The sequence below is a fragment of the Heterocephalus glaber genome, unplaced genomic scaffold (genome assembly GCF_053883595.1).
Source record: "Heterocephalus glaber isolate CG9 unplaced genomic scaffold, H.glaber_assembly_v1.0 deba00000738, whole genome shotgun sequence".
Classification (NCBI taxonomy): Eukaryota; Metazoa; Chordata; class Mammalia; order Rodentia; family Bathyergidae; genus Heterocephalus; species Heterocephalus glaber.
Window position 1 is genome coordinate 2,636,590 of NW_028258161.1, and position 106,032 is coordinate 2,742,621.

At 42.8% G+C, this 106,032-nt stretch overlaps 1 protein-coding gene across 7 annotated transcripts; it reads right to left on the reverse strand.

The window, feature by feature from the left end:
- Positions 1 to 33,531: 33,531 nt before the first annotated feature.
- Positions 33,532 to 93,990, reverse strand: Ildr2 (immunoglobulin like domain containing receptor 2). Of its 7 annotated transcripts, XM_087206827.1 has the most exons (11): positions 93,782 to 93,887; positions 88,038 to 88,149; positions 78,993 to 79,325; positions 77,923 to 78,042; positions 59,898 to 59,954; positions 56,744 to 56,890; positions 55,527 to 55,703; positions 46,391 to 46,504; positions 42,308 to 42,524; positions 40,764 to 41,295; positions 33,532 to 39,350 (listed from the first exon to the last, which is right to left on the reverse strand). In XM_087206827.1, exons 3-11 carry the CDS (start codon positions 79,321 to 79,323, stop codon positions 39,315 to 39,317), a joined length of 1,731 nt encoding a protein of 576 aa, XP_087062953.1. In that variant the 5' UTR covers positions 79,324 to 79,325; positions 88,038 to 88,149; positions 93,782 to 93,887; the 3' UTR covers positions 33,532 to 39,314. The 7 variants fall into 7 exon arrangements, with proteins under 7 accessions (XP_087062953.1, XP_087062955.1, XP_021100393.1 ...); XM_087206829.1 differs by lacking the exon at positions 88,038 to 88,149 and having other exon boundaries at positions 93,782 to 93,987; XM_021244734.2 differs by lacking the exons at positions 88,038 to 88,149; positions 93,782 to 93,887 and adding an exon at positions 91,514 to 93,271.
- Between the last annotated feature and the right edge of the window lie 12,042 nt (positions 93,991 to 106,032).

The window sequence follows — 106,032 nt, forward strand, 5'->3', positions numbered from 1 at the left end:
AGTTACAAGTTTCCCATTGGTTATCCCTGAGCTTCAATAGAATTCACACCCAGGGTGACAAGCCGGTTTGAGCTGGGCTGTCTGAGAGGGTCTGATACAGAGAGCAGCGACCTTGTTTACACAGACACAGCGGCAGGACATTTCAGGACATGGGTGGTGGCAGCAGGAGCAGAGGGAGAGGAGACAGCAAGGTCCAGAGCCAGATAGTGGCGGAAGAACAGTGCTGTCCCAGACTGACTTAGAGCCTGTGACTTAGAACATCTTCTGCCCTAGGACTGCCCAAGGCCCCAGTGACCCTGAACGTGAGGCTGGAAGTTCCCAGTGAAGGGGTGGGTTAGGAGGAGCAAAGGTATTATTATTAGACATAATAATAAATATGACCTCACCTGTACTCAGGAGCAAGTGGTCTGCTATATAAGGAAATACTCAAATAGCTCAAGAGTCTAGCTCAGCCCTGATCAAATTTCCCTTTAAAACCAAGCCTCATCCCTAAACATATGCAAATGTGGCCTTAAATGTTGGACCGAAGTCTTTATGGTTGCCTTGGGGAGAAAAGTATCTGCCAATACCGAAGCAGTACAGGATACAAAGTCCGAGATCCAAGAACACTTTGTATGTAATGTGTGTTATATTAGATGGTAACTTCCTTGAGTAAAAGGCTTTTGCCTAGCTGGTGCAGTCATGAGTAGCAGTGACCCCAGAAAGCCTGTACCTGTCTTAGTCTGTGTTGTCTTTGAATTATTTTGTCTCTTATCTTCCCTATGAAACAGAACACTGGGAAATAGGGAGGCAGTCACCTCAGTTTAGAAAGTAACAGTGCAATTTTGAAACATTCATCCCATGCCTGTTTACCTTTTTCAAAACCCTCACCAACAGTGTCACACTATCCCTCTAGTCATAATTTCAAGCGCTGTGTCTCCATAGAGATGATTCAGGCTCCCGTTGCCATGGTGATTGTTCCACAAGCTAAAACACTTCCATCAATCCTTCCCCTCCTCCTTATTACCATTGTCAGCTCTTCAGTCCAGGCTCTTATTATATCTTCAGGATCTAGCACCCGGCCTGACAAACAATAGATGGTCAACGTATTGAATGAACATATCTGATCAAGTCTATTAAAATAGCCCTTACCTGTTTCTCTCTCCAGGCTTTGTCCTGTGGGTTATTTATTATGCCTTATCATTTTTTCCACTTAGCAGAATTTTTAAATTACAGAAGCAAACAAATGCTCATTTTCAAACATTCAAACAATAAAAATGCGTACAAAGTTAAAAGTAAACATTCTTCTCTCCATGAAAAATCCATGCTTGCTGGATCAGTGATTTATGCATAAAAACCATAAAATCTGTAGAAAAATCTGCAGCAAGGAAGAATGCTTTAAATAAGAACAACATCTAGAAGCCATAAAGAAATAAAATCGGTATATATGTCCATGTAAACATTTCAGAAAGGCATGTGGGGAAAACAGTACCATAAACAAAGTCAAAAGAATAATGACAAATTGAAAAAAATCTATTTGCAAAACAAATGATAAAAAGTTAAGCTTCTTCAATTATCAAAGACATTTTTACAAGTCAGTATGAAAAAGATGACGAATCCAGGAAGAAAATAGCCAAAGGATGCTAATATTTGCCGAAAAGACAACACAATTAATCAGAAAACAAATGATCAGATGTACAATCTGGCTCATAATGAAATAAGCCCAAATAATCAAAATCATGAATAAAGAGATAGTTTTCACCTCTCTGATTGGCAGATATAGATACACAGAGACAGCCAGTGCTTCAACCCCGAGGGGAAAATGAATGCTCTCATAAATCATTGGTGGAAACATGCATTGGTGGATTCTTTCTGGAGAACTTGACAATATGTGTCAGAATTAAAGATGTACATGTCCTTCCACTGGTAATCCTTCTGCCAGAAATTTACTCAATAGAGCTGTGGTATATGTTTAGCTAAATATATATAAAAAGATGCTTGTTGTTACATTGTTTTGCTAGAGGAAAACACTGGAAACATCCAGTATTCAGCAGTAGGGGACAAGTTTACTAGATACTGCAACACTAAGTTCCTGTGGTGGACTAAGGATGTCTCTGTGAGAAGAATCAGGTCACTTTGTATCCTCAAGAGTCAAAGGAACAAGTTGCATTATAAAGAATAAGAACAGATGGATGCATGCATATTTGATGTGAATGTATGCATGAAAAGAGCTTTTGGAATGAATTACAGGAAGTTGTTAGCAGTGAGATGGGAGCTGGTGTGAAGAAAAAAGAAAAGCTTTCATTTTTCCTTTGTCTTTTATTCATTAAATGTTTCCTCTTACACATTTCATGTGTGACATTTTAAAAGCTGTCAGCAGGGCTTTCCTTTTCTCTATGTCCTCCAACTTCAATGGTCAGAGATACTTTTTAAATTCAGTTTTTTCTCGAAGTATATAAGAAAAATGCAAATTTACATCTTTGAATATGCATAATTAGGGTTTTGTCATTATAAAACACGAGTATATATAGTTCTGCAATTTGTTTTTCCTAGTGTATGTATCATTCACATTTTTCCCTATAAAGACATACAACATACAATTCCATAGTAAGAATATGCCATAACATTCACCCTTTCTTCTGTTATGTTTTTTCCAAGTTTTTTTGCCTTTACAATTAATTCTGCAGTGACTATATTTTGTAGAATTTATTCATGTATCTGTGTATTTCTGTAGGATTGACTCCCTAGAACTCTAGGTAAAAACATAGAAGATGGAAGCATAGGAGATTCAAGTCAAACCACATAAAACTTTTGCTTTTATAACATCTTTTAACCTTCCACTGGACAATGCAAGTCACGTGGAGAACCCAAAGCTAAAGGGGGAAGGGGGACCACTCTCTGCCTGCCAGTCAGCCATGGCAAGGACAGGGAAGACAGGCAGACTATTGAGGGTGTGTAACATAGTCCGGTTTCATCTGCCGTATTACTGGGCTGTCTGCATTTCTGGTCTGGTCTTCTTCTCTAATGGCGTTAATGACTTCAGCAGATGCTGTCAGTGTCTTCCCTGTATCCCCTTAACAGTCACCTCTACAGGCCGCGCTCTTCCCTGGGGACAGCCACAACTCTCTGCCTGAGGACTTGTCTTCAGTATAGTGCAGGGCAAGCAAGAAGCGCCGTGGAGTCCTTGCTCTCAGAAGAAGCCCTCAACCAAAGATGGGTGGGGAGTCGGGGGAAATACTTCAGATTCCTCACTTCTCACGATGAGGGAGCCAGTCCTACATCCAGCACACCCAGCCTGGCTGATATGCTATATTCAGGTGCACTTTCACTTCATGCCAAGTTATCTTTCAGGAATACCGATTTTGTCTTGTTTTGTTTTTTGATACCAGGAATCAAACTTGGGACCGTGCACTTGTGCGGCAGGTGCTGGAACAACTTAGCTAAATCCCCGGCCCTAGGAATACCGATTTTATTCCCATGCAGTGTGTGTGTGTGTGTGTGTGTGTGTGTGTGCACGCATGTGCACGTGTGCATCTAGAAATATATTCAATAACTCAATTCCTTTTAATAAAGCCTCTTAGACACTCAGAACCTAGCCAATAATAGGAGCCTTTACCACTTTTTGGGAAAAAGAGACAAAAGAAATAATGTTATCCATGAGAATTGGGACTGTGGTGGAATTCTCTGTCCTCCACACAGCCTGGCTTTTACCAGGGTATGTACATGGGGTTAAATTGTGACCCCCAAAAGATATGTCCAACTGCTAACCTTTGGTACCTGTAAATATGACCTATTTGGAAATAGGGTCCTTGCAAATGTACTTAAGGATCTCAAGATGAGCCCATCTTGGATTTTTGGGGGACACCAATGACTGGTGTTCTTATTAGAGAAAAGAGGAGATTTGAGACACAGAAAAAAAAAAAGGCTAAAAAGCCATATGAAAATGAAGGCAGAGATTGGAGTCATGTGTCTAGCACATCAAAGATTGCCAGCAGTCACCAGAAGCTGGAAGAGAAGCATGGGACATCTACTCCCTGAAATCCTGCAGAAAGAGACAACCTGTGGGTGCCTTGATTTTGGACTTCTAATCTCCAGAATCATGCATGAGAATAAGTTTCTGCTGTTTAGAGCCACCTAAGTTGTGTAATTGGTTGTGACAGCCCTAGGGAGCCAATGCAACAGGGAATGGACGGGGAAGATATGCCCTGGTCTCCTTGCTCCAGCCTTCTGATCTCTGCCAGGACTTTTCAGTGGCCAGACTTCAGCAGCAAGAGGGCACTGAGGAAGCAGCCTGCAAAGAAGAAGAGTCAAGTGGGGCACACTGAGGATGCCAGCACCATCATGAAATAAAAATTATTCAAAGTCATGGTTATTTTAAATGAGGTGACAGATGGAAGCATAGCAAGGATAGCTGGTGACTTGCTTCAGAAAAAACATAGACCACGAAGACTAAAAGTATTTCCTTTGTTGTGGGGTTTTATTAAGTCACAACGGTAAAAGAGAACAAGAAGATCATTCACCTCAAGTTTTTTTGTTGTTATTTTGTTTTGTTTTTCATTTTGTTCACCAAGAAACAGGCTCATGGAGATTGGAAACTTATCACCCTTCACACAGTCAGAAAGTGAAAGAACTGGTTTTGATACAAGATTAGTCCAAATCCTTGTTGGTTTTTGTATGTCACCTTTCCTTTTACTAGGACAAAGTACTGGGCATCCACAAAGGAGAAAACATTTATATGTCTCATGATTTCAGAGGTTTCAGTCCATGGTTGTCTGGGTCTAAGGCAGAAATACTATGGCAGAAGGGTTACGGTGGAGGGAAGCTGCCCACCTCATGGAAGCTGTGAATCAGAGAATGAGGGCAGATTCAGAGAGGAAGGGGCCAAGGACCAGATATGAAGACACCCAGACACACCCAGTGGTATGTTTTGCTAATCTCATAGGTGCCTCTCCAGCCAATCAAGTTGGTAATCAGGTTTAACTATCACAGTTTTGCATTGGCTGACTTAGTGTTTTCCTCATCTGGAAAGATCTCTTATCAGTCAAGGATTGTATCCTAGTGTTCTAACTTCTCTGGTTTTATGCCATACTGTGAAAGAAACGCTCCTTTGCAGATGGCCACTCACACAGAGCTCACCTCCACAGGAGTGAGTCCCCATTCTCTCCAGTGACAGTGTGACATCAGGTCCTACAGATGCTCCAGTGCTCCTGGAGGACTGCACTGGGGGCACCCAGAGCCGAGCTGGAGCCAAGCAAGCTTCAGTGCAGCTAAGCGGTTGTTCATGTTCTCTGATTCACTGAGCGCACGTGCATTAAGCACCTGTCGGATGCCAGGCCTTCTGCTAGGGAATGTGGTTGCATACTTTATCAGACGCAGTCCCTGCCCTCAAGGGGCTTGCATCCTGGCAGAGGAGACGAACCAGTAAATGCATGCCAGGGACTGTTAGGCACAATGGGTCTCTACGACTCCCAGCTTGGAGTTCAGGGCATCTTCTGAGCCATGGAGCACAGAGAAGGCTACTTTTCCTCCAAGAACCCCAGATTCTCATGGACAGATATTTTCCTCGTTCTGTGGTGTTTGTTCATATTTTTGGTAGACTATTTTTTTAAATAACAGTTTTAAGTTGGCATAAAAGTAGAGCAGAAAGTACAAAGAATTCCCATACACCCCTTCACCCATGTGCATAAAACTGCCCTCACTACCAACGTTCCCCATCAGAGTGGTAGATGCATATTTACCACCTAAAGTCTGTAGTCTACATCAGGATTTATTCTTGGTGCTGTGCATTCTATGCGTTTGAACAAATGTGTGACACGTGTCCACTATTATATCTTACAGAATATTTCACTGCTCTGAAACTCCTCTGTGTTCTGCCCATTTATCCGCCTATCCCTCTAACCTCTGGCAACCACTGATATATTTGTCTCCACAGTTTGGCCTTTTCCAGAATGTCATATTACAGTTGGAATCTTACTATTAGTCTTTCAGATTGACTGCTTTCACTTACATGTATTTAAATTTCCTCCATATTTTTTTCATGGCTCAATAACTCATTTGCTTTTAGCACTGAATAATATTCCATTGTCTAAATTTTCCACAGTTTATTTATCCATTCACCTGCTGACTGGCATCCTGGTTGCTTCCAAATTTTGGCAATTACACATAAAGCTACTATAAACATCCATGTGCAGATTTTTCTGTGGATATGTTTTTGACTCATTTGGGTAAATACAAAGTAATGTGATTGCTAGATCGTATGGTAAGAGTATGTTTAGTCTTGTAGGAAAGCGCCAAACTTTATTTCAAAGTAACTGTACTGGGATGCATTTTGGAAATGACTTAATTTTGCACCAGGCAGCACCTCTATGCAATATGCTTCCAGTGACTCCAGGAAACCTCTCTGCTCAAGCAACTTCTCCCCTTTAATTGAAAGACACCTCTCCCTCTGCCCTTCCTATTTCACCTTCGTCCTTTAAGCCTTCGAATTCTGTCAAAATGCAAACCTCATACAATTGGTAACAGTTTTCATGGTCACCCTTGAACAAACATTCCAAGAGGGGTTTGATGAAGCAAAATGGAATGAAGAAGGTGAAAGGGAGGAAGAAATTATATATATATACATATATGTGTATATATACATATATATATAAATAAATATATATATATAACCTGTATACGTCCTCTTTGGGGAGTATTTGCTATGTGCAGTGGGAGAGATTTGTGCAGCTTGATCTAGCAAGTGAAGAAGGAGTTAATAGTCACAGCTAGAGCTGAGGATCCGAAGGTACTGAGGACACACCTGCGTTCTTGAGGAGTTCACCACCCAGGCGGGTATAGACACAATTTCAAAGGAACATGATAAGTACTATAATCACAAAAACCATTTTCCTCTGATTCCCAAAGAGTCTGCCTCCATGTCACCTGAGGTGTCAAACCATGTGTTGCAATCTTTGATGCAGAAAAAGGAGTTTGCTCTGATCTCAGCATTAACTTCCCAGAGGCTCAGAGGTGAGCACGATGGACTCAGCCTGTAGGGCCTGAGGTGTCACAGAAAAGGGAAAACTGGAGTTTAATACTGTGGGGGATGAAAGGACATCTCCCCTCCCCCATAATGACGCACAGATTGACAAAAGAGAAGCATACACAATAGTATATGTTTAATATAAGTTTTATGGACATGCAAACTCTCAAGAATGAAGATCTAAGGAAGCAGGTAAACTTGGGTATTTTTTTGTTTGTTTATTTTGTTTTTGGCACCGAGGATCGAATTCAGGACCTTGCGCTTGCTCAGCAGGCGCCGGAACCACTGAGCTAAATCCCTGGCCCAAACCTGGGTATTTTTCCTTTTGATGAAGAGTGGACAGTTGTTGAGAAATATGATTAAATGACAAAAAGATATGGTGTAATGAACTGGGGCACACTTAGCAAGGCCTGTTCCTTTAGCTTCTTTTCTGTGTCCTTTTGTGTGTCTTGTCACGGATTAATTGCTTTCCTTGTCACTGGGACACAATCCCCAACACCCACAGCTTGAAGGAGGAGAGGTTTTTTTGCCCCACATTTTCAGTCCATAGCTGCTGGTTCCAAGGCAGGAACAGCATGGCAGAAGGGTCTGGCAGAGGAAAGCTGCACATGTCACAGCAGCCAGGAAGCAGAGAGAAAGGAGGAGCTAGGGAGGGAGATAGACCCTTCCACGTCACGGCCCCAGTGACTGCCTCTTCCAACCAAGCCCCACCTCCTAAAAACAAGTCATGTATAGCACCTCCGTGATTCAATCACCTTCTGAACATATGATGCTCTGGGGGCCATTTTTAGATATAAATGGTAACAGTCAGCTTTCCATCACTGTGACAAAACACCTGAGCTAGGGCCGGGGATGTAGCTCAGTGGCACCATGCCTGCCTCACAAGCACATGCTCCTGAGTTCGATCGTAGGTACTGGAAAACAAAAGAAAACAAAACAAAACAAACACCTGAGATAACTTAAGAGGATTTATATTGGCTCACGGTTTTAGAGGTTTCAGTCCATGGTCACTTGGCCCTCTTGCTTTGGGCTTGTGGTGGCCCCGTACATCTCATGGTAGAAGAGTCCTGTTCACTTCCTGATAGCCAGGAGGCAAAAAGGACAGAGGGAGAAGGGACTGGGCTCCTCACAGCCCCTTCATGGGCAGGTCACTAAGCTAACTTCCACTAGCTCCACTCTTAAAGGTTCCACCACCTTCTAATAGCAACCCATGCTGGGGACCAGGCATTTAACACATGGGGCTTTCTACCTCTTCTGGATGAGGAGGGTACAGCTATGAGCCTTTACATGTTAAGTTGTCTTATCACTTGTATATGGTATAACACAATGCGACAGTTCTTTCTTAATGCCAAAGGCATTCATTTTTTCCTAAGTTTTTAGTTCTTAGTATGTGGTTAGAATTAAGAAAATAAAGATGAAAGAGACATGGTTACTACCCTCAAGGGGTTTCTAGTCTGAGAATTTGAACATTTACATATTAACCAAATTATTTGATCACGTGATTATATAAGTTGTAATTGAAGGAGAAAGCCAATATGAATTCATCTTTTAAACTGACAGAGCTTAGTAGATTCAAGATGAGGCATGGGTCTTTTTGCTGTCTTCTTAAGAATTTGTCCATAAAAGATTTTGATTTCAGGAAAATCAAGTATTTCTTCATGTTTACGGCTCAAATTGACCCCAAATACTCAAACTAGCTCTGTCTTTTTAAGGCTTTTTCATACTACTTTTTTCCCACACAACCCGCTTCTAAAAATTCTTTCTTATACTCAATCCACTTTCCTCTTACTCTGGGCACTTATGAGAACATGGACAAGAGGTCTAGGGAAAGTGCAAGAATTATTCTGGGGCCAGTCCAAGAAAGCAGAATGCAAACAGGTCTATGAGCATTCCAAAAGATGGCTCCCTACATTGAAGGACAATACAAGGATTGGCTCTATTCCCTGGCTGCTTTGGATCATTTAAACCAGGCAGAATGAACATCACCTGTGAGCCTGGCGGAAATGCAGAACCTCAGGCTCCACTCTGACTACAAGTCAGAATTTGCAGTTTAATAAGATACATTCTCCTAACTACAGCTTCTCTCTCTCTCCCCGCTCCCATCAGCCTCCCAACCTTTCTCCTTTTTATCAATCACTCTTTCATCCCCTCCATCCATCTCACCCATCACTTCCTTCCAAAAGCCCGACTTTCCCACATCTGCCCCTTCCCCATTTCCCACTGATGAGTCTATCTCTCTCCCTGATTTCTCCTCTCACAATAAGCAGCCTACCCTCCACAAATAAATCTTTTATCTCACTGTATACTCTTTAAGAAGATTGTAGAGGACACATACAACAGATACTGAAAAAGTAAAATCAAAGGACTCGATAATTGGTTAGCTAATAATTGTACCCTTTGATGTTTATTTCATCCTTACTATGTGTCAGGACCTGCACTATTTGGTGAAGTACAGTTCTTAACCTCATTCGAAGATAGGGGAACCAAGGCTCAGAAAGGATCCATAACTTGAGAGATGGGCTCACAGAGCTATACAGTGGCAATGCAAGATTGGAACACAGGAAATCTGACTCTAAGAACTGGACATTTACCCCTCAGGCTCAGATGGGAGAAACATCTGTGCCGATTCCTAGGACTCAGGTTATCTAACTGGAACTAGATCGGCCATCAACAGAGGTAGGAAGAATAGGAGAAAAGGTAAACTTTTTGTCTGAGGTATGGTAGGGGTAGCTCAAGTTACTGTTAATCCTATTTAATCCCCTGGTTTATTGCTGAGTTATAAAAATTGCTTGGTTTTTAAAATTTCTTTCTGTCTTCTTTGTTAACAGTAAGCTCTGATTTTCATTTTAATTCAATGTTTTAGATAGTAAGGTAGATGGTATTTGAAGGGAACCATGAGATAGATACAGAAACCACTGCAATCGAGTCTTGATATGGAGGGAGAATTCAATACTCTAAACTCTGTGTGTGTGTGTGTGTGTGTGTGTGTGTGTGTTTTCCTGGATTGAACATACACAGGGACCTTCACATTGAGCTATATCCCCAGAATTTGTTTATTTGTTTGTGACAGGTCTCACTAAGCTGCTAAATTACCCAGGCTGGCTCAAACTTTCCAACTTTCACTTCTCCTGCATCAGTGTCCCAGAGGGCTGGACTTAGTTATGCACCACCACCACCACCACCATGCCAGGCTTCAACACTAAACTCTTCCAGAAAGGATGAAATGACTTCCAGAACTGACTTGTGGGGCACACCCCCCAGAAGCACTGATGGCTCCATAGCTCTGCCTGGTCTCTTTAGTCACCTTCGCTCCTCAGCAGTCACTGATGGCATGAGGCTCTGTACATCTGATGAAAACTAACCGGGCTCCATGTCCCTCAAGTTTTCAGGTTCTCAGCAGAAACACCTAGGATTGAGAATACACTGTTCCCTTCCTTTAGGGAAAAATAGATGGCCTCAAACCACATCAGCCTTAGAATTATTGGGATGCTCTGGGGTTATGGTAAAAGTTCAGAACTTGTAAGAGATACTCTCCATGGCTCCAGCTGTAAACACCTTTTGAACAAGTTTTTTATCCACAGAATGGCCAGTAAGAAAGCTTCTCACCCAGAGAGCCTGACTCCCTGGAGAGCAGGTGAGACTTTTGATAGCACAACATCAATTCCTGCCAATTCTCTCTTCTTGCCTCCTTCATCCTGGACCAAGGTCCCTTTTGCCCTCAATGGCACTGTCCCAATTTGTTTTTCATACTCGAGACCTGATTTCTCAAAACATCATAGACCTGACTTACAAAAGGGAGTCAGTTTTAGAATCCTTTGTGATCATCCTTTAGCTGACCAAAAGACTGGATTTCTATTGTGTGGAAACCAGGACTAGCAAGTTTTATTTGGCTGCCTTCAGTCCTGGCTCCACCAGAAGGCTTTTTGGACCCATCAGACAATGCATCTGGGTCATCAAAACACAGTAATTGGCATTCACAAGACCTCACCCTGGTAACTTTTTTTTTTTCAGTGTTGGGGATTAAACCCAAGGCCTTATGCAAGCCAGGCAAGTGCTCTTCCCATGAGCCACATCGCCAGCCCCCAGACAAGCACTCTTGCCATGAGGGTCCCTTTGACGTCAGGAACAGGCTTCCTCCTTGGTGCCAGAGAGACTTTAATTGTAGTTTTTTTGAATTTTTCTTTCTTTTGACAGACAAAGAATCTCCCTCTTTCTGTGAGGTCTTGGTCCTGCCCTCTCTGCCAGTGCTGTGCTTATTATATCTTCCTCCAAGATTAAATGAAAGAAACAAAGAGTTGAAACACATAAACATCAACCCTTAACCAGTCCTCCCTGGGAGAACCTAATTTCACGCAGGCATCACCTTCTGCCGTCCTCGTGTCAGTCACGGTTTAGAGGACAGAAATCCCAAGCCTATTCCTTATTCACTAAGCCAGTCAAGACACGGCAGGCCTAGTTAGGAAATTCTGGCTAGAAGAGAGAGGCCTTACACACTCGGAAGAATGGCTTCTCTCTCCTTCCTGTTGGATGTGAGCAAAGAAACGCTTGACCATTGGGAAACACAGCTTAAACATGGATGGCAACAGGAGAGTTAGAAAGAAGATACTGATGACCCATCATAATAGCCTGTTCTATATTTTGTAGACTAATAAATTTCTTTATTGTTTTAGCAAGTTCGTGTCAAGTTTTTTGGGTTTTTTTGAGGGAGGGAGCTGTCAAACCATCCTATCCCACTCTCCCCTCAACCTCCTCTTCCTAGGAAAATCCTGCCACTGTTTCATCAGTTACTCAAGTCACAGACCTAAGAATCATATTCTTTTTTCTTTTCCTTCACCTTCTCCAAAATTTAATAGATCAACAAGCCTACGTGCCCATGTAACCTACCTCGTCTCTCCTCCTCCTCTGCTTCCATTTTACTCTGTTGTCTCTCATGTAAAGGCTGCAGTAGCCTCTGTTTACCCTCCTCTCACCCCTGCTTTCCTGTAATCTGCTCTCCACACAGAAGCCAGAATGCTCTTTTTAAAACATGGGCCACATCACTCCTCTGTTTGAATTTTCTAATGGTTTCCAACTTCTCAAAGTACAAATTTCCAATTGATTTTTAATTATAGCAAAGACTATAACACTGTGATAAAGATTTCAAAATACAGAGGCTTAGGGCCGGGGATTTAGCTCAGTGGTGCTGCTGCCTCCCTCGAAAGTTCAAGGTCCCGAGTTCAAACCCCAGTACCAAAAAGAAATACAGTGGCTTAAATAAGAGGAGAGTTTCTTTCTCTTTCACATAACAGCCCATTCTGACAAGACAGTTCCCCATGAAGTATTCCAGAATGAGGTTCCTCCCATCTCATTGCTCCAACATCTTGCCAGCTAGTACAGTCTTTATTTGATGGCTGGTGGGAAAAGAAAGTTACAGACCAGTGCTTTCCCTCCAGGGCACACGTCTCTCCTGTCCGCATTCCACTGGCAATAACGTTAGTCACAGGCCTCTCCCTGGGCCAGTTAGTGCCTCAAAAGGTGTTCAGATAAATGACTTTAACCGGAGAAGAGAAGAAGAGGTTTGGGGAGGATGACTAGTATTCTGCCATCTTTATTGTACCTCAATGGCCCAAATGATCTGTGGACTCTGCTGTCCCCTAATGTCACGGCCTACCCCCTTCCTTCTGGGTCCACCAATCCTGAGCCACAGTGGCTTCTCTCCTCAAACATTTTGCAACCACACCTACCTCAAGCACCTTATATGTGCTCTCCCTTTCTCTGGAAGGCTGCCCAATGATCCTTACAATCTTGGTTTCTTGGTATCCTTCAGAAAACAACTTGAAAAATCCCTCCTCAGAGAGACCATTTCTGATCATCCTTTAATATTATCCCACCTCTTGACAAAATGATTACAATTCTGCTTTATATTTTTACCAACACTGAAACTTTATGAAACCACTTATTTAATAGCTGTTTCCTTCATTGGAATCTGAGCTCCATAAGGGTAGGAGGACTTATTTGTCTTACATTCACTGCTGTAATTTCAGTGCCAAAAATATTGTATAGATATGATGAATGCCCAACAAACACCTCTTAAAATAAACAGAATAAAAGGAAAGAAGGGCACTCTGCAAGGCTGAGGCAGGAGAATTGTAAGTTTGGGCCCAGGCTTGGCAAATTAGTGACTTAACGAGAACCTGTCTCAAATTAAAATATAAGAAAGAGATTGGGTGTAGTTCAGTGCCAAGGCCCTGGGTTCAATGCCCAGTACTGAAATAAAAAGGAATTAATCCAAAGTAATATCTCATCTCGTCTCATTCTTATGCAGATCAAAATGTTAGACTTTGCATTGATCCCTCCTGCTCTCATTTGGTTAGATTTGGCCCATTACCCTAGTCTACAGATCTCCCTTGGGATTCGATTCTGGCCCTGTCCATTGCCAGTGGGTCTGCAGGTCCTTCCCTCTGTCGCAGACTGGTTGACAGTCAGCTCGTCCCTTGCACTGTCGGTGCACCATTGAGGTCCGAGCTTCTCTAATTTCTGCTTCCTGTTCATTGTACCCAACTTTCACATGAACCTCAAAAACCTCTACACTTGCTTGCAAAACAAGAATTATATGTCACGGGAGATCAGGAGCACTAGATTCTAGCTCCAGTTCCACTCCTGTCTTGGTGGTTTGGTTTTTAGTGGTACTGAGGATTGAACCTGGGGCCTTGCACTGAGCTATATTCCCAGCCCTTTTTATGTTTCATTTGGAGATAAGGTCTCACTAAATCATTAAGTTACCCAGGCTGGGCCCAAACTTGCAATGCTCCTGCCTCAACCTCCAGAGTGCCAGGATTATAGGTATGCACCACTGTGCCTGGTTTTTTAAACTCCCCTTAAGATATTCATCTCCTCTTTGTGGTCTTGATATTTCTATCTGTAAAACAGGGAATGTAGCACATGTTCTGCTTTCCTCACGGAATTGTTATGAGGCTCAGATGACAGTGTACATCAATGTACTGTGCAATAATCTAAAATTCTATTGAAATAGAAGGTAGCATCCCAGGACAGCCAGGACCAGAAGTCAGGAGTCAGGGAGAGTCCACACAACGTGGGGAGTTATAAGGGACAAGAGGGCAGGCTCTGGAGCACATCTCCAAGCCATCAGTCTCCCTTCACTGTGCACAACAGCACACCTTGACTGTTTCTGCCCCTGATTTCCATGCCAACCATGGAGACACCTCCTCAAAGAAGCTGCAAAAGAAAAAAAAATACTTTGTGCTGGATGAGAATTTAGAAGCCTTGCAAAGAAAGACTTTTTTTTGGTATGTCCTTTTATTGGTACATTTTAGGTGGACAATATAATGACATTCATCATTGGAGAATGCACCTTTACATACTCTCTTGGTTCTTATTTTTCCCCCTTCCCCTGCCCTCCCTTCAACCCCTCCATCCCTCACTATTTACAAAGACTTTGTTTCCTTTTTTTCATTTTCTCATATTAATTCCATTCCCTTCTTTCATTTCCCCTACCCCTCCCACTTCCCCTTCCCCCTTGCCCCTTTTCTTCCTATTTCAGATGATCTATTATACCTTTTAGTCCTTATTTACACTTTCAGTTTCTCACACTAGAGAAACTATTCAGTATTTACATGTGTGTCCCATTTATTTCACTTAAGAAGATCACCTCAATGTGCATCCATTTAGCTATAAATGTCTCTAATTTCTCATTTTTTATGGCTGAGTAGTACTCCATTTTATAAAACACCCCACATTTTCTTTATCCAGTCTCCAGTTGATGGGCATTTGGGCTATTTCCAAGTTTTAGCTATTACAAACTGTGCTGCTATGAACATGGGCGCACATATATCACTGTGGTATGATTCTTTTAATTCTTTGGGGAAGATCCCCAGCAGTGGAATAGCGGGGTCAAATGGGACTTCCAGTCCTAGTTCTTTGAGGTATCTCCATACTGATTTCCACAGTGCTTGCACCAGTCTACACTCCCACCAGCAATGGAGCAGGGTTCCTCTTTCCCGATAGCCCCGCCAACATTTGTTATTGGTGGATTTCATGATAACAGCCATTCTTTCTGGGGTGAGGTGGAATCTCAGCATTGTTTTCATTTGCATCTCTCAAATGACCAGTGATGTTGAACATTTTTTCATATGTTTATTTGCCATGTCTACTTCTATGTGTGAGAAATGTCTGTTCATTTCAGATGCCCATTTTTGGATTGGGTCATTAAATTTAGGAGGTCTGATTTTTTAAAGTTCTTTATAGATTCTAGATAGGAGACCTTTGTCTGAGGAAGAGCAGGTGAAGATTTTTTCCCACATTGTGGGTTGTCTCTTCACACTGTTGGTGGTTTCTCTTGCTGTGCAGAAGCTTTTTAATAAGAAGAGATTCCACTTGTTGATTATTTGTGGTAGTTCATGGGCAACTGAGGTTTTGTTCATAAAATCTTTTCCTACAACAATGTCCTCAAGAGTTCTACCTAACTTCTGTTCCAGCCAGTTCAGCATTTCCGTTTTAATATTTAGATCTTTAATCCATTTTGATTTTAGTTTAATGCATGGTGAGAAATATAGGTCTAGTTTTAGTCTTTGGCAAGTTGAAACCCAACTTCTCCAGCACCATTTATTAGAGAGGTTATCTTTCCTCCAGTGAGGGTGTTTGGCTCCTTTGTCAAAGATGAGGTAGCTGAGTGTGTCTGGAGTTGTTTCTGCATCTTTTAATCTGTTCCACTGGTCCTCAGGTCTGTTTCTTTGCCAGTATCATGCTGGTTTTATCACAGTAGCTTTGTAGTATAGTTTCAAGTTGGGGGTTGTAATATCCCCTGTCATGTCTCTGTTATCTAGAATTGCTTTTGCTATTCTGGGTCTCTTCTGGTTCCAAATGAATTTTTGGATTGTTTTCTCAAGGTCCATGAAGTATGCTGCTGGGATTTCAATTGGGATTGCATCGAATCTATATAGCAATTCTGGAAGTATGGCCATTTTCACTATGTTGATCCTTCTTACCCAGGAGAAAGGGATGTCTTTCCATTTTCTGATATCCCCTTCAATCTATTTTTTCAAAGTGCTATAGTTTTCAGAGAAGAGGTCTTTGATTTCTTTCGCTAGGTTGATTTCTAGGTATTTCAGTTTTTTGGATGCCATTGTGAAAGGAATTGTTTGTCCTATTTCTCTCTCAGTGAGTCTGTTGTTTGTGTAGAGGAAAGCTATTGATTTTTGTGTGTTGACCTTGCATCCAGCTACTTGACTGAATTTGGTTATTAAGTCTAGAAGACTTTTGGTGGAGTTCTCGGGGTCTTCTATATAGAGGATCATGTCATCTGCAAATAATAACAATTTGACTTCTTCATTTCCTATCTTTATTCCTTTTATTTCTTTCTCTTGTCTAATTGCTGTGGCTAATGTTTCCAAAACTATTTTAGCAGGAGTGGTGATAGTGGACATTCTTGTCTTGTTCCTGATTTTAGTGTGAAGGATTTCAGTTTTTGACCACTTAGTATGATACTGGCTGTTGGTTTTTCATAGATGGCTTTTATCAGATTGAGGTAGAGACCGTCTATTCCAATTTTTTGTAGGGTTTTTTTTTATCATAAATGTGTGTTGGATTTTGTTAAATGCTTTTTCTGCATCTATTGAGATGATCCTATGGTTTTTGTCCTTGGCTCTATTAATATAGTGTATTTCTTTGATTGATTTGCATATGTTGAACCATCTCTGCATCCCTGGGATGAATCCCACTTGATCAGGGTGTATGATCTTCTTGATGATCTCCTGCATTCTATTTGCCAGTATCTTATTAAGGATTTTTGCATCTATGTTCATTAGTGAGATTGACCTATAGTTCTCTTTTTCAGTTGGGTCTTTCTCTGCTTTGAGGATCAAGGTGATGGTTGTTTCCAGGAATGAATTTGGGAGTACTGGTTCCCTTTCAATTTCATTGAAGAGTTTAAATAGTAGTGGCAGTAGTCCTTCTCTAAATATCTTGTAGAATTCAGTGCTGAAGCCATCAGGACCCAGGCTTTTCTTGGTTGGTAAGTTTTTAATTATGTTTTCAATTTCCTTGATTGATATTGGCTTGTTTACAATTTTTAGGTCTTCTTCGTTCAACTTTGGTAATTCATATGTATCTAGGAATCTATCCATTTCTTCTGCGTTTTCCACCTTATTAGTTTATAGATTCTGGAAGTAGATATTGATGATCCTCTGGAATTCTGCTGGGTCTGCAGTAATTTCATCCTTTTCATTCCTAATTGCATGGATTTGAGCCTTTTCTTTCTTTTGTGAGATAGGGTTGGCTAAGGGTTTGTCAATTTTGTTTATTCTTTCGAAGAACCAACTCTTGGATTCATTGATTTTTTGTATTATTTTCTTAGTCTCCATTGCATTGATTTCTGCCCTGATCTTTATAATTTCCTCCCTTGTATGAGCTTTGGGTTTGTCCTGCTCTTCTCTTTCTAGAAGCTTGAGGTTCAGCATCAGGTTGTTTAATTGGGCTCGCTCTGTTTTCCTTATACGAGTATTCACTGCTATGAATTTCCCTCGTAAGACTGCTTTCATTATGTCTCATAGATTCCAATATGTTGTGTTGTCATTGTCATTTATTTGAAGGAACTGTCTGATTTCTTCTTTAATTTCCTCTGTGATCCATTGGTCACAGACTTTTTAAATGCTGATATAATTCACGGATTTTGTGCTGTTTAACCCTGTCCTATCTTGGTGCATACAAAAATCTCTCAATAACAACAACAACAACAAATGAAATCCTTTTTTCATCTCTCTCTCAAAATCTCATATAAATGATGTTTATACAGCCTAATCCACATCTTTCCTCTCCAAACTCTCCTCCTCCATCCTGGTCGTGATCTCTCACCCTCTTCTCTCCCACACGCTCCTCATCCCATGCCAGTCCAGGCTCCCCTGGGTTCTTCCTTCTCTCATTACAGGAGTGCATACCACTGAGTTGCAGAAGCTGAGCTGGCTGTATAGGATTTGGCAAAGCCAGAAGAAGAAAGAGTTTGAGGATTGCCCTTAACATTGATATCTTTGACTTGTCACCCAGGTTGTTCTCCTTTAGATTAAAAGAAATTGAGACTCAGAGATGATGGAGAAGAAGAGAACATACCAGTGTCTATGACAGTGGCTCAGAGGCTCAGTGTCCTCCCCTTCACCTGGACACCATATTTCCAGGCCTCCTGGACTTGCCCAACTCTGGTGTCTTTATCTAATAGCTTTTGGCTATGGACTTGGTGGCTCTCTCCTGTCTCAGCCACAGCCTCAGCAAGAATTGTTAGAGCAATCAATCCTGAGTGGGAGCGAGCAGTCATGGATGCCAGCTGGTGTGTCAGCTGTCTCTGTTATTGGTGGAGGGTCTTCGGGAGTCGTTGCCAGGTTCTTGGTATCCCAAACAAAGAACTGAGCAGAACACTCAGAAAGTGAAACAAGTACAATTTATTAAAAGTGGAAGAAACAAAAGCACACTCCACAGGGTGGGAATGGACCAGTGCCAAGCAGTCACAGGGGCAAATACTAGGTCTCTTAAGGTCCTGGGGTTACAGGAGAATCCACAGTTGTAATTGACAGGGGTCATGGTCCAGTGGTGTGCCTGACTCAGACCACCCACCAGAAGGTGGGGTTTACAATACAAGGTTTTCAGAGGAAGTGTCATGATGCCCAAAGCCCGTAGGGAGAGGGACAAAACTGCAACACACATGAGGCTGGGTATAGGTCAGGGTCATGTACTTTTGGTTTTGTGCATGCCTTGATCTTGACCTCTATCTGTTGGTTTTTGATACTTTGACAGTCATTCTTGCTTTGCCTGGTTTCTCAATTCTTCACTCAATATTTTCTGTTGTTCACTTGTCCTTGGTCTACCTTGTACCTCATTTCTACCTCTAAAATTTGTGTCCTTACTATCTCAGAACTTCTTGCCCATAAAAGGTTTATAGATGAAGACAATCTTCATCTCCTGGCCTCCAAAGCCCTCCAGGCTCTCATGTCACTGTGAAAGAGATCAGTTTCTTGGAAAGTCCCTTTGGAAGTTTTCCAACATCTGCTCTAGTGTATGGCTAGGTGGAAAGCTTTAAAGTGATTGAGATTATGTGAGCTGGATACATAGTGTCTGGACATAGTGACTGCTGCCCAGCTCCCTGAGACCAGAGGTTTCAGGATAGCTGGTTCAGTTAGGTAGACATTGGAGAACCTACCATGTATCACACACTATAGTGGGATGAAGAATGAAAAAGAATACTTTCAAAGAAGCTGTATTTCAGTAGGTAGATGAACACACACAAAAAGTTTCAAATTAACATAATGAATGTAGTAATAGAAAGAGTGCAATTGTGGAAGTGTGGAGCAGGGCTTTCTGCAGCACCTAACTGAATCTTAAAACGTGTTAAAAAGGAAGGACAGGCGGGAAGACATTTTGGAATAAAGGAAAAATTGCAAAGCAGTGCACTCCATTCAAGAGCTACAGATGATCTCGTATATTGCAGCATGGCCAAAAAATAGAAAGCACTGCCACTGAAGAAGTGGTGGCAGGAAGGGTCAGACAGCAGGAAAGTTTTGTGTACCTTCTAAGACAGAGAGCCACAAAGTCAGATGTTAGTCTTACCAGGCACCTTAATTGCAATGGAACTATTGGCTATTTGAGTTTCTACTTAGGAAACATTTTCACATCTAGAATTTCGTCCCTGAAGGTCATTAACAAGCTATGACATCGCTTTTGTGTGAGGGCTCAGGACTGCCTTCCTGGATGACCTATGTGATGCTCTAGTTTTTACATGGATTCAGGAGACCCTGACACCCGTCAGTTCAGGGCCCCCATGACACACACACCAGGGCCCCAGTGGCTGTGCTGATCAGCAGTGCCTACTGCAGCATATGCTCTACTGCAAGCCAGATTTAAGTAGCTTCTGCCCTTGCAATTCTTACAGCTCTGGGCATTTCTTTTCTTTCTCTTAATGTGAGGTACACTTTATCCAAAAAATTCTGGTCTCCCTAAGTTAATAATAATAATTTGAAACATTTAATGTAATTTTGAACTTCCCTGAGAGAGAAAAAATGTGTTGATAAATTTCTCAGAGTGAGGGATACATTTGCCATGATTAAGAGCTGTTCACCAGCCCTTGAAGGTATTCCCCCTCTGAAACACAAAAAGTGTATAGAAGAGCCCTCAGATACCTGAAGAAGAGATTTCCTTTTGAAAATTCCCCATGGGCTTTCGAGTGTCTTCAGTTTGGCTCATTATAAAAATCTACCTTGATTTGATAGCTATTTAAATCTGAAGAGTCACTATGGCCCAATGGGCCCTCTCCAAGTTCTGACAAAGAGAGTACCTTGGTGGGAAATTCATTTCTCTTGAGGGGACATCTCTGGTAAATGGATTGCCTTCCAAGAATTTTATGCTCTACATTTGTTTTACAATGCCAATATTTTGTTTGAATTCTCATATCAAATGTTGAGATGGAAACACATTAAGTGGCACAGTCATATTCTCCCATGCCCAGTGCTGCATACGTGTAAAGATCACAAGTTAAGTGGAAGCTCACCAAGCTTCCAAAACGCAGCAATTCCAAAAATGCAGTAACTTGTTAGAGAATGCAGCTGTGGTGTGAAACTGAGAAGCGTGAGAAAAACTCTGCCCCCATGTGCCCTCTACATGAGAGAAGGAAACATAGAGGGACCGGCCGTGCCTGAAAACAGGAAGTTAAAAGGGAAGTGGGACCAGAAAAGAGAATGTGGGGTGCATGAGCACTCACCTTGACACTGGGAAATATGGCACGATGAACCTCAGACTCTCCTAAAAGCAGTTAGTTCTTTCCTCCTTGTACAGAAAAGACTGAAGAAGTAGATGGTTGTCTATTATTTCGGGCTGCTATAACAAAAATGTTACAGATATTTAAATAAATAAATTGATTTCCCATAGTTTTGGAATCTATAAAGCCCAGGTCCAAGGTGCCAGTGCCTTCACTTCTTGGTGAAGGGCTTTTTCCTGCATTGCAGATGGGTGCCTTATTGGTGTATCCTCATGTGGCAAAGAAAGGGAGAAAGTCAGATTTCTTCTACCACTACCCTAGTAACCGAGTCACCTTCCAAAGGGATACTCTTAAGGTAATGCCTAGTTACTGCAAAGTTCTATCCTATTAAGGTAACCCTAAGTTACCTCAGGGCTCGACCCTCATGACTTAGTTATAGCTACCTCCAAAAACATAGCCATGCCATTAGAGATTAGAGTTCCAACATATGAATTTTGGGGGGACAAAAACATTCAGTCCACATCACTAGAAAAGCAAAACATTCTCTGTTCTACAGGACTTAGAGGAGAAGGGGGAAAGTACATTGTCCAAGTATTTCTCTTGAAATAATCTAGATTCTCCGGTAACAAAGTAGAAGGTGAATATCGGGAGATAACAATGGAGCTAGGAGCGTAGAAATGAAGGTATTGAAACAATCCAGGAAAGAGATGAAACGTGCTAGTTAAGGCAGTGACACAGAGATTCTGAATTCAGAATAAGCAACCAAAGAGATACCAGGTTCGTGGAAGACTCTGGTGGGGTTTGTCACTGAAGAGTGAAAACAGTCTCCCTGAAGTCTCAGATGGGGACCCGTATGAGGAGTTTGGCAACAGAAAGAAGCTGGAAGAGCTGCTTGTTTAGAAGCATCTCTCTGATTGCAGGAGTGGTTGTTTGTTGTGGATGTTGTGTATGTGTGTCTTACTTTCCTGTTGCTGGGACAAAATACCCCAATACCCACATCTTGAAGAGAGGTTCATTTGGCTCACAGTTTCAGTGAGTTCAGTCTAGTTGGCTGGCTCTGAGCCAGAAACAGCATGGTGGAGGGACACAACAGAGAAGAGCTGTTCATCCCATGGTAGCCAGGAAACAGAGTGGGGGTGGGTAATGAACCCAAAGCAAGAATCTAAACTTCCAGGTCTCACTTGCAATGACCAGTCTCTTGCAACCAGGCCCCACCTCCTTACCACACATTCAAATACTGAACTCATCAGTGGGTGAATCGATTGATGAGCATAGCGCCCCTAGGATCCAATCATTTTCTAAAAGCCTCACCTCTGATCACGTAAGACTTTTGGGGAACATTTTAGATATAAACCATAATAATATGTTTTGCTGCCTGCATCTCTTCTCTCACTTCTATTAACATTTCCCATCTCCTTTAGAGAAATGTTCCTATCCTACTGCATTAATCAGCTTTCTGTCACTCTAAGAAAAACATCTGAGTTAATTAACTTATAAAGAGAAAAGGGTTATTTTGGGTCACCATTTTGCAAGTTCCAGTCCTTGCTCAGTTGACTCCATTCTTTGTGCTTGTGGAAGCAGCACATCCTGTTTGGAATGTGTGGCTCAGAAAAACTGTTTACTTCATGAACCAGGAAGCAAAGAGAAAGACTGGGTTGGTTGGCATCTCACAATCCCTCTTGAGGACTCACTCCCAGTGGCATAAGGACTTTCTATAATGTTCTGTCTCCTAAAATTCCAGCACTTCCTGATAGTGCCACCCTGGGGCTGAAGCCATGAACACAGGAGCCTTTAGGGGGCTCTTATCAAACCATAGGATCTGCTATCCAGTCCATTGTAGTGTCCCACCTTCCTGGTCATAAATGGACTCACTGTCTCTCTGGCCACAGTGGTAGACTCAGACATGGGCACATGACTCAGACATGCGTTGATCACAGACGTTTTCAAGAATTGTTCTCAAAGTAAAGCCCTCCACTGCTCTGGTCAAAGGAGCTGGAAAATTGTACTCCTAGCAGCTACATTCCTATCTTATTCAGAAAGACTATGTTCCCTGTCCCCCCCCCCCAAATTATAGATATAAAGAGATAAATAGATGCAAGTGATGGACAGAGAGAGCATCTGACTGCATCAAGACCCAGATTTGTCCCTAGCTCCTCCAGCTACAATACAATCTTTCTAATAATTATACTGTCTCAATCACCTCCTGTCTTTTCCCCCTTTAAGTCAGTCTGCATTGGTTTTCTGTCACATGTAACCCAAATATTTTTAACTAATACATCTGCAAAGGAAAGATACGTCCACTGGACTTCAGCAATCTTCCTGGCAGGAAGGAATGAGAAAAGCCAGTTACCTAGACCAGCACTGGTATAGGTCAATGGCCTGTTAGGAACCAGACGGCACAGCAGGAGTGAGCAGTGGGACAGGGGGTGAGACAGTGGAGCTTCATCTGTATTTACAGCTGCTCCCCACTGTGAGGTCAGCAGAGATGTTAGATTCTCATAGAAGCGTGGATGCTACTGTGAACTGCACATTAGAGGGATGTAGGTTGCAAGCTCCTTTGAATCATCCCCAAACCACCTGTACACTCCCACTTTCTAGTCCATGGAAAAATTGTCTTCCACACAACCAGCCCCTGGTGCAAAAATATTGAGAATTGCCCGTCTAAACCATACCAGTAAGCACCAAGGGTAGGTATCAATGTGCACTGTAAATGAACTCCACTCAGTGAATAAAGGGCTTCTCTAAGAACAGAGCTAAGGAGAAGCTGGCATATATGTGCCTCCAGCTGAGGTCTACCAGAGGCTAAGTATCTCGTGGGGAAAAAGGAGCCAAGAAGACAGGCTGCTACAAAACATAAGAAAATATCTCCTGAGAGCAAGGATTGTCAGGCCGGGGATTTAGCTCAGTGGTGCCAGCGCCTGCCTTGCGAACGCAAGTGCAAGGTCTTGAGTTTGATGCCCGGTATCAAAAAAAAAAAAAAAAAAAAAAAAAAAAGAGCAAGGATTGTTTTTTAAAAAGGTATTTTAACATGAGATCGTGGAAGCTTCTCTTCTGCTTAATTTTTAGAAAAAAATGAGCACAAGAGCAAGAGAAATAAATGATTCTTTTTTTTTTTTTACAGTCATAGGCCAAGAAATGGACTGACTATTCAGGAAATTTGTTTGCACACTTCACTGACATAGTTTTTTCTTCACTATAATGCTGCAAAATCAATCTCGACCTGACTTTAGAAAGCACTTGTAATTCTTTGGTGTTAAAAGCACACTTTAAAATAGCTGTAAATGAAGAAAGGCATGTGCCCACAGAAGTCTGCCCTGAAAACATAATGTGACATGTTGTAAACTTGCAAAACATGCAGAAAAATTCATCACTTCTAAATAAAGAAGTCTCGGTGCACTTAATTTAATTTGTCAAAAGTGAAGTCACACACAGCTTTTTAAGAACACATCTTAGGTAGTGTAAGGCCCACCAAACTCCGTCCAGGCCAGAGGCACCCTTTGGCTGGCTGCCACTAGGTGGCGTGGCAAGCTCACGCACTCACCTCTGAGTGCCTTGCTGTCTCTGCACCTCGCACCATATTTGGTGAGTCATCTCAGGCCACCTGATAAGCATTCAGGAAATGCTTAAAACCAATTCAGCAGAAAATATAACTTTCACCTAAATGGTGTGATGAGTATTATTAGGCTGTCTTTGCCAAGATTTTCCAGAGAATCTGAAATCAGTCTACTTCTTGTTTCTTAAATGTATAAAAATTTTGAATTGAAATTAGTCAATATGCAGGGGAAATAAATTATTTTGTTTTCTCTAATCCTATTCCATCCTAAGGGTGTAGTCTTTCTTTGTTTCTAGAAGGAAATCTAGATCGATAATTGCTTCAGTTGCTGTTAACAACTATTGGGCTGCTTACTTTGTTTTTTTTTTTTTTTTTTTCCTTAAATTCTTTTATTGGTACATTTTAGGTTACAATATGTTTACATTTATCATTGAGTGCTTGTAGCTGTACGTGATGTATCTTGGTTCTTATTTTTTCCCCATTCCCTGTGCTCCCTTCCTCCCCCCAACCTTCCCTATTTACATAGACTTCGTTTCCATTTTTTCCTTTTCTCATAATTTTTCCTTTCCCTCCTTTCCTTTCCCCCTCCCCTCCCATTTTCCCTACCCCTTTGGAGCTTTACTTCCTATTTCAAATTATCAATTATTCATTTTAATCATTTTAATCCTTATTTATACTTTCAGTTTCTCACACTAGAAACTATTCAGTATTTACACATGTGTGTCCTATTTATTTCACTTAAGAGTATGGCTTCAATATGCAACCATTTAGCTATAAATGTCTCTAGTTTCTCATTCTTCATGGTTGAGTAGTACTCCATTTTCTAAAAAAAACCTCATCTTCTTTATCCAGTTTCCAGTTGATGGGTACTTGGGCTGTTTCCAAGCTTTAGCTATTACAAACTGTGCTGCTATAAACATGGGTGCCCATATATCGCTGTGGTATGATTCTTTCAGTTCTTTTGGGAAGATACCCAGCAGGGAAATAGCTGGGTCAAATGAGATCTCTAATCCTAGTTTCTTGAGGCATCTCCATACTGATTTCCACAGTGATTGCACCAGTCTGCACTCCGACCAACAATGGAAAAGGGTTCCTTTCTCCCCACACCCCCACTAGCATTTGTTATTGGTTGATTTCTTGATAGCAGCCATTCTGTCTGGGGTGAGGTGGAATCTCAGTGTTGTTTTCATCTGCATCTCTCAAATGACCAGCGATGTTGTACATTTTTTCATATGTTTATTTGCTGCTTTTACTTCTTTGTCTGAGAAATGTCTGTTCATTTCAGATGCCCATTTTTGAATTGGGTCTTTGAATTTGGAGGGTCTGATTTTTTTCAGTTCTTTATATATTCTAGATAGTAGTCCTTTGTCTAAGGTACAGGTGCTAAAAATTTTTTCCCACATTGTAGGTTGACTCTTAGCTCTGTTGGTGGTTTCTCTTGCAGTGCAGAAGCTTTTTAATGAGATGAGATCCCAGTTGTTGATTCTTTGTGCTAGTTCCCGTGCTACTGAGGTTTTGTTCATAAAGTCTTTTCCTAGGCCAATGTCTTCAAGAGCTCTACCTAACTTATCTTCCAGCAAGTTTAGTGTTTCTGTCTTAATATTTAGATCTTTAATACACTTCAATCTTAGTTTAGTGCATGGTGATATGGGTCTAGTTTTAATCTTTGGCAAGTTGAAATCCAGTTTTTCCAACACCATTTATTAAAGAGGCTGTCTTTCCTCCAATGAGGGTGGTTGGCTCCTTTGTCAAAGATGGGGTGACTGAGTATGTCTGGAGTTGTTTCTGCATCTTCTAATCTATTCCACTGATCCTCTGGTCTGTTTCTTAGCCAATATCATGCTGTTTTTATCACTGTAGCTTTGTAGTATATTTTCAAATTGGGGATTATGATACCCCCTGCCATGTCTCTGTTGCCTAGAATTGCTTTTGCTATTCTAGGTCTCTTCTGGTTCCAAATGAATTTTTGGATTGTTTTCTCTAGTTCTGTTCAATATATGGTTGGAATTTCAATCAGCATTGCATTAAATCCATATAGCAGTTTTGGAACTATAGCCATTTTCACTATGTTGGTTCTTCCTACCCAAGAACAAAGGATGTCTTTCTTATACCTCTTCAATCTCTTTTTCAGAGTGCTGTAGTTTTCAGTGTAGAGGTCTTTTGCTTCCTTCATTAGATTGATTCCTAAATATTTCATTTTTTTGGATGCTATTGTGAAAGGGATTGTTTCCCTAATTTCTCTCTGAGTGAGTCTGTTATTTGTGTATAAGAAGGCTATTGATTTTTGAGTGTTGACCTTCTATCCAGCTCCTCTACTGAATCTGGCAATTAAGTCTAGAAGTCTTTTGGCCGAGTTTTTTGGGTCTTCTATGTAAAGTATCATATCGTCAGCAACTGATGTCAGTTTAACTTTTCCTTTCCTATCTTTATTCCTTTTATTTCTTTCTCTTTTCTAATTGCTGTGGCTAATGTTTCCAGAACTATATTGAACAAGAATGGTGATAGTGGACATCATTGTCTTCTTCCTGATTTTAGTGTGAAAGTTTTCAGTTTTTGACCATTTAGTATGATGTTGGCTGTTGGTTTTTCATACCCTTAGTCAGGTTGAGATAGACCTTTTGTGCCAATTTTCTGTAGGATTTTTATCATGAATGGGTGTTGGATTTTGTCCAATGCTTTTTCTGCATCTATTGAGATGATCATATGGTTTTTGTCCTTGCCTCTGGTAATATAGTGTATTACATTTATTGATTTACAAATGTTGAACCATCCCTGCATCCTTGGGATAAATCCAACTTGGTCAGGGTGTATGATCTTCTTGATGACCGTCTGTATTCTGTTTGCCAGTATCTTGTTGAGGATTTTTGTATCCATGTTCATTAGGGAGATTGGCCCATAGTTCTCTCTTTGGGTTGGATCTTTCTCTGGTTTTGGAATCAAAGTAACACTTGCTTCCAGGAATGAATTTGAAAGTATTGTTTCCCTTTCAATTTCCTTGATGACTTTAAAGAGTAATGGTGATAGTTCTTCTTTAAATGTCTTGTAGAATTCAGCAGTGAAGCCATCAGGACCTGGGCTTTTCTTTGTTTGTAAATTTTTTATTACATTTTCAATTTCACTCATTGTAATTGGGGTGTTTAGAATTTCTATATCTTCTTCATTTAACTTTGGCAATTCATATGTATCTAGGAATCTGTCCATTTCTTCTGTGTTTTCCATTTTATTAGAGTACAGGTTCTTGAAGGAGGTATGGATGATCCTCTGGATTTCTGCTGGATCTGTTGTGACTTCACCTTTTTCATTTTTAATTGCATGGATTTGAGCCTTTTCTTTCCTTTTTCTGATTAGGTTGGCTAAAGGTTTATCAATTTTATTTATTCTTTTGAAAAACCAATTCTTTGATTCATTGATTTTTTGGTATCATTCTGTTAGTCTCCATTGCATTGATATCTGTTCTGATCTTTATAATTTCCTCTCTTGTACAAGTTTTGGGTTTGTTATGCTCTCCTTTTCCTAGGAGCTTGAGGTTCTGCATTAGGTTGTTAATTTGAGTTCTCTCTGTTTTCCTAATATGGGCATTCACTGCTATGAATTTCCTGCATACAGCTGCTTTCATTGTGTCCCATAGATTTCCTGTATGTTGTACTGGCATTATCATTTACTTGTAGAAACTGTCTAATTTCTTCTTTAATTTCCTCTGTGACCCATTGGTTGTTCAGGACGGTGTTATTCAATTTCCATGTGTTTGTGGGGGTTTTGCAGTTTCTTATGTTATTGATCTCCCATTTTATTGCACTATGGTCTGATAATATACAGGGGGTAGCTTCAGTTCTTTTATATTTACTTAGACATGTCTTATGAGCTAGCATGTGGTCTATTTTGGAGAATGACCCATGTGCAGCCGAAAAGAATGTGTATTCTGATTTTGTGGGGTGGAACACTCTGTAAACATCTATTAAGTCCATTTGTTCAATAGCTTGGTTGATTTCTAGAATTTCGTTGTTAATTTTTTGTCTAGATCTGTCTATTTGTGATAGTGGGGTATTGAGGTCCCCCACTACAACTGTATTAGTGCTTATTTGGTTTTTCATGTCCATTAATATTTGTTTTGTATAGTTGGGGGAATTTGTATTTGATGCATATATATTTATGATTGTCATCTCTTCCTCTTGGATTGTTCCCTTCACAAGGATGTAGTGACCATCTTTGTCTCTCTTAATTAGTTTTGGTTTGAAATTTACTTTGTCTGCAAATAAGATTGCTACCCCTGCTTTTTTCTGGGTCCCTGTCATGTGGAGAACTGGTTTTCATCCTTTTTTCAGTCTATGAATTTCTTTTTGAGTTAGGTGTGTTTCTTGTATACAGCGTATTGTTGGATTTTGCTTCTTAATCCATTCTGCCAGTCTATTTCTTTTGATTGGTGAATTGAAGACATTAACATTGATGGTTATAATTGATAGATACTGACTCATCCTTGTCATGATGTTTTACTTTTGTTGGCTCTTTTCTTATTTTTTTCCTCTTTCCTTTTAGTTTCTTACCTTTCCTGGTGGCTTCCCTCTGTTGAGACTCTTAGAATTGCTTGGAGTGCTGGTTTGATGTTCATGAAATTTCTGAGGTGTTCTTTGTCGTGGAAGTACCTAATTTCCCCATTGATTTTCAAAGATCATTTTGCAGGATACAACAGTCTAGAAGTCTGGAAGTTATTTTCTTTTAGGGCTTGAAATACTTCACTCCAGGCTCTCCTTGACTTGAGGGTTTGTGTTGAGAAGTCTGCTGTGATTCTGATGGGCTTTCCTTTGTAGGTGATTTGTCTCTTTTCTCTAATTGCTTGTAGGATTTTGTTCTTCTGTTGGATTTCTGGGATCTTGACTATTATATGTCTAGGTGTAGATTATTTTGATTGTGGCCTCACTTATCTGTATGTCCAATTCTCCACCTCTGTCTGGGAAGTTTTCTACTATTACTTCTGTGAACAGTTTTTTTATGTCAATTGTACTTTCTCCTGCTTTTTCATGAACTCCTATCAGTCTTACCTTATTCTTCTTTGCATCATCTAGCAGCTGCTGGATTGATTTCTCATGGTTCCTTACTATTTTTAAGAAATCTCTGTTTTCATGGTCATTAACCTCAATCCTGTTTTCTATATCTGATATTCTATCTTCACATTCCCTTAATCTGCCGTATATACTTTCAATGGAGTTTTTAATCTCCTGGATATGTGTTTGAATCTGTTTCATGGATTCCATTTCTTTCTTATGTTGGGTGATCATGGTTTCCATTTCTTTCTTATGCTGGGCATTCATGGCTTCCAGCATGTTTCTGAGCTCGTCTATTTTTTTTAAATTTTAATTAATGTTTCTGTTCTAGAGCTTCTAATCATGTCTTTCACTCTGCTCACCATCTCTGGAGTTTTCTGGGAAATTATTTCTGTTTTGAATTTTTCTAGGGCCTCATTCATCTGTTTTGTTACTTCCTATGCTATCAGTTCAGGGTGTCCAGGTAGTTGAGTATCAGACTTTTCCACCTCATTTCCTCCAGAATTTACCCTTGGTGGGGTGGAAGTCTGAGTTAGTGCCTTGCTTAAATATCTTCTCTTTTTTGTTTTTGGTACTGTCCTTGGTTTAATTCCTGGGTTAATACTTCAAAATTTCCTATTGTAAGTATCTTTGTTGCTTATAATTAGAACTCTTATGGAATGATTGCTTCTCAGAGGTGTCTTCCAGATATAGCTGGTCTTTAGGTTTTGAGTCTCTAATGATTCTGAGGCTGTCTTATTTTCATTATTCCAGGAAGGACAACTGATTGGATCAATAACAACACCTTAGCAAAAGTGATACAATCGGCAACACCATAGCATCAAGTACATCTTAGAAAATGACAATTTGTGGTAGTTATTAATCTATCACCTTTAACTGTGTGAATTAAATCAAAATTGAGGACCAACCCAACATATGTTTATAGTGAATAAACTCTTCAATATAGCAATTTTACCCTTCGGGATGGGGAATTAGAAGGAGTTCGGGATGGAGGCATAGGTAGAAGGATAGGGGAAGGTTAGCAGTGATGCCAGAGGACACAGGCAAGAGAAGGAAAAAGAGAAAAAAAGAAAAATAGAGAACAAATCTGAATTAGGGCCAGAACAGAAACAAAAAGGGAGATGAAGAACAATGTGGGACAGCAAGAAAGTGAGTGTGAGAAAGAGAGAAAGGAAAGAGAAAAGAAAGAAAAAAAGAAGAGAAAAATAAAAATTTGAAGAGTAGGAAAAAAATTAAAAATAAGAGCAATAGTAACAATAATTTTGAAAATAATAAATATAAAATAAAAATGAAAATGAAGGACCTCCTTCAGGATATGTCTTTGCTGTCACAACAGACAATGTGGACAGCCGTGTGCAGATATAAGTCAATGAGTCTCAGCAAGCCAGTAGCAGACCCGTGAGATTCAGGCAGATTTCTGGCGGCAAGGGCCAAGTTGAGCTCCCTGTCCTCCTGCAGGGTTGAACTCTGCAAGGTTCTACTCCACGTTCCAGCTGCCCTTCTCCTGTAGATAGTCCAGGTTCGATGGGAAGTGATGATCCCTCCAACTTATCAAGTACGGTGCTCTGGTGTGTCCCCTATGCCTTTGTAGTGTGGAACCAGGTAGCGGCACGGCCAGGAGGCCAGAGGCGCATGGGGGATGGGGGTTAGGGGGGTGCTGCAGGGCAGCTAAGTGGGTGACCCTCGTGGGCATGGCAAATGGCGAGGGGTCCTCACCTTCTGGGTCATTGGCAGTGGGCATGGCTCTGGTTGGATGGAGCAGGGCTCCCGGGGGCCCAGAACCTCTCTCTGGCGGGCTAAGCGGGTTGCCGCCTTTGGCGTGGCCTGGGCTGCTTACTTTTTTTTTTTTTTTGGTACCGGGGATCGAACTCAGGTCCTTGAACTTGCGCAGCAGGCGGGGAAACCAGTGAGCTAAATCTCCGGCCCCATGGGCTGCTTACTTTTAACTCCTAAAATAGTCTTATGTCTCTCCTTAAAATAATCATTCTCTTACACTGATAAAATACTGAATTATATGTAAAGTTGAAGCTTATTGCCATCCTCTACAATCCTACATTATCTAGAAGTCTAGAAACTTGCAGTAGAGAGAGATACATGTGCCTTCTTGACATTTTTCTACTTAGCACTTCTAGTCCTTCTTTACTCACTCATTCCTCTTGGACCCCCCCCACTCAGGGTCGCTGTGTATATATGGAGCTATTTGGGTAGATACAGCAAAAAAGCAGGAAAGGTCTTTATTGACTGACACCAGTGTAATATGGCATTCCATACATGTTCACAATTGAAAACTATAAAACATATAGGGACATATAAAGCCATGAATGAGAGTTAGCTGAAGTAGCAAATTGCAATATTAAATCCTTGAAGACTGTATGGGCATTATTGTACATAACATTTTTAATGATTATGTTTAATAGATTCAAAGAGCGATTTCACACAGAGTAATTTCATGACACTATCAACAGTGACCATGTGGATGTGAAAAGGAGCTAGTTTGAACTTCTGGAAATGAAAAATATATTACTTAAAGTTCAAAGGAAGGAAATTAGAGCCAGCTGAAGAGAAAATTAGTGAACTGCAAGATAAACCTGAAGAAATTACTTAGAGAAGAGAATAGAAGACAAAGATGGAAGACAGATTAAGCAATACGGAGACAGAATGTGAAGCTCCAACACAGAGCTTACAGATAAGATGAAACATGGGATATGTCAATAGCTGAGAGTTTTCTATATTTGATGAAAACTAATCCACAGATTGAGGAAGCACAATAAATCTCAACTGGAACAAATACAAAGAATTCATACCTGGTCATAGGTTAATAAAAAACAAAGAACACTAGAGGTAAGAATATTTTAAGAACTCCCAGAGAGACAAGACACATGATCTACGAAAGGATACTTAGGTTGATAACTGACTTCTCAAAAGCAACCCTGATCACTTTAATGTGTTGAGAGAAAATAATTATCAATCTAGAATTGTATAACCAGTGAAATTGTCTTTCAAGAACAAGAATGGAATACTTTTAGATAAAAACAACAACAACAGAGTATCCTACCAACAGACCAACACTAAAGAAACCTTCCTTCCGAAAGAAAAGATTTAATAAGAATCTAAAACATATGAAGAAAGAATGTGTAGGAAAAACATGGGTGATCCTAAACAAACAATAAAGACTACATATCTAAATGTTATTTAAATATTTATATATAAACTATATATTTATAAGTATTATTTCTATATATAAATATAAAAATATTTATTAGAAAGCTGAAAAAGCAAGATGGAATTAAAACATTAGATAAAGTGGCAGAAAGTTCAGAAGAGGTGGCATTAACCTATTTATTTAGAGTGCTTAGAAAAAAAGTTTTTGTTTTTGTTTGGTTTTGGTTTGGTTTTTGTTTTATGTTGTACTGGGGACGAAAACCAGGGCCTTCACACTGAGCTGCTGCATCTCTAACCCTTTTTAGATTTTGAGACAGAATCTCACTAAGTTGTTAAGTTGCCCAGACTTTTGATCCTCCTGCCTTAGCCTCCCAGAGTGCTGGTACTACAGGTGTGGGCCATCATGCTCAGCTAGAATCTATTTTTACATTAAATCTATATGTTAACATTTTCAAGTTAATTACTAAAAGGATAAAGTTAAGCCCAGACACTTCAACCAAGGACAGGTTTTCCATTCAGCCAGGACCTCAAAATCTGGAACTCCCTTGATAGGGCTTGGCCATCAACATAGGCTTAATAGTTCCATGAGGTTCTTATGATAACAAAGGTTTTTAATTGCTTCCTCTTAATTATGGTGTTGTGAAATTTCTCAAACCTCTTCAGAACTAAAAATGTCCTCCCGCGATAAGTTTCCTTCCTTTCCCAAGTGTAATTTCTATCAGGCAAAGGCGGCTCCGTTCTTGAAAATGAACCAGGAACCATCCCATGGTCCAAGCAACTCTCCCACCCCATCTCCTCCAGGACATTAGAGCACTGCATGCCAAGGACTCCTCCAGCCTGTGGCTTGTTAAAAATCTCCATAAGCACACTATTATGCTTTGTCAGTATCTCCTTCTACAATCCCACAATATCTATCCCTCTAGTACATCATTTAAAGCATTCTGAGGAGAGTGTGTATTATATGCTCCTTCTTTTGATGAGGCTATTTAATGCCAGATCATGATGAACCACAATTATGTGAATGATAAGTACTTGATAACAAAGGTAGATGAAAATGCTTTTATTTAGTTTAAAACATCACAACCAAATTCACTTTGTATGTCTGACATAGGAAAAAAAATTCATGGGAGACAGTGATATAAACATTTCAGTTTTGATGTCACAGACAAGGCACAAAACAAACTGGGCAGGTGATTCTCACGAAGCCAACTTCTGCCCCTCTTAGTCCCATTGCTTCTTCTATTCTCTTGTTCTTTACTCACACAAGGAAATTTCTCATGGGGTAGTGTCTAACATTTTTGTAAATAAAATGGCTTTTTTTATAGCCAAGGTAAGAAAGAAGCAGTTTGTCAGCTTTCCCAGAAAAAATGGGTCAGACCACATTCGCGTCATATCCACCTAGCCCCACTAAGAAACTACCAAAATTTTAGTTAAACTCCAAATTTTCTCGTCCCTGCCTTTCTTGCCTCCCTCTAGATCTGGCCCTTCTGAGTTCTACCTAAAGCCTTGAAATGTAATGAAGATGATAAGGTATTTTCTTCCCAAGCAGCTCCTGATCCAATGCCAGAATTCTGGGTCCAGATGAATCTGTAGTTTGGCTCAGAAAGTTGCCTTCAAGGATTCCTAGTGCCAAAGTACATATTTCTCAAAGCCCCTCGCAGCATGGCTACTGCACATGGAAGCTCCTGGAAGATGGCCTTTGAGGAAAGGCGCTTAATTGGACAAAGCAGCTATGGTATGTGTCTTTGTTGCTTCACCCAAGTGATGATCTGTGAACTAGAGCTGAATTCAGGAGTCTTCTTACCACACATTGCACTGTAAGAGAATAATCCAGACTTCCAGCCCTCAGATTTTGTAGGAATTGCAAAGAACCCTGAACAGTCGAGAAAGCCTGGCTCTATTGATTTTAAAAGCCACTTAACCATAGGGAAACCACTGAGCTTTTCCAACCTCAGTTTTACATTCTGTATGATTTGATCACAGGCCTTGATGTGAGCGTCAAATGATATAATGCATGTGAAGGTGGCAAACAGTAACACGTCATAGAAACCCTACAAACATCATTAGTACTGACCCCATCACTGTCAGGCAGTGCTGAAGCTCAGGCTGCTACTTAAAGCAGCTCAGCAGTATCTTTTCTCCATTCTGATCTTCAAGGCTTTGAGCTTCACTGACCAGTTTCTCAGGTGACTAGGGGGTAGGAAGGATCGTTGTAGGAAAAGACTAGGCACTTCTAGGACCTTAAGTACCTGGGCCACTATTTTAGTGAATTTGGATTTCTACATCCTATAACTCAAATGTCTGTAAGATTCTGATAGCGTTTAAATGTGATCTTGGAAGGAGTTATAATATAGATTTTATTATTCTTTCCCATGTCACTTTGGGTCTAAGAGTGTTGACTCCCAAGGCTGATAATTTATATGCTTTAAAAAAGGATTTACATTTGCCATTTCCCCAATGACCTCCTTTCTTTTTATTCATGATCTAAGTTTTGCTCAGAATGGCATCAAGGGAATGAGACAATTACCTGTAATTCTTGTTGTTTGATCTGAGATTGTCATAGCAGATCACTGTTCTGGAAATGGAAACATCTAGTGCAGGCTCCTGTGGCAGGCTCCCAACTCCTTCCTCTCTGCTTCAAGTTTTCCCTCTACTGGCTCTGGTCTGCCAGTTCCCAGGGTCAAGGCCAAACTGCTGGGGAAAACACTGTTGCCAGCCTCAGGCAGTGGGAGGGAACTCTCCAGGACATCTGAAGATTCCACAGCCGAAGAAAGAGTCAGCTGTGTGACTCTTTCCAAATGCATCTGACCACAGGACTCTCCTAAAATTCAGGTTCAAAACACAGATCTTGTCTCCACACCTGCTCAAGGCAGAGCTCAATGACACTACATATTTTATTTCTTTTTGGTGACACTGTACTGAGGATTGAACCCAGGGCCTCATACACACTAGGCAAATGCTCCACCGCTGATCAACATCTCCAGCTCTTTTTGTTTTTGGAGACAGGGTCTCAATAAGTTGACCACGCTGGCCTCAAACTTTCGGTCCTCCTACTTCAGCCTCCCAATTATCAATAGTTCTTCTTTTTTTAACAATAGGAGTCAAATAATTCTTATGGCTAGGCTATCTGGGGAAACACTGATTCAGCAAGAGCTGCAATCTGGGAGTCTAAAGATCTAATATATGACTTTACTAACGGGAATGATGGTTTCTCCATTTAAAAAGCACAGGGGTGAATTACAATGCTACTTCAGTCTCTCTCAAAGGCTGCCTAAGAAAAAAACAAGTTTTTGTATGGAGTATTCGGACTATTAGAATATATACAAAAGTGGCTCTGTGCTTCGGGTTTGGGTGGCAGCCCTTCCCATCCTAGGCACCCATCCCGTGCCAGGTGCAGAGGGAGGACCGTGAGAAGGGAAACATGAGCCCCAACACCTCTGTGAAAGCTGCCTGCATTAACAGAGGTGGGCAGCAGCACCCCTAACTGCAGAACTGAGCACCTACATGTGCTCAGTTCTGGGAGCCTGCTGGGGCCTGGGGAGCAGACACCACTGCCAGGCCCATGGTGATTGTCCCCAGCTTCCTAATGACTCTATGCATGGCCTAGAAAAGCAGTTCACCACCAAGGGACAGCTCCTACCACCTGCTTCCACACTCCCTCCTCCAGCTCGCCCCTGACTCAGCTGTGACTCACAGGCAAACAGCAGTTCCTCATTATCCCTCCAGGCCCCCTGCCACTCACCCTTCCCCAACCTGATTCACCTCTTTTCAGCTGGGACTTCTGTAGATTGGTTTCTCAGATAACTGATCACATCTTTAAGTGAGATGGATGGACAAACATGCAACACTTAAATATTAAAATATTCCCATTTAAATTTAAAAATCTTTAAATCTCTGGGTATATTGTAATTGATCCATAGCACGATTTCCTATCATATGTGTAAGAATCTGCTAGTTCTTTCTTGGGCATGTCTTACTTCCCCAGGATCCCAATGGACAGAGACCATGACTTACACAAGACTTATTTTATACCCCAATAAAACCTACAAAGGAAGTTAGGCGGAATAGGCTCTTCCTAAGTAGGACACACTACTTGGGGAAGAAGGAGCAAAGTGATGTGTAGAAAAAAGCCAGGGTGTTGAGGATAGTCAGTTTTGCCTTGTCTCTGCAGTCTTATATCCTGTCCACACACCCAGAAAAAACTGCTTTTTCTATCTACTAAAGCAATGGAAGTCTGATTCATCCAGCCTTACAGAAAACAAGGTGGTCCCACCCCAGGTTATTTTAATAGCTTACCACCTTCTCTGTGTTTTTGTTTTGTTTTGTTTATTGTCTGTCTACACTCTCACAGTCTTAGGAATTACAAGTTTCCAATATTAACAATTCTTCCCATTGTTCTCAACCTTCACCAAAATGATACATGCCCCCGACTTTAAAAAGCAATATATTTGGTCTCTGCAGCTGGTGCTACGGGGCTCTTTGGTGGTGAGAAACCGGACACAGTGCTCAGTATAAAGCAATGATAGCTACTGCAGCTAACCAATAGTCTCCAAAATTGCCTGAGCAAGTTGAAACCCAAAGCTGGTGACTAAGAAATTATGAGTCTATCCTATTTTCCATGTGAATTGGGGCCCAAATAGACCAACTCTTTGAGGACAGGGACACCAGCATGTCTAAAACTCAGCACCAGGGTTATGGCTTGTGTCTTCCAGCCCTTGGAAGTGCCAGCACTGGGCTGAACTGTACTTCTGGTTCCTGTAGGACAGGCCAAAGCAATTATGAAGGCCTTTTGTAGGCCAATTCTCCGAGCAACTATACCAGCTCTTCCCTCTGACCCTCACCCAGCCACTACTTTGTGACCCAGCACACATAGGACTTTTTGGAAACACCAAGAAGTACAATGGATGCTAATGGAGTGGTAAGTTTGGAGGTCTGGACCGATGGCTCTGGAGAAGACCTGGGAGATGCTAATCAACATTCAGTTTGTCCATGGATCCAAAGATAGGGAACGGACCCTTGCTGGGTTAGGGGATACCAAGTTCATCCTCCCCGTCCAGTGAGGGGGAAGGTGTCCCACACCCAACAATGTGTCCCATCATAATAGTGTAGGGTAAAAAAGATGAAATAAAGTCTGTCAGAGAAAGCGGAGGCTGGAAGACACCTAAGGCTGGATGGAGTAAGAGATTCAGGGCTGAACATTCTGACAAGAAGAGAACACTGGCATCCATGCCTCGAGTAGGAATCAGCAGTTTGGGCTGGGCTCAGCTAGGCAGTTTTTCTGTTGATCTTGGCTGGACTCTCACATGTCTACAATCAGCTGTGGGTTGACAAACTGTCAGACAGGGTGACAGGGGTAACAAGGCCCTTTTCTCTCATCATGCAGCAGGATAGTTCAGACTCATTCATCAGGTGGTGGCTGCAAGGTTCCCAAGAGCAGCAAGAGAGGACAAACCCCATGCACAAGAACTTTTCAAGTCTCTGTTTGTGCCACATTTGCTATTGGGCCATTTGGCTACATCAAATCACACGGATGTCTCCTGGTTCAAAAGGTGAGGGAAAAACTGCACCTCTTAATGAGGAGGGAAGAGTTCATGGCCATTTTTGTAATCCACACAAATTACAAAACCCAGAGAGGTCTATCTTTGGGACACAGGCAGAACCTACCATTTAGGCAAGGGTAGGAATAGGAAGTACTCCTTCCAAGAAAGCAATATCCTTTTTGTCTCCCCAAAGCCTTCCAGCAAGGCCAAGAGATGCAGGCTTCTCATCTCTAGTGTCCTGCAATGGCAGAACCAGGATGGCAGACAATTTATGGTCAACGAGGTACAAAATCAGAAAAGACTGAGTGGCATTTGTAGGGAAAATGACCCACATTTCAAATATAATGGAACCATATAGTATTTTCCTCTTACATTACTGTCATTCTTTTCTATCTTGCATTACTGCGTTCTCTTCTCTTTTAATCACTTCTCTTTCATGTGTTGTATTTTAAGCATTTATCAAAAGGCACCTGATGACAAACTAATCAGAGTGCAGATGGAGGTGGGCTCTGTGCATGGCACCAACCAGGAGGAAGTCCCGGAGAGGAGAGGAAAGGAAAAAAAGAGCCCTTACGGTTCAAGACTCAGATGTTGACATGTATTGCAGGAAGGGAAAAGCAGTTTACATCCTCAGAACAGAAAAGGAATACTGTTTAGACCGCTTCTCAAAATGGTATATTCTCGTTTTGTCCCAGCCACTCAAGAGCTGCAATTCAGAACAGCAGACTGAAGTCTTTTCTGTGATTGTCCAGAAGGTCGCTATCACTGAATGCACCAAAGGCTTTCTGACTTTAGTGTAACAACACTCACTGACTAGAGACCGGGAAGTGATGGGGATAAAAGGTGTATGCTGCCTTGAAGTGCTCTTCCCCTGTCAGCAGCAGGCCTTCATCTAATCGAAGAAATGAATTCTTCTGTCTCTAAGCATCGCACAGACATACTGTAGGCATAGACGATTTCCAGGGATTAGTGGTCCAGAGTTAACTCTTTCAGGACTGGAAGCAAAACCTCAGTTCTGCTAAGGAAGGAGGCTGGACAGCATAAACTGTGGGCGGGACGTTCTCACATGTCATTTTTGTGGTAAGTTTCTCAAACTAGTTAAATGAGCAATGAGGTTTGTAATCAGCCTCCCTTCGAGGCTGCCTTCTATCCCTTGCCAAAGAAGAGATCAGCAAATCTTCCAAGGTGGTGGCCAAAGAAAGTCCTGGCCTGCTGGCTCTTGGGTTTGTGTCTTGTCCCTGCAGTCTGCATCTGATTTCTGATTATCCGGAGAGATTTCTCAAAAACATCAGACCACAAGGGACATCCTGGTTGGAAAGTCATTCTGAAGAAAAGCAGAAAGATTCACCCAACATTAAACATAAGGTGCTTAAAGAAATCAACCAATACAACAGAGAGTCTACTGAGTAGGGTCCACAATCTGTTCAGAGCCAGGTACGCCCTGCCTTGGAGGATATTCCATTAGAGCTTCGGGGGCTGAAGCCAGGATACCTGGGGCAGAACTTAGATGTTGGCTCCAGAGGCACTTTCCACCCCTCCGAAGAATAACCACATCACAGCCGTACAACAGCACGTGTGAACGGTCTGCCACCAACTCAGTATCAGCCAGGAGTTTTTCCTTACTCACACTACCCTAATCATTGCATTTTCCTATTGAAAGAATAAAGGACCCCTGTTTTGGAGGGGCTAAAAATAATGTCAGTCCCTTTTTCTGTTTATAGTTCTTCTCCCACAGCGCACACTAAAGGGAATGTCCAGCTTGGATTCATGAAAAACCAAATGTGAGGAGACAGAGTTAGAGCAGGACCCAGAGATGGCCGAGCATGGGCAGGGGTCTCCAAGGCACAGGGTCACAGCACTTTGGCACAACACTGTGAGCACCTGTGACTGCCCCCAATGCTTGTCCGAGATCCAGAGCTTACACTGAAGGACAGAGTGGGCAGCACTCGGCATTTAGAGGGAAAGCAAGAGTGGCCTACAAGGAGCTGGGGAGGGACCAGACGATTTCCTTCACATATACAAGGCACAGTACACAGTTAACACTCAAAAGAATGTCAAAGGAGGAAGGAAAGAGGAAGTTAGCTGTCGGTTGTAAACAGCACGGGCTCCTGGCCTTCTCTGGGATATGGACCCTTGTGGGAACTTAATGGAAGTTACCAAGCCTCACCCCAAGGGGGGCAGGAGATGGGGAAGGAGGAATGTACCTATAAACCTGAATAACAAGTTCCGCACACGGGCCTCGCGTAGTCCTGGAGCCCCTGATGCCAAATGCTGCTGACCCCCCACACTACCTCATACTGGGGACTGAACCCAGGGCCTTCACACTGAGATACATTCCTAGCTCTTTTAAAAACTACACATTTTATTCTGATACTGGGTCTTGCTAAGTTGCCCAGGCTGGCCTTGCTCTCACTGTCCTCATGCCTGGGCCTCCCACAGTGCTAGGATGACCCTGGGCCTGTGCCACCACACCCAGCGGCCAAATCCTCCTTACAGCTGGCCCTTAACTGTCTACCGGCCTCTGTAAAGTCATCTACACACCTTCTACTTTTTGCCTCTGAAAAAACTCTCCAGGGCCCCATGCTTACTAACTCCACCCTGGTCCTGGACAGAGTGTGGTTGAAGAGAGCCCCAGGGTAACCTCCGCGGACAAAGCCCCCCAAAGCTGGGCTCCAGGGCTCCCTTACTGGGCCTCCCCCGGCAGGGACCCCGCCCATCAGCGCCCCGGGCGCCCCACCGTCTTCTTGGCGGGATCCTTCTTCCTGCGCCTCTCAGAGTTGCTGCAGTAGGGCGGGTCACGCGCGCGGTAGGACGGGCCGCGGCTGAGCTCGCGCTCGCTGTAGGGCGGCAGCGCGTCGTCGGGCACGTCCTCCTCGTCGGGCGCGGGCGGCGACCAGGCGTAGTAGGAGGCGCTGCGCGGGCCGAGCCGCGCGCCGCGCTTGGCCGGTGTCTCCAGGCTACCGCCCTGGAAGGCGAGGCCCGGCTCCGGCGCGTTGCTCGGGGTGCGGCTCACCAGGCGCGGCAGCGGCGCGCGCGCGTCCCCGGGCGCGAAGAACTCGAGCGCGCCGTCCGCGTAGAAGCCCCCGTGCGCGCGCGACTCCGCGCGCTCGAAGCGGCTCCCGGCCCGGGGCTCCAGGCTGCTGCCGTCGGCGCGGCGGGGACGCGGCCCGTAGGAGTCCGCGAAGGCCGCCAGCTCGTCCATGGATACTGCCGGCACGCCCCCGGCGAAGCTCTTCCTGGACAGCATCTCCGACTTGCAGCGCTGCTGGCTGCGGGCAGAGGAGGCGTGGGTCAGGGGACCGCGGGTCGCGGAGCTCACACCCTGCCCGGTTCCAGGCGGGGAGACTGAGGCCGGCCTGCGAGAGTGCCCAGGGTATTCCGGGAACTCGGCTCTGCACCGGGATGCACCCATCATCTTGTGCCCCTCAAACGCCCCATGGTGCATCCAGGGAGGGCGACCCTGGCTACCTGAGGAGTTTGTGAGAGGGATCAAAATGGTGACCGGCCAAAGATGCTTTCTGGGCTCCTCAGTGGTGAAACTCATGGCGAGGCTTTTGATCGTTAGAGTGAGACCTCTGGTTGATAGTCCACATCTCATCCGCCCACTCTCAAAGCCAGCTAACTGGCAAAACACCCACAGTCTCGGGAATATGTGCTGACCCATAAACAGGCCTGTTCCTCTTTCAAGGCTTAGGGCCACATTACAGGGCAGGAGGCCAGAGAGACCCTTGCAGTTGGTAAGAAAAGGATAATGTCTATGATTCAAGGTAAAGGACAGGTGAGTGGTGCAGGTGCCATTCAAGGGGAAGTGGTCACAAAAACTGGCAAAATCTCTGCCACCCCTGTAAAGTTTCTGAGCATCTGAAAGTTTGTATTTCCCAACTTAAAACAGGGACATCAGTGTAGCTGCCTTTGAGTTATGAAAATTAAATGCAACAGTATCAGTGTTGGTATCTTGCCTCTAACATGACAAATGATCAAAAATGAAGTACATGATGGTTGGGAATTATTAGAGGTTACAGGATAAAGTATCTGAGGAGGACAGAGACACATGAATGTCCCTTGAGGGGCCTATGGCACGCATTTTCAAAAGGCCTTAAAGGATTTCTCCTACACAGGGTGCCACAAGGATTCCCTTGCTTAATGGACACAAGAAGGGGCTACTCCATTGCCTATACTAAGAGATGTGGTGGGCAGCACTAGATGGGAGACAGATGCTTGCACATAACAATAGGCTCCCCTTTAACTTGCCTTCTACTCCGGCCCCCTCATACCCTTCACCTGTGCCGGAAGCTTTCCCGGTCCTCTTTGTTATATTCCACGGCTGAGGGACCGCGGCTCGTCCCGCTGCTGCCTCCCATAACACCTGACCAGTAGTCAGGATTGCTCTCCAAGTCCCCAGACACAGGGAATGGCTTGCTTCGCATCTGATGGTACGACTGGCAGAAATTGCTGTCCTCCTCATGCAGGGAGCTGAGTTCCGAGATGGGGTTGTTATCTGTAGAGACAAAACCAGGCATGACAGAGCTTTCTACACAGAAGACAGAGAGGATGACTCTGTTAAGGGCCAGAGGCCTGAGGCTCCAGAGACTCCATGCAAGGCCCCCAGGTCTGTCTGCCCTGAGTGGGCTGTGGACCTGCGCTAGTGGAATTTGTAGTCTCAGCTCAGCAGGGACTGGCTCCAGTTCGAAGCCTACTGTTTATGGAAAGGGAGGCTTCCTACGTGCTCTGTTCTTGGAATAAGAGAACAATTGTTTTTGTTCCACCTAAGGCAGGCTTCCCAGAACTCGGGCTCTCTGCAGCTGGCCTCTTAGTACATCGTCATCCTTGTTCAAATGTTTTTCTTGGTCCTGTATAATTCTGTTGATGAGCCATGATGATCCTAGGCATGCTGGGCCAAAAGGGACCAAAAAAAGAGAAGCCACAGATCACAGCATCTTTCCTACTGCCAAGTAATGAGGCCTTCAGAGCTAGTACTGCCACATATTTTAAAGGAACCCCAGTCTGCCCCTCCCTGCATAGCAAGAAGTCCATGAGGGGCCCGGGGATTTAGCTCAGTGGTTTTGCCACCTGCTACGCAAGCACAAGGACCCAAGTTCGATCCCCAGTACCAAAAAAAAAAAAAAAAAAAGAGAAGTCCATGAGGTCAAGGAGAAGTGTACACTTCGTGTCTTCACACACCCTTTTCAGACCATGCTTATCCAGGAACCTGGATATCCTACCCAAGTGGTACCAGATCTGCTTTCAAGGCCTGGGTAGACCTCTTCCTTTCCCTAAAGATTATTTCAAGTGTGTATGGCCATGGGTGGTCAGGCCAGTAGTCTGGAAATGTGGGAAGAAAAGGGGCAGCCTGTCCTTCTGGCCTGGTCTCCATTTATGTTCAAGGGAAGGGGTTATCTAGTCACAGCTTTCTTGTTTACCTAAGTAGCTTTTTGCAAAGCAGTTTGAACAAGAAACAGAATCACGGTCTAGAAGGCAAAGAAAGAGAAACTATTTATAGAACTTTGAAATATACTCAATTTCACTTTACTTAAAAAATAAATCTAGTGAATCTATTTGCAGTGTAACCAAACCATTTGTTTTCTAAAATCTTTTCATTAAGACTTCAAAAATATTATTAAAAACAACACTTCCTAAGGTTAAGACTGTTGAGGGAGAGGTAAGCCAAGATAAGATGTGGGAAGCATAAATGTGTCTCAGGTTTCCCTCTGCTTCACCTTAGCCCTGTCCCCAGTAGTCTTGGGAGGAACGGGGAATTTTTGCACATTGAAGAGGGGGAGTCTCTCTTTTCTTCCCCATACACAGCCTCCTAGGGACCCAGCTTTTACCATGAGTGCCACTTAATTTCAGCATGCCATTAGCTGGTATCTGAATTATAATTTAATTTTTAAAACTTTTCTTCCTCTCAAGGAGAATGAACTAATTTGTGCCTATTTTAAAGGAAAATAACTCAGATCCTACTGGTTAGTAAAAACTTAGAACATTCCCTCTGTGGTGATTCTCATGAATTATAATTTCCTTAGGAACCATATAGAAAAGAACTTTAAAATGGGCCAAGTGGGATATTGAAAAATAATATTGGCTCAGATCTTTCCTTAAACTTCAGGGATACTGTGCTTACCCTTTTTGATTTCTGCAGATAGGAAAGGCTATCAAAGTTTCATAACTGCTTGGGATATATGTTTAGCAATAAACTGCCTGGGATGTATGTTTCACTAAAATTTCTGCCAAGGTAAACATGAACGTCAACATCCCTCACTTCACAAACATCCAATAGTATAACTGTAAGCAAACATTTTCTGTATTTTAGGCTCTGTGAACCATACTGTTAAAACTATTCAATTCTGCCCATCTAGCATGAACAGTCACAGATAATACATAACTGAATTGGCATGGCTGTGTGCCAATAAAACTTTATTTACGAAAACAGAAATTTGAACCTCCTTGGCCTGAGAGATTTCATTTGCTGACCCCTGCTTTAGGAATTACCAGACTAAAAAATCGCATGAGCCACCCTCCACGTATAAAGACAAGGCAAATGAGGACCATATTGGCTAGCAAATTCATGAGTCTAGACCTCAAACTCCCAATTCTTACAGAATCGATGACTTCCCTGCCCTAACCTGAAGCCCCAAGATCCATTTTACAAAGAGATTTTTCAAGATGGTCCCATTCCATGATGTACGCTAGGGTTTAGGGTCTTCAGGAATAGAATCAACATCTGGAAACAGAGTGAACTATATTCCTACTTCATTAGCATGCCTCTATTGTAATTCTAACCTGCAGGTGCCAGGCGACCTGGGTTCCAGTCCTGGTACTGGCATTGAGTACTGGCCCTGGCTACTCGCCCTCTCTGCCTCACTGTCCTTCTCTGTACAATGAAGGAGAAGCATTTAACCTCAGAAGTTCCTTCCATTTCCAGCATTCTGAAGCCCTACGTAAGCAAGAAGGCCATCAAAAAGGCCATGGTTTCAGTAGAACCAATGTCATAGAGCCATCCAGTTTGCTCAGAGGTTTCTTGCATTAAGATCATGAGACTGGGAATCAGAAGAGCTGGGTTCTACTTCTGATTCTGTCTCTGCACCCCTCTGACCTTCTGTTTCTTCAGTATGTACACTGCAAAGGTTGACTTAGCCCTCTCTAAGGTTCCCTTCAACTCTAAAACCCACTGTCTTATGACCAGCTGGCCCTGGAGACCATTTTAGTCAAGACAGTCAGACAGGAGACATAACCTAAACCATTCTTTCATTTTGATCCTAGTTTTTAACACACACACACACACACACACACACACACACACACACACACCCCACTACCCAGGTTTCTCCTTGATCCCGGACTCTGTCTTTGGCAGCCCCTTACAGGGATCCATGACAACACTGTTACAACTAGCTTGTCAAGTGCAGTGACATCTGCATTCCTGACATTCCAATCTGGAGATGGTCTTTTTATAGCCCCTGTGGTGGGAGGATGCAGCAATGGATGCAACACAGACAGGATGAATTTAGAATTGCAAACTGGGTAGAATATGTTGTCCTTAATCTGAATAAAGCTCCTGTAGTCTGGGACTGTTTTCCCAACAATTCCATCAAGTCTCTCCTTGGTTCCAAGAAGAGGAGGGTTCGAAGAAAGCACACAGTGACCTCACTACTATGCCTGCCAGCACCCACTGATAATTAGCCCATCCATGTCAGACCTGCCCTGTTCTGCCTTCTGTGATAGACAGTAATTTGGAATCCACCCCAAAGAATCAGCTGCATCAGCTGCAGAGTTCTAGAGGACTGCGGGTGAGTTAGGGATTGGGGCCTGCTACCTACAGGCTTGGTAATTACAAAGCTCTTGACAAGAGGAGCAGCCTCTGCTCTCCTCTTTGTCTCTGTGGTTGGGCATCTTAGAGGAATGAATTGTCAGCCTCTTTACCCAGATTCATCTGCCAGACCTGTTTTTTCACTTTCACTGAGCCTCCATGAGGCACACTGCCAGCATGACGGTTCAACGCTAGGGCCCTTTGTGTTGGAAAAAACTTATACTGAAGCTTCACACCTTAGGTCATTATTTTCAATATACCTTAAAAGGGTAGTAGGGGAAAACTGTTTTAATAAAACATTTCTAACCCCAGGATTACATGGCTACCACAATCAGTGCTGACTGCCCCATGGGGAGACCAGAAACCACAGAGCATCTACTCTTCACAACAGAAACTCTTTTGCTCCCCTTTGCTACTTTCTACCATGGTGCTGCCAGTATCTCTTTTAGCTCTGACCCTGTGAGTTCAAGGCTGCCCAAGTTTGATGCTCGCCCTGACCGCCTTAACTACAAGCTCCTCCATGATGCACAAATCACATACAACCAACAGATGCTCACATCTGCCTCTCATCCTTCTGGCCGGATCAAACTGAGCCAGCTCCTTCTCGACATAGTACAGGACCTTCATGGAGTCTCTCTCTTTGTCAGCTTGGATCCGGTAGCCTTTGCGAACTGTTGAGAAAGCACAAGAAGGTGAGCTAAAAAGAAGAAGAAAATAAAGAAAACATCAGAAAAAGGAGGCCTATGTTGATCTTACCAAGTGGGAAACATGGTTCCTAATTATAAAAACTCCTTTTGAAATCACCCAGAAATCACCTGTCTTGTATATATGGGACCATACCCGAGATCCCCTCTATTAGGAATGCCACTGGAATGGAGGCCCTGAAGGTCAACAACAAAATTTCATTACAGTATAGTTACTTGATACCCTCTGCTTCCTGTCTTCTGACCTCCTACCACTCCACTGAATGCTCATCTTCTCAAAGCTTTTGAGCTCCATGGGAGGGGTACATTCACACTAAAAAAAGAAAAAGACCACTTCTTAGATGGAGGACACATGTCACCCCACAGTCAGAGGTTCACAACTTCACTTGGAGGGATCACAAGTCCCTTTAAAACAGACACCTAAACATCAGGGACCTTGAGAAAGGTGGCTTGGAAGCCTCTAGTTGCCTGGGAGATGGTACAAAAATTTCTTAATTTGGGTGGTACCTAAGAACTAATATTAGATTCTAGACTTCATACACAGTAGTACAAAACAAGATCCAAAACACATGGATTTCTAATCATGGTTCCATTTCATTTCTTTAGCATTTTCCTTTTAAAGAAGGGAATATATTTTAAACATGATTAATTCAACCTGCTGCTATGTGGTTACAAGCAGGTGTTACTTTCAGGGCTTAATAATAATAAAAAAGAAATTAAGGCATCTCTTAAATCCCCATCACTTATGTATAAGTCTAGCCCAGTGCCAACCCCAAGGGTGACCAGACATCAGCAGGCCTACAGTCCAGGTATAGAAAGGAAAACAATGAAAGAAAGGAATGATGGAATGGGGCTGGAACTATAACGGTAATTAGACAACATTTATTAAGTGCTGAAAATGTGCTAGGTCCCGTGCTAAATGTTTGCATATGCACTTGTCCCTCGCAACCACTTGAGGAAAGAAGTACTGTTATCAGTTGCATTTCATGGTTGAGAAAACTTCGGATCAGAGGGATTTTCATATTTTGTCTGGAAATAATTTCACAGTGCCAGGGCTGGAAACATGTAGTCTGATTGACTGATGCTTCCTTGCCTCAGGACACCTTGATTCTCAATAGTCTAGGAGGAGACACAGTTTAAAAAAAAAAAAGTAGACAAAGAAGACAAGTAAGCAAAGCCCAGAGTAGAAAATGCTCTTAGGTGTATCATGGGTTGCATGGTCCGCAGCAGGGTCCTGACCTTAGCCAGCAGGACTGTGCCATGGGATGGAGTAAGGAATCCAGGCCCAACACTCCCTGTTACCAGTGAGGCCAATATTATAAGGAAAACACATGACTGCATGCGGCCCAGTTACCCTGACAGTGGGCAAAGCCCTCCTTGGCTATTTACGTGGAAGATTAAAATATAAAATTCCACAGCACACTAATCAAGCCCAGGCGCTGAAGACAGAGAAATCGCCCACACACACATTTGCAGGTGCACTGGTTTTCTATATGAGAACATTCTGGGCAGTCAACATCCATCTCAAATTGTGGAATTACTTAGAAAAAAATTAACAGATCTCAGCACATGCTTTTTAGGGGTACCTTCTCCCAGAGGTTAGACCTGTAATCCTTAGGCGGAAGCAGTTATTAGCAGAAATGATTTTATTTATCAAGCTACACATTCTTCCTTTTCTGAAGAGGCGTTTGCACAGTAGTGCAGACAGTTCAATTAAAATGCAATTATCCCACATAACTGCTACGTCTGTACCAAACCAGTTATGTCTAATGGATGAGACAGGACTGGAAAATGGGGAACTGGGCATCTTGGGATCATGCTGTCATCAGTTTACTGAGGGACCTCAATAAATGATGACCTGTCAGACTCAGTTTTCCTGTCTATAAAATGCAACTAATATTTTCTACAGTTTAAATAATCTCTTAAAGAAGAGAAGACAGATAAGACCAAATCAGTGAAGCATTTGGAGTCAACTGTAATTATTCAGGGCAGCTCAAACACAGCCTTATCCTCAAAAGGTTTACTTCAATTTTCATAGCTGGAAAAGATCTATCTTTCTGTCATGATCTTTTTCCTAATTTATAGTCATTTAGTTTCAACTTTTATTATGGGCCTTAATATAGTCTAGTGTCTTTCAAGTTATTTAGATAAAGGTCTAACTTCAGAAATTATTAAAAGAAAAGAATATTTATCATTCAGGATCTCCATGTGCCTAGGACTGTGTTTTACAAACAGTAGACTCTTAATAAATGTTGAATTACTGCTAGCTGGGGAATGCAGGAGGGTTACAGTTTCTTGGAAGGAGTATTTTCAGTACAGTGTCCATCTATAGAGTTAAACTTCATGAAGACTTTTCACCTCCATACTACTGGCACCTAGCATAGAGCCTGGCACATTATAGACATTCAAAATGTGTGTCCAAATGAATGAATGAAAGCACGAATGAATGGGTAAAGAGAAACTAGGAAGAGAAACTGTATTTCACGGATTACAAAGTATGGCATGTGCATCCATGTGAGTGCTTTACTGAAGAATTTTGATTAGGAAGGGAAAGACTTGATCAGGAAAGGTAGGTTTTGGGGTAATTATTATTGATGATTATTTCCTAAGTAAAGAACACTAGCATGTTTGTGGGATTAGGGCACAGCCTACTCTACCTGCAGCAGTGGCTTTATCTAGGTGTTCTCAATATGTGAAACACTTTTAGGGTAAGCCTCCAGAGACCCTGAGATAAAGATCATGGGAGGAAGGGTTGCTGCAATATGGGACTATACACCAGCTGTCCCTGGCGGAGAGAGGACAGCTGCACTGAGCAACAGCTGGAGCATTCTCAGTTAACTGCCGCTTGGACTGGAGCTTAGATTGTTTTCCATGTCATTATAAAAAATTACACTGCTCATTATGATACACATTTGATTGTGTGCATAGTTACTGAAAAGTTACAGTAGCCACAGCCTCAAATGAGGATAATAGTTTTAGATTTCAATAATGCCTTGTAAGGAGACTCCCCTGTACTATACTAAATACTTTCAGCTTTGACTTCTCAGTCACGGTAGCCCATGACTTCGGGAATTTAAATTAAGTCAAATTTGTCAAAAAAAGACAGAGGCAAAGTATTGATCATTAGACTTTAGAGGCATTATCCATTTGGTTTCAGTAATTAAAAATCCAGGTAATTCTCCCTTTAAAAAGTGTAGTCTTTTTTCCCCCTTAATGGTAAGCTGAGAATGTGCACGACACGCTAAATTATTCTCTCATCCTGGCAGAATCTGGGTTTGTGTCACATATGTGCTTCAGAGCATATGAATCACCAGAAAAACCTTCCTTGATCCCCTCTCTCCAAAGGCAAGATTCTCCTTTCTGACCCTGCACCACAGAATATCATATACTGCCTTGGATTTTTTATTCATTTGATTTCCATTCACAAGCCCCCAGCAATCACCCTGCTAGACTGTAAATTCCTGGAGGGCAGGGAAATTTTGTAGGGATTCATTAAATGCTTCGTGACTTAAAAACATATAGGATGGCATCAGATTGATGTTTTTCTGTACTTTGAATATCAGAGAGTTCTCTGATGTGTGGTGATATTTTAATAAGAAATGTTCTAGGCGAGTGGCTAGAGTCCAGCATATTTGGAGAATGACTTTTTTCCTAGTAATGTTTCAGTTTGGGGTCAATGGATGATTTATTTCTGTTTTCAAGCTTGGTCTGGTCCAAGTTCTTTGCTTGCTGCGGCTCTTCATAATCCAGCTCCTCCTCTTCTTAACCTTGCCCAGTTTGACTTTCCTGGAGAGAGACGAAAGGGCCCTATTCCCTATGACACCAAACTCTAATTTTTAGAACTCTTATTGTTAGAGGATCTGAGCTGATACTTTTGACCCACTTAAGATACAAGTATTTCTCAGCTAATTTCCCCTTTTCAGCCAAATCCAACTTGCAAAAGAAATCTCTGAGGTAGACTTCCATGGATAGAGCCTTGTTCTTCCTGTCCTCTCTTAACGAGCTAAGCAAGGCTGTTTATGGATAAGGGAACAGCGCCAGATTCCACCCCCAGGGTGACAGCAGCTCAATTGTGGGAGAAGTGATTCTTAAAATTTGCATAGTCTTTGTACATATACAGTAGGGAGCTATATATACACACACATATATCATTAATTTTGAAAATGATATTTCAAAACCCTACTCGTCTACACAATTCTTTTGAAAGATGAGTGGAAGCCAGGTAGATGGAAGTGAAATGGATTAGAGCAAGGCACAAATAGAGATGGAGAGAGCAACTAGGAAACAACTGCACTAAGCAAAGCAGGAGACGATGGCAGCACAGACTAGGACTGTAGAAGAGGTAGAAGAAGGGAAATCAATCCCAGGTTATTCTGAGGTACATTCTGAAGGACTGGTGGCCAGTTGGATAAGGGAAGGAGAAGTAAGCAAGGGATAAGAATGAAGTCCTTGCTTCTGGTTGGGCCACGAGGCCAACAATGATGCCATCCACGGATGTAAGATATGTAGAATCTGGTTCGAAGTGGAGAAGCAGCAGATTAATTCCATTTCCAAGAGGCTGAGGTTTAAATGCTTGTAAGACACCCAGTGGAGATGTCCAGAGGCACCTGGATATAGACTGAGGGGCAGAAGAGAGGCTGGAGATAATAACTGGGAGTCACCATCATGTAAGTACAAGGATTATTGAAAAAATAACATGAATGTTTAAATTTAAATGTGTTACAAAGCCAGGTGTGGTAGTGCACGCCTGTAATTCCAGCACTCAGGAGGATAAAGCAGGAGGATTGGTGTGAGTTTGAGGTCAGCCTGTGCTACGTAGTGAGTTGAAGCCCAGACTAAACTACATAGCAAGAATCTGTCTCAAAAATAAATAATAGAGCCGGGGATTTAGCTCAGTGGTTCCGGCACCTGCCTTGCAAGTGCAAGGCCCCGAGTTCACTTCCCGGTATGTATAAATAAATAAATAAATAAATAAGAGTAAAAGACACATTACCATTAATTCCCCACAAAATATTTCTCCTCATTTCTAACACATTTATCCCATTGTTTGTGCCACTTTCTGAAGCAGTTTTGGAATTCACCTCTAAGAAGTTTGATCAAAAATGTGAATGCAGGGCCAGGGATTTAGCTCAGTGGTTCTGCTGCCTGCCTCGAAAGCACAAGGCCCTGAGTTTGATCCCTGGCACCGAAAAAAAAAAAATGTGAATGCTGTTCTGAGTGCCATCCAATGGAAAGGCAAACTCATAAAAGCATTACAGTGTGTCCTCAGCCATCTTATTTATCAGATCTAGCACCATGTGACTTCTGGTTTGTCCCCAAAGTCAAAATGACCAAGAAAGATAAATGTTTTTAATTGATTCAAGACATCAAGGCAGCTAGTTCAGAGCAACTAAAGACACTCAAGAAGAGAGACTTCCAGAACTACTTTCAAGAATGGCAAAAACAATGGGATAAGCGTGTAAAAGAAGTGAGTATTTTGAGTGGGGTTAATGGCAATGTGTCTTTTAATGGAATAATTTTTAAAAATTTAAACATATACCATATATTTTCATCATGCTTTGTAGAAGAGGACAGAAACTATGGGAGTAGATAGAATTTCCCAGGGAGGAGACTACATAACAAACAGAACACGAATATCTGAAGGACACAGAAAAGGAACAGCCAGCATATAAAGAGACAGGTAGAAAGACTACAGTATAAACAAGGCAAGGAAAGATGACTGGGGCAGGGATGGCAAATGCTTCTGAGAAGTCCCAGGAGGTAAAAGGCGTCCATTAGATCTAGCAATCAGGCATCCTTGGCACGAGCTGGTATCTGGAGTTCTAACAGCAACAGCAAGATGGAAGTTAGTTGAGTTGGTGAGAGCAGAGGAAATAGAGACATTAAATCTCTTTCAAAACTCTTTCAAGGAGTTTGGCTGTACATGGGGAAAAGGGTCAGGGAAGCAACATCAGAAGACTTCAGAATTTTTTGCAGATTTTTGTGGTATTTTATGTTATTTTTCATTGTTGTATTTTAGTGAGTAAGATTTGAGCATGTTTTGGATGGTGATAAGAAGGGAAAGTTGAAGATATGGGGTAGGAAGGGGGTACAGTATGGACACTGAATAAACAGAGAACCTTGACAAAGTTGAAGGTGATGGATCCAAAGCCAGACAGGAGGAGAGTGACTTCTTTCATTGTAACAAACAAGGTCTCAAGTAACTGCTGTGAAGAATGGAAGAAAGAATCAGGGACCTCTTCCTCCTCTCCCGTTTGGTAAACAACTGGCTGTACTATACATAGCTCATCGAAGATGCCTTTCCAAACTACACAGAGTGTTCAAGAGTATTGTGTCCCACTGTAATCTGAAAAATCACTGTTGCTAGATGATTACTCTAAAATTAAAGTAGCATATAAATATAAAAAGGTTAAATTTACATCTTTAAACATCAGGATTCCTTAATATTTTTTTTTTGGTACTGGGGATCGAACTCAGGTCCTTGCGCTTGCGCAGCAGGCGGTGAAACCACTGAGCTAAATCCCTGGCCCTTCTTAATATTTTTAATGTTCTTTACAGAATAGTCTGCAGCGGCCTAAGCCACCTTTTTATAGAAGAATTAGCCAAACGCCATCAATAATGTTGCCCAGGGGACCATGAGTACAGAAATGTGCCTGTGGAGACCATGAGGAACTCTGTCCTGACTCCACAGACAGATAATCATGATATGGGCCAGACCAGCTGTGGTAGACTCTGGTTGCCATTTTTCCTGTTTCTTGGCTAACAGTACCCTGACTTTGTTCACTTCTAAGGCAAATAGTTGTCCATATTTAAGAGGTGAGTCTTGATTAGTTCAGACCCACCTGATTTAGGAATGGGCATGGGACACAATTCTTGTCAATAAAACTGCAAGAAGTCTAGTGGATGGGGGAGGAACTCCTGGAAAACTCTTCCTCCATGATGGGGAAAGTAGCACAAGGATGTAGCATGCTTTCTCCATCTCTGAAAACATTTAATACCTGGAATTCCTGTAGTCATCAAGGGATCACAAGGGAGCCATCCAAGGAGGACAGAGGATGTACTCAGGGTGACAGCACAAGGGTAAAAAGAGTTAGGTCCTGCAACGATGCCACCAACCTGTTCATTTAGCCAACACTAGAACTATTTTACTTTGCAATTTCTTCCTATGCAAAATAATACATTTTCCTCTTTTCAAAGCCATTTCCAATTGCAGTTGGCTAATGTGGCAGGATGGGGCCAAAATGATTAAACTGCAACAAATAGGAACTGAGAGAAAAGGTTGAAAACAGGAAACAGAAAGTATTTGCTATCCTTCAAATAAGAATCATTTTATTATGATAATTCACTTAATAAAAGATAAAAGGATTTTGGTAGGAAGGAAGAAAAAGAGTAGGGAAAGCAGCAAATAAAGACCGTGAGATAAGTTTCATTAATATCTCTTTGGCCCATTCTATCCTTTGGAAAATGGGCTATACTGACTTTTTCTTTCTAATTCCCTGCCTGTCCTTGATCATTAACTTATTATTATTTTTGTTTTTTGGTGCTGGGGATCAAACTTGGGTCCTTGTGCTTTCACAGCAAGCGGCAAAACCACTGAGCTAAATCCCCAGCCCTTGATCATTAACTTTTACTTCTCAGCTTGTGACTCATTCCTAGTCTCAGACGTCAGAATTCTACTAATAGTTCCAGGGGGAGAAAAACATAAAGACCAATTACTCACTGAGGATAACCACACCCTCTGCAGTCAGGAATTGTTGGAGCCTTAAGTGAGATGGACCTGCCCCCTCTCACTGAAGTCCAGATCCTGCCAAGCCGTTTTACCAGCCCTAGTGGGCCATCCCCATCTAGGGATTTAAACATCACCTTCTAAATCTACGACACACACAGTCTTCATCTTACTACTACGCTGTGATCCTGCTCAAATGCCCCTCTACCTCTCTACCATGCACTGCCCCTCCACCTCTGTTCCTAATCTTCACCCGGCTCAGCTCTCCTTAGCAATACTTCACTGCTGTCTATGATCCGTACCGCTAGACAGCTTGGAGTCATTTCGTATCTTCCCTTTCTTTCCTTCTCTCACATGTCCTTGCTTCTTTCAAACTATCTCTTAGATTTACCCAAGTGCTCCCCCCACTCTCTCATCATAAACCAGCCGGTCACACAACGCAACTAAGCCACATCCATTAGGTCTCAGGTCCTGCTCTCAGCCTCCCTCTCTCCACTCACCACTCGGCTGTTATCCTGCCCTCTCTCCACCTGGGAATCTGCCCGGAGGGGCTTTCATCTGCTCACCCCACAAAGGTCCACCTCTTCCGTGGGGTTACACAGCCATCTTTCATCTGGCTCCACTACATCCTTCTATCTTCTTTCAGGCATTCTGACAAGTTGGTTACTATTGAAGGCTCACACTGTGGTTTTCCAGGCTTGGTATTTCACCACACCGGCCTTCCTTTATTGGAGATGCTCAACATTTCCCCCTGTTTTCCTAAGTCTTACTCATTCCTTTAGGCCCAGCCCAAATTTCTCTGCCTCCTTGTAATCACTTCATCATCTTTGAACTCCATACCATACTCTTCAGCTTCTAATTGTCTTAAAGATCTATTCTCTATCCCTGACTAGACCATACTGCTTGTTAGAGAACCTGTATCCAACCCATCCTGCTGTACCACACAGTACCTAGTAGTCCTGAACACTAGGGAGAGGTGAGACATCTAACCAATGACCAACATTCAAGGAGTAGCTTGCATTTTTCCTATAGTTTTAGTTACTGAGGAACCTGGAAAGGAAGCAGGGAACAGCAGTGTCCCTCGGCCCTTGCAAACCCTAATATGCACTCCAAAGATACAAGTACACAGCGGGCAGGGTCCCACTTCTGGAATGGAGATCATCATTTCCCAAAGACATATCACTATGCTGGCTGTGCTCCTCACCAAGGAACCTGTGCAGGGGCCCAAGACAAGCACGGGGCAGGGTCTGGAACTACATTTACCACTGTGGCTTCCTCCAGTGGAGTCACTTGGTGCCAAGGGAGGTGGATGTGGCTTGTCCATCAGCATGCCAGATGAGGGGGCTCCTCCCAAAGGGACAGAGGGGATGGAGTAAGGGCCAGGGACACCGGAGACAGAGGGAGGGTACCCGGCCTTGGCTGCCTTCCCTGCTTCATACACTGTGGAGGGAGATGAAGAGCAAGAGAGATTATGTTGTCCCCCCCTCCACATCCCTGGACCAAAAAACCCCTGAGGATGCACTCAGGGGAGCTACTGGGCATATGCGTGCTCTCCTAGGACTGCATGGATTCTGCATTGAGCTCCTCCAGCTCCATCCAAAAGGCAGTGATGTAAGGACTTGCAGTATTTGCACCTGGTGGCTGGCTAATTATGTGGTTCTGGGAGCTGTCACTGCAGCATCCCCAGTGACAGCAGCAGCCCACGCTTCTCACACTGTATGTGGGTGGCCTCCACCTCTCTGGTGCAGCCCAGCTCAAGGGCTGCCCAGGGCTGCTTCCGGGAGGATCCAGAGCCCTTCTGGGGAAGCGCAGCAAGCAACAGGCTTGCACATGGCCCCTGATCTATGATTTCAAAACTCCTCCTGACACTGCTTTATTGCTAAAGAGTACACAGCGTGCCTCTCTCTTCCAAGACTGAACTTATGGGAAGAGGGCCACATTTAATGCCCATCTGGGCTTGGTGAGTAAGGTGAAACTGTGAATCATCAAATGAGGATGAGTTCCTGCTGTGGCCCATTTCATCACAGGAATAAATAAAGCTACCAGTGTCTGCTGGAAGGTACTCAAAGGCCACCGTTCACACACTCTGTTTATAACAGAAGACATTCTCTGCACGAGGGGAGAATAACCAGGGGAGGTTTCCTAGTTTGGATGCCCCAACAAGAAGAAACATCTTTATCCCGCGACCTCACCATCCTGGGCCTGCCCTTCCTTTCAGCAGTAAAGTCCATGAGAATTCCGAATGCATGGAGTGATGGTGTGGATAAAAAGCATGGAGATGTGCATGTAGGTGAGAAAGAAAACAAGATGGTCATCCCAGAAGCCAAGGGCTAGAGCAGAGGGGAGGGTCTGGAATGACCAACTTTTGGGGTGGAAGAAAAGGAGGTGAAGGAGGAACTCAGGGTACACGGCTGTCAGGTGGAGAGGTGACATTTTTGCTGATCACTCCATATCTCCCCACTGGATCTTTCTTTACTCACAGGCCTGCGGGCAGCAACAGGAGTCTGGGCAGCATGGGCAACGGACGTAGCAGCAGCAGCTGTGAGGGCAACACTGGCACCAGCAGATCCCCACAAGGACGAAGAAGAGGAAGACTCCCAGGAGCACCAGGCCGACAAACACCCACTCTGGAAGGACGGACAGAGAAATGCATATTCGAGGTGGTCCACCTTCGGGACAGGGCACAGTCTGATGACTGTCTCCCTATGAAAGGAGGTGAGGGATGGCCTGGGGAAGAAAACATGTTTTCCCAGGGAACAGAGGCCCCAAACACAAGAGGAGCTCTGAGCACGAGAAGTACCTGGGCACTTTGGAGAAGTAGAGAAGAAGGAATAAGGTTACCTAGGTCTCACACTGGGCACACAAAATGACCAGCACAAAGCAATGGGGGCGGGGGGTTCCTTACTGGGGAAAGGTTTACCAAATGGTTATACCAAATGGATAATAACCTGAACAGGATGGGACAAGAGCAGAAAGACTCCTGGGGATTGGTGGGAGAGACTCTGCCTGCTGGGCTATGAAGTGGTAGTCTCTGAGAATACCTACCCTTTATAGTCAGGTTAATCTTGCCTATTAAGTGTAAATCCTGAAAAAGGGGCCTCTATGTCTAGATGCAGACCATCATTGGTGGTCTAGCCCCATACTTATTTATCTGCTTTCCTTACTAATCAAAGCTTTCCTGTTCTCAGCACTAGGACTGAGATCCAAAACCTCTTGGTTATACCTGGACAGCTATGCACAGCTTTAGAAAACTGGAGACATAGTCTCACAAAGAGAAGACGCTATCCCCATCCCCAGAGAATGGGTGTGGTTTGAACACATGCAAGCTGACCATGCTACACAGCCAGCCCAGCCGTGGGCCAAGGTGGCTCACACCTGTGACGAATGGTTACACAAATGGCATATATGTTGCTGAGTCTGTTTGTTTAACTTCTGCTGTTTTCTCAGCTCTGCCAGAGGCTGAACATGAATTGGATTTCATTTGCCCATCCAAAAGATTAAGAGAAAGGCAACAAGTCTTATTTGGCTTAGATAAAAATGACTGTGGCCCTTGGGTGAATTGCCTCAATGTCATATACTGTGGCTTGGCTGGGGACTCAGGCAGACTGAATGCAGTGAACTCTGCTTTCCTTTAAAAGCCAAAAGACTAAAGCGATTCACTTTGGTTAAAGCCATCTGTCAAAAAAAAACCCTTTAAAATGAGCTTCAAGTACACTTAAAAATTTTTTTTTCTGGTTATTAAGTCTTCTTTCAATTAAATGGACATTCATTTGGGAGCTTTAAAATATGACATTTTTGTTATCACAAAAGGTTTTGTGATAATGTTAAATCATTTGACCTTTGGTTAGAACATAATTTCCCCAGAGAGAAAGCAAACAACTTATGTCCCCTGAATGTCCCTCCTCACTTATCCATCAGATACATTCAAATTAAGCAGGTCAGCCTCTCTTCAGTAAGGACTGAGCAGGCTTTGTACCTGGCTTGGATGGACTGGAGATCATTCTTGCTGAGGACAACAGATAGCAGAAGGCTTTGGTCCAGGCCTTAGCAATAACGTAACACAATGTAGCTTGAGACAGATAGGAGCTTGGAGGGCTTTTTTGTTTTGTCTTGTTTTGTTTGTTTTGTACTGGGATTTAACCCAGGGCTTTTGCACTGACCTACGCTCCTTTCCCTTCCTTCCTTCCTTCCTTCCTTCCTTCCTTCCTTCCTTCCTTCCTTTCTTTCTTTCTTTCTTTTGAAACAGGGTCTTGTTAAGTTGCTAAGCTGCCCAGACTAAGCTTGAACTTGTGATCTCCTGCCTTAGCCTCCCAGAGTGCAAAGCTCCAAGATCTGGTGAGCTGTAAGGAGTGATGATTACAACTTATGTCAGGCACTTAAGGGGAAAAGGCTAGCAGGTTATATTTGAGAAGCAAAAGAATATTATCTGCTAAAGGATTCTTGGAGTCAAGGGAAGGAAATTCAGGTGGATAGGACCAGATATGAAAAATACAGTAACTTGTTCATGAAACCAGGAGATGTAACTTCTAGTTTGAAACATCACAATGGAACACTGGGCCTTTGCGAGGCTTTGGTTTGTGAGCAAATACTTACAAATTAAGTGAACTTTTGATAAGGGGGATTACAAAGAGGTATCTATTTGTGTCCTTGAGAGCAACAGCAATAAAAATGTCTGGGTTTGGGTTGACCAGCTAATGGGAAAGGGCAAGAAAAATTCATGCAAGAATGATTAGTAATGTTCAACTGTGAAGACTCTGGATGATTTTTAAAAAATTAAATCAAGTCAAAACCAATGGCCAGGAATACTTTGTATCTCTCTTCTGCCATTAGGAAGCTCTTAAAATCTGGATGGAAATTCTTTGAAATAAGACTGAATTGCATCTTTTCTGAATCCTTGAGTTTAGCCATGTCTTCACCACTGTTCATCCTTGCTTCTCTCTAAGCCTCCTTCCATTATGAAATACATTGCTGAACCAGCCTGACTTGGCTTGCTTAGGCTAATGCATTCACCTGCAGCTACATCAAAAGATAGAGATGTGTATTTGGGGCAGGTGTGCTTAACATACTATCCATGGGCCCCTAAGGGACTCAGGGTCTCACTAAGTTGCCCAGACTGGGCTCAAACTTGGGATCCTCCTGCCGTAGCCTCCCACAGTTCTGTGATTAGAGGGATGTGCCACCACATCCTCAATGTGTATTTTCCAAGGGTGGAGGAGTACATATCTTTCTTAAGGTTTGAAAAAGATTTTTAATAATGTTATAAAAGGCAATTCAGAATAACATGACTGTGTAATAACCAATGGGCAAACATGAAAATAATGACTTAAAGAATCTTAGAAGCTCTCTGGATACAGCTGAAATGCTGAGCTGAGCATGGAGATTGTCAAGATGCTTGGCACTGAAGGACTAGGTCTCCATATCAGCCCAAGTTTAATTATCATTTCACGGCCTAGGAACAGAAGAAATACAATTTAAAAGCTTTTCCAATGGGCTTAGTTCCTTCTGTAAAAAATGACAAATATATATATAGACAAATGTGCAAATAAATTAAACAAGAAATTAGTCACTAATGCAAAAGCAAGACAGATGGAATGATAGCAAATTAAGCAAATAAAGAGTTAAATGACTGAATACCTGGCATAATCTCCACAGCAAAACTGGGCAAGAGATCAGCAAGCAGCCCTGTCCTGCCTAGAATAAGTGGAAGGAAAAGAAGAAGGAAAGAGGTTACTCCAAGGGAAAATGCAGCCTGAAACATGGCTCCCATTGGTACCTCCTACATGGGGCTATTGGGCCATGCTCAATGGGGAATGAGAGGCACATCACCAAGGCTGAGCTCAGTCCAAGACAATGACTTTTTTGCTCAATCTTTGGCCGCCATCTAAGTGGAGTCTGCACCTAAACTAGGTGGAAGCAGACACAGAACCTTCGCTCCAGCTATTTACAGGAAGAGGAAATCTCTGTTTCCATATGAAAAACTCTGCTTCAGCAGATTGACATACACCACCTCCATTCATTTATACATCTTTCTCCATACACTTCACTGCAAGTCAAACCCATCTGTATCCAAACGTTCTGTCTACATTTTCATACATCCATACACAGACCTATGTCCATATAAAAACAAAAGTACATATTTGGTTTTAACTCAGAATTATCTTGCTACATGATTCTATTTATGGCCTAAAGATATTTCAATGATTAAAACTTTCAATGGCAAGGCAAAGATAAAGCTAGATCAGTTACACACTCCTCTACACTCCTTCTGGCTTCAGAAATACTCTCTACATATGTATATGGTATGGTTTTTCCATATGGCACCCACAGCTGGCACTGTACGTACCCAAGTGCCTTCTGCGTGATGTGGCTTAGAAGCTTAAAGCTGGTGTCAGAACAGGTGCCCCTCAGAGGTTCTGGGAGGCAAAGAGCAGTGAAGGAAACAAGGCACTGGAGGGTGTGAGAGAGGAGATCAATCTTTTTTAAAACTGGCCTGACTTACAGAAAAATGTTCTGATCCTCTCACCATATTCTCTAATCGAGGTAAACATAAAGACCTGTTATGCTATCTCTTCCACGCTGAAGCCTTACTAATAAACTAGGAAGTTCCACTAGGAAACCCCTGACAAACTTCTCTCCTTTCAATGGAAGTACAGTGCCAGCAATATGGGTAATTTTAACTAGTAATTACATTAAGAAAGTGAAAGGAAACATAAAACAAATTTAATACTATTTTAACTTACATCAATATCAACAACATTTTATCATTTCAAGGGCTCAGTAAGCACACGTAGCTATTGGACAGCACTGCTCCAGGGCCTATGAATTGGTTGCTTATATCATTAATGACACGAGTCTAATTAATTATTTGGGCCACAGAACGCCCAGAGATGTTTAAAACATCGGTAACCTTGAAAGTGCTAGAAAGTAAACAAAAGCAATGCTTTTCATTTAACCAGATACAAGAAGAGATACATTTATAAGTACTAATTGTCCAGATTGGGGAAAATACAACAAAAATCCACAATTTACATTTTCATACAGCCATTCATAGTCTTATTTCCATATAAAAGCAAAATCCACATATATATGTATACATATTTGTATTTAGCTCATTTAGAAACCACTACTTCCTGTTGAAGTTTGTGGAGGTACAACAGAGAAAAAGTTACCCCTGTACGGCTTATAAGAATTAGAGTTGGTCACTGGTCTTTCCTCTACAAGGCACCCCACAGAGAAGCAGCTTTGATGAAGGTCAAAGGAACAAGGACACCTCCAGGGCACTAGGGAGGATGCTGCAGCTGGGGTGAGAAATTAGAATGGGGTAAAGGAGATCTTTGCGCACTTTACCTTTTCCTGGTTCTCCTCATCTATGGGAGGCTAAATGGTAACATTAGTCCTGGCCACATCTCCTGCATGGCCCACATCCGGAAAGCTAAAAGTGTATTCCAAGACAAAGGGTTGGTGACTCAGGCCAACTCTACTGCTCATAAGGTCCCTTCGGAGGGCAAATGCAAGCCTAGTAAGGCACTGGAGAAAGGCATCGTAAAGACTGGGAGGCTACTCAGGCTGGCTTTGGGTCTGAGCCTTCACAGAGGCTAAGAAGTGCCCTCAAGGCTCTCAAAGTCCCCTACAGTAGGAAACTAGAGGAGGGTTTGGCATCAAAGTCTGAGCACGTGATTAGGAACATGCGTTCATCTCACCCAGAGCCCCCTCTGTAAAAATATCTCTTGGAAACTCAGCAAGGTAATACACAGCTGATCAAAGATTTGGGAATGTGTGGCAACTTAGGGCAATAATTTACTTATTGACTAGTACACACAAATTACTTCCTTTTTCTAAGTCTCAGTTCTCTCATTAGAAGAAAGAAGAGGTTGAATGTAGTGGTATATAAATAGGGAGATCATATATCTTGGTTTGGTTTATGCCTATGGTCCTGGTGTAATTATTACTAGCACCCCTTTTTACTTTCAAAGTATCCTAGTTTAGACAATTTATTATATGGTCACCTTATCTAAGTATTTTTTAGTTATCCAATTTGATAATGATTAGAGTTACAAATGTCTATAGGGACAGGCAGGTGGTGCAAATGAGTACACCTGGCCAGTTTTAAGCCAACAGGGAACAGTTGGGGTGTGGAAAATGTCAGTGTCATTACAGGGCTGGTACTACTAACCTTCAACCAACTATTTCCTGGGGGATTGTCTTCAGGATTGTGCATCATCCTATTATTCAAGATTCATCAGACCTCATATTTTATGTGAAAGACTGATTTTCAAATATTGGACAACTAGTTCATATGTATTTAAAATAGTGGATAAGTCAAACAAACTATGTTTATGGGCTGTGAGTTTTCAAACTCTGATGGGTGTATACACAGAGATGTAATTATGGGTGGGAAAACACAAATGCTGGATTCCCCCACAGGCGTATAGGTTACCTTAACGATGTCCTAATGCTTCCACACACAGAATGATGGTGAATATAAGCTCTAGGCACATATGTTCACATTAAAATTTCAAAGCCATATTAGTACACACCAGATTATTAGCCTTTCTTATTCCTGAGGTGTTGGGATGGGAATCATGGAAAAACAATGAAGGGGTTTTCATATTTTACTCTAGACTTTCTTACTTCTATAATTGAAGAGATTAGTATGAAACTGGCACTTGGGGAAGTGTATACAACATATAGATAGGAAATTTACAAGGCTTGTCACTCTAGCAGGAAGACCTATGTCAAGCTCCTCATTCCCTTGAAGCAACAGTCAATAGCTGTTGGTGAAGGCTTCCCATAATGCATCTGTGTAATGATAGCCCCAAGGTGGTGAGAATGACAGTAAAGTGGGTGAAATTAAATGCCTTCTGAATTCAGAACTTAGTAGGAGTTTTGGTATAGCAGGCAACATCATTATATCAACAGAAGAGACTGCAAAGCTCTCTGGCTTTTACTTATATTCTGCTGGAGCTAAAGGCATTTTAAAAATTGGAACTATGCTGGAATCCTATATTTCTAAAAATCATTTTGCCTCCACTTTCTTTCCTAACAATTCCTAAGAAATGCTACTGCCAGTTAGAAATGTGCTATCTTTTCATACATTCTATCACATCCAATGAAATTCTCATTTTAGGACGTCTAAACAATAGCGGTAAATACATTCCAGATTTCAGCGGCGCTTTACCAACACTTATGAATCACTGTTATTCTTCCAGGATTTAGTTTAAGAGTGGCAATTACAAGTCACTTTAACATCTGAGGAAAAGGATGGAAAGCAGACCCTGCGATGGAAGGCCACATTTACTCTTTGCAAACCAAAGCTCAAACTTGTAGAAAATAGTTTTCATGTAACCATTCACTTTTCTCCAAGCCTTGCAGAATCTATTACTTTTAAGAAATTTCCACATGAATAAACCAAATGAATCAGGCACACCAATAGCTCGTGCATGCACAAACACAGTGCCAGCATTGCACCGGGTCACAGGATCTAGAGCCAATATATCTAGATCCTTTGGGCCGAATGCTCAGGGTAGAAACTGGTACCATGAATATAACAACTGACATCTCTAACCTATAGATAGTGCTGTCTATTTCAGCTGTTCTCTGCCACTGCCACCTTAGAGTTAGCCCCAGCAGAACTGTTTATACATATTCCTGGAACTAGCTCACTTCTGGAATGTCTCAGTTCATTCATTCAATGAAGAAATGTGAAGTGCACCCAGTGTAGATAGAAACAGGAACGGGGCACAGTCCCTTGAAACACCTGAGAGGTTCTGTCCAGCCTACACCCATAGAGCTTGTCCAGTAGTGTAAGCACAATGCAGTTCTTTTTCTTTGTAGCACTGGGAATTAAACCCAGGACCTTTGCATTGAGCTACATTCCAAAACTTTTTGTTTTTTGAGACAAGATTTAAGTTGTCCAGTCTGTGCTTGAACTTGTACTCCTCCTGCCTCAGCCTCCCAGAAGGCTGAGATTATAGGCCTGTACCACCATGCCTGGCAGTTAACTGCTTCTGCATTATAAGAGTTGCTAAAGTCAAAGGACTTTCTCTCCCTCTCTCCCTCTCTCCCTGGCACTCGCTCTCTCCCTCTCTCTCTCTCCCTCCCTCCCTCCCTCCCTCGTGTGTGTTTGTATGGGTGTGTGTTACCAGGGATTGAAACCAGGGAATACTGAGCTGGATCCCTAGCCCTTTCTTAAACTTTATTTTGAGACAGCATCTCACTAAGTTGCTAAGGTTGGCCTCGAACTTGTATTCTGTCTGCCTTAGCATCCAGAGTAGCAGGTAGGTGTCACACCTGGCCCTCTCCTCTCCTCCCCTCCCCTTCCCTCCCCACTTCCTCTTTCTCTCTTTCTTTCCTTCTCCACAGCTTTTGCACTAAGCTACATCTCTAGCCTCTTTTTACTTTTTATTTTGAGACAGGATCTTGCTAAGTCATTAAATTGCCCAGGCTAGGTTCCAACATAGATTGTTTTGCCTTGGCCTCCCCATGTTCTGGGATTACAGGCAGGCACCACCACATAGCTGGCTTTTTCTCTGCATTTCTGACATCAGATTCTATCCGGTCATGTGGGACCCCTCATGGGGTCCCCTCCAAGACAATGTCCTCCTCTTAATTTGGAGAACTATCTTTCCACATTTTATAACAACCATGTCCTGGTGATATTTTCCCAAGGTTCTAACACTCTTTGTCTTGGTAGGTGAGGCCCCTATAGGCAGAATTTACTTGCCGTTGCTATTTCGATGGGCATTTCAACTGCTCTGTTCAAGTCCTTACCACACATAGTCTACAAGATGGAAATAAGTTCTGGAAGAGCCTTGTGAGAGTGCCTCAGTGAGAAGATGCTTCTTGCCCCTCTGAGTTCCCTGGGGCCACTGTACACATCTTCACCGGAGCACTACCCACACAGGGACAAGGACTCCCTTATGTGTACTTCCATTACTGGGCTACAGACCCTTCAGGCAGGGACTGGGCTCTAAGCTCAGCATCCCAGCAGCCCAGTATGGGAGGATCCTCAGTGTTTTCAGCAGCAGATCGCTATTGTTTGGTAGGCTGGGCTTCTGGCTAGATTTCAGATTCACTGCTCATTATATTCCCCTCTACCTGCTCCAGATGGAGGTAGGCTCTCAATAAAAACATAAAGGAAACATTCATTCACTAATCCATTCATTCAGCAATAGTCTATGTATAATAGAACATTTAGCATGCCTGCAGTCAAAGTTCAATGCCAAGGAACATCAGCTAGACACCAGAACACCCTATGATACCATCTTGCCATCTAAGAGAACAAAAGCACCACTTCACCTGTACTCTTTGATTTGAGAATCACTGAGCTAGGGTATTTTACAGGAAGTCATTACAGTGACTTCCTATGCATACAGATTTCAGCCAAAAAGACTTCTTTTCTCTCTTAATACTTATCCAAGTTCTGATTATTAGTCTAAGGCTCCAAAATGCATTAGAAGGTGCAGAAGTTCTGGATTTTAGACAAACTTGTTTTTAGATCTTAGATATGCTACTCAGTCATTTAACAGACAGATTGTTAATGCCTTGGAACTCATGAAAAGGGGGGATAACTACACCTTCTCATTCCTCATGATGCCTGCAGCCTATGTTTCTACGAATACAGGTCCTCCTGAGACTTTTCCAATGAACTATAGAAGGGAACCTTTGGTTTAAAGTGATAAGGGATGCCTTTCTTCCTGGTCCCTTGAGGTTCCTTCCTCTCCCTTCTGCTTAACACACATCTCAGCTTCATCTTATTTCCACGCTTCCCTCAGATGCTCTGGATCTGTCGTCAGGGATGTACTGCATCCACCCCCTGTTCTCTCAGCTCCTAACCCTCCAAAATGTTTCTCTCCTGTGTCTTTGAGGAGCCCAGATGCCTTTCTCCAGCCCTTTTAAGTGCAAAGATGTTTCTATAGCTATGCTTTAAGTGTCATTTCTATGGCTATTTAAAATCCCAAATAAATTGGAAATTTCCCAAGGGCACACACATCCTCAATTTTATTCTATATTCCCATGACAACCATGCATTCAATAAATATAGTTTATGACTATCCATCACAAATGTGGATATGGCCTCCTTTTATGCATATTTATAAAGTTTGTATTTAAGCACTTCACGTGTTTACTTTTTCTTTTTGTGTCGTTTGTATTTTAGTTCACTTTAAATTACAGTCTGAGAGGAGAATAATTTTGACAGCGAATTCTCTCCCTAAAATGACTAGTAGTGAACCATCTGCAATTAATTGTTAACAAATACTCCCAGCTTTTTGGGCAGTGATTATAAGATCAGCCTCAGGCAGTGACTTCTTCTAGTCACACAGAATTCCAGAATCAGATTTTATAGCTAGAAAAGGATCACAGGTCTAGGCTATACTCACCCTATGTTTCCAGAATGGGAAGCTCAGTGAGGTTAAGTGCTTACCCAAAGGCATATAGTCGACTAACAATCAAGCCAGGAATAGACCCTAGGCCTACTTACTCCCATCCTAGTATCCCATCACCACCAATATCTCCCTGCCCCGTCAGCATTTGCTTATTCTTAATTTAGAAACGTGCAGTAACTTCTTTCTAGTCTCCTGGTATTTGCAGTGAGTGACTCTGAAATTTGTGTGTGGCATGACTGCTCTACTTATATAATTAAAGTATAATTTTTGGATGCAAAAAATGTTGGAGATCGTTGAAATTCTCAGCACCTCTTAAAGATGCGACCGGAAAACGATTACTGAATACATCAAAATACAGTATGATCTAATTAAAAGGCATTCACCACGCTGTGACCACTAATAAACAATAATAAAAATGATTGCAAAGTACTCTTTCTTTGCAGAGTGCTACAGTGATCCAACCCTTTTTCCTCAGAGAGTGAGTAGATACAAAATAGTAAAACCACACGCTTGACTTGGCCTGAGATGAAATGCAGAAGACAGCTAGATTTGATTCAAAAGTGATGTGCAGAAGGGAGGGATGCAACAGAAGGAGGAAACTGAGTTTCTTGCGCTCAGTATGATTTCTTTCACTTACTCTGCCCAGTCCTTGAGCCTATCACAAAGATAGGCCTCAGACTAGATACAAAGACGCTGAGCATGGCTACTTTTCCCAACCACGGGGGGTCAGCTCGGTGGGTGTGGGGTGGCCAGCGTTCCTGCCCTTTGCTCTGTCGCCAGCCCCCTCACAGGGTTCGAGGCCTCGACCCGGAGCCTTTCCCAGCTCCCTCTTAGCCAGTTCAGCAAAGTCAGAGGCGCAGCACCCCCGTTGTGAACGCAAACCTGCAAGCTTGAATAGTGGCAGCTGGCTTGGGGGGAAAATGGAACTACTGTCTCCTGCCCGCTTTCAAGGGCTGCCTTTCTTTCTCCCCCGGGCTGAGCCGATTTCACGGCGCCGCCCACGGCAGCGCTCGCCCCGCGCCGCCTCCTCCTCGGCGGCAGCCGGGCGCGGGCGCCGCGGACCACAAGGCGTTCGGCTGACCCAGCTGCGCGGGCCCGGCCCAGGTAACCACGGCAACGCGGCGGCAGGAATGCGCCTCATTGAAGGCCCAGCTCCTCCCCCGGGATGCACAACAAGTGAAGCAAAAAGAGTGAGGCCGAGGGAGGCTAGGGACAGAGGATCGGCGCCTGGAGACCTCACTTGTTCAGAAATCTGAAGGCCAGCCAGTCTTCGAACTTCCATTACGCCAAACTATCTCCTCGCTGGGCCCCCTGCTTGGTGCAAGAAGAGGAATGAAGACCCATGGACACCCACAGGTCTTCATGAATGCAGTGCAAGGGGTCTGCAGGCCAAGGGCAGCTCACACGAATTTGATCTCAAGTTCTCTTGGATCTTCTGTCCTCTTAGATCAATAGGAGACTCTTCAAAGTGGTCCACATCTAAAGATGTGTGACCATCATACCAGCCTGCCTGGACGGTGCCAGTTTATGCCTGGGGATTTGCCATAAATTATTGTAAAACCTCCCTCCCCTTTTACTTTTAAGTAACCATAAGTTATAAAGTCACCCTATCTAAAGTCCTTTTAGGCCCGTACAGATCCTAATTCAAATCTTAGGTCTTCTCTGAACTCCTCCAGACTTCATCGGAAGGCCTGTATGACCTAATCTTTGTGTTTAGGTTAGGCAGTAAACAGCCTGTAATTAACAACGAAGGGCCATCCCCTGAGAAAATGGGGACTTCAGCCAAAACACGGCATGTTAAGTCAGAATACTCTCAAATCCACTGGCAGGGAGATTTCCACAGCCTGATTCGGGTCACCACGGGCAAGGCCAGCATAGATGTCACTGACAAAATGTGAGTCTATTACTAACAGGATTTCTGAGTCGCAGATGGCCCATTAAAGCCTCTGCCCATGGAACGCGCAAAAGGAAAATCGGCTCTGGAGCAGGAGTCCCTTGATGTAGATTTCCCTAAACAGGGTTTCCTCCAATTAGGGATGACATACTTGTGATGAGATGTGGGGAACGGGCAGGGGTGGGAGAGGGAATTAACATTTACCGAGTTCTTATGACGCGCCATTCAATCTTCATAGAAGGTCTTCCATGTAACTTTCATGACCCTTCTATTTTTACAGCTAAGGAAACTGGGGTCATAGACATTGACCACATTATCACACAAAGTTGAGAGCTGTCTGACCCCCAAAGCCCTGCTGTTCACAGAGAACCCAAAACCTTCGCTGTTCATAACCTGGCACTATTGGCATTTGGCGCCCGGATACTTCTTTGCTGCGTGTGAGAGGGGTGTCCCGTAGGAGGTTCGGCAGCCTCCCTGGTCTCTACCTGGTCTCTACCTGCCCTTTGCTCTCCATGTATTGTGACAGTCAAAAAATGTCTCCAAACATCACCAAATGTCTCCTAAGTGGGCAAGATTCCCCCCTCTTGAGAACCAAGGGCCTTGGGGATATTTAATATCCAAACTCAGTTTTAATCTTGTCTTGTATTGTCCTCTACCTGCTTCAAAACTACAACTTTTATCTTCACCAAAGGGCAGTCATTTTTATAGGGACAAGACAGTGTCATTTATTTACTTTGTATCTTCACTATGCTAGGGACATAGCATGCCAAAGATACTTGTTAAATTTCAACCATAATTTAAACAGAAATTAAAGCAAGGCTGAGCTTGTGCAGTGCAGAGGTCTGGAGGCTAATGGAGGCTTCTTGCAGAGTACAAAGCACGGTCCTAGGTCTTTGGAGATGTCTTGACTTCCCCTCCAGTCCTCAGTGGAACATTTGCTTGCTACTTGCAGTTATTAACAGCAATTAGATTCTAGTTGATGCCTGGCTAACTTTTCTGGCTCCTCCTTCTTCTCTATCCTTTCAACACATTTTTCTGGTTCTTTTCAGAACCAAGACCCACAGTGGCTTCTGAGCAAGCTCAGGGCAGAGCAGGCCAGGGCTAGGAAAGAGAGGTGAGAGAAAAGGCAGGTAGGTTAGATGCTGGAGAAGTTCAGTCTGCATTTGATTTCTCTCTCCTTCCATGGGAGCCTGCAGGGTCTTCTCAGCTCCCCTGGAAGCCTGCAGCATAAGCATGTGAAGGAGGACTATACCGTCCTAGGGGAGTCGACTTCACTTTGGACCTTTCATGTGGGGCCAAGACATCTGAAGCATAATCAAGTCTCCAAATGGAAATGTGGGCACAGCCCAAATCACAAGATGTTCCAAAGGAGTAATCACCAGATTTATGGCTAGAGTGTGGCTCTGTAATTAATTCTTTCTCTCCCTTCTGCCAGGAGTAAACATTTTCCTTCTTCTCCCCCAATTCCTTTTCCCTCTTCCTCTGTTTGTAAATCTTCCCTGAGAAACAGCAGCAGCCACTCTCAGAGATCAAAGTTTCAGCCGGCAACAAAGACCTCCACGGAGGCTGTTGCCATGGGAACCCTGGGAGCTGAGGCCCTTCTTTTCGGCAAATCTCCTTGGTTAGCAGAACCAGGCTGGGGCTGGTGGCAAAGAGGGAGAGAAGGGGGAGGGGAAGTCTTGGCAACAAGTAGCCTTTCTGAACAGCCAGAACTAGTCACCTGGGTGAGGGATGGACAGCATGCAAACCGAGGCAGCAGTAACTCAGGGGTGGGTGCTATGGCATTTCTGCACATACTCCCATCAAATATCGCTAAAGTTACCTCTAGGGACGTGTCCTGTCCCAAGAATTCACTCACTTTCTATTAGGTGCTTAATGGCCTTTTATACCAATTGGCAGAAAAGGTCATTTTTCACTAGCATAACAATTTCTGGCACAGTATTGTGAATTGCTTGGTTTTTTAAAAATAGTTAAAAACCATGCCCACCCATTCCTTCACCACTTGTCTAGGTAATAAATGCTGTACTTCTGGGCAAGTCACAGGAGGGGATGAAAGAAAAAATAAAAGCATGACAGGAAAACAAAGGTAACTCTGCTGCATTACATTTGTGGGGAAAAATCAATCCCAAATTAGAGCCTCCTCAGAAGGGCTTGCTGAGAGCATACCTATTTCTGGCCTCCTGAATTAGCCCTGCATTTGGCCCATAAAGAAGCAGAAACTGATGATGAATTCCACAAAATGTTAGCAGTGTGTGTTTTTGCCTGCCTGGCATTCTTTTCTTCTTCCTTTGGAGACAACTGCCTGGTTTTTGCCTAGGGAGTTACCCTCGGCCCATCACTTCATCTCATGCAATTCAGTTGGGGCTGAGGGTGTACTACATTCCTCCCCCAACACACAGACTCACGAACAACAGGAGTTCGGCAGAAACTATGCAGAAAGAGGAACTTGACCCTCCTGAGATGGAAGGTATGAGAGACCACAGATGCCTGGACCTGCTGGGGCCACTATCTTTGCCTCCCCCGTGGAAAGAGCCTGCCTAAAAATGAAGCAAACACAGGAATGGAGCAGGAGCTGAGGGTAAGGAGAGAGATTCCTTGACACACAATCTGAACACCTGGACTCAGCCATGCTTGAAGCTAGGAATACCCCTGGGTGTATCCATACCTACAACAAAAAGTTCTCCTAAGCTTGTTGAAGCCTCTGTCTCCTGCAATCCAAAGAGTTCTAGAAAATACAACAGTTAGCTGTAGATAGTGAGGGTCTTTGAATTAAGTCAAAATCTTTGAAATGACTCTGAAAAACCATCTTGTTTATCCTCATACTTCAGATGAGAGACCCTTTCCATGTTAAAGCTCATCAGAAGGAATTTCTCTAATTTCCCTCAACCACCCATAACTTCCAAAAATTATTATTTACTATTGGGAATGTCTTCCTTAGCCTGAATCTAAACCCCTCTTGGCTCATGTCCTGTTATTCTATTCTCAGGTCAGAGACAGAAGTGTTCATTCAGCCACATTTCCATGGGGACCCTTTTCTCCTTTTTCTAATTAAAGGCCCTGAAACCACAAGCTTCCACATGGGACATCAGAAGCAAGGGGTCAAGCCCTCATATTGTGCATAGAAAGAAGTAAGAACAAGGCAAGCTGCTTTTAGATTTTAAAATAATAACTTCCCAGTGTGAGCTTTCCTGAAATGGTGAAGTCCTTTTCCTGCCAGCTGGAGCTGCCCCAGGGGACTTTATTCCTACCCAAACAGTGGCACAGTTCCAGGTTATAAACAGTCTGTCCTTGCCACTGATCCTAGACCAATGTCTAATCTCAGGGTGGCAGATTTCTGGACACCCCCACCTTCTGTGACTGTCTGCCAGTACAGCCCTATGACCCCAAACATCTGTCTAAATATTTCTAAGGTACTTGTTTGTCACTGTCATCTCAAAGCACCCAAAAAAATGTGTGCATTTCCAATTTCCAAATGACTTTACCTTCTGAATCATCAAAAAGACATTAAAGGGTGTTTAGTATAGTTTTCAGGTTTTGTGTTGAATCAGTGGTTGTCCTCCCATTTCTGTGAATCACATGTCTATGGACATTTCTGAAACCTTTGAAAGGAGCAACCATAGCGTTTGTGGATGGCTCAGAAGTATGGTGTAGAAGAAGGGCTGAGTCATGCTCAGTGGGGTGGTATTCAATCTAGACCAGAACAGCTATGCCTTTGAAGTGAGGGCCTAGGTCAATGGCTCTAGCCCATTTCACTAGGAAATAAAAGGAAACACTGAAGCAAACATGGGGTAAGCAGAAATCAGGACCCATGCCCAAGCAGCAACCACATTTTAAAAAAACGATTTACTTTATATCTTCCTAATACACACAGGTTGCGCGATACTGTGGAAAGAGATAGGGCTAGGACTCAAAACACTTGAGTTTGATCATCAACGCTATCTTTTTTTTAAACTGATGCAATAATCATAAAAGTGGAACATTCTTTGTTTGGAATGTGAGGGAAGTAATGCCTGCCCTCCTACCTTACAAGATTATTACAGACAAATTTTGTGAACTACAACTTACTATGTTTACATTACTAGTGGATGTAGTGATGGAAACACTTTGGTGGACATTTATTGCTTTTTGGTGTCCTATATCTACTTTTTTTTTTGTACGTGTTTTAATTTACTCTGGGGAGGGTTCATTCTTTTCTGCTTCTTTTTTTTTTTTTTTGGAACCGGGGATCGAACTTGGGACCTTGCACTTGTGAGGCCCTCTTTTCTGCTTCTTGATGACTAATCATTCACCAGGAGCCCTTCCTCTCCCAAGGCTAGGCAGACAACTGACCACACCGGACCAACTGGGCCATCTCTCTTGAGACTGATTCTTTAGCAGGAAAATGCAAAAACACAAAGTAACATTTCAGGAGTGTGTGTGTGTATATATATAATATATATATATAATATTATATATATATTATATATATTATATGTATAATATATATATATATATATTTTTTTTTTCTCCTGGCAATGGAACCCTAAAGATACTGTCCATCAATTTTTGCTGCTTAGACCTTGGATCATCTCTTGTCAATACCAGATCTGGCTACTAAAAAGTCCACATGAGCTTCTTCTCTCTTTTTCTGTCTCTCTTTCTGCAACTAGAAGCAAATGTCTCCAATACTGTAGAGCCAAACAATAGAGATGTCTGCAGTTCTACACCCTCACTTGGAAAGGAGCTACCTACGGGAGCCTCCTAACCCACATCTGACTATGAGGAGATTAAGTCACTGATATCTGAGGATTGTTTGTGTAGAAGCTAACAAGTGCTTCCCTAACATACTATCTTTTCCTGAGACCCATTCTCCAGTCTTTTTTCAGTTTTGATAGCCTTTCAATGAATTCCTTTTCTGCTTAAATAATAACCAGAACCTACTTCTGTTGCTTTCCACCATAGTCTTTGATGGATCTATCACTAGTAAAAATTCAAATAACCAGATGATTATGAACAATGAGATTAAACCATGTTCTATCACTCAAGACTGTGGATGTTTATTGTGTTGACCATTTATAGTCAACAAATACATACCCAACATTGATAGCATTTCAAAGGTGCAAAGTTAAGTATTAGCTAGAGATTCTGCCCATTTGTCATTTAAAAAGCATTCACTGAGGTGTCTTTATTCTAGACACCCTGCTAGACATTGCAGATAGATAGATGAACAGGAATTGGTTCTTGACTCTGAAGAGTTCATAGTCCAGTGCTATAAAAGGGTCCCATTTTGTGGAGGAAATCAAGATGAGCTCACATGCAGTAACAATGTTATGACTCACAAGAAGTAAACTTAGAATGTGAAACCAATCCCTTCTGTTCTTGCCCTTGCTCACTTTATATTATCTTTCTGGGTGACTCATCTATTCTTTTGTGACTCTGCCTATCTATCACCTTTGACTTTCAGTCCATTATCTCTAAACTTCACTCTGCACTGAGCTCCAGACCTACATGTCCAACTGTTGGCAAAGCATCTTCACTTTGGTGTCCCAGGCGTCTTATATGCCACGAAGCCAAACTCATTCTCTTGCCTGCCTAACTTGCTTTTCTACCTCGCCCTCTTTCTTAGTTGATGAAATTGCTGGCTACATAACTAATCAGAAATCATGGTATCCTGTTTGATTCATCCCTTTCTCATTTTCTTTTTATGCATGAGACACCAACTCCCATTGCTTCTATCTCAGAAACCTGTTGTCTGCTCTGGTTCCCTACTCTGGTGCAGCATCTCCTACTTTTTACCTCTGCTACTGCACCATCCCATTCCTCTGGCTCCCCTCCCTGTTACATGGCCTGTCCTACTGCTATCATTCTAACTGGAGATCTAATCTTCCTCTGTTAAAGTTTCTTCCCTGACTCCCCAAGAGTTTTCAGGAGGAAGTCCAAACTTCTTAGTCTTATATATACAATATGTCATAATCTTGCCCTATTAACTTTTCCATCCTCACCTTTCTAAGTAAAATGAGGAAACTAAATTCTTCTTATAATTGCCTCTGATTTATCTCTTCAACTCATCGTTCCTTATATTTCATCATCTGAAATTCACACCAGTTTTCTGCTCCCCACTTTGTGATCATTTCCAAGAAGAGATAAAGTGGTTGACTCACTCAAGCTATTATCAAGAGTTTCTTTTCTTCACTCTTTGTGAAATTAGTCCTGTTAGCTCTGACCACTGTACTAGACCACGGCTCACTCTCACTGGCTTCCTTGTGCATGATCATCACCCACTATGGTCTTCTAACCAACCTGCACCCTTGTCTGTCTATGATGAAGACTGGGTCCTTGGAGGTCATTTTATTATTCATCACCATGCCTTTTTATCTGCTTTTAATCCAAAAATTTAGAATTCAAATAAACCTCAAAGGTAACTTAGTTGAGTACCTTTTCCTATGCATAACTTCCTTATATAATAACTCTGATTAGAAACATTCCACCCTCTTGAATACCTCCAGGAACATAGGACTCATTACTCCTTAGAACATTCCTTCCATCTCTAGACATCTCCAGTTAACACGTTTTCCTGGGCTGGGGATTTAGCTCATTGGCAATATGCCTGCCTTACAAGCCCAAGGTCCTGAGTTTGATTCCCAGTACTGCAAAAAAAAAAAAAAAATCAATTCTTCCTATACACTGAGACAAAACTCCCTCCCCTTGTAACTTCCACTCCTAATTTAGTTGGACCTAGCCAGACAGTGTTTCCAACCCCTCTTGTAAACAATTTCATTTCAGGCATTTGGAGACACTTCCCACGTTCTTCACTCTAAGCCTCTTTCACTAGAACAAATCCTCTAACCATTCCTTGTGCAAAACTCAGTGACTGAGCCAGTGGCTCGTGGATGTTGTAATTGACACTCTGTGGACTCCAGTTGTCTTCCCACTCATACCTCCATTGCCTTGGCTTTGACCTCAGAAATCAGGCTGCTCTCCAGTTTCACATAAAAAGGAATACCTAACAGCATATATATCCTTGGCCTGCAGGATATAACAACCAAACAGTTTGAATTTTTAAAACTGTGACAGTATTTTGAAACATTTTCTAAAGGGATGTCAAGACAAACAAGACTCAGAATTTTGTATTTATACTTCTTACACCCAGAAAATTTTCATAGATTTTAAACTAAGCCCTTTAAATAACACAAGTCTTCCCTAAAACGTTTCCATGACAAATTTATCACACTCTGAACATTTCTAATTAATGTGGAACATCGCAGAGTCATGTTTTTCTCCCACAAGAACCCTGCCACTGTTTCTGCTGTGATGAGTTTTGATTTGCAGGCCTCCCAGTTTCCCTGTACAGTTCTTCTCAGAGTGATGCTGATTTCTGTTCTTCATCTCTCTTCCCATCACTGAGACCACTGGCATCTGAGCCTTCCTTTCACCCCCCCAGAAACCGACCCTTCCTGGCCTCCCAAACAGCATCCTCAACCCAATCTGCACTGAATTTTTAGATCCAGAGGAACTTCGCCTGGCAAAGCTTTCATTCTTTTCATTTCCCCTAGATGCAAGACAACCAGGACCAAATTATTTAATGTGTTTTCTACCTGGCCTCCTTTTCCTGCACAGACAATCACTTCTCCACACATGGCTGCCCTGGCCAAATAACTGTGTTCACAATTAGCTAATTGCAGGCTCAATGAGCCACTTGTTCCCGCAGACTCGGCTATTAGAGTTATGTGATTAAGCCAAAATTTATCTTTTTTACTCCCTTCTGATTTACAAAGCCACAGCAGATCTCAAATCTGATCTCCCTGTGTTCTTGTACAACGCAATATAAACCTTTTACATTCCTATTTCCTTTTGAATATGTCATATGTTGTTTCTTCTACAAGTCACAGCAGTTATACTTTATATATTGGAACCAAACAGTATGTTTGCTTGAAGTCAACCTTTCAATAAGATGGCCCAATTTACCTCAGTCCAATTTGTAAAATGTAATGCTAAAGCATCAGAACAGTTGTTTTGCCAAAGCCATGCAATCATGATAAAGACTAAAACTGAAAATTCTCTGTAGAAAATGCCACTTTCTCCCTGGGGATTGAGTTTCACACAAAGGGTAAAAATCAGCCTTCAAACTCATTTGCCTTCAAAACAGGGGACTTTTACATATGCCCCCAATTGCTGTCAGCTGATTTTTTGGAAGTGCGAAAAAAATGTAATTTATTTATTTATTGGTACTGGGGATCGAACTCGGGACCTTGCACTTTGGAGGCAGGCACCGGAACCACTGAGCTAAATCCCTGGCCCTTATGTAATTTATTTTGAAGAATGACTTCAAATATATATCCTCGATTTCCTTTTCTTCTATAATCGATCCAGTTTTTTTTCTTGATTTCTGTATGTTTTATTCTAATTTTCTTATTTTCTGTTGTTGTTTCTTTTAGATTTTTTTAAAGACAGAGTCTCACTATGTATAGCCCAGGCTGGCCTTGAACTCATGATCCTCCTACCCCAGCCTCAGCGCTAAGATTAAAGACATGTACCACCACACCCGACTGTATTATAATTTTCTTATTCAATGAACAGTTATAGAGTGCAAAATGTATGTCACATTTTCAGTTTCATACAAGAAGGTCATTTCCCACTAACATTTCTCCAATCCATGAAAGATGAAAAACAGCCAAAAGTAAGGGGTTTTCAGTTATGAAGATATTAACATTAATAAGAATTAGATGTATTGGGCTGGGGATTTAGCTCAGTGGTTCTGCCGCTTGCCTTACAAGCACAAGGACCCGAGTTCAATCCCCGGTACCAAAAAAAAAAAGAATTAGATGTATTTGCTTTGAGCATAACTCACTTTTAGATTTCCGGAGATTTGCCCTCCAGTTAAAGACAAGAACATCTCCCAAACAGCTCTGTTCATCCGGGCACCTTTTATTACTCGACTCTCCAGTGTGCAGCCATCTTGCCTTACGACTACCGTAAGCAGAGTAGGAACAGATTCCTGAAGTCTCTAGTGATGCTTACACACCAGTGAATTCTTCTTTTTCCTTAGTCTCTATCCTATTTCAAAGGCCTCTCGCATTTTCTTTAACAATTAGCATATAAAATGAAAAGTAAAACATAAGAGAGAAATCGGGCTTATAGGTTAAAGTAGAATGGAGGAGAAAACAACTAAGAAATCAGAAGAAACCTTGGGACAATGCTACAAGGGTAGGGACACTGCCTTTAAGAACGAGACACTACAAATAAGCTACTGCTCAGAAAAAGCATACTCTCAAACAGTTTTATCAGTACACAGAAGATAACAGCTGTGTATGCAACCTGCCAATGCACACAGCAAGGAGGTGTGAGAGGGACACAATGCAAGCCATCTAAGATGGAAATGCTGCCTCTGGTTTTCACTTACCCAACACCAGCAGTTCCACCGAGTCCTCGTTTTTGCCTTCCAGGTCATCAGGGGTGGTGATGATGCAGAAATAGAGTCCACTGTCTCCCCACATGAGTTTTCCAATTTGAAGATCTGCATCTGTTATCACATAACACACACACAAACACACACACACAAACACACACACACACACACACACACACACACACATAAAAGAACCCAGTTCTAAAATTCTGTCCTGGGAAAGAAAAGCATTGAGCAATGAGGGGTTTGGGAGGGTCAGACCTAGTAGGGTCTGCTGTGTTCTATTTCTTCACTTGCATGGTGGTTTAAAGATGTTTGCTTTTTTAATAAAACCAAACCAACAAAATAACAAAAAGTAGCATCCATGAAGTGAGAAAATGGGAACACAGCCACAAATTGATCTCATCCAGCTTCAGGAATAGATGATGGCTTTGAACTGGGCCTGCAGAGACCCATGACAGCCAGATAATTTGCAGAGTAATTATGGACTCCTGGAAATAAACTGACTTCACAGGAAATCTTCAAAATTTGAATAATCAAATAGGTCCTATCAGACTCTTGGGACCTTTTCTTATCCAAAATTTAGGAACCAGGAGAAAGGGTAGAGTTGATACAAAGCCCTGAGGGCTCAGGGCATGTATCTTCCTAGCTTGGTAACTTCCAAGCATGCATCCCTTCTCCCAGCAGAGGAACTTCTTAGCAAATTCTGCCTTTTCAGGTTTGGGAAAGGACCATAAAGTGACACCAAGATGTAGGATGTTTGACTGAAGTTCTCTCACTAGCACTCACTTCATTTAATTCTGAAAACAAGCTCCCAGATTCAAGGTCAGGGTCCGGAAAGACTATTCCAAGGGTTGTTTCTGTCTTCACCACATACTATACTGTCCAGTCTTCTCACCCCCCACCATTCCACTAAAGCAATTTGCTAGGGTTCTTAATGCTCCCATCTCCAATAAAATTGGATTCTTGAAGGGCTGAAAGGGTGACTCACATTGCCCCATGTCTGGGAAGAATGGAACTAACCTCCCTCCCATTTCCTAGATTCAAGGCAAGGACATTAGTACCTTGAACAATCGTGATCTCTCTGCCCCTGTAGAAATCTCCCAGGGTAACGGTGGAGCCCTGTTTTGAAGCCACTACCCGAACGGTCCTCCTGCTGTCTAAACAATCCAAGTATGGGTCCCACTCCAGGTTTCTCTTGCTGAGAGATTGGATTCGGGTGGAGGACATGCCCAGGGACTCCCCCATGCGGTCCTGGCAGTAGGACTTGAACTTCCACTGCACGACCGCAGGCTGATGTGAGGATGTGGAGAAGTGGCAGCGAAGTACAGTGGGCTGGAAGAGCATAGCCACTTTCTTCTTGTCAGGCACTGTGACCTGAAGGGCTTCAACCATGGCTGCAAGACAAAAGAAACATGTCCAAGCAGTATCTGCATCCTGAACCTCATCTCCCACCACGTGGTCACACCTTTCCTCCTCACTTCCTTGACCTGTTCATCATAACTAATGGCATTATAACTAATGGCATCAATATCCATTTGGCTGCCTTGTCCAGAAACCTACACTGACCCCTGTATTTAACTAGTTATTAAGTAAAGTCAAATTGATCTCTTTAATATTTTCTTCTCTCCTCCTTAACTCCACTCCTATGGCTTTTGTTTAGGTCCTCTTTCTTTCTTACTTATATTACAATACTCCTTTGTCTGATCTCCTCACACTCAGTCCATCAGCATACAGTACATTCTCCTTGCTATAGTTCAGATAATCTTTCTAAATCTCACTGTTCTGGCTCTCTTTCTTAAAACTCTTCACTCATCCTGCATGCCTCTCAGGATAAGACCCAAATTCTTGGCAAGGCATCTGAAGTGCTCCATCATTTAGTTCCCCTTATGCCTTCATCCCACCTCTTTGAAACACCTCTATTTGAGCCCAAGCTCCAAAAATATTAAATAGCATCAAATAGCATCAGTTTCCCCAAGTTATTATTATTATTGCACACCTCCAGGATTTGCACATGCTGTTTCCTGTTTCTGTAATGCTTTTCCTCACTTTTCCCCTTGGAAACTTTTTTACCTTTCAAAACCCAGTTGAAAGGGTCCTTCTCATAAAGCCTGCTATAACCAATCAGTCCATCATTTCCTCCTCTCGCCCATCACTACCTCTAGTGTCCTCTTGTAGACATTTACTGTAATAATTTTGCCTGTGTTTATTTATTTTTCATACAAGAAGTACGTCTTATCTTGCTGCTCTGGTTTATAAAGCCCGTGGGTACTCAACAAAAATTTGATGAATAATGACAATGAAACAAAGAAGTATGACTTCTAGAAGTGACTTCCCTTCCAGCTGGTGACCAAGTAAAGAGGACAGAGATAAAAGAGAAATGAAGTCTGAGAGAAATCAGGGATTTCAGATCAAAAGCAGAAGACTGAGTTCAAAAGCTTTGAAGGGTAATAGAAAAGAAAAAAAAGGATCTCAAAAGCAGATGAGAAGTTTAAGTGGTGCAAAGATCCAACCTGAGGCTTGGTGACCAAAAACGAAAGGAAAAATTTCAGTGAATGAAAGATCAGGGGTATGTGTGAGGGACCAATGGTCTATATGAACTCAATGATTGGATCTAGAAATTCCAAGCAATGAGAACATACTTCCTTAGTTGAATAGGAGAGTCAAGACTTTCTACTTTAGAAACTTCTGTTAGAAGCAGAAGTAGAATTGTGATGACAGGCAGAAAAAAAGGTTATGAAAACATAAAAAAAAAGGTTTTGAATTGAATGCAGGAGGCTACCAAGCCAGCTTCAGGTAGATCAGGGTGACAGGGTCACCCTAGAACTTGGGACATGCAAGACAGAATTGCTTCCCACTAGATGTCCCCTGTCCTATGTGCACAATAACATCCTACAAAGCAAACTCACTCTTGCAGCTCCAACACATTTACTTAGGAATATGCCTCTTTACTCAAGCTCCCTAGACACAGGCAAGACATCATACTCCTCTTGCCTTCTAATTTTCAGTCAGTGTCTCTTCAATGAAAAGCAAAATGAAAACCTAATTTCTAATTTCTGTTAGGAGAAAAAGGTTTCAGAGTTCTGTGGAATTTGGAAGTGAACACATCAGAGTATTTGAGATGTTTCAAATCTCAAAATGTTTTAAACCTTCCATGTACCGCTTAATAGCTACCTATGCATAAATAAAGGAATGAATGAGCAAGTGATTACTATTAATATGAGAATTTCTAGAACTCTGCAGAGGAAACTAGTTAAATGAGTCATAGATAGCACAGTATAGTAAAATAGCATTGGCACCAAATAGGCAGGGATTTGAATATCATCTGGCAATATACTAGTGGTGGAGTCTTAATGAAGTCTATGAAGCAGTCTGAGACTCATTTTCCTCACCAATAAAATGAGCATTATAATTACTATTCCAAGGGTCATTAATAAACAGTGTCTCATTAGCTGCTGTCAGAGTTGACTCAATAAGGGGACCCTGTGACAGGTAAAGAGCAGATCTCAAATACTTACCTTCCCTTGCCTTTCCTGCCTTCCCCTCCTTCCCATCCAGAAGCTCCTGAATCCCAGTGACGGTCCACCACTACCAGGTCTTGATTATAGCTACACTATGTTGATTAACTCCATCACAGGGCAGATAGTTCCATCTGGAAGCTCTATTCCTATGCTTCTCCTCACCACTCCAAATGTTTTTGTGGGTGATTTTGTGCTCCCTGACTCACACAGCTGGATTAGGAAACAAATTTTTTTATAGTTTCACCTTAGATTCTATTGCGTTCATTTATTTACACTAACTTCTAACTTGTAATTCTTCAAGTCCTTATTCACACCTGAATTTTTCAGGTGATAAAAAAAATGGACCAGAGAGGTGAGATAACCTCAATTAGCAGGTTGAGCTTGGATAGCAAATCATTGTAGCCAGGACACACTGTGTACTTGACCACACTGTCCTTTTTCTCTACTCACAAAAGAAGTTCTACTAGGGAAATTACAGTACCTATACTTCCTAGGATAAATAAAACCTAAAATCAAGTGAGACAGGTGCTACACAAAAGTGTTGTGCAATTTTAAAATCTTATTTATTATTTATTTATTTATTTATTTTTTTGAGAGAGTTAAGTTTCAGGTTTTGTTCATTAGATGATTAATAGTATTAGCCTCCTCCCCAGGTAGGTTCTCTGTTAAAGAGATTAGTCATTTGAGCAAGCAAACTATTGGACTCTCTTCATTGATTATTAACAGAGGCTCGTCAAGTCTTAGCGTCTTCCATGACATAAGCTCATGCTCTAAAGGATAAGAAACACATTCTCAGAAAAGTTTGCTTTTTTTTTTTGGTACCGGGGATCGAACTCAGGTCCTTCCGCTTGCGAGGCGGGCGCCAGAACCACTGAGCTACATCCCCGGCCCAAAAGTTTGCTTTTATAAAGCATGACAGTTACAGACAGATATTGAAGATTTAAATTTGAACCTAGGCTCTACCTCTTCCTAGCTACATGACCTCAGGCAAATTACTCAACTCAGTTTCCTCATGAGTAAAAACAGAATAACAGTACCTGCCTTATGGAGTTGGAGCTGTTTGAGGGTTAAACGACATTTTATTCTAAATGCTTAGGACAATACTTGATACATACTAAGGGCTCAATAAATGCAGCTGCCGCTGCTGCTTTTGCTACAGCTAAACAGAACAGTCTGTCAACTTCAGTGAAGCTGGGAACCCAGGCCTAGGCAAGCACAGATATCCAGGTGTGAGATGCTGAGTCTGAGCAGGGCAGAATGGGCAGAAGCTGCGCAGGATTCTAGAGTTTACAATGGGGGCTCAACAGTGGCGGTGTCTGAGTGTGCTCACCATGCACACTGCTTGTGAACCTCCTAAAAGGCCAAAATGGAGAGTAACCCTGTGTGAGTGTCTGTGTGTACATGCACAGGCAAGAACACACGTGCAGGTGCAACAGGACTCTACACAAAGGAGAGACCTGGAGAGCTGGAGAGGGTAGGGTGAGGAATTCCAAGTAAGTATCAGCTGATTGGATCTTTGAGACCAGAGTGAAGATTTAAAGCTAAAAATGTGAATCACTGTCTCAGCTCTATAGGTTTCAAAGTTTAAGATGAAAACCACCCATTTCCCAAGTCTGCCCTGACCAAGCTTACCAGGACCCCCATTCGCACAGGAGGATGGGATCTAGCATTGCTCTTCTGACCCTAACCCTGAATCCCAGGTGAGAGACTGGGTTCCCTGTGCCCACTGAGCAGCATCTCTTTCCCTCAGCATTATTGACCTTATATGAATCTGTGCTTCTACAATGGTGTTCTGATTTCCAATCCAGTTGCTCCCATGGGACCAAAGCCTGGTCCTGAACTCTAGCCTGCTTTCTAGGGCCCTGATAACAGCTCCTTCTCCTAAAGGGTGGGTATTGTTTCCTACATCCTTCACACGTGGCTGATCCAAATCTGAACCTTCAAAAGTACTTCTCATGAGACCACCACTCCTACCCTACAGATCAGGCGCTTCAGAGATGAGTGCTAATTGGGGTGGGGGCAAGGATGATCAGTTCTCCATTTGGACTGGGGACACCTTCCCTCTGGCTCCCATTCCCAAGAGATCTGCCCTGGAACTAAGTTAGTATCTTGAGTTAGGATCCTACCTCTTAGGTTTTCTTTTCTTTTCAAATTATTTTTGTTTTTCTATTCCACTACTTACTTATCCGATGCCAAAAATCTAGTACTTCTTAAATTGGAATCTATACAGGCTTATAAGAATATAAAACTATAACTTTGAATGCCAGATAAATAAATTTCAAATTTTCAACCTCTTTGTTGTTCTGAGTTGGGCATTTAATGTAAGAAATATTACTCAGTCCCATGATTCTAACTCCCAATTCTATCTCAGATCCTCAACTGTCTTAGGCCCTATCTATATATTTAACAAATACTTCATATTACCTCTGTAAACCTCATCACATCTCTTCTTTTCTTGCCCCAACTCTTGCCTGTAAACCCATCCTCTCTCTATCCCTAGCTCTTTTGCCCGTATATCACTTACCCTACTGCCCCACATAGAAACCCCAGCCTTTATGATTTCCTCTCTGTCCCTGGCCACATTGAGTTGATCACTAAGTCTAAATATTTCTCAAACTTGGTCCTTGTCTGTTCCCACTGTCACTCCCTTAAAGGAGGATTCTACTCCCTCCTACTAGACAATAGTTGAAAGCACTGACTATGTGTCAGGGATTGCACTAAACACTTCTCAGAGAATGACTTCTCTCAAAAACCCTACAAAGTAGGCATTGTTATCACACTCATTTTATAGATTAAGCAACTGATGCTCAGAGGGTGTATGTACCCTGCCCAACTGGTGTAAGTTAGGCTCGAACCCAGGCTGACTGGTTCTAAAGCCCTTCACCATCACTTTACTGAAGTCTTCATTACCATGTGGGCCTTGGAAGAGCCTCCTAAATAGTCTCCCTGCTTCCAACTCAATCTACTCTCCACATTTTTTCTGTTCTTCTTAAAACACATGTAATCAAATCACATGAGTTTCTTGCTTTGAGACCTCTGATGATTCCCAATTACATCCAGAATAAAATCCAAATACCTTGACATGGCATATGAAGCCTTCATGGTAACTTGGTCCCACACCTGCTGTAGCCATACTGAAATATTTTCTATTTTTGCACTGTGTGTTATTCCCTCCATGTGGGGAAATATCAAGCATTTAACTGAAGGAGTTCCTAGGAGTCAGAGAGGAGCACTGAGACGGGGTCCTGCAAACACAGGGACAGATACTACAAGCACTCTGGGAGGAGGCCTGGTAACAGCTCATGGAACTTGAATTTTGAACCTCTTATAAGAAGTTTATGGAGGTGCAGAAAGCGTCTGTGCTTCCTTCTCCTAGTTTAACCAGAGCCTTCTAGCTCTAGGGTCCTGTTTTGGGGTAATGAAGATTGAAGCTGATAAAACAGCAAGTAGCAAGTGGTGGGGGAATGGACAAATGGATGTTTATTGGAAAGAATAAAAGGAATAGCTCCCCACTAGTTGAGGAGGGGTTCCGTAAAGTGGACAATGTAGATGTTGAAGTCCGTTGGTCTTTTATAGAGTTTCTGGGACCAGGGATGTTCGTGGTTGCAGGTAGGCCTTTGATTTCCAGAAAGCAAGCCGCTTCGTTTGCATTTCACTTCCTCCAACGCCTCTCCATTTGTTTAGGGACCTGCTCTTTGTCCTTTGCATTCCATTAGGGCCTGACAGTCAGTTTGCCCATGTTAATTATTTGGACCCTCTGGTACATTAACTTGCCAAAGCCTGACTTTTAGTTTACTTCCTGTTAACTCTTCAGGACCTGCGTCCTATCTGCCTAACTTCCCCTATCTTCTTGTTTCACTAGCTAAAGCAAATGCTGCAGAAAACTGGGAAGGCAGTTTAGGAAAGAGAGCGAAAGATAGACAAAGCAGTAAAATGGAATAAGAGATCATACTGTATAGAGCACATCTGTAAAGATGAGACCTCCTAAATTTAAATAGAAAAACTTTTTAAAGAATTCCTGACTGAAGAAAACACTCAGTAGCATATGGAAGAGCACAGGTGGATTTCTACATTTGCAGAGAAAGGAATTGTCTTTCTTAGACTATCAAACTAGTCTCTTAATCTTTTTTTGTCCTGATTCCCAGGAAGACTGCCTTTGACTATTCAATTTTAATTCAATAAAACATATTTTAAAACACATGCGAAGTTTGGCAACAGACAAAAGATCAGCCCTCGATCTTGAGAAATTTCATATAACCTTGGTTTTTAACTAAAATTTCTCTGAGGACAGGGACCAGGATTTGGTTGACTCTGTGTTCTCAGCATACAGAAAAATCACAGAATACAGCTGCTCGAAACTGTGGAGTGAATCAACAAATGAACACAGGAGCCTGTGATTCTGATGATATTTTCCTAGCAGGTGGACCCCAGTGCAGAGAACAGCTTCTGGCCAATAACCAGGAAGCTGTCTAGAGGGGGAGTGACAAGTGACAGCTCAGAGCAGCAGCCCCCCTCTCAGTCACAGGGGTAGGTACCTATCACCAGGCTAGGGAAAATCAGCTCCAAACACATACAATGCCTCCCTGCGTGTGACAAAATAAAATCCTGTCCCAATCCCCATGTAAAGAAAAGGATTCTATATATTATGAACTATGTTCTTGTAAGAATAACAAAAGCAGACTCGAAGGCAAAGCTGTTCTTATTTTAGCACTTTCATTTTTTTCAAAGCAAGTTAATTTCCCCCACTAGTTGTAAGTTATTCCTGCCAGCATCTTTGAGAGGCAGATCTGAAACCACAGCCCCATTTTAGAGAAACAAAGATTGCTGCTAAAGGTCATGGGAAATTACTGCCGAAGACAGGCATCTTTGGAAGTTCTGTATAAAGCTCCCCTAGCTCTTAACTCTTCACATCCCCAAAGTGGGATTTGACAAATTTCTCATTCTCCTACATAGCTTGGCCTTCAGACTACTAAGATGTCTCTTTATTCAGTATGATAATACAAATCTTTTTTTCCCACCTTCAAGTTAAGTCTTTTTTAAAGAGATTCACCTTTTGTTTTCACATTTTTAACATATTGTCCAATTTCTTAAGACACTTTTAGAGGCAACTAATGGGCAGCTTTTCTACATGTAGGGAATGAGCAGGGGTGCACAAATGTGTCTGCTAGGATTAGACATGGGAAAGAAGGGTTGTGCCTCCCTTAGTAACACTGTCAGGATGAGAACAAAGCATTTGAGCAATGTTGACCTACAGACTAAAGGTTTAAAGACAAAGAAAATGCAGCTTGACTCCTTTTTCTTTTCAGAAATAGGAACTATTCATCTTCTTGTGTTAAAAAAACACAATAAAAAGGTTTTACCAACCCCGGGGGTTTAGCTCAGTGGTTCTGCCGCCTGCCCCGCAAGCGTAAGGACCTGAGTTCGATCTCCAGTGCCAAAAAAACACACAAAAAAGGTTTTACCAAGAATAGCAGACATTGCCTTGGTACCCCCCTATCTTCTGAGCCTTGCTCTCCAGCTTTCCCATTGGTTCTAAGATTTAATCACCTTCCTTTCAATTCATTCCTTTCCTGGCCAGGATCAGTTTCTCCTGTTTGCTACCACTGCACCTGAGTCCTTGATCTATGTTAGAGTTAGGGTGCCCAGATGGACAATTTTGAGATTTAAAAGCATGATAGCATTCTTGTATGCCCCCCCCCCCACTGCCAAGAGTCCCAAAGGGGAGCAATATGACCCTTTTCCCATAAGGCTTTGACAAATTCCAATGCTGCCCTTGCCCAGGTGGGCTTTGTTCATGGGCTAGTTATTATGTGCTACCAATAATTCTGGTGCTTGTGCACACAAAGCTTGCTATCATTGGGCATATTTCCTAAGTGTCCAACTGAGGCACACTTTCCCAGTCTCTGCCATAACTGTGCTGATAATAAGCCACAGAGGTGTCTTCTTTCTGTTCGATTTGCCTCCTCTTCCACAGATCTGAGATGAGCTCATGGGTGATGTCTTGCTGGCTTACATGGTGCTCCAATGGGACCAAAGCTAAAAGAGGTCATCTACCCTGTAGTGCTGAAGCACTGGAAATCTCCCAGTTCATTCGGGTGAATCCGACTTCTGGGATGCACCAGCTACTGGTATAGGAAAAAAAACTTTTTTTTTTTTGGTACCGGTGATTGAACTTGGAACCTTGTGCTTGTGAGGCGGCGGTGGAACCACTGAGCTAAATCCCTGGCCCAGGAAAATAACTTTTATAAGAAAGTTCCCATAGCCCTTATCAACTTGTAGTCTGTGTTTCCTGTCTACATCTCACCCTGAGCTCTAGACTCAACCATACAACTTCATTCTCCATTGTTATCTACCTCCTCCACGAATAACGAGCTCCTTTCTGCATGCTTCTAAGACTCTGGATTTCATTTGTTGAATGCTTTAACCCAGTTGACTAATTGTATTATTTGTCTCCTCTTCAGCCTGCAGACAGTACATACTGACATACTCCATAGACAATGGGCTCAGTCGCCTGACTTGGTTTGCCCAATGCAATGAGAGCAGGTGTGCCATAAAACCTGTTCAAGCAGAAGCTTTACAGGCACTCACATGGTTTGGCTCTGCATCCTTGTCCTCAGCTCCACCTCTCCCATCTCCAAAGCATTTCCCCTTCACCATGAGAACAACATGCCAGGATAGTGGCTGCTCCTTCATGCTGGGTCTTGGAATAAGAAGACATTTGGGACAAAGCCAAGTCCACCAAACCTCGCCAATGCATAGCTATATACAGCTCACTGCAACACTCAAGGAACGTGAGCAAGAACAAAGTGTATGCCAGTGTGAGCTACTGAGATTTGAGGGTTGCTGGATACTGCAACAAAATGCTGACTAATACACCTAGTTCTGGTTTATAATAAACATTGAGGTTCTACAATGTGTCAAGGATTGTACTAGGGGTTTTATGTAGTTTCATAACATTAAGCCAGCATTCAAATCCAGGTCAGTTTGAGCCTAACCCCCCTGTCCCCATCCACCCAGGCTCTGCATCCACCTCCTGAGTGGCAAAGGCATGCAAGGAGTGACGGTGCAGGGTCCCAGCTGCATGTCAGGGTCCTGTTCCTAACTTACACTCCTGCTTCCTGTAGTGCTCCAGACGCTGAAGGGGAAGCAGTATGTTCTTCTGAGTTCTTCCTTGTTTCTTGGCCCATAAAGAACTCTAGTCATCCAAAATGACTTCTTTCATTTTCAGAGAGCCAAAAACTATCTCAACCGAGATTTTAAGCAGGCATATGGCATAGCTATATCCTGTGTGGCTCATGGTACTCCATACCAATCCTTAGTCCAAGACAGCCAGCAGGATTAGCTGTAACTCTGCCCTCCTGTGCCTTGCTGGAGTCCTCCTCTTTCACCCTTTTGCCCTACAGCCCAGGATTTAACTTGGGAAAACAAAGCCATTCTTGCCCACCTTCCCTTGCACTATTTCCATGACTTCTACAGTCTTGAAGCCTCAGTACCAAAGGCTCCGCAATAGACATCATATATGTTCATTTAAGTCAAGAGTTCTGGCTTGACCTACCCTCATCAAAAAAGATTGTCTTAGATTCAGCACTTAAATCATCCAAGTCAAATTAAATCAGAGATACTATATCTTATGCTTTTAATCACTAAGATACCATGGACTTGGACAAGTCACTTATTTCTTCTGAGGTTACGTGTAAGTAGACAATACCAGCCCCACTTACTCATAAAATGGGATGATATATATATAAATATATATATATATAAAGCCATCTAACACAGAGCAAATTAGAACATGTAAATAAGCAAAATCAACCACCACCACATCATACCTTTCTTTATATTTCTGATTGGAGAAAAGGGAATAAGAGCTAAATAGTTGGAAGGAGTGAAGAGGTAAGTGGGTCCTGGATCCAAAATCTGAGACTGGAAGGGCCATCCTAGTCCCAGGTTGGTCAGAGGAAGATTCATCTAATCTGGTCCAAAGTGCTCACTTTGCTTTACCACTCCCCAGTATGACCACATGTAATTGTTCAGAATGGACCCTATCCTGTCCACCAAGCATGGGATGTTACTCATTTGTTCTGAATATTCGAACAACAGATCTCCCTCCCAGCTGATGTCTTTCTTTCCAATCATTATTCAGATAAAAAGGCTAAAGAAAACTAAAGACTCCTTGATTGCTCTTCACTGGGTGAATTATAAAATGAAGAGTTGGGCCTGTCACTCTTGAACCTTAATTTCCAATTCATCAAAATTAAGTGGAGAAATGTTCAGCATCATAGAATCCTAGAGCTGAAAGACACGTTAGAAATCACTACAGTCAATAGATTATAAAAGACCAAAATACAAATCTTCCAATGGCTAAACAGTTAATTATGGATGATCTAGGACTGGAATCCAGCCCTCAACTCCCAGGTCAGGAATCATTCCACTAACCAAGCCCTCTTACTAATACTACTAACATTAGACCAAGCACTAAGTACTTGCACTAAGACTACTCACGTAGTGCTTATACTAAGATTACTAGTACTAATACTCAGGTCTGTATAAACCAGCTTCCCATCAGAACCACGTATCCAAATTTTAAAGTGTGATGAATATATTGAGCAGCTTCCTCTTCTAATCTAGAGCGGAACATCCAGGCTAGGGGATGATGAGCATGAGGTTGGCCGTGACAAAAGTACTGAAAGATGTTCTGGTACGAACAAGGTGGCTTTTTGGAGGAAATGAGAACAGAGGAGGGAGAGAACTGGGAAGGTACAGAGAGGATGGAAGGAGATGATGGATGCTGAGGTGTCAGCAGTCTCTAAGAGTGAGTCTTCCTTCTCCAGGATGCATGACACTCCAACTCTCTATACCCAAGTCTGTCCTCACACAGTCACCATGCAGCTACCTGAACACAAACCAGCCCAGGTAACAACCACTCCCCCATACCTACCTTTCCCCTGAAGGCTGGGTTAGAAGCCCCTTCAAAGCACCCCACAATACTTGGTGCAGATCTCTGTTAGTATTATTGGACAATGCTACTACTCCATAACTATATGTCCACAATTCCATAACTGGTATCTCTACCACCAGAATGGCTCCTGGAAGGCAGTGTCTGTGTCTTGTGGATCTTATCAACCCTACCACAATGCCCAAGACATGGTAGTGACCCATTGACTGACAATGCATGAAGAAATCTCTAAACTTAGCCACCACCTCTTCTGAGAATGGGTTTCAGAACTGGTTTGGGTTGGGTGCACCTCCTCCAAACTCTGTAGCACTGATGTGGCAGTCATCATGGGACCATCAGGAACCAAGACAAAATTACTTGCACACTTTCTCAAGTCACTGACTAGACTGACCACTCTTTGAGAGCAAAGACTAGTATGTCTTTGGTGGTTGATGCTTAGAAATCACAGGAATATGATACATGCTTCCACGCTTCCATGCTTCCATGGACCAAGCAAGCAATCTTTATTACAGAGATGCCCTAACACTCTCCCTGAAAATACATCGGAGTGGGATCCCGAGCAACGATACAACTCTGGCATTTCCCTCAGCCCCTGCCACCAGAAAAAGATGAAATGCTACTGTGTTCAGGGACAAAGACTCAGTGAGCCCTCCTTCAGGTCTTAGGGCTACATGGCACCTGTTGCTAAAATAGCAGTTGATAAGCATTTTGTTCTGTTCAAAACAGCAACAACAAAACCAATCTATTGCAGGAAGCAGCATCACAATGACAATAAGAAATCACAAGGCTAAATATATACCCGGAAGAAATACAAAATTTTAGCAATGAAAGACAAGGAAGGAGCTGCTGGAGCCCGAGGAAAAAAACTGAAGTGTTGATTAGAAATTGCTCAGCCTGCGTAGAAAGAGAAGCAAAGCGGGGGGAGGGGGCGGTGAGAGGGAGAGTTACCTGGGAGGGAGGGAGAGAAAGGGAAAAAAGGGAGGGAGAGAATGAATGTGACTTTGCGGGGGGGCTCTGTCTCATTTTTAATCTGTCTTTTCCTTTCCCCCTCCCATTCTACCACCCCCTCAAAAGCATTCATTTATTGGACTAGACTGAAATTGCTTACCTTTCCTTGGATGGTTTCTCTGTGAAGAATGAGCCTGAATTCATCTCACCCTTGACTGTTGCTCTCTCCTCTAGCCCCCTCCCCAGCCACCATTGTTAGCTCCTCTACTTTGCTCAGGCTGAGAAGCAGCCTGTCCATAGGCACCTCTGACAGCAGTGATGCGATTCGAGGATGGGGGCGGTGGTTGATGGCATCGCAAAAGTCGGCCTCATTGCAGGGCAAAGGAACCCTGGACATCTGACAGCCGAGGAGGCCTTGATCACTAACCTGTTGCCTGCTTATAGGTGCAGATGGCAGAAGGCACACAGAAAACATCACCTCTTCCAAACAAAAATAAATGAAACCAGACACCCTCCCACCAAAAACCCAGCAAGGCATATCGGGAGGGAGCGTGCAAGTAGGACTGGCCCAGGGTTCGGGAGAACTGGGACCTACCCCCATTCACCAGGGTGCTACACGCATACTGCTCCTCCGGGCTTCCATTTCTATAAACTGAGAGCTAGATTTCCGTGGCTACTCCACAGAGACGATTCCATTTCACAGAAGCTGTTAGCCCTCTAGAGAGGGCCATATGTTCTCCTTCCCTCTCTCCCTGCAAATGCCCAGGGTGCTTCTCTTGGGCAGACTCAGGGGGGTCTGGAAAGCACCTCTGCCTCAGACCCCTCCCCGGATGCCTGGCTGACTTCAGGGAGGCAGTAATAAGAGGCCCCAGGCCTAATTCCCCTAGAGATGAAAATTGAGAAGTAGAGGCAAATTAAGGAATCAGAAGCAGTGAGGGTGGCAAGACAAGGCACTAAGAGGCCGGGGGGGGGGGCATGGAGCAGCCAAACCCTGAAATTAGAGATGATTCATATTTGAATACCGTGGGCGGGATGAACTCAGAGCAGACAAGATAGAGGCTAACTCTGCGGAGGGTGCCCTCCCCAGTCTGTACCCAGCAGGGGGCAGAAGCAATGCCAGAGGCCTTTCATTTGAAATAGGGAAAAAATAGGCAATCCACAATCTTATTCTGAAGCTAAGGGAAATGGGGAATTTGTCTTTCTTTCTAAGTGTTTTTTACCCTCTTTCAGTGACTTGCCTGGGATATTTTACTCTGCTTCCCCTTTCCCCAGTGACTTGATTTTTTTCAGATCTCCTGGTGAGTGCCGTCCCCCTCCTGCCAGTCACTGCCCCTGACTGTCTTCATGACCTTTCTGACACCTTGTTCTGTTCCCTCCATCACTCTGTCCCCACCTGGTGTGGAAGAACTGTCCGACCTCCGAAACCTTCCTCATTCCCACCCTAACCCTCAGCAAGGCTTTTTTCCCTAGTTTCTCGGGCTTGGCTATTCCGGGTACTTGTCCCCTAAAAGTACAGAATTGCCACGTAGGGTAGCGTGTTGCGGACCTTTCCTCTGCCCCCCTTTTATTAGCATATGTTTGAGATACATAATAAATACATTCATTGGGAAACTGCTACATATACATTTCATATCTTAATCTTTTTTTACTTCCTCTTCCCTTCCCCTCCCTCCCTCTCACCTTTCCTAACCCCAGGAGGAGGAGAAGAAAGTTTATCAAACGGGAGAGGAGGACGGGATCAGCCCAGCTACATCAGTGCTAGGCAGAAGCTCAGTGTCTCGACCTCTCTGCAACATCTCTTTATTGGGGGGAGGGGACTGCATCTGTTAGAAAGGGTCTGCTTTTACCTCGGGACCACTCCAAAGGCACCAGAGACACAGCCAGGCCCCAAACTCCATGGCCAACCAAGCCTCCGTTTCCCCACCTCCCTCCCAATTCCCCTCTCCCCCGTACCCCCAGGAAGCCAGAAAGACCTTCCCTGGGTCCCCCACCTTCTCTAGGGAAGGAACTGGGGAGACACTCCCCTATCCCCCCCCCCCCCCAAACCAGTGCTCTTCATGAATCAGACCCTCTGAGCCAGGCTTTGCCCAGGACTCGGCATACCAACTCGGGGTGAGACCGAGGAAGAAGCGTTGTATGGAGGGGAAATCCACATTTCCAGAGCAACCTCACAGCGCCAGTGAGTCAAACACCTGCATCTCCATCCGGCTCAATTGTAATCGGGCTTCTCCTCAGCCTCCATCATCTACACACACACACACACACACACACACACACACACACACACACACACACACACAGGGCCCCCTCCTCCCTAAGCAGCTTTAAAACACAATCAGGAGGCAGGCAATCGAGGGTGGGTGAAAGCAGCCACCACTGTGGGAATCTAAATATAAAGTTCTTCGTCTCTGCAGAAAACGACTCTTACCTGTTAGCCAGAAGAGAGCACGCCACCCCAACACGACCCTGTCCATTTTCCCCAACTTCCCATACAGGCCGGGCGTGCGCAAAGTGGGTAGCGGTGGCCGGCGGCGGGCGAGCGGGTCCGGGCAGGCCGAGCGCGCACTCGGGGCCGCGCGCTGCACCGCACCGCCTGCCCAGCGCGCCTGCCGCGGGCTCGGGCTCCGCTCCGCGCGGCGGCGCCTTCCTCCCGCACGCCTCCCCGCCCCGCTCCGCCCGCCGCCCGCCGCCCGCCGCCCGCGCTCCGCCCGCCGCCCGGCTGCCAAAGTTTCCCGGTCACGTGCCGCCCCTCGCGGCCGGAGGTCAGCGGCCGGTCCCCAAGTCCGTAGCGGAAAGGGGGGCGGCCCGGTGAGAACGTGGGCTGGTGGCAACCGTGGCCCTGGAACCGGGAGAAAGGGACAGAGCGACAGGGTGGGGGACCTGCGTGCACCTGGCTTGAGTCAGACTAGCAAGTCCTGTGGGCGGGGGTGTTTGCTTTGCTGTCGCCCACCCACCCCTGCGTCTGGTTCCCTTTGCGACGGTGCAAGCAACCCAGAGAGGCTCAGCAGAATTGAAAACGGGTAGGCGGGAATCCCTCCTCATAACTTTCCCTGTTAAGACATTATGCGGTAGAATAAGGGCATACAGCCTCTTAACAAAAATATGTAAAAATGGAAAGAAATAAACACTTATAAGGACGTAATCGGCCAAACGTTTAGAGTTTGCAGGGAAGTGCACATGAAATATTTCGTTGTTTAAATGGATTGGTCTGATGGCTGTAGGTAAGGGGTCTCAATGTGTTGACAGAGAACTGAGAATGTATTCTGCCTTAACAAATGTTCAGAAAGTCTACTAGGTGCTAAGAATCAAGGGTGCAGGGATGAGTGCAGACTTTCTGTCCTTAAGGAGCCTTCCCTTGGGTCTAGGGCAGGGAGGAAGATGAGTCCATTAGAGGCATGATATACATTCCTTGTACAATGCAGGAAATGTGGTCATAGAAACCCAGGAAAACTGCCCAAGGAACACAAGAAAGAGCAAGTTAATCATGGATGAGTGCTGAGGACCTTAAGGAAGGAGAAGTAACATCTGAATTAGCATTTGTGAACAGGCAAGATTTACACATTCTGAGGTTGCTGGTGTAAAGGAGGTAAGAGGAGAGCAATGTGGGCAAACAAAGGTGAGACAGAGGCAGAAAGGTCTGAAACAGCCTCTGAACACAGTGGCCCTAGGCTTGAGGACTTCCTGAAGCAAGAAGACCCCATTGTAGGGCTGAATGCATATGTAAGCAGGGATAATGTGTGAGAATCGAGAATCGGGCAAAGGGTGGGAGACCCTGCGTCTTTCAGGACTGCCTGACATCTGAATTCCCTTTGTATTTTTAAGCTTTTCCAGCTGCAGAAGGCCTAAAGTCTGGGGCCACTTCCTTGACTATCCCAGCTGGAGTGCAGGACTGGGGCCCCGGGCAAGGCCACCATGTACTCACAGGTTTCTGAAAACTGGTGAGAGCCATGCAAGAAGCAGAAACAGCAGAAAATCAGTTTTGCTGTGAGACAGCGGCAGCATCTAATGCCCAGGCTGACTGTGGTAGAAGTCAAAACCATCATATTGCTCCAGGGTGGGATTTTGGCTGTAATCTGTAGCCTCTCTGGGTTCCAGTGCATTTTATGCACTAGGATTTCAGTTTTCTTTGCAATTCCTTGAGCTACTCAATAGCTTTTCTTTCTTTCTTTTTTTTTTGTACTGGGGATCAAACTCAGGACCTTGCGTTTGTGAGGCAGGCGGTGGCACCACTGAGCTAAATCCTTGGCCACTCAATATCTTTCATAAACTATCTCTTTTCTTATTTTGGCCAGGATAATGGATCCCATCAAGAATCCTAAATAATATGCTATGTAAGAGCAAGGAAGGAAGAAAAAAGAGAAGTGGCCTAAAATTTTTTAATTTATAGGTTCTAGGCATAGTTCTAGATTTTCTGCAAACTTTCTCATTTCAACCTAATGAACAAACTTAGGACCAGAGAGGGTAATTAACTTCTCTACGATCAGGTAGCTATTAAATGGCAGACCTAATATTTGAACTCAATTCTGACCCCAAAATACAGTGCATATCTTTGTACCATAAAAGAGACATCTACACCAAAAGTTTGATTGAGGATATGTTTATATTATGTTCTGCCATTAACTGCTACATGAGATGTGATTGAAAAATACAATGAGTATTTAAATTTAAAGATTTTTTTCTTACAGTTAATCCTCCTCAAAATACTCCTGCTCATTTCAAACACCCTTATCCCATTGCTCTTGCCACTTTCTGAAGCAGTTCTGGAAGTGCTCTTTCATGAGTGTCTTTAGTTGTGCTGTCGTGGCTGCCTTGATGTCTTGAATTGATTCAAATGTTTACCTTTCATGATCACTTTGACTGTGGAGAAGATCCAGAAATTGCACAGTGCCAAATCGAGTGAATAAGACAGATGAGGACACACTGTAATATTTTTAACAGCTTGGGTTTCTTTTGGATGGCACTCGGCAGCAGCATTCACCACACTTTTATCACACTTCATAAAGATACTCATGAAAGAGGACTTCCAGAACTGCTTCAGAAAGTGGCAAAAACAATGAGATAAGCATATTCAAAGTAAGGGGAGTATTTTCACGGAGATTAATGGCAATGTGTCTTGTACTATAATACATTTTTAAAATTTAACATTCACCATATATTTGATCACCCCTTGTAAGTGTGTACAGACACACAGTGTGCAAAACACTGAATAATGTTTAGTATCTAAAGATGTGTCACAATGGCATTTTATGAAAAACTTGACATAGAAGGAGTTTATATGCGTAAAATATTGGAGCTGGGCTGAGTGAAGAGAGCGAGGATGTGAACAGGAAGGAATCAGTGAACACTCACAAAAGTGAGCTCTGGATGTGTGCTCAGGGTGTGTGATGTGTGTACTGCAACAGGAATCAGGAGGCTTGCAAAAGAGTGGTGAGTCATAGAATGCAGGTTTCTGGTCTACCATCCCAGGAGCTTGTTTTCTGTGTGCCACCCTGCATGTCTACTTCATAGCTAGAGAGGTAGGGTTGGTCTATCTTGAATCTTCCTGAAAATGGGGCCCCAGGCCACACTATCGGCATAATGTGTGCATCTCCCAACTGCACATTGTTACCAAAGTGATGGGGTGTTCATATAAACTTTCACCATACACCTAATCATTCAAAAACATGGACCCTAAAGGATGGAGATGGGAGATGTGGGGTAATGGTACTGCTTTGAAGTATTGTTGGTGAGTAGTAGGGTATGACACCCAGGATCCCACTGTTCGTTCAAGTGTGGTGTTTGAACTTTCAGCAGCAGAATCACATTACAGCATCTGTTTAAAAAACAGATTTCCAGCCGGACATGATGGCAGTGCCTGTAATCCTAGCACTCTGGAAGGCTAAGGAAGGAGGATGACAAATTAAACCTCTCCCAAGGTGGGCAATTTAGTGACTTAGCAGCACCCTATCTCAAACTAAAAACTTAAAAAAAGGATGAGGACACAGCTCAGTTCAAGGGCCCTGGGTTCAATCCCCAGTACGGGGTCAGAGGACTGAGATCAGAAATGTCAGGGGCCTAGAAATCTGCATTTTAACGCCTTCCCCAAGTGCTTTTAATGGACATTAATGTTTAAGTAGCAATACATACGATGGGTGTGGTGGCGCATGCTATAATCTCAATACTTGGAAGGCTGAGGCAGGAGGATTGCTGTGAGTTCAGGGCCAGCCTGGACTACATAGTGAATTCAAGGCCAGTCTGGACTACATAGTGAGATCCTTTCTCAAAAGAAAAAAGAAAAAAAAAAAGCAATACATAACTAACTATCCTTTTGCTCTCCTGTGAAGTTGTTGAGTTGACTTTCATGAATGAGACTATGATCTGGTTTATCTCCTGTTGTCCATTTGTCTTAACCAAACAGGATGGGACCCCACATACAGGCTGATTTGTTACAACCAACAGAGGGTCTTAATCCTCAGATCCTCATAGTTTCTTCTGCAACCAGAGACCAACATGTTGGAATAAGGTGTTGTGTGGGATCAGAGCAGGATTCTCAAGAAGCCACAGCTGGAAGTGCGTTTGGTGGGAAGGGCTGAGGACTCACAGGCTGCTTTGTCAAAGCTGCTCACATTAGAACAGAATTAGGACACAGAGAAAAGAGATGTGAACCACCGCAGGGAGACATGCTGGTAGCTGGTAGCAACCACATAGTTATAAATATAATGCAGCTGAATCCTCTTTAAAACATGATTTCATTGCAGACAGGCATGCATGCACATGAATCCTGCTTACTGTGGGTCTTTTTAAAGCACACAGACAAAATCATATTTCTACTTTTTTCTGATTTTGTGTTTCAGGAGGAATATATGAAGTGTGGCTTTAAAACAGATGCCCTATTTCTTATCTAAGCCTGGTTCATCTTTCCTTGTGTTACCTGCTAGGTTTGTTATCTTCCCCATCCCTTGTACCCTCAAGCCACCCTCAATAAATTCAAAGTTTAAAAAAATATCCAAATGAAACCAAGAAACTTAAACCTGGAGGCTCAATACCAAAATCAAAACATTTTCAGCTGTTTCACATTGAGGAATAAATTGTTTTATTAAAAAGAAACTTTTAGGGCTGGAGATGTAGGTCAGTGGTAGAGCACTTGCCTAACATGGGCAAGGCCTTAGATTTGATCTCTAACACTACCCTCCCCCCTAAAAATTAAAAATATAAAAAGCTTTGAAGACTGGAAATACAGATATAAAGTGCATGATTCTTCCACCTTTAAATACACACACACACACACACACACACCCCTGAACTGCCAAGAACAGTGGTAAATATACAATAAGTAAAAAGACTGGGAGAATAAGCTGAAAAGTCCCCAATTTGCAGAGATTTAATCCAAGAGCTTGCTGTCTCAGGCGGTGCCGGTGCTGAATTAGATGATGTTTTCTGTGCCCCATCCTGAGGTCAGACCCCCTCAGCAGGGGGGTACTTCTGCCTGCATTGGTGTCTCACAATGCTTTCCCCCAAAAGTTCCATCCAACAGTAATGTGAAGAAGCAAAGAACAGGACATGAAAGTGTGTTTACACCATAGTCTCAAATATGGAAAAAATGCACTTAAAAGAGACAAAGGAAAGGGCCGGGGATTTAGCTTGTTGGTTCCGGCGCCTGCCTCGCAAGCACAAGGTCCCGAGTTCGATCCCTGGTACCAAAAAAGAAAAAAGAAATTCAGTACTAAAAGAGACAAAGGAAACAACAAAAGAATAACGGTTATCTCTGGGAAGACTTTCATTCATTTATATTTTCTTCTTCATGATTCTCTGTATATGCTAGTATTTTGGCAATGTAGAAAAAGTTGCTGCACGAAAGATATGCCCCTACCAAAATTTATTCAGTTTCTAGGATATCCCAGGAGGAAGGAGAGAGGCAGGAAGACGTAGTGACAGGTGGTCTGTTAGGCCTATAATTTCATCCAAATACAACTCCCTGAAATGTACATCTGCTTTCATGATGCCTCCATGGTGAGCCGTTAATCAAGTTAATTATGAGTAGCTGAAGCCCTGGGAGCCCTTATTGATAATAGTTCAACCTATAATTTATTTGTAATTTACAGAGCCAAATATGAAGAAATGTTGCTTCTCTTTTATGAGCCCTAACTCTGGCAATTCTGATTCCAGTAGTCAAGGAGCATCCCACACCCCAAATAGGAGAGAAGTGCCTTTCGCACTGGGTCTTGGCAATTAAATCAGAATAAGAACTCATCTAGAGGCCTTCCCTGGCACAAGTCGAAGATGGAACCTCAAGGAAGGGAAGTGAGCCCGGAAAAGTATGTCAGCTATAACATCAGCTCCCAGAAAGGGCCAGGGAATGGAGCTGGACAAGAAGGGCAGAGCAGTGAGCATCATGGAAAAAGAATCAACTCACCCAGAAGAGGGGCATGAGGGCTCTCAAAGTGTTAGAGAGCAGCAGTCTTGACCTTTGTGTTGGAATTGTGGCCTAAGTATCTCTGATAAGTGTTAATGCTGTGATCTTCCCCAATTCTGGGGCCTTGCACACGGGGAAAATCAGTACGTACTTGTCTAATTAATCACAAACTGCTCTAGAGTGTTCACTTCCCTTTTCTTCATCTTTTCCTCCTCTCTGAATTCATTCAACTATCCCACACACATTTATTGAGTGCCTACTATATCTAGAAATTAAATACAAATAGGAATTCAAAGATGAATGAGTCACAGCCCCTGGCACCAAAGAATTTAAAGCTGAGCTGTAGTCCTGTGTGGGAAGGAAGGCAAACATGAAATCCTTAAATAGGATAGAGTGTGGCAGAGGCCTGTGTTAGGGCATGGACCAGGCAGAGTGTGAGAACACGGAGGGAGGGGAAGGGTCAATGAATTATCCAGCAGTAGTGCTGGTCAGAGATGTCTTCACGAAAAGGTGGCCCCTGAGCTAATCGTAAACATCAGCTCGGGAGAATCCTGGTGGGATGGGTACTGCAGAGGTGAGCTGGCAGGCAGAGGCGAGAGTGCCACCTGCTCCCCACTGCACAGGTTCGCGAGGGCCTGAGTGGCAATAAGGGGAAAGGCAGGCCGAGGCTACCCGGGGGAAACAGGCTGCTTAGTATGGACTTAATTGTGCAGGCAAAGGACCATCCATGAGAATCTCTAAGAAGAACAACATCAGACCTGTGTTTCAGCAAAGGTGTTCTGGCCTCTGCCATGGGAGAGCTTTTATGAGAGCCCAAGAAAGGGCAGGAAGCAAAACTAGGCTATGGGGCCGCATGAATAGGAATCGAGGCAGATGTTACAGGGAGATGCAAGAGATAGAATCCACAGGCTGTGACAAGAGGCTGCAACACAAGGGGTGACTGAAACACACAGTGAGTGTTTCATATAGGTGCTGCCAAAGCGAGCACAACAGTGAGTGTTTAAATTTTAAAAAACTTAGTACAGTAAAAGATACATTGCCAAGGATGATAAGTGTGTTAGAAGTGAGAGGGAATTTTGAGTATTCTGAAGGGGATTAATGGCAATGTATCTTTTACTGTAATAAATTTTAAAAATTTAAACATTACCCATATATATATATTTTTTGGTACCGGGGATCGAACTCGGGACCTTGTGCTTTCGAGGCAGGTGCCGGAACCACTGAGCTAAATCCCCAGCCCCATTACCCATATTTTTTGATTACCCTTCACTGATCAAGTGTTTACCAAAATTTCTGTCAAAACCATTAAGCATGGGACCGGGGATTTAGCTCAGTCGTTCCGCTGCCTGCTTCACAAGCGCAAGAACCCGAGTTCGATCCCCGGTACCAAAAAACAAAACCAAAAAAACAAAAAACCATTAAGCATGTCCTCATCCACCTTATTTACCGAATCTGGTACCATGCAACTTCTTCTTCCCCAATGTCAGAATGATCATGAAGGTAAACATTTTGAATCGATTCAGGACATCGCAGTAAACATGACAGTGTAACTAAAGACATTCACAAAAGAAGATTTCCAGAACTGCTTCAGAAAGTGGCAAGAACGGTGGGGTGTGTGTGTCTGAAGCAAAGGGGAGGATTTTGAGGGAGATTAACGGCAATGTGTCTTTTACTGTAATAAAAGTTTTTAGAAAATTTAAACATTCACCGTATTTTCCAATCACATCTTTTGTGTAGACTGAGCTCACAAGTGGAATCAACCAGACTGCAGGCTGAGTTACTCAAGAACGGGGAAGCTCAGTGAGACAGTGTGGAGAAGTACTTGGAAATTTCTCTTTTTGCTTTAGCAAAGTATCAGGCAATATAAATCTCAGAGCAATTATTGTTAACAGGTTCGAATAAGAATGTTAAGGAAGCAGGGATCGCAGAGCTCAGAGTCGTTTGTGGGCAGTATGTTCTGGGGAAGTCACTCCTCACTGCGTGCCTCAGTTTCCCATTCTGCAAATGGGGATAATCAGAGAATCTAGTTCCTAGGTTTGTCGTGAAAGGGAGGTAATTCTCATGAAGCTTTTGATAGAGAGACCAACAGTAACCTTCAATGAATATTATGTTACTGTTATTATAACACCTTATACTTCATATTTTTAAAAAAAATATATAGGCTGGGCCTGGTGGCATATGCTTGTAATCCCAGCACTCTGGGAGGCTGAGGCAGGAGGATCCTAAGTTCAAGGTTAGCCTGGGAAGCTTAGCAACGTAGCACAACCCATATCAAAATAAAACCTACTGTATCAAAATATAAAAGGGCTGGAGATTATCTCAGAGCAAAGGCCATGGTTTCAATCTCCAGTACAGGAAACAAACAAACAAGAGTAGAAGCCATCCAATCTCCAGTGGCTTCTCCCCATTCACACTAAAATCTAAAGTCTTTACGGTGGTCTTGTAAGCCTTCTATGTCTTGGTCCTTATCCCTCTTTCCCCCAAGTCCTCCCTGCTTTCCCTTCACCCACTTCTCCCAGCCACAGGATCTGCTTTGCTGTCCCTCAGACATACCTGATGTGCTCCCACAGCAGAGGCTGCCCCTCTGAATGCAATGCTGCTCCTCCCCTGACTTCCTCAATTTGCCTCCTTCCCTCCTTCCTATCTTTGCTTTTAAATTTCATTTCCCATATGGGGCTTTTACTGACTACCCTAAAACTGCACCCTCCATCAGCTGCTGTCCTCACTGGACTTGTCTAATAAGTTGTTCTGGCATCTTATTAGCTGCATAGCTGTTTATTTCCTTATTGCCTGTTTTCCTCATTGTAAACTTTGTTATAGCTAACCTATTATGTCCAAAATAGAGCCTAGTACTCAATGGGCTCCTGTTTAATATTTATTGAATAGAAGAACTGCTGCCTGCTGCAATCACTGTCTTCCTTGTTTTCCTGCTTTTGTTCCTCCTTCTCACATTCCTTCTTCATCACCTTTGCTGGGTCTTCCTTCTGCTACTTCTAAATGGTGCTCGGCCTCAGGACTCCATCCCAGATCCTTTTTCTCTCTCCACTCTCTCCTTAGGTGATCTCGTCCATTTCCATGAATTTAAATGCCATCTTGATTGCTTCCCAATTCTATCTCAAGCCCAGAACTCCAGACTTCCATGGCCAATTACCTACTTGACATCTCCACTTGAATATACAGAAGGCATCAAGACATTACCATGTCCATAGTGGAACTCTTAATCCCTAGCCTCCCCCCAGCCCATGTACCCCAACCAAAGCATGCCACCCTTCAGAATTTCTGAATAGGAAGACTGAACTGGTGGGAAAGTTGGGAAAGCTATTCTGTTTATGTAGTACTTTCTTTATGTAAGAATTTAAAAATTGATTGTACTAAAGAAGGGGAGGAGCGAATGCTATAAATTATGAGGGAGCTTTGGCTTCTCCTTGCCATTAGCACTGTCTCCCTCTACCTCTGACTCCTCCTTTATCTTCAAAAAACATCACTCAATTCTGGGGTACTAACCCCAAACTTCAGGATTCCTCTTTCTTTGTCATCGAGATCCAATCTATTACCTGTTTCTGTCTTCCCCTGAGACACAGGTGGAGCCCTTTCTTACCTCTCCACGACTGCTGCCGCCTCTCTGTTCTAGGTCACCACCGTGTGTCACCAGAAGGCGTGATGGAGCCTCCTCACGGGGCTCACCCTGCCACCCTCACCTCTGACCCATTCCTCCAAGTAGCACAGAGTGGGTCTTCTTCAACTGGAAGCCGAATCATGACATATTTTAAAAACCTTTAAATCCAGTAGATTTTGTGTTCTTATCACAAAAATAAGTATATGATGTAATGCATACATTAATTGGCTCAATTTAACCATTCCACATTGTAACATATTTCAAAACAACAGGTTATAATAATAAATGAGTGAAATTTTATTTGCCAATTAAAAATAAATATAAAATACATAAATGACTGTACATTTTCTTTATAGCAGTCTGCACACCCTTATGACGGCCATATCCAAATCCCTGGTTACTCCCTCAGCAAGTACCATTCCCCACTCGGTTGGTGGGATACAGGAGGACAGCACCAGCCAGACCAGCGAGTCTTTCATCTGTTCTGAGGACACACCCGGCTCTTTGTCATCTGAGCCTTTGCATACACCGTTCCCTCTGTCTGCAATGCTCTTCTCTCTGTTCCTTTCCATCTTTTCACATTTAAAAAGTCACTGGCTCCTCAAGGAGGTCTGCCCTGATCACCTATTTAAAAATGTATTAGTGAAAAAAAAAATGTATTGGTTAAATCTAAAAAAATGTTAAAGACAAAGCCATTTTGACCAAGATGGAATAACAGAGAATGGATTTATCCAGCAGCCTGCAAGAACTGAAATATTGGTAAAATTTATGTGAAACAATGTTTTCAGACACTGGGCATCAGGGAGAAGAGGCAAGCCATCTCTGAAAGAACAGAAACAAGGCAAGTGCTGTGTTGTCAGGAGAGAGTACCCAGAATTCAGTAGCAAGAAGGGTAACCTAGGTCTCCTCACGTTGTGGGCATGGAGTTGAGTGTCCAGGTTGGCATACTGACAAGTTTACAGGGCAGAGTACCAGAAAAGAGGGTGCAGCAAAGGAAAGAAAATTGCTCTGGTGTTCTGGTGAGGATCTCCCCTGAAGCTTTAGCTGAATACTGATCACTGTGTGTGGGAGGAACCTACACAGTGCCAGAGAAAGAACAACTTGAAAGGATTAGAAGGAACAATCCTTGGAATTCACACAGGGCTGGAAATAGTTTGTGTTTCCCTCAGCCAAAGTAGAAAAACTTCCAAATTCATGGGATATCAGATTGAACCCTCAAAAGGGTGTTGTATCAGTAGAGGAAAAAATTAGTCCTAACAGTTGTGCTGATCCCAAATAACAAACCACCAAGCAAGCTTCCAAAGGAGTAAAAAACAGCCTTACACTGTTTCCAGGTAAAAATCCGTGTTCCAGAAAAAAGCACAAGAATATTTAATAAGAATACAGAAATACACAGCATTCAATAGCGTAAAATTTACAATGATTAGCATCTGATGAAATATAATCAAGCCTGCAAAGGGACAGGACAGTGCAACTCATAATACAAAGAAAAACTAACCAGAAAGAGGCCCTGAAATGACTCAGTTCATAGAATGAGTAGACAGGACAATTAATAGTTACTATAACTATATTATAACTATATCCCATGTTAAAAAGATAGACAATGGTTAAGTGGAGAAGTGGAAGGCAAGAAGACAACTTCTAGTAATGAAAATGAAATAATCTGATACGAAAAATATACTGGATGGGCTTAATAGCAGATTAGACATTATAAAAGAAAGTATGAGTAAACACAAAGCCAGCAATGGAAAAGATAAAAAATGAAAGACAAAAAAGACTGAAGCAGGGGCTGGGGATTTAGCTCAGTGGTTCTGGCACCTGCCTCACAAGTGCAAGGTCCCGAGTTTAATCCCTGGTACCAAAAAAAAAAAAGCCTGAAGCAAAAACAATGTAACAGTGAGCTGTGGGCAACTTCAAGTGGCGTAATGGGGGTGGGAGATGAAGATAATTTGGGGGTTTGCATTGTTACCCTGATGGTAGTGATAGATTCACAGGTGTGGACATGTCAAAATTCATCAAACTGTACACTTTAAATAGATTTCATTTGTGGCACTTTAACACATCTCAACATAGGTATAAAAAATCTTAGGTGACATTAACATGGGAGATGGAAGTGGGACGGTGGAGGAACGGAGTTAGGAAATGGAGTGGGGAGATGTGTTAATTTTCCAAGCTTCTTGCCTGTGAAGGGGAGAGACAAATACCTGTTAACTATAGAAATTTATAAAAATGAAGTTTAAGAAAACCTTAAAATTTTATGGGTAACTGCGGAATGAATAAAAATAGAACGGGGCTGGGGATTTAGCTCAGTGGCACTGTGCCTGCCTTGCAAGCCCAAGGTCCTGAGTTCAATCCCCAGTACCGCAAAAAAAAAAAAAGAACATGTAACTGAAACCAATGGAAGAGAAAGAGCCAAAAAAAATACTGATCAATCCAATCAAAGCAGAAAAGGGGAAAATAAGAAGCCTATAGAAATAGTAAACAGATGTTGAAAATAATAAAACTTTTATTCAAGAAACAAGAAAAAGAAATTTAAAACAGCCTGAAGTAGAAAGGAATTAATAAACTTAAAGCACAAATGAGTGAAAAGAAAAAGAAAAACTTTGATCAATAAAATCAAAATTTAGATTTTTAAAAATGATCAATAAAATAAACCTTGGACAGTATCAAG

Bases quoted from the DNA above. Each gene is read 5' to 3' on its own strand.
- Ildr2 (XM_087206829.1), bottom strand. From the start codon at position 93,827: ATGGACAGGGTCGTGTTGGGGTGGCGTGCTCTCTTCTGGCTAACAG. The intron at 79,326-93,781 runs GTAAGAGTCGTT...TTTGTCTTGCAG, and splicing joins TGCTCTCTTCTGGCTAACAG to CCATGGTTGAAGCCCTTCAG. The intron at 56,891-59,897 runs GTATTCAGTCAT...CCGTCCTTCCAG, and splicing joins TGCTGTGGAGATTATGCCAG to AGTGGGTGTTTGTCGGCCTG.